This window comes from Gavia stellata, chromosome 15, assembly GCF_030936135.1.
Source record: "Gavia stellata isolate bGavSte3 chromosome 15, bGavSte3.hap2, whole genome shotgun sequence".
Lineage (NCBI taxonomy): Eukaryota > Metazoa > Chordata > Aves > Gaviiformes > Gaviidae > Gavia > Gavia stellata.
In genome coordinates, this window is record NC_082608.1 from 11823124 (window position 1) to 11967302 (window position 144179).

The 144179-nt window shown below is 42.2% G+C and overlaps 2 protein-coding genes across 6 annotated transcripts; one reads left to right on the forward strand and one right to left on the reverse strand.

Annotated features, from left to right (window-relative positions):
* Nucleotides 1-9570: 9570 nt before the first annotated feature.
* Nucleotides 9571-37378, forward strand: LRP3 (LDL receptor related protein 3). Of its 5 annotated transcripts, none has more exons than XR_009484310.1 (8): nt 9571-9637; nt 14786-14833; nt 20580-20718; nt 29254-29462; nt 29738-30824; nt 32023-32155; nt 33080-35374; nt 36972-37005. XR_009484310.1 is itself a non-coding variant. In XM_059825113.1 (7 exons), exons 1-7 carry the CDS (start codon nt 9571-9573, stop codon nt 33890-33892), a joined length of 2496 nt encoding a protein of 831 aa, XP_059681096.1. In that variant the 3' UTR covers nt 33893-35446. The 5 variants fall into 5 exon arrangements, 3 of the variants coding, with proteins under 3 accessions (XP_059681096.1, XP_059681097.1, XP_059681098.1); XR_009484311.1 differs by having other exon boundaries at nt 33080-34542; nt 36972-36993; XM_059825113.1 differs by lacking the exon at nt 36972-37005 and having other exon boundaries at nt 33080-35446.
* A 5540-nt stretch (nt 37379-42918) lies between these two features.
* SLC7A10 (solute carrier family 7 member 10) lies at nt 42919-87617 on the reverse strand. The gene is made up of 11 exons (XM_059825116.1): nt 87521-87617; nt 60063-60267; nt 53140-53291; nt 52247-52372; nt 51088-51241; nt 49372-49495; nt 49173-49276; nt 47978-48074; nt 44625-44774; nt 44096-44273; nt 42919-43046 (listed from the first exon to the last, which is right to left on the reverse strand). Exons 1-11 carry the CDS (start codon nt 87615-87617, stop codon nt 42919-42921), a joined length of 1515 nt encoding a protein of 504 aa, XP_059681099.1.
* Nucleotides 87618-144179: the final 56562 nt, after the last annotated feature.

A 144179-nucleotide genomic window follows, 5' to 3' on the forward strand; every position in this document is an offset into this window, starting at 1 on the left:
AAGTGCAAAAGCAGGAATTTTCTCATATTTTCCTCGACTTTGTCTTTCAACCTCTAACAAATATTTTATTGCCTCTGTTTGGCATTGTATTTACATATCATGTTGTATTATAACAATGTGTACAGTTATATAGTCCAGGTCTTAAATAGTGTGAAGGATTTCTTAAAAATCTCTTGAAAGCTTTGTGAAAACAAGAATCTATGCTCTCTGAAAACAGTTTTGATCCTCTAAATCACTAACTATCTTCATACTCTTCCTTTTTTTTCTTTTTTTTTTCTCCAGGCACACTTGTACACTACGTGTGTATGAATCCACAGGGCTGTCTTGTTCATTCAGCTACTGTCTTAAGATGTGGTTCTTACACAATTGTTGCAATGATTTTCCCTTCACATTCTTCAGCCCATTTACCACAGGCTCTTCTTTTATTTACATACTTTGGTCAGAACGTACAACTAGCATCCATAGCTCTGCTGCATGGACTTGAGTCATAGTTAAAGGGTATATTGGATTACAGGGTTTTCTTTATGCAAAAGAAAATCTGACTTTTCATGGCTTTAAGCTTCATTGACGGTTGAAGCAGCTTTGATTCTTCTGCAAATCGCTGACATGAGTTTTGTTCCATGGTTTATGCTTATCCTCTTTTTTTGTTTTCTTCATCTCTTTCAGTAATGTGGTCTGAATTAGGATGCTCATTTGTCAAAATGTTATTCAGTTTTATATTAATCAGAGTTCACTTGCATGCTTCAGACAGCTTTTACTTTTTAGAGGTTTATGTATACTGTTCAATACTAAAAAATAACCCAAGGAGCAAGGAACAGAGATGGAATCATTACACCTTCAGGGCAGGTATAATTTCCTATCTGTAGCCAGTAGCCCACCATCCCTGATGACATACTTCCAGTTTTTGTTTGGGACACTGTATACAGAATAAATACCCATTCTTGCTATTGCTGCTAACAGTTGGTAGAATCACTGAGGTGCCAGAGAGACGGTGTTTGTTTATTCAGTGTGACACAGCAAAGAGAGCAGAGCTTTTTGTATCATGGAAAAATACCTCATGACTTCCTAGTGATGGACTCGACATGTCCTGTATCCCTTTCATGGTAAGTATTGGCACACAGTCTGCGTAACGATCTGACATTCACATGTGAACACGTTGGTATTTAAACATGCTTTAAACTTGCTTTGGCTTTTAGTGAAATTAGCTGAACAGATTATTGTCCTGATGAGCCAATACACTGTTGTCCTTGTTAATACAGTACTATGAGTCTGGCTTTATCACCCCTGTGAAAAATAGGCAGAAATTTGTAGCTGAGCTCATGCGTTCCTTTACATCCTTTCTCATTCTTTCGGTGGAACAGCCTCACTGATGCACAGTTCCAAATTTTTGCTCTGTTTTCTGTCTATGCATGTTAAGAAGAGCTTTGCAATCATTTTGCAAATAAGCTGTAATTTGCTCTTCTATGATCCCAAAAACCACTGTGCTATGAATATGTATTGAGAACTTAGAGGAAAAAAAAATGTGGAAGAATTGTTAGTAATAATGATTTTAGCTGATTCCAAGGACACTCTCATACCATAAAATCATTAGGACTTTTAAAACTATGTGGGGTATTGCAGTGAATAAGTGGTGCAATGGTTTGTGCAGAATTGGTTTAACAGAAACTTATACGCAAAAACATGCTGCTGGAACTTTAAAAATATAACTATAGTAGACAAACAAGGGAAATGAAGCCATAAATCGGTGTTAGCAATAACCCCTGGGACAGGTAGAACACAATTTACATTCCCTAGGACTAAATAAAGACTCTAAGAAAGTATCTGGGCCAAATTTTAATGAAAAAGAGTAGCCATAGCAGCTACATTTTAGGTATTGGTAACACAATGAGTAGTAGGAAAAAAAAGAAAAATTATTTAATTGTCAATGAAACATGAGAAGCCTGGTTATCCTTACCCTCTGTTGTGCTTTTCCTGCTGAACTGGTTACTGGATGCAAGTAAAATGGCAGTCTGTAATAAGTATACTGGATAGTATAGACTATAACTATATTTGGGTTACAGTGGAACTGCTGCAGTGCTCAGAGTCCAGTTGAGAGTTGTACCGTGGGTATTGCAGTGACTTTTACCCCAGCGCTTGCAGGTGGCACTGGCAGAGGACCAGCTCAGAGTTACTTGCTGCACCATTCCTCAAATGTCAGCTTGCTGAATGTCATGCTCTGGCTAATTTATGTCAGTCTGAAGTCTTTGCACAAGTTTCCCAGCCATAAGAATGGATGGAAGACAGCTCTAAATACTATTAGTGTTCCCAACCAATGGGTAACATTACACCAGAGAGCGTTTTCGAGGCTGGCAGTGGGAACACCACAGGGTAGCGTGACAGGGGAGCTGCTCTGCAGCCTCTCCATCTGCGTTGCAGTTGTGTCCAGCCCTTATCCATACAGTACAAAAGCCAGTCACTGAACTCATTTGAAGGTGTCTGTTCAGTCCTAATTATATGTTTTGCTTTTCTATGCATGCTCAGTTTTAGATATGCCTGATTGCATGCAACACCTTACTTAATTTCTATTCTTTTCTTTTTTAAAAACAGAACTGGAGGTTGGAAGCACATTGCTGAGCAACCTTATGTGGCTATTTTCATCTGCTCTGATAACAATATGCATACTGAGCAAAGAGAATACTTGTCCTGTACCTAGGAGATCGTTTTAATGCACATTCACTGTGTTCGTCCTGTGACTTAGAGGAACTTGCACGTTTCTAATTCCAATCTGTTTGATCTCCTACTTAAATTCTAAAATAAGTCTGTAGTAATTCATGGAGCTAGTGTATGTTTGGCTAAGAATGTATTGATAGTTTGTTTTGTTTTCTTCTGTAGAAAAGAAGTAATAAAGACAACTTCAGGCCTTACAGAGCCCATTATTTCCCTGAATTTCTGTATGTGAAAGGGAATCTGAAAACACATTAGCACACCTGAAACGTGATTCAGCCTTATTTTGGCATTGCTCTTCTATAATTTACAAGCAGAAGAGACTCACTTCTGAATGACTTTAGCTCTCATTTACCAAAGATTTTGTATGTCAAGGAGAGTAGTAAATCCTTTAATGACTCCAGCTACCAGAGAGAGTAAGCCCCTAACATAACCAAAGCATAAAAGGATTTATCATAAACTAAATTAAATCGTCCAAACTCGGCTCATCAATAGATATGAGGCAATGGGCAGAAGAGAGAAATCAATTTAGCGTCTTAGTAGATCAGGGAACTCACTATTCTCTTGCAGTGCTTTTCCAGTACGCAGATAATAAAAACTAGCATCACTACAGTTTAAATCAATCCAAATACAGTTATTAAATGATAAAGTCACCGGGGAGGCGTGGTGTGGTGTTGAAATAGGCTTTTACTGTGGAGTCACAAGTGAAATGAATTTGTAGTAACTCATTGTACTTGTGTCAGCTGCAGAACCTCTGTGCAACGTAGCAGGACTGGGAAAGTGCTCGAAGGATCCCGGGAACCAGAGCTGGGGAGTGTGCTGCAGGCAACGAGGTGAGTATATTGGCAGGTGATAGACGAGAGCCTCACGAAACAATTGACGTAACTGCTGGCATAAAACAGTGCCGTGAGATTATACTTTTAAAACTGAATCACGCTGAAAATATTTAAAGGCAAAAATAAGAGAGAAATTAAGCGGTGCTGGTCTTGGCCTGGCTTTTTCTCTTTCAGGTGTCCAGAATGACTTGCTGTCCAGTGCAGCTTATTGATAAAGCACAGCTTAATGATTTTGATAAGGAACCCTGATAAACTTCCTCAAATTATTTCTGTGAGGATTAGAAACAAAGACAATTCTAATCCTCTTCTGTAATTATGCTGCATGCTTCAAAACTTTGATCTCAATAACACTGTTAAATAAAAAAGAGACATAATTTACTTAATGGAGCAGGTTAATATAGACCTTCAGTTTTGTTAAGACAGCTAAGTTGTAAGTACAAAAAAATTAAGATGCAATTAATGCTGCCTTGATAGTAGTTACAAAGACAACTGAACCCTTTCAAGAGAGAATGATTTTATTTTATTTTTCAAGCAATTACCCTAATGTAATTGCTACTCGTAATCTGGTCTGCTTGATACAAATTCAGGATTTCATTGAATGTTCAGAGTGTCACAGAGGAGTATCACAGCTTTGCACTCTCTTTGGAAAAATGCCTATAGATTGTTGATCTTATTATAATATTTCTCCATCAAACAATTTGGATTCGCTTTCCTGTAATACCAAGTTGCTTATACTTATTCCCATCATATTTCATAAAATGAATGTGAATTATAACGGGGATTTTTTAGCTCTTCATAGACTACATGAATAACGTATTCCTAAAGAAGAGTAAGGAAAAAGTTCACTGTGAAGTTTAGCAATGATCTATAATGGATCAAGACAGGAATAGTGTTAAAGTCGGTGCAGCAAAGTACCCTTGAGAATTTTCTTCCCTTTCAGGGAGAGTGTAGTTGTCACAAAATGTAAACCTTATTAAATCCAGGCAGATAGTGTTGTACGGTGGTGCAATATGAACCCTTGTAAAAATAAAACTGGCAGTAAACTATGTGAGATTGAGACAAATAATGCATGTCACCACACCTAATGTTTTCTAACCAACTTTTCTTTAATGCCAGGTTTCAAAAGAGAACAGTGGTCATATTAAAATATATGGGATTGCAGGCTTGCTTATCTACACAACTCTGTATGTGCTACCTTTTATTGAAACTGACTTCTGGTGAAAAAGAGATAAATGCGTAGAAAGAACTTGTGGTACTGGTAAAATTATAGTCTTAGTTTAAAGAAATCTCAACCAAATTAATCCAAAGAAAGATGCTTATAAAAGAAGCATAAGCTTTTATGAGTTACAGAAATTGGATACAGAGGGAACTGATGTGGAAATTGCAATAAAATTATATGTAGTCAGACCAAGAGACTACTCACATGGACAGGATAAGGTTCCAAGTTATTTTAACGTTCTTAGTACTAATATTGATGAAATCCATAATCTCTTTGTCAACACTGCTGTATCATTTTATGACGTCTTTATCTTTTTACTGCATATTTTAAAAAATAACTTGTAATATCCTTCGATTACACTCAGTAAAACTTTATCAGAACTTTATTTTGGTGGTGTTACGTGATTTTTTTTTTTTTTGATCCAGTTCTGTCAGAAGCATTAAAATGAATGAACGTGCCTATAGCTCCAGCATATATAATGTATAACTTCTACTTATGAAATTTCCTAGAGCCATCTGCATATCACATGTTCTGAAATGAGATATGAAGGCTTGACACTTGGCTTGCAATGATGGTTTAGCTTGGTGCAACTCTTGATGTAATTTTAAAATTATCTGCAAATCATCCTGAGGTAAAGCACCTAGAATGGGTTCTGCTGGTTATGTTTTCAAGGTGTTTGTCTGGATGTTGTAATAGGAATTCCCCTATGCCAGTAGATGCTGGAGCATATGTATATGTAATTTCATCTATATTTTTGGACATAGATTTCTGTGAACACAAAAGTGTGTGACTGAAAATCTGGACTCAGAATTTTAAGCTAGTCTTACATGAACACTGAAGCATAAGAATAATTCTTAAACCGAATGGGTTTTGTCTTAACAAGAAGTTAGTGGCATGGATAGAATCTGCTAAAAAAGAATGTGCATCTGTCGCTTTGCTTTCAGTCCTATATAGTCTACTGTTTCAGTAAGACGCAAGGATATTATTTAATGGAAATGAGAGATGCACTTTACTCATAATTATCATAAAAAGGGTTAATGTGGAATGTAGAGGTGACTAGATACATTATTTTATTACAATAATAGACTCACTGAGGAAAAACTCTTTCATGACACATTCCATTATTGTTGCTACAGACCCATAATTTGAAGATTACTGCTCAAAAAAACCCAGACAAAATGATTTTACAATCATGGGCCCATTAAAGGTTTAAGAATTGTCTGGTTAGATTAGGAAGAATTCAGTTGTGGAAAATGTTGTGTGACTTACGATGCTACTCAAAAAGCACACAGACACAGGTACTTGTAAAGCAGGCTGCATCTGCAGAACAGCCAGGTCCCCTCCACGCTGCGTGCGGGGCCTTCTCACCTATGGGTAAACTTTGTTTGTATTGATCTGCTTATTATTGCTACATCTTTAGCATAGTAGAAGTATTTATTTTAACATCCAGCTCTCTCATCCCAAGTAGACAAGATGTGATACTATTGATCCTCGGGCCAATCATCCATTAGGCATCCATTAAGATCCAGAGTGACAGACAAATGTGAATTACAATTACTATAATTCCATCAAAGGGCTGCTAAGATAAGGCCCAAGTCTGTAGCTCAGCGAGGATAAGGATCACCTGAACTTCCAAGATACTACTGTAGCCACGCTTCATGTTGTTGAAATAAAAAGGCCTAAAGCAGTATCTCAGTGTGCTGAGAGGTGTCCTTTGGTGAACTGCGGTGCTTACAGGCATTAAAGCCCTTAGCCCTCTGTTTCACCACTCTGCCAGAGTTTCTCACTGTCAAATAAGAATCAGCAAAAGGGAACCTGAGCCTGTGCTTCAACTTTAATGTGCTTTCTACGTCCAACACGATCTGCTTCCCGTAGATGCTCCAGAAAGCATCTGTCATCACCATTGCCCTAAAACAGTTTCAGCCTGGCCCGTCATTTTCTCATCCGTTTCTGCCTTTTCTTTCTTATCTGGTGTTTCCTTTCCCATGTTGTAATTTGGTTGTTTTCCCTATTTCCCTGGCCAAATCTGACTCTGAAACATTCTGCTGAGTGGATTAATTTTACAAGATACGGTGCCATGAGAGTAGCTCTGTGGAACAGTTTTATTGTAGACATGTTTGAAAGTATTTGTTTAACTGAGCTGTGTGTTTAAAATTACACTCATGAGCTTATGGGCAAATGAGAATCATAGTTCTAATTAATATTTTCAAACTACACAGCTCCCCAGGCAAATTAAGTATGCTTTTATCTCCTATTTTAACCATATCAACAGACGTTTAGAATTGTGCAGCTGTTTTCCTCGATGGGGCACGTGTAATTAACAAATATCTGAAATATCTGTTTGAATGTGTACCTGGGTGTGCATCAAATGGACCTTTGCTATGAGAGATGTGATGATGTACACAGCTGGGCGAGTTACCTGTTGTCGGCTTGGGAAACCAACCCAGCTCCCCCCACAGCTGCTTGCTTCCCTCCCCGCATCCACTTCTGTTATTACACAAGCTTATTAGCATTCTTGCACATGCTTATTTTTAACCTGTTTTGGGGCAGTACCTGATCTAAACCTGACTCTTAAGATGACAATCAAAAGTCTGAAACAGCACAAGCTTTCAGTATAGCATAGCAACTGTAATTTATGTTACTGCATCTCTTCAGCGAGAATCTTACTCATGGTGTGGGTGCTGCCCAAAGGTGATGTTCACTGTTAGCAAATGCCTCAGCTTTACCTCAGCATCCCAGTTCCTCTTACTGCTGTCTCTTGCTTTTCTTCCCCAGGAATGTCGCCCTTTTGATAACGATCGCTCTACCAGGTCTAGTCAGAGTGAAGAGCTGAACCTGGGCCCATTGATGACAGAATAACCGAGTTCCTGTTTTTATAACTGAATTGCACCTACCACAACTCGCCCTGGAGGGCAGGCCAGCCAGCGCTTGCAAGTTCCTCTGCATGTGCCGTTAGCATAATTAGACCGTAACGTTGAATGGAAAGCCCTCAAATACGAATTTTACTTGGGAATTGCATCCCTGTCCTGGGAAACTTGGTACAATAACGTATGCTACTGATTGTTTTGTGATGTTGATTTTGCCAATCAATAATTTAGCGATCGGAGTGTTTGTTGTAAATCGCCACAGACTGCGCGTCTGGTATCTCTCTTGTGATAGAGCCACTGAATGCAAAGATGCAATTTTTTTTAAAGCATGTAGGGAAATTTTTCTGTGTATGTAGTGAAATGCCGCAAGACCTCATCTTTGCCCCTGAGGATTAAACTGTGCTCTGTAGCACAGCCCTCATTTGTGTAGTTTAAGAACTGGTGCTGTCACAGAGTTTTGTACTGTTGGTATCTGTAGCTGAATTAAACTGCTGCTCAGCGGGCTGCAGCACTCGTGTCAGAGCAGCGCGGCAGTGCCGTCCCGGCTTTGCTCCTTGGCAGAAAGAAGCTGTGCCACCGACAGAGGAGCTGGTACTGGTTTTCTGGGGGGATGATGTGAGCACCTGCAAATGGGAAAACAGAAGTTCAGGAAATACGTGAGGTAGAGCTGCTTCATTTCAGCAGTTTGTCACCTGAACAAGGGTGTCGTTTATCTTCCGCTGTTTTGCTATTCTGCTCATGAAGTTCCCAGTTAACTTTGTCGTCTTGCTGCTTGTTGGGAACACGTGAGACTTTGCCATTTTTAGTGGAACAGGATGGTTTTACGTCGTTTGTATTGATCCAAATTTGTGTTGACTTGCCGCGGATACGTAACCCTGTTTGGTACGACAGATTACTTGTTTCACACGCGGCAGGGCCTGGAAGGATCTGGGTCCCATCCTTTCGGAGGAATGACCCGCAGCATGCTTTGAAGGGAGCGGAGAGCGCCGGGGACAGCCGCGTTTCTGGGGCGGCTCTTCTCCCTGCGCACATCACCGGTGACATCCCATTTAAAACCTTCAACGCGCTCACTTTCGCGAGCCGCGGAGGCGGCAGCTCCAGCAGCCGCTTCCCCAAGCCCCCGCTGCCGCCCACGGGCCCGCGGCACAGCTCCAGGGGGAACTCTGTCAGGAAGGGGCGCACCGGCTCGGCTGGGCCCAGGGGGCTCCCCCAGCCCGGCTGCGGCGGCCGGGGGCAGCTCCGCCCGCCCCCGCGCCACGGGGCCGCTTCCCCCGGCAGAGGGGGCCGGTGGGCCGCGGCGGCGCTGGGCGCGGCCTCCCGCCATGGGGCCGCGGGCTCCCGGCAGCCCGCCCGGCGGTGGGGCGGCCCCGGCGGGGCGCTGCGCTGCCGCCCCCTGCCCGGCGCGGGTGCCGGGGCGCGCTGTAGCCGCGGGCCCCGCGGCGGGAGCGGCCGGGGCGAGGCGGGAGCGGGGCGCCCCGTGCCTGACAGGAAGCCCGGCGGCCTGGCGCCCTGGCGCTGCGCGGGCGGGCTCGGCCCTCGCCCTCCCTTCCGCCCCGGGCCGCGCTCCGCCTGCGCCGCCCGCCGGCTCGCGGCTGCCCCTCAGGTGTGCGCGGCGGGGCGCGGAGCGGGGCGGCGCTCCCCTCGCCCTCCGGCCCGGCCGCCGCAGCTGCACGGCGGGCTTGTCACGTGGGGCGGCGGAGCGGCAGCGGCGGCGGCGGCGGCGCTGCGGTCTGTCCTCTTCCACCTGCCCCGGAGCGGGGAGCGCGGGCCGGCCATGGGGCTGCGGCGGCGGCGGCCGGCGCCCGCGCCACTCCCGGCCCCCCGGCCTGCGGGGACACCGCGGGCTGGCCGCGCCGCCGGCTCCGGCGGCTCGGCGTAGAGGCGAGGCGGGCGCGGAGCTGCCGTGGTTCCCCCCGCGCTGAAGGGCAGGCGGCGGCGACCCGCCATGGAGAAGGCAGCGGCCGCGGAGCTCCGGCAGGGCGCGCTGGTGCCGCTCACCGCCATCTGCCTGGGTGAGTGCCGGCCCGGCCGCTCCCAGCGCGGCGGGGCATGTCCGGGCACGGCGGGTGGGGGGCGCGGGCACCTGCGGCGGGGCCGCCGGGCCCCTTGTCCGCTATGGGAAGTCACCCGGCGGGGCGGGGGGAGCGGGACGGGACGACGACGCGCCAAACCGGGTCGGCGGATCCCCCTCCCGCCCCCCCGCTTTCTAACGGGGCGGGGGACGGTGCGGCCGCGGGGCGCCCGCCCGGGTTGCCGTGGCCGGCCGCTGCCCGGCGGCGGGGGGGGCGAGCGGAGTTCTGCCCGGTCCCTGCGGAAACCGGCGTTTTGCTCTTGGCTTTGAAACCGCTGCGGTAACCCCGCATAGCGCTGGAGGGAAAAAAATAAAAAGTTTAGACACCATCGGTGCCTTCTCCAGACTCGTGACTCCCGCGAGGCGCGGTGCGGGCAGCGGCTCCCGGGGCGGTTACGAAACTGCCCGCGGTGCCGCCTCGCCCGCCCGGCGCTCGGTCGCGTTTCTCGCCTGCCTGTCACTTCTCTGAGTGGTAGGGTGGAAAAATATATCCCCCCCTCGTTTCTCTGCCATATTCTGCTCTCCTCCCTGCCTTCTGCTTGAAGCAATTGCTCTCCGCTCTGCTTCGCAGCAGGTGTTAAGTTATGGCAACGTGATGAAGCGTATTGCTGGTTTCCAGTCTGTCGGCCCTTTCTGTCAGGGATGATGGGTTTTGTTGGGGAGAAGTATTGACGTCTGTGAGTAGAACGAGCGAGCGAAAGGCCTCGCGTATTTAACAGGGGCACGTAGGAATTGGGAGTTACTAAAGCTGACTGCTCTGTTCCTGCGTGCTGCCAAAAGATTCTGGTGGAGCAGCGTTGTCAGAAGCGCTGTGCGCAGCTGAGCCGTGCTGGGGCTGCTCTGAACTCTTCTGACAGTTATTCGGTAAACTGTTACAGCTCCTCGAACTAGAATGTGCTAAAACCACAGCTATTTGCTAATAAAGTGGATTAGAATTTGTTTTTTATAATCCCAAATGACAGCTAGTATTTGTTACATAAACGATCAGAAACGGGTATCTGTGGCCAGACTGCTCGATCTATTTTTGTAAAAGTGGTTTTTTTTTAACATCAGTGCTTGCCTAGAAAAATGTAGGAAGTTGAAGTTTAAAAGCTGCTCTGGTTACTTCAAATGTATCTATTTTAATTAACGGAAGTGCAGTGTAAAAAGCTATCTGAACTACAAAACAGTTTGAACATCCGTTCTAGCTAGTACAACTGTTTTCTGCAGAGTCTTAAAGGGATGTCAGAGACGTGCACAGCACAAGGATAATGTCTGCTGTGTCGTTTCTTTAAAGTTAGAGAAAGATACAAGTTTCCGCCGTATCTCTGAATTTCTTGGGTTTTTTTTGTTTTTTGTGGCCCGGTCAGACCTTTGTTAAAGCTTTTGTTATTTAACAGAAATAGCCCAGTTATTATTAAAATGACTAATAAGATAATAAAAGATTATGTCAACTCCAGAGTTTAAGCAAGAACACTTCTTGTATTTAGCTGTGGCTAATGCCAGGTTGAAAGTTTAGTAGATGTCTGCTTTTTATGACTTCTAGAATTTCGCTGTCTGGCTCTTCTTTTCATTTGGAATGTTTTATTCCTATTCTTTGCACAACTAACAGTAGTGGAAGTTGAGAAACATGAGAGGTGGGAAGCTTGTAAGAATATAATAAGAATATAATGCTGCTGCTTTAACAATTTTTGTATTTTACTTCCTGCTTGTCTGCCCTTGCCTTTTTTCCTTACTTTTGGTTCTCGCTTCTTGCCATTCTTTTCTTTTACTTTTTGTTTTTCTGTAGGCTTTATGTGGTGTTTGGTGTCTGTATCAATACACTGTTACTGACCAGTGCTGTACGTGACCTCATCTCTAAACCGCTGCTCTAAAGACTGGAATTGAGTTTGTTGCAACTGTTCTTTCGTGAGGCCATTTTGTTTCTTATTCTTGAGAAGTTCTGGAGGAGATGGAAGGTTATCAAATAGGAAGTAATCAAAACAGTGAAGCTGCTGTCTCTCCTTCTGGCTGTGGGAAAAGCCTGGTAGCTGTCATTTGGTGTGGAGGTGCCAAGATGTAAATTTCCCTTTTGATCCAAATAACCGCTTTCCCAGCTGAAAACCTCACCCTGAGAATTATTTAGCAATCCAAATGAATGGCACAGTAAGTTTCCTACATGGAGTTCAAGCCAACTGAACCGCTTCTGTTTTTTCTGGCTTTCCCATAACTCTGCCTAACAGTTAAGAGAAAGAGCATCTAGAAAACTTTCTAATATACCCCTAGTTTGTCACCTGTTTATATTTTGACAAAATTTTGTTTCGACGGGAGACAAGAAAACCAGCCAGGGAATGGCTGTTCTTTCTTTTGGGCCTCTGACACTTTTGAGAGCTGAGCGCTTCAGAAAATGCTGGTTTACGGTGCTCTTGGGGTTTGATTTGACAGTCTTGAGTGAGACCGAGAGTGAGGAAAACAGATACTGGAAACTGTAAGCTTATTCAGTCGCTGGGGAAAGTACCTGATGTGAAACTTAGACTTTATTTTAAAGAACTGTTCTTGACTGCTGAGTTCTTAGTGTGAAAGAGTTTGAAAATGAGAGCAAAGAACTTCTAGCAGCAGCCGATAGATGTTTTGCATTTGCAGAGGTAAAAGCATTTTTGGGGATTGTCTTTCTTTGGTGTCTGCCAGACCTGGCATGCAAAGCTGCCTGTAACTCTGTCCTTCTGGTAGCAAACTAGGGCTGTCTGTTTAACAGTGATTAGAAGAAAGTAACGTGGCTCTGAGTCAACTAATTCCGCTCTATCACGCCCCTTGTCTTCGCGCTACTTATTTCCATTTAAAGGGCATGGGGGCTCCTTATCAGGCATGCAAGGGAACCTCTGCTTGGGAGCTCGTGTTCTGTTATGGCCATCGGGAAGATTCGGGTAGGAAGTGTGAAGAAAGATTGTAGAGTGGCAGTACGGACCCAGGTGTTTCCATACAGTGCATCTTCAAATACTCCTTTCAGTTGTGGTGGTAATAGTTATGCAAAGTATATTAATGTACTTTCTTTGGAGCAAAACAAAATATTGTAATGTTCATGAAATTAAATTTGTGACTTAATCACTGGTTAATTTCTTTTCCGTCTTTATGACTGAATTACTATGGCTACAGGAATAGCAGTGCTTTAATACCGTGTGAGAAAATGTTGTGTCGCTGTTATTGCTGTTCTCCAAGGTGTGTCACAAACGGACGTGCTGCTCTGTCACAGAGCAAGAGTTAACGGAGCCGAGCAGTTTCCTGGTACGGAATGGTAGTGTTGCTCCTAGGTACGCTTACTGACCTATCAGAGCAAGCTAGCGCCGTGAAACAAAAGAAATAATTGCTTGACATGTTGTTATTATCATATAGCAAATGTTACTGTACATTAATTACGTAATAAAATCAGTGCTGTTAAGGTCTTTTGAACATTGTGTTAATGCTTGTTAACACAAATCTGCAGCTCAGGCCTGTTTCTTCTCAAGCCACGGCATATGTATGCTGCCCTCCTTCCCTTGTGCATTACTAAAAGCTCAATCCTGCAGCCGCTTAGAAGGAGCGAGCAGTTGCTGTCCTTGCTCTTGTGGCAGTACCCTGAAGTCCTCTGCGACGGGTGATGCCGGGAGCGGTTGTTCTCTCTGGTTTGCAGGGCCTGGCCTCAGCCTGAGGTCCGTAGCAGCCTGTGCGCCTGCCGAAATCGCTGTCTGCATTTAGCTCTTGGAGCTCTGGCTTCAGGAAGGAGAAAGTCCAGACTGTGGCCATCCGGACCGGGATGGACTGCTGTAGGCACCTGGGCTGCTGCACTTTGGTGATAGTCCAGATCCACCGCTGACTGAAAACTGTGACTGGGCTTGCACTGGCAAGCTAAGGGATCGTTTTTAGCTTTTCTATTTCCGCCCCTTTAGTGCTAGGTACTTTTTTCCTCTTGTGCTGGTTTAAGTTATACCAGAAGGTGGTCGGGGCAAGGGTCGCTGTTTTGTGAGGTGTTTGGACTGTGTCTAAGACAATGGGGGCCTGTGCTAGTACATGCTGCTTTGAGGCATAAATAGTGTTAATTGTCAGCAGCGTCCCAAGTGATTGTTGGGAACAGGGACGGTTTCTCTTCCTCTCTTCTCCTATTGTTCATTCTTTAATGATGTTTTTTACTAAATGCCTGCCAACAGATCGGCTATAAAAAGAATTGCGACTTAACACATGCAAAATAAAGCCAAAGTGAGTGCTTGGGCTGGGATGTTGTAAATTAAGTTTTGGTAACCTTTTAAACCTTTCTAATTCTTTTAAACATTCATCATCTTATTAATAGCTGTCTTTGTAGATTATAAAATAATGCTAAAATGAGAGCAGGTAGTGAAATATGCTGTAATTGTTAGAGAAGTGTATGGGGAAACTAATCTGGAACTACATGTAAGTGCTGACCTCTGGAGCAACAATGACACAGGAGAATTTTTTTTTTTGGCAATAACTACTCTTACCAGATCACTCTAACGGTATATACTGTGAGAAGAGACTTCTGAGAAAGTGAAGAGTATTTGGAAACTAATTTGTAAGTCAGATGTGTGTTGCAAGCACCACCTCATCCTGTTTTGATTTTACCAGTGGACCTTTTTGAAACCTTCATTGCCTTTGATTAGTCAAGGTAATCGTGTTAGCTTTAGCAGTTTATTTTCAAGGTGACATTTACCTGAGAGGAACAAACTTTGCTTTTTGCAGAGGAGACATATTTAAAGATAATAATCTCATTAATTGTTTTCCAGCATTTTAGCAGGTAAAGTGACTACCTGTGAGGACGAATGTTTTAGTGTAATTGTTCTTCTGTCTTCCCCAATTAAAAAAAATCCTGCAGAAGACAACCTAGAATAGATTGGCAGCTGTTTCTTTTGGTAGCATGTTTGACAGATACTAAACTAACATTGTGCGTTGACTTTTTTTATAGCTACAGTGAAGGATAATAGTTGATTACATGACTTGCCTGTGTAGATAAGCAAAGTTCTTGTTGGAAGACTGCAATGCGTTTATATCAACACCCCAGCAAACACCTAGAAATGCCTAACTACTGACTGCCACCCTGTGCCAGTGGAACCTGTATCAACATTATTTTTCTGTCTTTACACAGTGAATCTCTTCCTGACTGGGAAAATAGAAAGTGCTGTTACCTCATTAGGTAAGACATACTTTTCTTATTTGTATTTACTGTTCTTTTGAGTTGTTACTGTTTCTTTCCTGCGTGAAGAGATCTTTTAACAAAACAGTATGACCTTTGAGAGGGAGTAACAATGACGTTTGAGGAAGTTAGGGACTTCGAAGTCTTCCTGGGGTTATGGACTCCACCAGTGTCACTGTGATAGGAAAAAACTGTAAGCTTGAGGCTGAAGTCATAGCACGTGCTGGTATGTTCAGGGGAAAACTCTAAGTTTAGGAAACGTGCCTGGGAATATCAAGCCAGGGACAGTGGCCCATTCCCAGGGGAGCTAAAACAAGAATGTTAAAAATGTCTCATGACTATCAAAGTGGAAATTCAACCAGAATCGCAGCACTTAGTGTAATTTCCTTCTTTATAGCAGTGCTGTGACTTACTGACATTACGAGAACATTGCAATCAGGGTCCTCTTAGTGAGAAGGGTCCTCTTGTGCCTGTCAATCCACAGTCACGTTGGTAGGCATACTTGATGCCCAAAGAGGTTGCAACTTAAATTAAAACAGAAAAAACAAATAAGGGAAACAGGAGGAAAGGAAATGGGAAAACATGAAAATAATTCTAAGGCAGTAGGTTGATAAATGTAGGAGCTTGAGTGTTCAAGTCAACACAGGGGTTTGAGAGAAGGTTTAAATCAGGAAAAGGTAGTAATTCTATAATTGGGTAACTTCCTTAAATTTAGCTTCGGGGAAGTGTGGATGAACCATATACGACATGTGTTGTTTGCAACATTCTATTGTTGGACAAAATCCAGAATGTCATCTATGTCCTAGTCTGTTCTGCCTGGATGGTTCTTTGGCTTTTGATGGAGTTTGCCATCCGTTGGCTGTATGATATATGAGTTTACAAAGTGTAACTTGAGTAATTATACAGTGGCTGGCCTAGGCTGGTGATACTGCCTCAGCCTGAAATATATAATGCTTCATCCAGTTGGCTCTGCTGCTTTCTAATGCTGTTCTTTTGCTAGAAACAGAGAGTTGTAACGTTTGACTTTTATTCTTTCAAGTACACTGAAAACCTCAGAGTACTGTAGCCTTCATGATTTCTGGTCTTGATACAGTTTTGAGTTACTCTGTCTCCTGACAGTGTAACTGGAGCAGGGGAGAAAAAGGATCATAAAAGGTCATTGCAATAGTGTGATCCGTGTGTAGATTCTCTTACCTGTGCATTGGAGGATAACAGGTTAGGATAGTGCAGTCATAAGGCAGATGACCCTGCCAGGAATCATCTTGCAGAAGATGTTCCTTAGGAGCCCTGATAAAAGTTGGGAGGAGTGGTTACTGTCCTAAACATGTCCTGACAAAGCTGCTTATTACAAAGTTGATCTCTATGATAAGGTACAGTGCGGTTTCTTTTCAGAAAGCTGGTGATAGCAGAAATAATGAGTTCTGGAGAATGCAGGTCGAGCCATCGTTTCGGCTGCGTTTGTACAACGACTGTAAGCCAGAAAAGCTGCTGCTGCCAGGGAGCAGTCCTCCCCCCGAGCCCCCTTTCTGCAGGCTCGCAGTGAGCCAGTTCAGCCTGTTGATCCAGTGGAACGCGAGCTCAGCTTTTGTCAGATCGGCGAGTTGAACCCTTGGGCTGTGCTGTTGCTGGTTCTCATATCGGGGGCAGAAGCAGCCTGCTGCGAGATTGGATAAAGTGAAGGGGAGCCTTAAGTCCTTTTTTTTTGCTCCGCAGGTGTAAGGAATCTGCATTAAGCAATGTGTGCAAGCCCTCCTTGAGGGAGCGTTTGGAGAACTCGGGGAGAGTTTCCTGCTGATCCTGAGATAGCTGCTGAGGAATTGTATATTGCCAAGCGTTTGGTTTTGAGAGAAGGTTCCTTGTGGCAGGTGCAAACCATTCTTTATCCCAGAGCAGATGGTTGGGATGTGTCCCTTGGGACTGATGCAGACCCTGGCGTGTCGCAGGGGAACTGCAGTGTGGAACTGCAGGATTTATTTTCCGCTGGGATCATCTGAAAGTTTATTCCTGCACAGCTTAGTGCCCCCAGTGCTGTCCTCTGGAGGAGCTCAATGGCTGTTCTGTTATAGTCGCTTTTGCAAAAATAGGAGTAATATTAATTCATGTAAAGTTTTGGAAACTTTCTTGCAAGTAATTGTGGCACATTTAACTGGCAGTGGGAATCTTCTGCTGTTTACAGTAGAAGAAATCCATTTATTACAGAAAGAGCCTCATTAAGATTTATGCCTGCTTGACAGAAACTCTCTGAACTCGAACATCTTCTGACATTTGTTTAAAGTTTTTTTTAATCTGTAAAAAATTCATTATTGTCTATCTTCAGAATTTATCTTTTTTTAAAAGCACCATCGCAGTAAAATTTTTGGTGGGTTGGTTTGCCAATCCAGGGATTGGTATTCTCTTATGTTTCTTCAGTAATTCTAAATGTGGAAAATGTAAGCCATTTGGGGCTTTTAGTAAATTGGGTTTTCACTTTTCTTTGGGGTTTGTGCAGAAAAAGAGTTATAGAACAATTGTTGAGAAAATGTTGTCGCTGTTCTTCTTGTGAGTGTCGCTGATGATAAGGCCTTCAGAATCCCAGGACTGTACCTTTCTATTTAGAGACTTCCCTTTCCTTTAGATGTTTTGGCAATTTGAAAAGGCTTTTGTTTATTTTCCTTAAGGAATCACACTGTCATGCCGAAGCCCAACTTAATAACACAATATTTTGCATGTATGTGATTCTGCAAACTTCATGGCAGGAGCTGAGGAGGGAAGTTGGGGCCCCTTTATTGACACTGAAACCTCAACAGCATGGAATTGTGTCCTTGTGTGGTTTTTCTGTTTTGTTGCCAGCACTGAAGGCTTTGTTTAGCATAGGCTTTTCTTTCAAAAATTATGTAGGTAAAAGAACAGCTGCTGAAAGCAGTGTTCGGATACTTCACCTAGTCTGCCACGCAGCAGTCAGTGCACAAGGAGTAGAGAGGCAGATGACCGGTTAGGAAGGAGATCTATTCAAACGTTGCAAATGCTGTAGTAATGAGCATTGATGGCAACTGAAAGGCATCAGAAGCATAAGGCAATTAAGTGAGGCTTGGGTAAACACAATTTTAGTTTCGGGGGGTGGAATGGTGTGTGTCCCCAGTTTGCTCCAATAGGTTTAGGGGACTGTGGACATATCCTTAAAAAAGTGTAATTATGTTTTGGCAATATGAATTCAGATTAGTTGTCCATTCAAGTCAGGAGACTTTGTAAGAGCAAAGCAGTTGTCCGTTTAATTTTGAGTAGGGCAAGTCTGAAATGCTTGTTGTGTGTCAGAGGGGTAAAGCCATGGGCAAGTATTGAGCAACAATGACCATTGCCGGATGAACTGCCCAAAATGGCATGTAGTGTCAGTGCAGCCCTTAACTTGCTTATGTCCTATGTTTCACAGATAACAATTCTTCTGTTAAAAAATCCTTTTCTTTTGGCTGTACTGCTTTCCATGTCGGATGTTTGTAGCAGATGTGCAGTGTTAATAAGAAAAAGCATTTCTCACTGAGAACCTGAACTGTCGTGTTGCATCGGATCACTGCTTATAAATTAGGAAACTATACATTATTGCGAAAGAGAAAATGCTAGTGATGTTACTTCAAAAAAGCTGGGATACTTCAAGTAACTATTGCTCAGGATCTTTGTAAATCATTCCTAAAACTGAGAAACAAATATTTGGGAGAATAATAACTCTGCTTAACTGCACTGATGAATGTGCGAGTGGAAGTGCTCATGCAGAGCCTCCAGTTTATCAATGGGAATTCCTCAGAATGGGAACTAAAATAAGCTTTGTTTAATTATGATTCTGTTCTAATGTATATACTATGAATAAGGGATATTAATCCAGAACAGTATTTGGTACGAGGGGAACAGAAATATTTGCAGAGCTGTTGCTGGAAGTGTCTGGATAGTGCTGTCTGGTGTATTTGCTCTTTCTGCTTTGTGCATTCTGTTCCCTTCCCATTGAGAAGTTTTAGTAATCTGGCAGTTAGGAAATGCAGTCTTTCCAGCTCTTTTTATGTGGTTGCTAGCTCTAGGTCCTCTCATGCTGCTATGATACGTTGATACGGTGACAAGTGTGTGGAGGAGCACATTTAAAGGCCTAAATAAACTGAGAACTAGAGTTGAAAAGTCCTGTGGATCTTATGTTTGCTTATATAATTCTGTAATTGCATCTGCATCTCGGGATTTTGCCAGCATCTAGTGTGGAGCCGCTCTAGTTTTAGAAATGTGATAACAGAAATGTTCTTGGTTTTGGTAACTGCTTTACTGCAAAATATTTGTTTGGAAAATAGATGTTTTCATGTATTTATGTATTCTGTATGCTTTTGTGGCCTTTGAAACTGGTAGGAATTATATGCGTATGTTTCAGTAGAATGCCCTGCTTGGAGAGTAAAAATAATGGCTTTTTATATGTTTTGCCTCAGGTAAGTTACTCACCTCATGCTTTTTATATTCCTGTGGCTCACACTTCAAAAGTGCTTACGGTGAACAAACGGAATAGTGCTGGGCACAGATATACTGGTGGGGGGATACTGCAGCCGGGCCCCAGCCCCAGCCAGGAGCTGTGCAGGCAGCCTCCCCACCTGACTTGATTGCAGCCAGGCAGCCTTGCTGGCACTTCCTCACCCCGTCCCTCCAGTGCAGCTAACTCTGATCCCGACTGAATTGAAAATCATGCATTTATGTGGCTGAATTTCAAGCAATACTGCAAATCTGTGATTTGTAATGCAGTGTATTTGGACACATATGCATATGAGGAAACTTGAGGTACAGGCAACCTTTTTTTTCCTTGCCAACTTTTTAAGCTACGAGAAAGTAAGCTTCTGTCAAAAATTGGATTATTCAGCTGCAATCCACAAGTCATGCTCTAGATAGTCATTTGTTTTAAAAATAGTTTTAAAAATATTTTTGGAGAATGTTCAGAATAGCTATTGCATTACACAGAATTTCCCCTCTAGTAGTCTGCTGAGACTACATTTTCCCATCAGAACAGCTTTCCCGCTTGTCCTTGGAACATTTCACTTTCATTTTTGAATTGCTTAATTACAAATTATAAGTATTTGATGTAGCCTTAATTGGCCTGCTGTTTTCCATAGGAAGATTTGAAAGTGCTTTGAAAATATTAAGCTTTATTTAGCCCTGTTTGCTGCTTTCCCTGTCTGGAAAATTTTTCCTATCTATGGGAGTTCAGAAGGAATTTAGAGTACTTAGTAATGTTCAGTGAAAACATTTCACATCAGAGTCCAGTTTACTTTTCTTTCTTTTTTGTTGGGGATTTTTTTTAACCGTTACAAACCCTTCAGGTCTGTTGTATGGTTAGGAGAATAAACAACATGTCCAGGAACATGGTACAACAAAATGAGCTTTGAGAGACTTTACACTGACTATGGATCTTCTTCAGTTGCTGGGTGACATACCCAGGCTTTGGGAAGCTGGTAAGAAGGATTTCTGTATTACATCCTCTTGGCAGATCCGTGCAGTAATATTGATTGTAGCCTTGGGTAGATTCATACAAGGTTATTGATTGATCCTACATTGAAATGCAGGTTATGCTTACCTACACTTAGAGTGGGTGTCTTAATTAAAAACTGGGGCAGGGAAGAAAGCAGTAAGAGGATAAAACTATTGACTCTCATTTGTCTGCAATCCCCAGAAATTGATGAAGGCTCTTGTAGCTAATGTGAATTGTTGATTAGGCAAAGCATTAACAATAATATTTTCCCCCCCCTATTAACAGCTGCTTGCAGTGGAGAACTGGAACAGCACACAGAGAGACGGGGAGTCATCTATAGTCCTTCTTGGCCATTGAACTATCCTCCAGCTGTAAACTGCAGCTGGTACATTCAAGGAGATCGTGGAGACATGATAACAATTAGGTATGGTTTGATATTCTGTGGAGATAAAGGATTGCTTTGCTGAAATGAAACAAAATGCGAGTTCTTATCTGATATAGCAGTATGAGGCCGTTTGTCAGAGCTACTGAATGGTCGAAGGAAGCTGAAGTTGATTACACTGGAGCATGATTGCACGTTGGGCACCTCTCTCATTTTAGAAATGTTCCACTGTGTCTTGTTTCTGTAGGCTACTTCTGACATCCATTTTTATATATGCAAGTCACTTGTAGTCTTTTAATATATTTATCTTCACAATACCTGTGTGAGATTTCATCCACCTCTGATAGATGAGGAGGTGGGAAACTGATATATTTACTCATAAAGAGTTTCCCTTCTCTTCATTGCTTATAAATAGGAATAGGTGAAGGCTATCAAACCTGGAACAGCCTCAGTGGGATATGTAAAATTCTTAGAGCAAAAATGGCTTTTCTGTAACGTCTTGAAACGGTGCTATGTTTAATTGACAGTTGAAGATAATCATTGCTTATTGTTACTTGTTAACCAAAAGGCACATGCTTTTCTGCTTAATATTTATTTTCAACAGAATTAAATAATAGTTAGCATTTGTGGCACAATTTCCACTCTTTCTATAAAAATGCTATTCAGAAAAGACTAGAATATATTGCAAATGGTTTGTGAAGAATGTTTAGGCTATAATATCAGCACACTGTGAATGTGCTTAATTTCTCTGGGCTAATCGTAGTATCCTTCTCAAACCAAGAATTTCTTATTTAAAAAAAAGGGGGGGGGGGGGAAGCAAACCTAGGAAAGGGTTTTTTGTTTGGTTTTTAGTACCGTTGTATTTGACACCATCTGCTCATTCTTTGCTCAGCTGCTTAAAAGGACTGCAAACCCCTTCAACTGCAGATGCTCAGCAATTAAAAACAAATCTGCCACAGATGGAATAATAGGAGGGCTCCACCATCCGTAGTTCAAAATAGGAGCTACTCATCAAAAGTAAGGAAGTAGGTACCTGCCAGCATTTGAGATCCATAAATAGAAACACGCTTTTAAACCCCATTAAATTGTATTGGACTTGGGGAATTTGTTTCAAAGCAGAGATTGTTGGAAACTCTGAGGGAAGCATACAAATGAGACACAGGACTTGGCTCTGGAGAATAGTACTGCAGTTTATGCTATGAAAACATCTCAGAGCTCCCAGCTAGAATTAGGATTCTCTTCTGCAAGTACGAGTGTAACAGAGGCTAAAGAAATAAAGGAAAGTTAAATGAGGAAACTGGTAATAATGTGTGCATACAGTTTAGATGTGTGCATAGCTATATGATTTGAAAGATTTCTTCTTAATGTGTTTGTTTTCTACCACTGCCATATCCTGCCCTCCTATGCACATGCAAACAATGGGAGCTATGTGTTTACATCCTAGGCAGTAGTGTTGTGGTGTTACATTTCTGACTATAAATGTACTTGGAATGACTCACTCCAGTGTATGAAATGCAAAATGTTACAGCATTGGAGGATTTCTTTAGAAAGTTGTAGCCCTCGTAATGCCAAGGACGTCAAAGAAGCAGCTGACTTGCCTAGGCTAGCATGACAGGCAAACTGGGAAAGAGGGTTGAAATACAAACATTTTTTCCTCTTAACAGTTGGGTATGCTTCCTGTCCTAACAGTGTGCTGATAAGGGCATAAAAGAGTAGCTTTTTTAATTTTCCTAGGAAAATCAAACACAGTTCTTGTGATAAAATCTGGATTTTGAAAGGTTTAAAAAAACCCCACCTCCTTTGTGTTATGTTACACTGAATGCATTTCCTTTTGATCTTGAATTCTCATTGACAGTAAGACAGCAATGTTATATAAGCACCATATTTGAGATACAGCAGGGGTCATTAAGGGATAAAATTGCAATTGAAAGTAGTTTTGATTTCTAAAACATTTGCAGTAGGTGGTCATTTTTAATAAACCTATTATTCAGCAGCTTGCGATAGAACAGTGCCCAGATCTACATGTGAATGCAAGATGCTGGCTGCTGTGGGCATGTGCTTTAGAAGCTTTGTCTTAATACCTACCTTTCGTATGCGTATTGATTTTCTTCATATCCTCACATTTCCATGCTTATTGTTTTTCTTTATAGTTTACTTTTTAGAAATCCTTGGGGGAGACCTCACAAGAACAGGAAATATGTGTTCTTTGTGCTTACACCTCTCTGTTAATTAGGCACATTTCAATACTTTCTTCCAAGTCTGTGTGTCTGATGGAATGGTGCTTGTTGAGACCTGGGAACAAGTGTGTAGCTACTGTTTTCCAGGACTATGTTGTGTCACTTTAGATTCAGGTAATCAGTCTGTTAGTTATTGTTTTGGAAACTACTTGATTTTTTTTTCCTCCCATTTTCTCTATTTTTATGCCTGCTTTCACAGAGGATTACATAAAAATCCTGTAAGATCAGATAAGGGTGTCATATGCAGTAATGGCCTTTGTGCCATCCTTTACGAGCTTTATATGTGTATGTTTCCTCATATATGAGAATAAGATCAAAATTGTTTTTGTTTAGCAGTTGCTGTTACCTGATGGCTGTAATTAACCTGATGTGTGCAGAGTGTAAATGAATTGCATTTTATTATGGGAATTTATGGGACTGAGAGTAAAATGTTCTCCATGTTCACAATTGAAGATAAAGAGTATTGAAAAGTGATCTGCTTAGTGATCCACTCAAGCTGTCTCTTATTAATTGAGGTGTGGGGGGGATCACCTTCATTGGCTTTCACTTCAGTGATTCATGTCATTGGCTTTGAAAAAAGAAATTTTCACATGCCATCTGAGTTTCAATTTCTGAGTAAGACTGAGGCCATGTAAAGGCTTGCTGGTCTGTAATTGTATGAAGAATTAAAGGGACTGCTTCATATGCTATTTACCAGACTCACAGTGTTTCAGAACTTGACGTTAATTGGGAAAAAAACTCATAATAGCCATTTATTTCATTCAGCTGCATGTGTTCAGCTTTTGAAACACAGCCCCTGTGTCTCTTACCTAAGGTTACACCAAGCTGGTGCTTGGGAGCTGGGAGTAGAATAGAGCTTTCCTGACTTCCAGGTCCTTGTGCTTCAGTGGTTAAGCAGAGGTTTTTAATGAGCCAATTAAGTCATCAGTTGTTCACAGTCTGCACTTGCTGTGAGAGGTTGGCAAATAGAAGTAACTTTTCTTGCTTAATTGGCTGGTCTGTTTTATTTTGGGGCTGTGCTCTACTGATCTACCCATAATATTTATACTCCAATTTTTAAATGAGTTTAGAGGGTCAAATTGGACATTTATTTATTCATTTACTAATTACTTTCATTCAGATTTTACATCTGCTGGGCCTCCAGCAGTTCACCCTTTTTTTGTTTGTTTTCCTGATCATCCCATCTTTGTCCTTTTCCAGTCATTAAAAATGCTTTTTTTTTATTTAATCTGTAGTTGTTCGTGCTTAAATTACTAAGAGGGTTGTAGGGAATTCCCTACATTATTTATAGAAGTGCTTTTTTTTTCTAGCTGCCACTGCTCCTTTCAGCGCAGATGGCAAAAAGCTTAGCTCTGCTAAGCGTTAGTGTTGCAGGTAGCACCTCCTTTTTATATCTTTTCAGAGTGTAAACGAGTATTTGTGATAAGCTGGTTTAATGAAGTTCTTCCCAACAACATAAAAATACTTGGCAGTTAATAGGAAAATATCGTTGTAGGCTACTGTTGCTTCACTTGAGTAATTTTACAGGCAAGATCTGATACATGGCTGACCCTGTTATTTTCTGTAAGCTCCTGGAGTCCTGCTCAGTGTTGGAGGTAACTGTGTTTCAGTATCATACCACTGAAAGAAAAATCAGATGATTTTACCTATTTCTGCAGAATTCTGTAAAAACAGATTTAGTGCTGCATTTGTCAGTTCACATTGAGTTGTTCTGATCCTCAGAGTTGAAATGCTTCCAGTGTTTAATAGACTATTCTTGTACTTTTGCATAAAATTAGCAGATTTTTTAAAGGAATTAGCTGCAGAAGAGGCATTCCAAAAGCAAGATAACTGGAGTTAGTGCTTTTGAATAGCATCTTTCAGAAGAAACAAAACCTGCAAAATTTGGTCCAATAATTTTGATCTTTTACACCAGTCTTCTCCTCTATTCCTGTATTGTGTTGGAGATCACAGGTAACAGTGAGAACAGCCTAAGGGACACAGCATTTTAAAGGATGTTCTGTGTCTTAGTGATGGGTTCTGTACTTCGTTAATATTGCAGTGCTTGAAATACCAACGTTTGACTTGTGCAGTATTGTGCCCGAGTGCTCCTCCTCTCCCTGCCCTCTGAACTAGGGCTGTGCGCTCTGGTCCTGGAGCGGGAAGAAAGCCTGGAGGAAAGCCAGGTTCTCCCTCCCTTCGTCACCGAGCACTGAGATGCCAGAGCAGGGGAGTGTTGCCCTGTAAGTGAAGCCTGTGGGTGGAGGGGGATGTCCGCATCACGTGGAGCAGATGCTGTGCAGTGGGGAAGGCTGTAGCTGAGGGGTGCAAGGGCTGGACTTTAATGCCACTGTGCACTGCAGCTTGCGTGGTAGGGTGGACCTCTGGGTCCACATCCCACTCCTTCAGAAATGTGCTTTGCTGGAGGGGGTTAGTGACTGATCTGACCCTTCTTTTGCTTTTCCTTCCAAACCCTGTGCTTCCCTGCCCAAGATGTTTAAAAATACCACAGTACTGCCTGGTGCTGCGTGAGATATGGGTGATGTTATCCATTATTAGTACTGTCTGTTTCAGCGTGTCTTGATTCTGTTTCTTGTTTTAATCACAGAAAGTAATGTGGGTTTTGGATACAAAGGGCCTGAGACCTCCTTCAAGAACCATAACTACAGCCTTCATTCAGTACTTTTCCAAAGACTGTAAGATGTTTGCACAATCCTACAAGCAGTAGGAGCACAAGACTTTGTCCCTTATTTCCACTGCATACCCTCAATCATTCAACCATTGGGCTAATCCTTCTGACAGAAAAAATTGCATTCTAGTTTGATAAAGTTCAATGGAATAAGTAAATGTCCCCGCACTCTATTTTGTGGGTAGCAGGATTAAATTACTCTTCAGAAGACTGTAACAACAGCAGCACTAGATCTAATTACAGATGATGGAAGAAGTGAAGTAGCAGAGGTTGAACACAGTTTTCAGGACTCTTAGGTAAAATAAATCAGTGGGCTATTTAATGTCAGATGAGTATGTCAGAAACTTCTTACACAAAGCCTTGTTTTTCCAAATGCATTATAAAGTGAAAACTAATTTTATGTATTTATATGCGCGCACATATGTATGCATGTTGTTTCGTATTTCTTTATGAAGGAGTGGTTTTCTGTGGTAAGGTTGGTTGATGGCTTGTTGAAATATATCATGCTTTTGGGCTTGAGTAAAAATCACCATCAATTTAAATGGGCCAAAATTTGCTTCCATTGGAGACAATATAACTTAAAATGGTGCTGGAGTGGAGTGACGATGCCTTAACCAAAGCAAAATTTGTTCAAAATATGTCTGTTGATTAGTTTGCATGAGGTAGAACATAATTGCTTTGACTTTGCTTTTGCCCTTAGAAGAAGAAAGTTTATAACTGCTATGGTATCTATTTATATATAAAACTTTACATCAGAACTAGAACATCTGTATTCAGAGAAATTGTGTTTATTCAGTGGTGTTTGAAACTCCTAGACAGCTGTGATTAAGAAGCTTATTGTTTTTAAAAAAGAGTTCATTCTTGTCAATATTATGTATTGCCCTTTTTTGAATACCAAGGCATTTGTTTTGGTAGCTCGTGCATCCTTGAGAGGCATGGTGTTTTCAGGGAGGCTGTTAAAGATGATACTTCCTTGCAAGTCTGTTCTGCCTCATCACCCCTGTACTCAGTTGGTTTTGTGGCTAAAGCTTGAATTTCTTAGTGGGTAAGTGTGGGATTCTGCTCTGAATCTATTACAGATCCACAACTGATACTCAGGAAAATCAGTTATGTTCTCTATGCCTGTGCTTCTGCTTTTTGGAAAGTGGGACTAAAGTTTCTTCCTCTTCCACACCCTTTATAATAAACCAGAAAAAGCCCTTTATTGCAATGTACAATACTACATTCTCAAGGTGCAAGTAGAAGGTATGGTTAATTATACCCAGTGAAGGATCTCCAGAGGTATCGCTATCATCTGCAGAGGAGTTTGTAAACAAGGCATGTGCATGTCGCTGACTTTTCTGTACTTTTCCTTTGTGTGAATCTTAAAACTGTTAAACATTTTCTTTTTTTCTAGAAAGAAATGCATTTTAATGTAAGGTGCAAACAGCTTATTATATAGGCAAATTGTTCCCTGGGTGTGTGCAGTCTGTGTTGTGTAACAACACTATGGGTGAATTATTTACCTGCCAGACAAAAGTAGTTCTTTTCAGCAGAGTGGGGAAAATGAGTGGCTGTGGGACTTGGCTGGAGTGCTGGGAACTGGGTAGGGTAGGAGAACAAGTTGCTTAGCTCTTTAAGGTTGGTCCTGGTACATCTAAAATAACTACAGAAGTAAAAGATCAAAAGATGTAGTAAATGATCATGTTTGTATCATACAACCAGAAGTTTTCTAGTCATTCCCCCCTTTGCCCCCTTCCCAGTTCTGAATTCCCATTTCTTGATTTAGTGACTGTTCCCTTTGCTTAGAAATATTTGTTGTTGGGCAGATAGGTGTTTCTAATACTTATTCAAAAAGTCTTTATGACAAGAAACCCTGCAAACAATTCTCCAAGTAGATGATAGAAACCCTTGTTGATGTCTGGTGCCAAAACAAGTTACAGAGAGCAAAACCAATGTGGTAGCTCAGCAATGCTGTCTCACGTCTCTTGCAACAGAATTGACGTGGGTGCCTGTAATTTCCCTGATGCTTTGTATAATTCTTTTTCATGCTGTAGTACCTGTTCATACACTTTCTTGGTCATTAAAAATTCTTTTGCAGAACACCTGGGACAGATGCTCTTTAGTTTACCTTTGCATGGCTGCATGCTTAAACCTTTTCATTCTGACTGCACAGTCGTCTAAAACTTCCTTGCAAAATATGCTGGTTTCAGAAGCTTGATGAGATTGCCTATAGCAAAGAATTAGGTGCTGTGGCACGATTTCTTCCCAGCTGGGAAGACACATGGAACATGGTGGGAGAAAAAGAGTTACAAAAGGGGAAGGACGTATTTCTGGGCGGATTGTCCTTGCCTGCATGTATGTTGTTGGACATCTCTTAATTTCCATTTTAACTTAACACTTTCAGTGCTCTCTTCTCATTCTCTTGCTGGCAGAACCTACAGGTGTGTGTAGGCAGGATCTCCTGCTTAAATGAATTGGCTAGTTTATGTAGTTGCTGCTCTTTCCCTTTCACTTTCAAACAGCAAGATCTGGCAGGCAGCCAGATTGACAGCCTTTTGTAAATACACAGTGATATGAGAAAATTATCTTTCCATTTATCTTCTTCAAAGAATTTGTCTTTTATGTTTGTGAAAAGTCCTTTGTGGAAGGAGGTCTGTATTTCGTAGCAGCTTTTCAGCCTTTCTGAAATTTCTGTCTAAGTATTTGTACAGAGTATGCGCATACTTCTACCAAGTTAATTTTGTATAGCTGAGTTATATGAAAGAGGACCAAAATTCATTTCTAAGAGTTCTGAACAGTGTGCCCTTTCCCAATGACTATGCTTCTCTGTGCAAAGCTCTTGTCATTGCCGATTACTGAATGCAAATGTAATGTGTTCCATCAGATAACAAACCCCCTGTATGGTTCCTGAGCTACAGGTTAGGGAGTATTAATCTGGTTGTGTTCAGTGTTCTGCAAACAATTGGGGCACGTCTTTGCACTAGGTAAGCTACTATTGAATAATCACTGGGCTTGGGTCAGCAGAAGGGCTGGAGGTTTGACTGTAAAAGGTTATAGGCTTGTTTGCTCTGCGTTTGCATTCTCAGAAAGGGAATATTTTAGTCTTTGAATTAAAAATGATAGTGTTAGACTTCAGGTTCCATCTCTACCCCTTGCAGTCCTATTCTCTTTTTGCCCTCTCCCTGCCTATCCATAGCTTGAACAGTTGATTTTTGTCTCTCGTATTTATGCCTTTAGGGTTCTTTGTACTGCTCCCTATTGTTCTTTTTCCAAAACAGTAGTCTCTCCTCTCATCCCATAGTTTCATAGCTTTTTAAGGTTGGAAAAGGCTGCTGAAATTAATCTACCTTCTGTATAATGTATTCTGGAATTTTGCTTTTACTCATATCTGTATTTTAGGAAGCAGTTTTGTTTAAGGACTCTGGGTAAAAGAGGAATCATCCTTTCAGCTTTTGGAGCTACTTGGCATGCTGTTTACGCCTGTGAGATGGGTGCTTTTCCAGATTCGGGGAATTTGAGTGCTCTGTTTGTATGTACTCAAGATACTGTAGGTGTTCCATTATCTTTGATCTCTTTATGTCAGCACTACTGGTGCAGAAAGGCAGTGGTTACAGTCTGTTTTTTCTCTGTTTGGCTTTGTTCCAGATATATGTCCTCTTTGTAACTTCTGTTTTCTTTTGTTCCTGACAGTTTTAAGAACTTTGATTTGGAAGACTCTCAGAAGTGTGCAGTAGACTGGTTGATGATTGGCCCATCTTCCAAGAAGGAGGAGTACAAAGTGTGCGGATCTTCCATACCTCCATCTTTCATCTCTGCCAGGGACCATGTTTGGATATTTTTTCACTCAGATGCATCAAGCTCAGGACAGGCTCAGGGATTTCGCCTTTCTTACATTAGAGGTAAAACTTTACAGTTTTGTTGGCTTTGCTCTCTGGCAAAACTTGAAGACAATAGTATTTTTTGTTGACAGGAGTCTTGAGCCAGTCTTGATGACTGTAAGGTATTAGCATGGTAACACTGATACTATTTCTACTGGCTTTTTAACAGTATTCCTGAAGTGTGCTGGCCTGACCAATTGACTTGTGACATGCAGGGTAGTAGGTGTTTAAAAAGCGACATCAGATGGTTCCAAAAGTTTTGATACTGACTTTTTTCTTCTTGCCCTCTTTCACAGGAAAGATGGGTCAGGCTGTATGCCAGTCAGATGAATTCCGTTGTGCGAACGGCAAGTGTATTCCCAGTACTTGGAAGTGTAACTCCATGGATGAGTGTGGTGATAACTCAGATGAGAGAAACTGCACTGTCCCTCCAACAGAGCCTCCGTCCAGCATCTGTCCCTCAGGAATGTTCCAGTGCAGTGCAGCCCACTCCACCAAGTGCTTGATGAACGAGCTGAGATGTAATTCAGTTAAGGACTGCAGTGATGGTTCTGATGAAGATAATTGTCCTGATCTTTCCTGTGGCAAAAGGCTGGGTAATTTTTATGGATCTTTTGCTTCCCCAGACTTATTCCGTGCTGACCATAGCAGATCAGACCTTCGTTGCACATGGTACGTGGACACACAAGATAATCGACATGTTCTGTTGCAGCTTGATTTGCAGTTAGGCTACAACGACTACGTAAAGGTATATGATGGCATCGGAGAGAGAGGTGATAAATTAATGCAAACATTTTCATACCACAACAATAGGCATTCGGTGAGCGTGGAGTCATCAAAGGGCCAGCTCACTGTCTCATATCATGCCCGCTCCAAGAGCACTGGTCATGGGTTCAATGCAACCTATCAGGTGAAAGGCTATTGCCTTCCTTGGGAACACCCTTGTGGAAGCGATGAGGAGTGTTTCACAGATAAGCAGCATTGTGATGGCTGGTGGCACTGTCCAAATGGCAAGGATGAGGAGAACTGTCCCGCTTGCCAGAAGAACGAATACCCATGTGAAGGAAACAGTGGGCTTTGTTACTCAATACTTGACCGCTGTAATAACCAAAAGAACTGCCCAGATGGCTCAGATGAAAAAAACTGCTTTACTTGCCAGCCAGGAAACTTCCATTGTGGTACAAATCTGTGCATCTTTGAGACTTGGCGCTGTGACGGCCAAGAAGACTGCCAGGATGGAAGCGATGAACATAACTGCCTGGTGATCGTTCCCAGGAAGGTCATCACAGCTGCTCTGATTGGGAGTCTTGTGTGTGGCTTGCTGCTGGTGATAGCACTGGGTTGTGCATTTAAACTATATTCTCTGAGGACCAGGGAATACAGGTAAGTGTCTAGCTTTTATGATGCTTTAGTAGCTGTGTTTTTTTTTTCCTTTTTGTTTAAAGGAAAAAGGTCGATTGTTAACCAGAGAATTTGCAAAATACTGTGCAATCAATCCAAGGAATTGATGACAATTAAATAGCAGTCACAGCATTAGGCTTAGAGAAAAGTAGTTAAGATTTTTGGAAGCAGTGAGGGGAATGTCAGGTCTTCTGTGATCTATGAGAAATATACATTTATTGTGCAGCCTGGCAGAACCTGTATCTAACTTAAATCAAAACTGTTTTCAGCAGTTTCCTCTCCCACCTCCTCCTCCTCCTGCAACAAACCCCTTGCACTGCCAAAAACTGAATGCTGAACTGTTAGAGTGAAGTCTTTGCTGAATCTGAACTGAATAACTCTCCCCCTGCCCTCCCCAAATACTCTAGTTCTCAGTTCTACTAAAAGCGATGTCCTGCAGTGGTGGGGCCTGTTCGGAGCAGACGTTGTTTTTCTCCACTGTTCCCATCTGTGGGAGCTGTGCCCCTTTCTCCGGGTCCTATATGCCTTGCTGTACGGATAGTGTGTGTTTTTCTGTGTCTGTGGTTTTTGTGTTTGTGCAAGCCTGGTTCTGCCCTTTGGGAGAGAGTCGTAAGGGACTTTCTGAAGCCTGTCTCTTGGCTTATGCACCAGCTCTGTGCCGTGCTGCTGACACTGTTTGTGTTTTCAGCACAGTGTGCTTTACATTCTCCCCTGATCAAATCTGCGTGATTAAGGAGCTGGAAACCAGCCGCTGTGCTATGTTGGGAACCTTGGTGCTTTGGTTCTGGCAGGACAGCCAAAGCTCTCTGCAGCTGCAAGCTGCCCCTGTTGTGTGATTGTGTGATTTTTCCAAAAATAACCTTTGGGCACTTGCTGAACAAGTTACCACTGTTACTCGCGTAAGCTGGCTGATTGAAAAAACTTAAGTTGCCACAGAGTCTAACCTGGGACTGCACCAAAGGGTTTGCTGATTTGATTCACTGATGCTTATACCCTCTACCTGCATTCCTTTTGTTTATTTCAGCATCCTGATAAGATTTTCATGGAGCCTAGTTGAAGGTTTGCATTTTTGCTGCTAGCGTGAAGCCCTTCTGCGCTGCTTTTATGCATGAATGTGAGTGAGGCAGGACAAACTGACTGTTACTTCTCTTCCATGTTTTCTCTCTGGTTCTGTTTCCAGAGCATTTGAGACCCAGATGACGCGACTTGAGGCAGAGTTTGTGCGGCGGGAAGCTCCACCTTCCTACGGGCAGCTGATTGCACAAGGACTTATCCCCCCAGTTGAAGATTTCCCTGTGTACAATGCATCACAAGTATGGAGACACGAGTGCCTATGAACCTATCAGCAGCCAAACTACTATAAATTAGATAGAATCAATCTGGAACTGTATTCTTTCAGTAGCTGTGCTAATTATATGGCAGTCATATAAAAATGTGTATGTTTTACTTGGAGCTGAAGAACCACAGTTACGCATCTTGGTGCTGTGGGTAGTTCCGAACACATTAAATGTGTTTGCTAGGGAACAGCAGTGAGATAAGCACATGCTGTTTTGCTATACATCAAGATACAATGAACAGAGACAGAGAGAAAAGTCAGAAAGTAAATAGAAAAAAGTCTTTTCAAGCTGAAACTGTAAATGTGCCTGAAGTGATAAGAAAGTAAGGTCTCTAGCAGTATTTTTTGGAAATTCTGGGATTATTTTTCATTTACAAATACATTACACTGGGAAGTCATTAAGTCATTCTTCTAATTCATTGCTGAATTCTCAAAAATCTCCTGTGCCCTGTCAAAAGTATCCAACTGTGATACAGTTCCTAGTGTGATAAAGCTCTTGTAGTTTGTTACTCAAGTGGAGAAGTAGTTTGCCTTGACCTTTCTTCTCTGCTGTTGTCATCAGCTTTTGAGGATCCTTTGCTATTGCTGATGATAGAGAACTCGGTGGTCTGCAGTCTGGTTCTTTACTGGTAATTTGATCATGTGAGTGGAGCATCTTCCTGGGCAGACAAGTAGAGCTTAAACTCACAGAGGGAACACTTTAAGGGAGAGTCTTTTGGTACAGGCAGAGCTGTCTTTGGTATTCTTAAATAGTTCATTAGAAAATACACATTTAACAAAGCAGTGTAGGGATCAAGTCTGAGAATTCTGGTAAGGTGGAGAATATTAGTGGAAAGAACAGGGTTTAGGAGAAGTCTTTTGAGTATGTGTGAAATCTTCATTTGTTACATCTGTGTTACAGGCTTCTGTGCTGCAGAACATTCGAACAGCTATGAGGAGGCAGATGAGACGACACTCGTCAAGACGGAGCTCGTCTCGGCGGCGCTTGGGCAGGCTCTGGAACAGACTCTTCCACAGACCTCGGGTGAGAGGACAGATCCCGCTCCTGACACCCGCCCGCACTTCACAGACTACACTGGGTGATGGAATCATCAACCGTGCTGATGGGACTATTCAGAGTCCTCCACCTTCCCCCGAAGGACCTAGTTTAGAGGCAGATGCCCACGGCCAAGCCAGGGTCCTACAAGAAGCTGGATGTAACAGCTTGCAGCCAGAGACTGAAATCACAGACCCATCGCCTTCAAATGTCTTACTGAATACTTGCACAGCTGCACATACAGAGCCCGAGGCTGGACGCGCTGATAAATCTTCAGGTGCTGAGACCTCTGGCAGTGACCTTAAGCAGTCCAGTAAAGTGGATTCAGGAAAGGCTTTCAGAGATCCTTTGTCTGAAAGTGTTACAGAAACGATCCATGGAGGGTCAGCATCCAGGAGGACTGTCCCAGAAGGCAGTAGTTTAAGTAGAAGTCATCCGCTGAGTGAAGAGCCATGTAGGTTACCCTTAAAAAAGTGGGAGTCTGCGTATTCAGACAGCCCTATGAATGTTCATATTCAAGTGGATGGACAAAACCGATGTTGCCCTAACTCATACCGGGAGGAGCCTTTGGGTATTCATGCAGCTTGTTGCCATTCTGTGGAAGTGCCAATGTTAGAGCCCTCTACTCCCCTCTCTGAAATCAATACCAGTGATGATGAATCTTTACTTGTTTGCTAATAAAAATTTTTGGTTTGGCCCTGTAGATTTTGTAACTTCATTGTTTCTATGACAGTGCACTTTGATGATAGGTGGTATGTCTGCTCTCAACCTTGTCTCTTAAAACCAGTGTGCTTTAATCTCCCAGGGAGTACAGTACAAGACTAAATGGGACAAGTTTTTGTCTTCATTGCTATTCCTGAAACTCCAGTGGGGCAGAAGTAGGCCAGTATGCAATGTCAGGGGCTAGGAGAGCAAGAATGTGTCACTGCAGTTTGGAGGCATCTCCATCCTCTGGTATTTCTCCTGTGCATTTATTCATTCTGCATTCAGGGAATTAGTGTTTCTTTGCTTTTCAAGTGGTCTTACTGAAACTAGAGAGAACTCTGTTGGAACCTGGGGCAGGCACCAGTCATTGTAACTATGAGTACTAAACTAGAAATAACATTGTTGTCTTTTTAGACATCATAATTTAATTAATTACAAATATTTAGAAGAAAATAAAATCCTTTGTAGCTTCCTCTTTATAGAAATTGTTCACTTTCTTTGCTTCCTTCCGAAATGTTTTGATGGCCATATGTACCTTGAGGCATCCACTAAAACCAAAGTTGCTGTATAGAATACTCAGAACGATACCAGGTGTCTTACCTGCTACAGCTTTGTAATAAGAGGTAAGCAGCGTTAGGTATAAGCGGAGTGCATTGAACCCCAGTTGCAGCAATATTTCTTTTTTGTGTTGTCATGTTACATTCTCTTCATAGTGATGTTGTGAAGGTTGAAGAATTGTTTGCTTTCTCCCTGCCCTCTTTTTCCCCTCCTCCCTTCTATTTTCAGGGACTTTTATCATTATACCACTTTGGGTGTGCCCTGAAGGATACAGAGGGGTCACAGCTCCTGTTGGCTGCAGTAGGAAGCACTGAGCACTTGGTAACTGTCAGGATCAGACTTCTGTTTTATTTTGAAATAAAATCTGCTTCACCAGTTGTATAAATAATCTTTTTGAATTTTTTATTCTAGAGATCTTGCTTGCATTTTTCTTTTAAGAACTGAAATAGATCAGTGCCATTTTCAAAGCTGACACTGTGGATTGTACACAACACTTAAATGTAAACTGGTGCCTTTTTGGTTTTTAGAGTGTAATTAAAAGCAAGCAAGCTATTTACCTGGAAGAAGGGTAACACAGCTTAACCAGGAGTGACTCGGCGCAGAATGACAGAATATGACTGTGATAGCTTGGCCCTGTTGCGATGGATGGGGCATTGGCCAGGCTCCCCCATGCTCTGACAACAGCTCTGCTTTAATGCCCCTGTGACGCAGTGACAAACTGAAATGCTTTATATAGGAATTAACAAGGAAGTTGATGATGCTGCTCTATAAATACCCGAGTGCTCTGAAGCCTGTTTATTGCAGTAGGAATTCAAGCTGCCCGAAGTTAGTAACTGAACTTGTAAAATTGAGGTGGACCTGGGCTCTGCTGTCCACTGGACCCTCCAGGCTGTAAAGGTAAACAGGCTTTTGCAGTGAACAGTTAAGTTTACATCAAAGTTTCAGAGATATTTTTTTTTTTTTTTTGGTCCTTTAAATGGGCTGTATTTTGTCCTGGATCTTTTACTAGGACTTCCTTTGGGGGAGTGCCTTAAAAAGAACAATGAATAGGACTTTGGCTTTACTGAAATATAACATGGAAGAATTAAATTGAAGTATTTTTTTTCCCTTCAGTCGCAAATTGGTTTCATACTGTGCATTCCAGAGGCAGAAGATTCAAACTCCTTAAGGGCATTAATAGCAGGAAGGGCTTATGGCAAAATGTGTAACAAGTAAGAGTTGTAGTTACATTAAATAAGTACTGCTCACTCATTTTTTTCAAGTGCTTTTGTGATCAGAATTCATTTCATCAAAGGAAAGGTAGTTTTGAAAGAGATCTTGCTTTCATAGTATTTGTAAACATTTTGGGTACATTCCACCTTTGCAAGGCCATGTACTATTGTCATTGCACTGCCAGGGTGGGTGGTTGCATTTAAGGCTACAGGTTTTAGTGTTGTTTTTTTCTTTTGTCTAAAGGTAATTTTAAATACATAGAATTGTATGTGTAAAGTAGTTAATTACAATTGGGAGGAAGATTATATTTCAAGGTTAATACTGTGCAGGTATGAAGGACCTTAGAAATAAGTGTATATTTAATTCTGTTACAGAAATGTATTTCTATAATAAAGTTGATCGTACTATGCCTTAAACTATCACCACTGTAAGGCTCTTAAAGTTGAAATATATGTACTTCAGAATACTGCTATGTTTTGGGATCAACCCTGAACAGCTAACGCTGTATTTTATTTTAAGATGTGTAACTTCACATAATTTCTTACATATTCATATTTTTGTGTACTGATCCATTTGGTAACTCAGTGGAAATTTCATTGAGAAGGGTTTATTTTTAGAAACTTTAAAAAGTCCAGGTTAATGAAAATTTGATGCTTGAAGCGTACAGACATGTTCATAGCCCTCACTACTGGAATTTATAGCCTTGCATTGAGAGATAGAAGCCTGGTGCTCTTTGTAAGCTCCTAACTTTTGTATTCTGCAAGACAGTATTCTCTCCCAGCTCCCCGGCTCATTCCTTGGAGGGAAGAGTCACAAATTTACTCTTAATTTTGTGGAAGAAATCTCTGTGTCTGTGCTGGGATCACAAACAGGTGTGTTGCAGTGTGCTGGAATGTCAGTACCTGAAGAAACCACAAAATCTGCCTTAGTTTGTTTGCCCTTCCTCCAGCTCTTGTAAGCATTTAGCAGTGAGTCAACCATCCTCGAAGACACCTAAGATCTGTTTCATGTAAGCTGCCTCCTTGTATTCAGAACTTCTTAAAATAAAATAAAAGACGAAGAACTGCTACTATGCCAGATGTGAACAGGAAGAGCTCATTGTTACATTTCTTTGCTCAGTGGAAAATATCAAACTTTAATGACTATACAACCTAACAGTAATCAGCTAATAAACTTGTTAAAATTTTTGTTATTTTACTAATGCTTTTCTGCACTGTTTAAAGATTTTTTTGTAGGCAGAGGGGAAACAAAATATTTAAGATAGCTTTTTTTTTTTTTTTAGGTACAAAACTCCCCTGTCCAAGCAGCCAAAAAAACCTCCCTAAAAGAAATCTCTCAATAGAGAAGAATACCTACACTGGTTTAAGAAGAATGGAAGCTTGTAGGCAACATCACGGGAAAAGTGACCCCCTTATGTTTTCTCTTACTGCTATTAAAACATGGGGAATGTTTCTGTTTGAAATTCTTCCAGCTTGTGTATGACTCTGTAACATCCCTTAAATGTACTTGTTTTATTTTTCTGTTATCTGCTTTTATTTTTTAATTTACATGTTGTATATATTCATTTAGATACAACATTTTACCATAGAATATGTACAGGTATATGGTTCAGGTATGGCATCATGGTTGCTGGTGTCTTCTGGTTCCTGGACAATGATACTAAGCAAGTAAGATGCTGGGCATCATCATACTTTGCTCGTGCTTTGGATCTCTTAATTTTTAATAAAATTTCATGTGCCCGGAAACTCTGGGTTTCTGACTGTCACTCTAACACCAAAGATCGAGGGTGCCTAAATTGTACTCCCACAGCCTTTGTTTGACTCTGACTCTGCATACGCCAACCCGTGGCTCAATGTGTTGACGTGAGTATGAAGGGTGAGGTTTTTTGTTTTGCTTTGGGTGGTTTTGTTTCATTTTTTTATTGCCTGCTTTTTCTGGTAGCTGAAACAGTGGAGGTCCATCACTTTTATAGATTGTACATGTGGAATCTTAACACTAGCAATTCACTGTTGTACACAGCTGCCTTTAAAATGCATGTATGCATATACCCCAAATAACAAAAAGAAGCCCTGAAGTGTATGACTCTTTAGGTGGTTTAAAAAAAAAAGAAATTCTGAAGTACAGCTCTCATTCCTATCGCTAAGGGCAATGTTTGTTTTGCTGATGCTTCCCCTTCCCAGTCTGTGCGTTGGAGGGTACCGCTGGCTCTATCCTGCTGTTTTTCAGTAGAAAGTGGAGGCTGAGTTACTTTGTGTTGACAGAGATTTACTCTACAGACTTGGAAATCTTTATCTGTGTTGAAGAGAATTGGACAGACTTCATGGTCGTCCAGATTTATCTGTAGCCGTGAAGGATGGGAGGACACAGCTTGATGCAGAGGGATAATACCTCCTAACCTAATAGAAAGTGTTTGCTTCATCATGAAGTGCTGATTCAGCTGCAATGATAGTGGCACAAACAGTAATACTACAAACCATATCCTGATGTTAGCAAGGCCAAAATGAATAGAGCCCAAAAAATGGAAATGGAATAATAAAGTATCTGTGCACTTGTAGACAGCCTGTGCAGCGCAATAGATACCTCTTATGACAAACCAAGGAGCTAACCTGAAAAGCCTTGGGGGAATCACGGATTCTTTAATCAGACCTTTCTCTGAGGAGGAGGAGAACTGCTTTTACTTATTTAGGATTTTTGGTCTTTGCAGGAAACCTGAGAGTTTTAATCTCCCAGGCAGGCATTAGGATTTAAAATCCAGTACAAATGGCTGCCCGTGACCTGAACGCGCAGGTAGCAAAGCTCATCTCCGGCCTCATGTTGGTCTGATGCCCTGGCAAACTGTTCAGTAAGGCAGCCCTCCTTTCGGATTCCAGCTCTTGTGATCTTGGCTACGGAGATTCCGTGGTGGCCAAGGCTGCCCTGGGTGCTAGAGGTGTACGTTTCATTCCCTCTTCATTCTGTACATTTCCTGCCTGACGATGCCTTCTAGCTCCCCCTCCCTTCTGTTGCTGTCTCTTGCCTTAGGACTTGAAGACAAAATTCTTTTTGGCCTTTCAGTGTCTCTTGGTCACTTCCTAATCCTTTTCCTTGGATTTTCCTTTTTCATTAATCCAGGTGCAGAGCTTTCTCACTGAAGTGAGAGCGCTGGTGAGAAGTGTCAAAGACTGAGGAGGGGAGGTTTAAAAAACCGAAGGGGCTTTGCCTGTATTCGCACCTGGGGACGGAGGTGGTGACCCAGGGGGGTGCATCCGCCCGAGACAGGACACACCTCTCTGAATTCTAAAGCCGTAGGAAAAGACAAATTCCAGCAAGGTTTACCCTTGGGTTTGTTTTATACATTTTCATTTATGACATGTACTTCAATAGCTTTCATAGAACTCCTCAGCAGCTGAAGAATTGCTGACTTCTTGTCATTCAGTGCTTGGTACAAAGAGGCTGGTAAGGAAATGGGGTTTGTTTTCAAGGTTTCAAGAATTCACAAGAGAGTGAACCATGAGAAATACCTTGGCAAAGGCCTCTGAAAAGGACGCGTGGGACAGCATGTTTGCTGGGGGTTGTTTGTTTGTTTGTTTGTTCGTTTGTTTGCTTTCGCCTCAAAGATGAGTCATTTTATTTCGCTTCAGCCCTTCGGCACGGAGAGGCACGTTTGCTTTCACAGCGTTAGCTTGTTCACGGAAAAGCAATGGCAGCGGGCTCTGTCCGGCTCCCCAGCCCCCCGCAGCTCCTCGCCAGGGGATGGCAGTGCCTTTCTGGAGCCACCAGCTCTAGTCCCACGGTCGAAGGCTGAGTCAGGGTTGTGCTTTCAGAAGTGATTGAGCGTGGCTAATGAAATCTTGTCTGCGTATTTTTGATACATTTCCTGTAAAGATGCTTCCAACTTAAATGTATTATTAAATACACAGTGACACATCATCCTTTCTGAGTTGGATGAAAGCTCTGACCTGATACGAGTCTCTTACCTTGGCCCTGCTGAGATCAAACTCTTCTGGTTTATGTACTAATGTGAACTGAAAACAAACAATTCCTTTATCAAGCTCATGAAAATGCTTGAGGGCAGCCAGGCCAGCAGCAGCACCTCTGCCTCATTCTCCCTGTGCTTCCCATCAGTGCCCACCCAGCTCCTATTTCCTGTTGAACGTCATCTTATTTGGGAGAGGGACTCTTCCCCGTCTCCGTTTGGCACCGTGCGTAGCACAGTGATGTCATGATCTGTTGCTGCTATTCTTGATACTGTGGTAATGCAGATAAGAATAATCCAATACATCTTTTATTGACTTTGCATTAAGCTGACTTAGAGGTGATACTCTTGTTAATACTTGCATTATCTCATTTTCCCTCTGAAATTCTCTGAATGCTGTATTATTGCCAGCACGAACAGAATAAACAGCACAGAGTATTTCTCTGCATTACAGCCTCTAATATTTTATGCTACGTAAATATAATAGCATATAATATATAGTCTTACATCATATTGCCTTGCTTTTAAAGCTTTGTTTGAACTCCTTTCTTTTGGAAACAACTTGCTTTTCCGTATCAAGGATCACAGTATTCGTGGCATGTTTGTAGTGTCAGCTGTCTCAGAGATTTTCTTTTGTTCAGTAGGCTTTAAAATACTGGGAATTATGTCTCCTTTGGGCCTGGTGCTTCGTCTTTTGGAAAAATCACACTTACACAGGGTTGAGCATGTTGCTAAATTTCATTTAGCATATGAATTTATCTTTCTAGTTCTGTACATTGATTTATATGGTTAGAAACTGTATATGTGAGGAACTAACTTTTGCAAAGCCTTTAAAAACAATACATGTGATGTTGGGGGCACAGCTGAAGCTGTTCCTAAAAATGAAATAAGACATCGTGGAACACCTTTTGGGGATTGGTGTGTAACTTGAAGATGAGCTCTACTATCCTGTTCTAAATTCAGCCTTCTGATTTAAGGCTAAATGTTAATTGTTTCAAAGCATGGCAGTATAATCAGGGAAAATTTGAGCCAAACCCAGTTAACAACTGTGAGGCAATTGGTCCTTTAGTTTTGCTTTTGGTTTTCTTAAACAATAGCCAAGGAAAGCCTTGGTAGCAGTTACAGCATATTATTATTATTATTATTATTATTATTATTATTATTATTATTATTATTATTATTATTATTTACTACTACTGCTACTACTACTAGTAGTACTACTACTACTACTACTGTTATTGCTACCTTTCTCATTACCGTACAGACTTGTTGTATCAAGAGCTGCAAAGTTTCCGTGCTGGCTGATTTCCATACCTTAATTGTTTAAACAAACAAAAATAAAACCACACCAAAACTTAGCAGTTCTGAAAGCAATCATTATTGCTGGTACTATAATACATTTAATTTTCCCACTAGATAATTAGGTTATTGAAAAAATTAATCTGTTGGAAATTATGCCACAGAAAGTGGATTTTGAACTATGGAAAATAAGGCTCAGCCACGAGAGCCTCCGACAGGGGTTAAGTGTTGAGGTGCTGCTTAGCCAGTAGAAATAGGGAAGTGTGCTTTGAATGTGGAAAAAAAAAAAGCAAGCTGAATATGTATGATTTTTATTAGCAAACTTTATATATTCATAACATTATTTAAAATGTGGAATCTCTTTACATGTGTGCATATGTACACACAAAACCACATCTTTTTCTTCAGCTAAATAGATATTTTAATCTCTTATGATTAACAGCTTTATACAAAGAGAAGAGTGTATGTTGCGTTTCTTTTTAGTGTCTACCATCTGAAAGTTCGGAGAGAGATGGATAGATATTAAAAAAAAAAAACCTTCTGAATAATGTGTTGGAAAGATACGTTCCTGAACTCGCTCCTTATTTTGAGTCTATTCTTAAATCTTTGCAGAGTGTGTGGTACTTGACAACTGAGAGATAATGAATCCTTAATTTTTGTACCAGGGCCTGTAACACACAGAAAGATACTTTTAAAATTAAATTCACGTGGCTGTTACCAAGGCTACTGAACATGATAGTTTTTGTTTTCAAAAGTTGCAAAAGAATAGTAGCGATTCAAAATATTGCTCAGAGCTGTTCTTGCATTTTGCATTTTCAAAAGATTCTTTGGTGTGAAAGTGGCCATATTGCTACAGCAGCAAATCTCTATATATTAATTAAATACGTGAACTAGATTTTTTCTAGCATTTGCCACAAATAAAATATGCAAAACACTTTCTAAAGAGCATCTGATGTGAGAATGATTTAGGCTTGTAACTTGGCTGAGCGTAGTTGAAATGGGGACTTTGTCTCTGAAGCGATGTGACATCACCTGACACCTCAGTAAAAAGGAGAAACGTCGGCCTTTGTTCCCAGGTTTCCTCGAGTTCCCACTGCTGAGCCCGCTGGAAACCCTCCACAGCTCCATCCTCCCTTGTTGGCACCTGGATCGTGCTGAGCTTCATGCAAGAGTTCCCGGGCGGTGCCATGAGCTCCGTCCCCATGCGGGACAGAGGAGCCCAGCTCCGCTTCTGCAAAAACGCTTTAAAATTGAGGTACTTGAGCTTTTATGGCTACTTCTGTCCGTTTTTTTCTCTGTGTCACCAAACGATGCCTGAACAGTCAAGCAGACTGTTGCTTTTGTACCTTTTACTGTAAGGTCTGCCCCGGCCGGTTGGTGCTCGGTGCGTGACCCCGCCCGGGCGGGGCCGGCCGCGCTGCTGCGCCGGTGCTCCGACCCACCCACTGTGCTCTTGCGGGTGTGTGGAGGGATGGTCTTTTGGATTGTAACTTCGAAACCTCATGTGTTACGTGGGGATTCACCTGACCCAGGGGCAGCAACAGGAATTTTCCTTCTGGGATGGGTGTCCCAGGGTCTCCCTGCTTTCTCTGGATTTCTCCGCTGTGATTTTGCATCAGGAGCTGCCCTACTTTTGAAACGGCTGAATTTGTATGTCTCTGGTGGACCCTTGCAGCTGCTAAGATCAGTATTCCGGAGCTGTATCTGTGCTGCTGTCCCCTGCTGAGCAAGTACGCTGCCAGAAAAAAACAACCAGCGCTTTATTTTATATTTTATTTCTTTTCTTTTTTTTTTTCTCTTTTTTTCTTTTTTTTTAGGGAAAAACTAAAAGCTACAGATGCCATAAAGGTGTAGCTCATTTTATGGGCTTCACTATTGGAGCTCTAAAAACTTTTTTTTTTTTTTTTTACAGAAAAACTTTTTGCAAAAATCAGGATGTAAACAAGAAGCCACTTCAGCCCCGGAGGCTGCATCGTTATTTCCTCGAGGCCATCGCGCTCGCTGGTCGCCAAGAGCCGGCCGAGGGTGCCTCCTCTTCCTCAGCAACTCCCCCCTGAGGGTAGACCACAAAACACAGCTTCTGTCCCCAGCAGGTCATGGACTCTGCGAAGAACAAATGTGCAAGTGGTTAACGGGGATGCTCGAGCTCTTCCAAACACAAGCGCGATGCCGGGGCAATGCAACGTGTCAACGAACGTGCATCTTCCCAGCCGGGGCTGCCCGACCCTGCTGCAGAGCTGAGTGCCCCCTCCAACCCTTTTCATCTCCAGCTCAGCCACAAAACAGCGTTTGCAAAGCAGGGGCAGGTTCAGACTGGGCAGCTTTAGGGATGCCCACCCACAGCCCCTCCCCGGCCCCTCGCATCGCAGAGCCGCCCGGCGCTGCGCACGGCAGGCTGGCAGGGCCGCGGTGGGCTGGCTGCCGGCCCTCCTGGCACTGCATCGGCCCTGCGGCAGCGGGGGGGACCGCTGGTCTTGGGGAGCCGCTGGCAGCGGAGCCCCACCACGGCCCGTGGAAACCCTCTGGTCAGAGCGAAGGGCCTGGCTTGCTTCTTTGAAAGCCCTCACCTTGGAACAAAACAACTAAAAGCCAAACACAAGCAAAACATGAAGGACTTAGGTGCAGTTTTAATTTGACGTGACTGATAAAGTAAGGCTTTCTTATCTTTTGAGTATGAAATAATCCACCATGCCATGCAGGGCTTGTGCAGCAGGACGTGCTGGTGGCACAGCAGGAGGGAAGCAGGCCAGGAGGCAGGCAAAGCTCTCAGCCATTTATTAGTCCTTTTGCGATAGCTCATTTAGTCTTCATACGCTTGAAGTTATACCCCTGTGCATCTGCTCCGGGACAGGCTGCCGTGAGCGAGCCGAGCGGATGGGGAGATGCACAGGGGCACAAAAGGATGCAAACGCACCCAGGAGTGAGAAAAGCAGCTGCTCAAAGGCAAGTGCTGTCTGGCCACAAAAAAGCTGCTGAAGCCAGAGCCCCTTGGTGCCCAGGGGCTGCCGGTGATGGAGAGCGGTGGTCGGGCTCACGCGGGCGGTTCTCTGGCTGTTTTAGGGCCGATGCATCAGAGGTCAGGCAGAGCCCTGCAGACCCAAGCGCAACCAGCAGCCCCCGCAGTGCGGCGAGGCACCACGGCGCTGGCTTACCTATTAGCCTATTTACACACTTTGGTTTATTTCTCCAGTAGACTCCAAGAAAAAACACTGGTACTCCAGTTAAAATGATAATGAGTCCAACTCCACAGACGACTGGCTCGGAGTATAAGCTGAAGATGAGCAGAAATGCCCAAAACGCCAGGTACGTGATGGGGACAAGGAGGTTCACCTGGCAGGAGAGAGCAGAGCAAAGCACGACTGTGCAGAGCAACAGCAGTGGCGGACCAGTGGCAGGGGGCTGTGGGGGCCTGTGGGCAGCACTGAGGCTTCAGGACCCCCCATGGGTCATGCCCCCCTTCCCTCCACCGCTGTCATCCTCTCTGCCCATCCCAGCAAGCTCACAAGGGGTCTCCTGTTTTTACACTAATGGCACTTTGGGACGTGGTTTGGGACCTTAAAGCATAACCACTACACCAAAAAATGAACCGTTCTTCAAAACAGGAGGATGGAGGGCTTGGTGTGCCCCTCCTGCCCTTTGCATCGCTGTTGTGACCGTGAGATTTAGCTTTAACATTGTCACCTTGATAGGTCTGAAGATTTTGGGTTTCTTCCAGCGTAACACGATCAGGCCTATAATTGTCACTCCATAGCAGAGGTAGTTAATAAATGACACGTAGTTGATTAGTGTGTATGTGTCTCCAACGAGCATGATGATAAGAGTGGCCAAACACTGCAAAGAGAGAAGCATGGTCATTACTAGAAAAGGTAGTTTAAAAGCAATAAAACCAAGGAAAAAACCCGTAAAAGCAGTTAAACTCCTGTTCATGGCCCCCGCTGGGCGTCTGCTCCCTTCTGCCGTTCGATGCGTTATCCCCGAGCTGTGCCTCCAGGGCTGGGGCTGAATGGGGATTCCGGGTTATCTGGAGCGTGCAGAAGCCTGAGACCAGTGGGTCTGTTTATAAATACCCCGGGGCGCTGGCAGAGGTGGCTCCGCTGCCCGCGGCCAGGCAGGCAGGGCTGGCAGGACTGGCAGAGCTCCCGGTGGCCCCACTCACCCATTTCTGTCGCGTGTTTTAAAAGCTATTGAACCCTATGGTGAGGACTTCTGATAAAAGAAGGATTTCTTGCAGACTAACATGTTGTGGTCAGCGCACTACGTTGTTGCAGATGCCCTGTATGTTATAAAGAATAAGAGGTTTGCCCTTTCCCCCCACCGGCCCACAGCTCATGCTGCAGATGATCAGCATCATTAATCTTTTGAGCATAACTTGTCTTTGGAGACTGGCAGATGGATGGTGGAAAATTCCATGCCTACGCTTGCTTGTTTTTTCTGTATTTCTGCATAACTCTGTAAAGCCAGGAGAGCTGGCTCGGGGGCCAGGGTGCTGGTCCTTGGGTCCCGCACCCCTGCCCGTCGGTACCCCAGGAGCTGAGCTGAGCCCCTGCCTGCACCGCGTACCCGCCCTACAAGCGCTGTCTGCTGGCGGCCAGAGCCTGAGGGAAATACCCAAATCCCTTCAGAGACCGCTCAGGATTTGGCGCTGTGTTACTCCAGGCTCTCTTTTTGCTTATGTCCCTTTTTCTTAATTAGCTGTTTCAATAGCAGAGTCCTCTGGGAGGGCAGGATTCGGCACCACCGGCACCAGGAGTTACGCTCCACCGCAACCAAACGACCCTTTGGTCCCTCTGTTCCCCTGTTCAAAGCCTTGCAGGCTTGGCGGGGACGGGGGTTTTCAACATCTTGAGCAGTCTCACCACAAAATGGATTTAAAATAGGACGGTGTTTTGTATCGGTGTCATACGACATGTTCCCTGCTTTCCCCTGACAGGCGCACGGTGTCGTACGCACATACGACCCTCTCCTGCCACTAACGGGTTTTGCAGCGATGCCGCTCGGAGCAGTGAGATTTCGTGCGTAGGTGACACTGATGCGTCAGATCTGCTCACGGCGTGGGCGTGATCCCCGGGTGGTACGAGGCTGCAGAGGGGCGTGCTGCTCCCCCCGATCGCCCGGCCACGGCCTCGGCACGGCAGGCGGGAGAGCCAGCCGCTCCCCGCTCTCTTGCAAAAAAACCCCACTCTGTTTATCTTACATGTAGCTTGGCCCCTTGATTTTTGAAAGAATACAGGTCTCGCTGGTGAGGTTAAAAAGGCCTTTCTCCATGTACAAAGAAACCTTTCTCCATGCAAAGAGCTAGGTGTGATTCATTGGAAGGGGAAAAGGAAACTGATGTATTAATTAGGTTTGCCTGAAGTCCGACCCGGTTTGCTATTGTACCTGCCTACACAATATTATTTTCATATTTCTATTTGTTGAGAAATTAATATTTCCTAGCAGCATTTGATATACCCTGAGCTGCATTAAAATGCCTTCAGGTGATGAATTGATATGCAGCGCTGGGTCTGTGACTTGCACTGTAATTCAAGGGGATGGTTTGAGCAGAGCGGAGGGCTGGTGTACGCCTGATTCATCAGCCAGCTCGGCTCAGGCAGCTCGCTCGTGTCGGGGCTGTTTCACAGCGAAACAGCCTCTGAAACTCAGCGTGTTATTTCAGCCAGTGCATTTTTAAGGACAAAGGAGTTCTGCTTCATCGGCACCAGCGGAGCTGAGCTGCCCGGCAGGAGCCTGTGATGGGGCCAGCGCTCGCTGGCTGCCCAGGGCAGGGCAGACCGTGGGCAGTTTAGCCCCAAACCCTGCATGGGCAATGCACGAGGCGTTTGTGGTGGGGCACTAAGGCCTGGAAATGCCGTAAAGCCTCAGCTAGGCGGGTATTTTGTCATAAAAGTGGGATGTGCAGGAGGCTTACTTGGTGAAATTTGGTCTGGGTGTATTGTGCCAGAATTGCTGTTAGAGCTGAGAGACACATAAATGTGCACCTTCCTAGTGCATCTGGGGTCAAACCCTCACTGTTTTGATATCAGTGGCAAATCTGCAGTTGGCAGCAGTTGATGCAGCCGAGATTCCAAGCAAATGCCCTTTGGGGAATTCCCTTGCTTGGGCCACACAGCCGGGGATGACAACATAAGGAATCATTTCCCTCTTCAACATCTTCTATGCCACAGTAAACCCCATCACATACTCTAGCATCACTATTTGTAGAAGTGTATAAAGCTCTGTGTTTCAAATAATAACTTCTGTAAGTCATTAGTATCACGGACATTTATGCTGTGTAAAAAGTTAGAGAAGTCTTCTTCCCACGGGAGCACACTGGCAACCTGACCAGCCCCAAGCCCTCCCAACACTTGGCCCGCTGGTTTCTGATCTTTGCAGGTGACCTCCTGTCTGCCTGACGTACCATTCAGCAGATGCTTCATTCAGGGCCACTGTAATCATTGTCCCTACTTAATTTTTTGGCCCAGAGAAAAGAAATACCCCTGGTCCTCAGAGAACTGCCTGATCATCCCTCACAAGATGTCTTGCTTGTTGAGAGTAACTTTTGGTGCACTTTGTCCTCTCCCTAGGACCCACCGCGTCTCTGGCTTTGGTGGCGGGATCTAAACCAGCCCTGCTTGAGTGGGATTAGCAGTGACCAGGGGGATCCAAATGTTTGTGGAAAGCAGGCAAAATTGGTCAAAAGAGCTTGTCTTTTCTTAAATGAAGTATCTCTGTTTCAAAAGCCCGTCTCTATCTCTGCTGTGGGTAGGACAAGTGGTAATGGGCTAATATCGCAACTCAAGTTTGGCATGAGGGAAACCCTCCAAGCGTCACAGGTGGCTGGGAGTGGGAGAGATTATTTCGGAGGCTGAAGGCTGCTCCTCTCCGGGGCCGTTGGAGCTGCTGAGCCAGCACCCACCCGTAGCACTGCAGGCCTGCTCGCTTCTCCTCCTCTGGGGTAAAACAGCGTCTCAAGGATTTTTCCAGCTCTCCTCTCTGTGAGTCAATATTTCTAAGAGCACATTACCGGGCGACAGAGCAGGGACGGTAAAACTTACGCAGACGAGCAGGGCGGGGATGGGCGTGCAGTGCTTGACGTGGATCATGGCGAGCAAACTTGGCAAATGGCCTTCTCGGGCGCCGGAGAAACATAACCTGGAAATAAGAACAGTAATGCTGAATCCATTGGGCGTACAACAGCCTCTTCAATATTTAGCCATGTAACATCTCTAACCTCAACCGCCCGCATGGGTCTTGGCATGGAAGGGTACTGCAGCCAGTGGGTGCTGGGCTGCGGCTGGGGAGACCACTAGAGACTGCCTGCCTAACCTGGTGTAAGTTATTTAAACTAGACCCTTCAGTATACGAGGCCTTTAACGGCTAATGTCATCTGTGAAATGGACTGCTCTGAGATGCCAAATTACCTCTGAGGAGGAGGACTGAAATCTGTCCAGTCTCTGCCTGCTGGCCAGCATCGCCTCCTTACCCAGGGCGGGGTGAACGCCGTGAAGGTTGTGAGGTGATCAGCCATACATAGCCAAGGCATAAAAAAGTCTCATAGATAATATTTCCAGTGTCAAAAGTGTTTTGGATAAGGTTTAACACACCTTAAGATTTCATTTTGAAGTGCGTAACCTGTTAGGTATGCACTCAGGTTTGTTGCATCTCATGATACTCGTGAAAGTGCAGAGATGAATAACTTTCCTAAGGTAGTTAAGAATTGGGTTGTTTCCTCAAAAAAAAATTTATAACTTTTAAATTAAGTTCAGAGAGGTCAATTAATACAAATGGTCTTTACAGATTCTGGTCCCACTATCAGCAGTGTGCACGCAAAGTATCTTGCCTGAAAGGAGTTTTTTCCAGCATGGGAATGAAGATGTCCGTAACTGGGAACAGCCCTAAAACTCGTCTTTGAGTGAAGCACAGTTTAGCTTGTAGCTACGGGAGCTTTATTGATGTAAAATGACTTTGGTTCCATGCTAAAGCCTTGTTTGGCTCTTACTGTGAGTTATTCCACATCTGCAGATACTTTCAGTAGCTCATAAGGATTATTTTGCAAGAGATTCCGCGATTCGATATTAGATTTGCTGATTCAAAACAGAGCAATTCATAACTGAATGTATCCAACATGCCCAACAACGACCTCACGCTCTACAACATCCGAAATGTCTAGCTAGCATTTCTTTAGCAAATTAAATTAAAACAGCCCGTCCCCAAATTAGATAACGTTCATAAAATTGTACTCCATCTAACCTTGATGAGGTAAAAAGGTATCCATTTATTCCTCCAAATGTAGATAGGGCCACTGAGACTGGCATAACCCAGGAAAAATAGCCCAGTAACTTTTCACCAAATGTCTAAAGCAACAGAAGGCAGAGAAACTGAAATACACTGCAAAGCACAGAACCAAAATCAAAGTGTATTTTAGACATCCAGGGAATGGTTTACTTACTACCGCCACAGCGTTCGAGGACAAGAGCTCTTGGGGTGACATGGCAGTGAAATATGCAATGTTGGTGAACGTATATACAAATGTCACCAATGGGATGGATATGAATATGGCACGAGGTAGGTTCCTAATAAAAGAATTAGGAGGGTAGATAAGAAATTACAGTCATGCACAGCGAGACCACAACAACCGTGTACGGCCTGGGGGAGGTCACCCAGCTGGGTGGGTTCGTCGGCTCTTTCTCTGGAGGGGAGCCACGCTTCCATCAGCTCTTTGACCCGCTGCAGATTGGAGACAGCTAAAAGTGCTATGAAATGCCACGTCTGCAGAGGGGAGCTCCCTGGGACGAAACCACCACCTGCTCCCCTTGGGCTCTTGGTTGGGATTGAGGCAGCGTGTTGCTGAAAGATGAAACAGCCATTTCTCAATAGCCCTAGGTACAGGCACCAGCGGTGGAATAAAATGCCTTGTTCTGCTTTACCTTCACCTGCTCTGGAAAGGAACAGGATCCAGAGACCTCTTTAGAGGTGGACACCTGAACCGTTTTGTATCTAATGCAATAACACATTTTCCTCTGTGTGTCAGATTTGGAAAAATGTTTTTAAAGAAAGTATTTAACCTTTGTGATTTTGAACAGATTTTGTAAAAATGGGAAGTTTTTTTGGCTATCCAATTACTTCTTTATATTTTAGTTTTCCCTCAGAGCCTGCAAAAAAAATAAATAAAAGTCCATCATTTTATTTCTCAACTGAGGCCATGTTTGCCTTATTTAATCATAACTTTTCATTATTCAGCTTTCAAATTGTGGTGGTCCATTAAAATGTTGGTGTTTTATTGAGGGAACACATTACCACACTTTCTTTATTCCTGCCAAGACGTCTGGACATTCACTTTACCGCTCACTAGTGTGAAGGCGTGTGCAGAGCCGCTCCTAAGGCTGCAGCTTAAATTCATTTCCATCCAGGCTGTGTAAAAGCTTAAACTTCTCCTTGTTTAATTGCTGTGTGCACTGAGTGCCCAGAAATAACCAGCGCTTCAAGAGCATTCGTCATTCCACTTCATCAGCTCAGAAATGTTGAAAAGTTTGAGCTTTGCTTTACTAAACTAAAATTCACTTGCCCCCCCAGCTTTGCCAGCCTGCTCGTGATAAATCATTTCCAACCCCCTTCCCGCACCCGGGACCAGCAGTGACCCGACGTCGGTGGCCCCGATGGGCAGGTGCCTGCAGCCGCGCTGGGGCAGGGAGCGCTGCCCTCACCGTGCAATGGCTCTCTAACCTTCTCTTTCAGGTGTCTGTGGAAGATCCCCTTTAGGTGAAAAAGCCAAGTGACTTCCCATGTAATCCGACATTTTTCTAATAGCAGTGATTCTCCCTACAGATACTTGTGTGGCATCTCATCAATGGTTATTTTCTGCTATAGAAGCACTGTATGATTGGATAGTGCCATAAAGATAATGCTTTGTCGATAGGCTGGTTTGAGTCGGTTAATGCCTTGTGTAATATATTAATTACAATTATATTAATTACAATTCTTAATTTCAGTGTTTCTTTGCCTTGCCTGCTATCCGTTCTAAACAAATAATATCTCTCTCCTTTAGAAAGACCGGTCCCATAGACATGGAATAACATTGCTGCAGCTTATTAAATGAATATTACCAGATGGCTCCAATGTCTCAGCACTTCAAGAAAATGTGGATGGCATGGAAATGGATACTTGCCTGCGGGGATCAACCAGTTCTTCTGTTACATAGTTCAAGAAGTTCCAGCCACTGAACGCAAACGACCCTTGAAGAAAAGCTAACGCTAAATGCCCCACTGATGGAGTCATCCAAAAATTGAATGCGTTGCTTGGTGTCAGCTCTTCGTAGTTTCCTGCACAGAGAGCGCAAGCAAAAGGTTAAGCCACCCCTAGAGAAGTGCTACCTACCAGAGACACTGGAAAATAGGTAAACTTTGGGCTTTTAGTCTTTATTTTTATTCTTTATTAGATTTGGGACTTCACGCTCTTCATGTTCTAGAGGTCACCACGGGCTGGCATTGCACGTGCAGTGCTCTCTGCAGGACGGCGTCCTGGGGAGGCAGCTCTGGCTGTAGGCACGGGCATCCCTCGCTGCCCTCTGTGCCGCAGTGCCGGTGTCACCGCCACAACTCACGGGACCACCCTGCACTGTCTGAGGATGGCTCCTTGACAGGGTAAATTCCTACCTGTTCTTAATGCGGTTTTCTTTTACAGGAGTTTGGTGGGTTTTAGTAGAAATACTGAAAAATAAAACGTCTATGGGGCTGGAAGATTTGTCAAGATTGTGGGACTATTACCACTGAGAAAACAGGTTTTCTGCCCTCTCTAAATGTCATATTTCATCTTCCTTTATATGACTCATCATATACACGACAAAAACATTGTGAGCCTTTTGTGTTTTCCGCTTTCCATTAAGTTGGTGAATCAGCAAGGCTTTTTTTGCCTATTTTTAATCTTGTAAGTGACTTTTTGTAGGAAATTGGACTAGTGCCCAAAATGAAGCAGGTGTCTTCCTGCTCTGGGCAAGGCATCGCTGCTTCATTTTACACCCAGAGCACTTCAGATTTAAGGAACATACAACAGATAAAGAATTTCAGTAACCATTCTGAAACATCCTCAGCTGCCCCCCCTTTATTCTATCAAAACTGACAAGGCGGGCCAGAAAGGGACTTGTTTAAGGGGATACAGCTGATTTCTCTGTTGTGCCGTCCTTTCCATGGCTGAGTATACAGCTCCGCAGCTTGGCTAAACCCAGTACTCCTTTGGGTCGGTTTGTAAGGAGGAAACAGTGCAGTCAGTGGGAAAAATCAAGTCTATCAACAGTACTATACCGGTGTTAGAGCTGTCTCACAGAGTACCTTTAAAGATCTGTATGAAGCCCACAATAATGATAAGGGCCAGGGCTAAGAGTTTTCCTGCTGTAAATATATCCTGAATGCGCGTTGCCCATCGAACGCTGGAGCTGTTCACCCAGGTCAGGAGGACTGGAGAGCAAAAGACTGAATTCAGTGAAATGAAATTATGTTTATTTAAGAACACACAGTCAAAGCATTGAAAAACACAGACTGATGCGCCTGTTCCTGCGGGGAGCTCTAGCGTGGCCGGGAGCAAGGTTGAGGAGGAGCGTTGCCTTTCCCGAGGAGACTCCCAGCTGCAGGGGCATCCCTGGCAGCCAGCAGCCGTCCCCCCTTGGGCGCTGCCGGTCGGGGCTCCCCCCAGCTCTAGCAACCGTGCCTGAGTAGCGCTAAACATGCAGGGATCGTGGCCTCCTCACAGAAACGGTGAACGTCTTCAGTCCCCTTAGCTCTGGTTTGCTTTTGCTGGCTCCATAATTAACGCAGAGCCGGTGACGTGCTGCGCTTCCTACACGCTCACATGTGTGAATGTAAAAGAAGATTAGGAAGGGCTCAAATGGTGGTGGGTAATCCGTGCCGGTGGGTCACCCGTGGCAGGCACCCATGGCTCCGCAGGGAGTACAGCACTGCCCCATCCCACAAGCTCACCTGCTGCCACTTTCCCCAGGACCCGCAGGGATTCGGGCGCCGTTGTGCCCCGCTCCAGCCCGCTGTGCTTGCTGGGGGCAAGTGGGAAGGGATTGAATATCCCGCACCGGTCATGGTGCCTGTCCTGGGACCTCCCCGCTTGCCTTTTGGGTTGTGGCCGTGACCCCAGCCTGACTGGAGCAGCCCCTCGAGTGGTCCCATGTAAAACCGAGGCAAGCTTTGTGTGTGTGTGAGAAGCAAATACTCACGTAAACACACCATGGAGAGGATCCTGGAGGCATTATAGGGGGGGATACAGTTAGGGAAGACGGGCTGCAGGACATAGTTTGAGAAGGTCAGTGCAATGACGGCCAGACTGGTTGGATACATGATAAGCACCGCACTCCACAGCAGCAGAAACCTGAAAGGACAAGAAAAAGCACAAGAAAGCAGTGCTGGGGGTGTGCTGGAGGAGCTCTGCTGTGTGGTGCTTCAGGACAGCTCCCGAGGCATCAGGACGGAGCCACTTCGTCCCTGTCACACCTCATAGTCACCTACTTGTGCCTCTCCTCATCCCTTTTCCCATGTTCCCAGCACAATCTGGATTTTAAATTAAAACATTTTTAAGCAAAGCACAGTTTAGGGACATATGGAAGAATGAGAATTATGCCCAGTGGGCACACTTTGATTTAGCTCTGTATGTCGAAGTGGAAGCATCTCTGTTGCTCCTGGGCTGACGTGTTACCGCGGCGGACGGCAGTCCCTACGTTGAAGGCATCTCTGAAGGGTTGTGCCAGGGCCCCCAGCTGCAGGCCAGCTGTACTCTTGGGGCTGCTACCGGTTCCCCGCTGGTCATTGTGGGATATCTTATCACCATTCGGGCTGGCTCTGCAACCTGGGCCAGGTCGCAGCTTAGTGCTACAGTATCCTGCGATCGCTCGGCTGGGGTCTGCCTGGGCTGGTTGTCTGCCTCCAGCTGTGGCTGAAGGTGATTGCACCCAATGAGGTACCCTTGCAAATGTAAAGTGTGAGATATTTTGGTTTCTCACTCTGGGAAAAGAAAAAAAAGTACTTATCTTATAAAAGCAGCAGTGGATCTGGTTAGTGTTTTAAAATATTTGAAGTATTATTATTTCTGTAGTGAGAATTAGTCATTGCAAGAAAGTGAAATCCTTCTTGCAGTGTACATACATACACAAATACATACACATTAATTCATTCATATACATGCACAAATGTAATGTGCAGGGTAGCCTAGCACAAATGAGGATCAGAAATGATATTTCCAAATAAGCCAGTATAATTTCTAGATTACATGGGTTGCCCTTTTAAAGGCTGCTCCCTCCCAGCATGCTGCCTGCTGCCAGCCCCTTAAATCTGGTACAGCTGGGGGGGAGTGCTGCTCAACGGGTGCTCCTTGGGCTGAGGGGGTGAGTGTCTCTCAGTTCCCATCCTTTACTTTGCCTTGTTGTTTCTGAGAAGTATGGGGTAATCTGGTGCTTCCTTTTTCTTATTAACTACCAGAGAGTTAATTTGGTGAACTGGCATGATGCAAGAGCTGGTTACCTTCCCAAATGGCACTCTTGTTTTTAAAACTGAGGGTTGGTTTTTTTTCCTTTCTCTTTATTTTGCTGTGTGGCTCCTTTTTTTTCCTAATTTGTCATGTTTTCATTGTGGTTCAGAGCAGTTTTCTTCAGTAAGTGCTCTGTGCTATTTGGTGCTGAGGGTGGTGCACCCGGTTTGGGGTAGCCCCGCAGACCCGGCTCGCTGGGCGAGTTAAGCATCCAACAGAGAGGCCTGCTGGGTTCAATCACTGAAGACTAAATATGACTTAAAGCCTGAAATAATAATTTGCTGATAGGGTCAGGATGCTGGTGGTGCTGAGTGAGGTCAAGTTCAGCCCTCGTGGCTCCTGCAGGAGCCCCAGCTGCGTGTGCCCGGCAGCGCCGCAGCTGCGGGGCCGTGGGGTTTGAAGGGCAGAGGCTGCCAGCTCTTCCCCATTGCGTTTAGCTTAACCGGTCCGCTTTGTGTAGACCGAGAACTGTGCTCAGATAAAAATGTTCAGTGGGGAGAATGACTCTGAAAACAGTGTTTCAGGCAAAATTGGCCCTTGCTTCTATGCTGTGGTATAGAGCGCGTTACAGTTGGTATTGGGTAGAATACAGTTTAATGGGAATGTGAATAATTCAATAGATTTCTGACAGTCAATTTGTTTCATGCTGAATTGAAATACATGCAGGACTGATAACACCAATTAAAGTAAATGTGGCATTTTAGCAGAGGGTGACGAAGTTGCACTGTCAAATGGGAAGCTCAAACGAGAGATGACTTTAAAATAAGAAGGAAGCTTGCCTAAGATGTAGGCCCACTTTTATCTTGGTTTTTTTTCCAGGTAAGTTTTAACTAAAGCCTGGTTCTGAGAAAAACGTATCCGTGTTGGTCGCCCAGATCACATTCACGTCCCTGAACCTCTGGCCGTTGGGGCTGGGGCTGCACTGCTGAGCACTTGCCCTGCTCTCGTCGTGCTGTCGGCAGCTGCCGGGGCAGGACGGGCAGCGGAGGCCCAGCCGGCTGGGGGTATTAAACTGCTCGTGGGGAGGTGGCGTTTGCTGCGGCTGGTGGGCAGGAATTAATCCCGATATGATTACCCAACACTGAGTCTTCGAGGAAGTCTTTGCTTTTAAAGCACCACCTTTTATCATCTGTTGTGTAGGAAGAGTTAAGAGTACAATTTTCTTAGCAAAGAACAACTGTTCCAGATCAGCTATAATTAATTAAAGTGACACAGGGCTGAAATTTCCCGCAGACATAACTGAGTTTTAGATGTCCTTGCTATCACGGTGCACACAACTTGACAAATCGAGGCGCAAGCCGAAGGGCTGGGGGTGCGCTTTCTGCCCTGGGCAGCCGTGCAGGGGGAGTGTAACCAGCGCTGGGAGCCCGAAGTCCAGCTTGAAGCAGGGAAATATCATTGTGGCACACCTGGAGTTACTTTGCTTGGATCTTCAAATGGCAAGTGGGGGAATTACTGCTCTGAGGGCTGAGTTGTGGCACTGAGGGGGTGAGGAGCTGAACCTTACCTGATAGGTTTTCACAGTTACTCAGTAATTTACAGCACTACAAGAACCTGGGAAGTTAAATCTTCTCTCCTTTCTGACTAAGTAGCTATCACACCTTTAGAAGCAGGCTCGAGACAGCTGAATGTAGAGAAAAAGGAAGATGTAGCTCTTCTTGTGAGTTTTTTCTCTTTTTTTTTTTTTTTGAGCATTGGAGTTTGCATGGGAAACCTGAGCTCCTACATGTGCTGATGGCAAAAGGGCTGCTAAAATAACCTCCCTACCTGTATTCTGAGCAACCCGTGGTCATGCGTAACGAGTGTCAATAGCTGCTAGCTGGATCGCCTCTGCTGTGTTCTTTGCTGTTGAGTCTGATCCAAAGTCCATTGCAGTTAATGGCTGTCCTCCTATCAATGTGCATTAGATAGTATTTCTAATTAGATTATTTTTCCCCATTTTAGAAGCACACTGGAATAAGTGGCAATCTGTGGTGGGACATGCTGCTTTGGGGAAGGTGTGGCATTCATGTGGAAGTGCCAGTCATCCCTGGACCAAAACTGGATTTGTTGCAGACACCTCTGCATGCTCGTTTCCTCAACTGCAGAAAGAAATGAACAGCGTAATTTGATCTGGAGTCCTAATAGCATCTAGAGGACTCAGTGAAATCTGTTCTCAAACATGTATTTGGGATGTGCCTGTACTCCCTAAAGGATCTCATGTTAGATATAAAGTATCATGGAGTCAAAGCAGTCTGTGAAAATAGAAAATTAGAGTGTACCCTGCTTGTGCATCATTAATGAAAGAAAACAGTTTTAAATAGGTGCTGTAGTACAGATTATCTGATTGTGGGAAAAGCGGAACTGGTTTAAGGAAGTTTGAACATTATTAATATTATCCTACCTTGCTGAAAGAATTACTGCCTTTGGAAACTTTACATTTCTCAATGACAACAAAGGAAAGATAGAAGTATATTTGAAGCGTGTTTTACTTGCAGTTTGGAGTGACACTTATCAAAGCTTTGGGTTAGAGCTCTCTGCTGATTTCAATACTATTTATTTTCAGTAAGGACGTATGTCCGGTCGTCAGTCACTCCTGGTAAAACAGCTAGGTTAGTTGCAATGTTACGGCTGAGCATTCAGAAGAAGTTGTATTTATCAGAAATGCACTAGTGCGCTTTTCATGAAGCTGAATTTATTAATTTTCTTCTGCAAAGATACATATTAAGCCTATTATTTACTATTTTGGGTAATGTTCTTTTCATGACCTGTATAGACATGCACGCCCGTATGCATGTAATACGAGCTGTGCTCAGGCGGCTCCAGCAGCATGGGATGTGACGCGTTCCCGGCATTTAGTGTGCTCATACACAAATGCCATTTAAAACCAAGATGATTTCTAAATGAAGATGAAAGTGGGAAGTCAGCTCTCCGGTACAAGACCAGTGCCCAGTGCGACAGAAGCCCTCCCTCGCCTCTTCCTTCTCCCCTGGCTGGAGCTGCCGGGGCGCGTCCCTGCTGCAGGGCAGTCTCCAGCTGAGTTTTGCCATCGCTGCGGCTTTCAGCAGCTTTTCATGCACTGAAATGTACCTTAGCTGTGCTTGGACTCAGAGCAGAGCTGCTGCTCTGCAGCCAGAGCTTCTGCTAGCTCAGGAGATGCCCTGTCCTGCCTCTCTCTTTTATTCCGTTCACCTTCTGACCTCACACCTAGCAGTGTTACAATTTTTAAGAATTTTTATTTACATAACTAAATATCGATACTGCCAGGCACAGAAACTGGGGTGTGTAGTAGTCTAACGGCTGTTACGATCAAACGGTACTTCTTTGTTCCTTAGACCTCATGCAGGAACACATAATAGAAGGGGAGGATTTGGCGGGGCAGGGACAAGACAACTGAAGTGAAGAGGAAATGTCAGGGCCTGGTGGATATGGCACGTGCTCCTATAATAAACATCTTTGTGGGAATAGACCAAACCATCCAGATTGGCCATTGGGAGAAAATCCTTTGGCAGATGCAGTAGAGCTTTGCGTGCTGAATTCAGTACTCTGCTGCAGAAGGATTAAATCAGAAGAGGAAGTTGAACTTTTGGAGAAGGCAGTGCTGCTTTTCCTCGGGCGAGGCACAGTGCAGGCTCCCGAAGGGCCCCTTTCGGCTCAGAGCCACACGCGTGAGCACTGGCAGGGGAACGGTCTTCCAAAGTAGGCAGCTGAAGGTGCTTGTGAGAGTTCCCTGAAGCTGCAGGCTTGAGGTGGTGGCTCAGCAAAGTGCAGCGCGGTGCCACCCCAGCCTGGCTTTACTGGAAAATATGACTGAGGTCCCCCCCTCCTTTTTACACCAAAACCTACCTGGAGGCTTCTTGCCTAAGGCAACCCTTTGTCGTACTTTTGACATGGTTTATTTTCTTGGGAGAAATGTGAAGTCTCTTTGCAAAGCGAGACGGGAGCACTGCGTCCTTTCAGGTGATGAGGTCGTGGCTTTTTTCATGTTGCTTGTGTGTCGCAAGCCTGGAAACTAAGCAAGCTGCTGCTGCAGCAGAAAGCACCCTGCTCTGGGAGGTGGGAGCATTGCTCTGTCCCCAGGTAAATGCTGGCTGGTGATCAAGGTAGCGATCGATCAACGGGCCTGCAGTTGGTTAGAGCAATTGCACAGCCTGGTGCTTCCTGACACCGTGCAAATTCTCCGAACACTGCACAGGGAGTGAGCCAAGGAACAATTAAAGCCGGGTTTAGTTGTACTTGGTTTCTTATTACTTTCTTTTTCTTCCCTAGAAAGCAAAATTCTTTTGGTTTTGTGAAACTCTGGTAGTTCTGACCTCCCTCACAGCAATATTGCTGGGACGGCACTTCTGACTGCTTGTGCAGTTCTATGCTTTTTCCTTTGTCATGGTCCTTGCTTGCAGACCCTGTTCTTGGGAGAAGGCGATGGGCAAAGCTGCTGACCGGCTGCCGCAGCATCCCGTGGGAGAGGGGGCTTTGCTGTGCAGCTCCTGCCCCCAGTGGGAGAACAAACCTCAGTGAAGATGGGTTGAGATTTTGGTTAACCAAGCAGATGCTGTTGTTACCTCAATCCATGCTGCGATGCCAGTGTAATTTTCTATGCAAGGTAGGACAACGTTCAGAGGAGCAATTCCTCTGACTGAAGAAACACAGACTTTCATGGGAACAAGTATAAGGCAGTGGCTTAAATCTGACAAGCATCAGAAAATGACCGTGTCGCCTAGCACGTTCTCGGAGGCTGGCTGTGCCCGGTGCCTGGGCGGCACTGAGCCGAGGCAGGCACAAGCAAGGGTACAGCCCGTGGGACGGGGTGACAGCCTGCTCGCGTTAACGTCTGTGCCGACTTACTCTAGCTCAGCAGCTAGTTCAACTGTTATGAGCTGGTTTTCCACCTCAAATGAGAAGGAACATTCCTTTCTTTTTTTCCTCCTTCTTCTCTAGTTTGCAGTTATGGTGCTTATTTTTCACAAATAAACCACCAAGACATGTCATGGCCTCTTCATTTATGAATAAGCAAGCTGGCCAGAAAGTTTCAGTGCTTCTTTAGTGAGCTGTGAGTACAGGCTGATGGTTTCTTTATTCTTGTTGAATACACAAAAAAATATACAGTCAAATATAACTGATGACCTCTTCTCACTTGTCCCTTTCTCCCTTAGCCACACTACTACGTTAGTGGCATTTTCAAAGAGAGATCGTTCCCTGAGTTAGCATTTACACCGCTTGTTATTTTGTAGACTTGCAGTAAGCGAAGCAGCGCTGCAAGCAGCTTTGGTTTATGGTGAGTAGCTCCGGCCTGGCTTCCCTGATGTGTGAAGCTCCTCAATACGAAGTACTGATCATTCATGGCTGGCACACAGGAATGTCGCTTGGACACGGCATCGTTTACAGGATCGTTCTTTCCTGTCACGGACTTTATTGAGTCAGAGAGGGAAGTGAACGTGTCTGTCGCCTTCCCTTGGAAGGCACCAGCTGGGGCTCTGCATAGGGGCGATTCGGTATTTCTAATGAGAACAGAAAGAATGATTTTGCAAAAGCATTTTATTGACAAATGTTCCCTGTCTCTTCCAAGTCAGATGTCTTTTCCAAGCAAAATACTTAATATAAATGTGTTTGCAAATTACTTTATAGAGATAGGGTACTTACCCAGCTAACCCACCAAAAATCTCTGTGACGTAGGAATAATCCCCTCCCGATTTGGGGATAGTGACTCCCAGTTCAGCGTAACATAGCGAGCCAAGGGCAGCCACCCCGCCGCCAAGCACCCAAATAATGAGAGCGAGTCCCACCGAGCCGGTGTGCTCCAAAACTCCTTTTGGCGAAATAAAGATCCCAGAACCAATGATGTTACCTGGAAAGGACAAAAGGTTTGCAGTGAGGTAAAAGAAAACAAGAAATGCACTTTTCTTTTTATTTAAAAAAGAAAAGGCAAACGAACCCACAGCGCCCACCCAACCAAACAAGAACCCCCACCAAACCCTCTCTTCCAGATTTTGCTTGATTGTATTTTATCTGATTACACCCTGGGAAAGCGGTGCCGTTTATCAGCAATCAAGGAAGGTAAGCACATGCTCAGCTCCGCTGAAGCCCGGTAGGACTCGGGAGAGCATCCGTGTTTGCAACTAGCGGCTGTGCGGCACAAATTCAGACAGCTCGCATGGCTGTCTGCTGCCACCCGCCATGCCCAAGTATTTCATTGAAAGGAGTTAGAAGCATCTTTGTAGTGAAGGTTTTAATCTCCTCCTGAGAGGAATCTAAACAAGATAAGGCCCATCTTCGGGGGGGTTGGGAAATCAAAAAACCCCATGTAGCATTATCTATAGTGCAGGGGCCAGGAGGGGCTCTTGCTGCCAGGCCAGATCTAAATTGTGCTTGAAAAAGTAACCTTGGAGTCTGAAATACTAGAAATCCATTAATGTTTTATATTTGCAATACCTGTGCTGCTTAGTCATCACCCATAGATTTTTAAAGGTATATTGTGGGGTGGCTGAAATATCAGAAAATGTGGACTTTGTCCTACTAATTTTGTTTGATTAGCGTGTGAGCTGAGGTAGTGCGGGTGTGTAGAAGGCGGGGGCTGGATATCACAGATGCTCTTTGTTTGCATGGGGCCGGGGCATGGTTGTCCTCCCAGGCCTATAGGAACTGCTCTGCAAGAGGTGCTTTGTAGCTGCTCAGGGTCTGGAAGGAGAGATTTGGGGTTTTTTGTCAGGCTTGGCATTTTTTTGAGCAATATTTTTTCCCTGAAGAATGTGAAGACTTTGCTGTCATAGGACTCTGCTGAGTGCTTCCTTCCTTTATGAGTTGGCATTAAAAGTCTCACTGATAGTTAAGTTTCAGCCTATGCTGTTGAACAGCGTTTCTTATCAGTGTAGTAACAAAAAAAAAATGTTGGATACCAGTCGTTAATGAGGTATTGTCATCTAAACCACCTTCTCAGCAGCCTTTTTAAACCTAGGCTTTCTTCCTCCCCTCTGCTTCATAAATGCTTTTCAGCTTGCAATGTACAGCAAGCTTCCTAAACATGTCCAGTTATGCCAAGTTTTCCTGCGTTTGGCTTCAATTCTGTTCTCGCATTTTTAAATCAGCTTCTGGAAGTGTGGCTCATCCAGCCGGTCTGCCCTGGTTGTGCTCATATGCAGCCGTGTGTTCACAGCACATGTGTTGAGGCAGATACTCTATCTGTGGTTTGAAATGAAATTAAGGTAGAAAATAGACAACTCTGGTAACTGGTAAGCAGGTGGTCGCTTCCCGGCAAGAGCGGGAGGGTGGGAGGCTGTGGGGACAGCCGTGCCGCTGCTGAATCCCTGCCGGGTTGCCCAGAGGGTCTTAGGCTTCTTGGAACAATGGGCTGCCTGTGGCTTGAGGGTCTTGCTATTTAATACTTGGGTGAAGCTATTCCCCAAGTATTAAAGTGTTTGTATAGCACTGCAATGGCCATCCAGAGAATCTAAATACAATAATTTATAATGACACCTTCTTGGGATGGGGTGGTAGGACATGTGCTGGGCCTCTTGTGTTTGCTGGCGTGGCAGCTTGTGAAAGGGCACTGCTGCGTACGAGGGCTGTGTCAGGTGTAAAAGCTGGCTTTTCAGTGTTACAGCTGAACCCCGTTAGGAAGTGCCCCCAGGCAGCTCAATCTGCAGTGCAGCAGCTTCAAGTAAGGCTGGCCAAGCACAGCAGTAAGAAATTCTGGTACAGATTAAAGAAACTGATGCAGACCTCCCACAAGTTGCAAAATCAGTTTAAAAAGGCATGACATTGAAAAAACCCCCTTTTTTTTTTTTCAGCTTTTCATTTTAATTTGTAAGCTTTCTGGCTGGCCATGTTCCCCTATGTAAGTCCTTCCATGGGCACAGGCAGGCCAGACTCATTTTTTTAGATGGAAGTTGAGAGTCACAGCTGCCATTTCAGGAATATCAGTGAATATCGCCAAAATTTTGATAATGCCTTTAAAGCAATGTTGTTAAATCTTATATTGTCCCTGAAAGCCATGTGAAAAGAAAAGAAGATTTGCTAGTGTATTGTTAAAGTGCTCAGCAAGCGACTTCTGTAGCTGGCTGGTCTGGCTCTGCGACCGTGCTCAACCTGCTCTTCAGTGCTCTCCCACAGAGGACACATTTTGGAGCATGAGCCACTGGTACCTCTGTACCAGTGACACGGGGGACCCTCCTGCTACATCTGACACCATCCTCTGCAGGTGGGCACAGTGCTGTGCAAAGGCAGAGGCCACCTCGCTGGGTCTCCCTTAAAAAGTGGTGAAATGCCAGGCAGGCGTGGGTTTGTATTTGGAAGGAGCTGCATGTGCAAGGAAACTGATTACAGGTCAACTCAAAGGCTATTTAAAATTCTCCTTTTGGCCTGGGGGACAGCCATGCGAATCCCCTCCCTCCACCCCAAACTGGGGCCCAGGGTGCAGGGATGCCCCTTCGGTGCTGCAGCTCACGTACAGAGAAACGGGAAGGTGTAAGACAGGTGGGAGCACGGGAGAGGGAACAGCCAGCCCTGCCTGCCCGCGCTCTTCCCCCCCTTCCCCTCCGGAGCCGGTGGCCGGGTCAGGCTCAGTGGCTCCCAGTCCAGAGACTGTAGAAATACGATGTGAGGGAGGGGGTTTACTCTGGAGAGGACCCGAACAAGAGAAGAGAAGTCTGCAAATATACAATGTTTGTAAGGAATACATTTTTGTGTGCATGGGCTGTTTTTTTAAGTGTCCATGATGCACAGATAAGATTAAGCCAGAAATAACTGGCTTAAATGTTGATGGGAAGAAATTGAGGGTAGAGCTCAGGAAAATCTTGGCAGTGTTGAGATCTTTAGCCATGGAGGGAGTCCCCAGGGAAGACTGAGGCATCTCCCACATGAGACCTCCTCCTGCAGGTGGGATAGACATCCTCCAGGACCAGAAGCGCTTTCTATGCATTTAAAAAAAAAAAATCAGGTCAGGGATGTAGATGTTATCAAAACTAGATCATACTAGAATAACAGTAAAATTAAATATAAATATCCCTTAGCTGAACTAGCGCAGGGAGCCCTAAGTGCTCCTACAGCACTAATCATGGCAGCTTGTCCTGAAGGAATGGGTTTTGATGCGGATGAGTTGCACAATGTTATTCATAGCGCTAATAGATTTGTTCTGGCCTTCCCTACTGGGAAGCTACACAACTGGAGTGGAGAAATCTTTCAAGAAGATAGATGAGGAGTTAATGTATTGCTAAAGAATACATAATACTTGATAAAATTTATGAGGCTTTTTGGTCATAGCTTCTGCTGGCTGAAGTGCAATGTATTTAAAACAAATAAGACTGGTTGTGCCCTGTTCAGGAACTGTAACAAATCCTGACTTTAAGCTGAAAAAAAAATACCTGCCTTGGGAGTTTAAAAACGGTCTTGACAAAGTCTCTGGCACTGCTGCATGCTGCAGTTGTAACAGTTATACTCGTGCGTACGGAGGAAGGCATTAAGTTATAAAGGATCCTTAAAAATGGTCCGCTACCTGCTAGCATAGATACCTGTGTGTATCTATCTTTCACAGATTGATGTGCCTGAAAATACTGCAATTTTGGGAGGAGCCAGTGGTATTTTGGGGAGCATACTAAATTTAGGACATACTGCTTTTCACCACAATAGATCTGTAGGTTTTAATTGCCTCTTTGGGATGGGACAGTACTCGTTCCTGTTCTGGCAACCCCAGTACTGAACAAACAGGAATTGACCGAAGACAGAATAGCCCATAAATGAGTCCCCTGGCTCCTCTCGCACCGTCTCCTCCTGCTCAGTGCTCTCTTTTAACTTAGCTCAGGTTTGCTGCTATTCTTGGCAGCAAACAGCAGATGCAAATACCCATCCTTCAGCAAGCTCTCGGTGAGAGCTTCCACCCCCCCACTCTGTCACCTTTTCATTGTGTTAGTATGTGGAGAAAGGATAAAACCCAAAGGCAGCGTGGCATCCCCCAAACTGATAACGGACAAGAAATCTAGCAGATCTCCAAGCTGACGTGCAGTGTTACAGTGTGGTGTCTCTGCAGACCGGTGCTGCGTGGGGCTGACGGGGTGACCCCCGGGCGCTGCTGTGGCTTTCACGCTGGCGAGGGGCTGAGAGCTGACCGCGTGCCTGGCTGTCTCTGCCTGCTCAGCGGCTTCGGTGTGATGGGCAGACCTGCTGGCGGGCTGGGAAGGGTGGGGAAGTAGGGAGATAAACGGTGGCAGCGCCGTGGGAAGCAGTGTGATCAGGCCATGCTGTGATGGACCCAGGGAAGAGAGAAACCAGTCCTGGTGAGGTGTAACCGCAGAGATAAGGTGGCGACAGTCGTCCGACACGGCAGTGATAAAGTGCAGTCTCAAAGCATAGACAAAGTCTATAGTGAGTTTTTTAAATGCTTCTGTTTGGTTTTGTCAAAGCTCTGAATCTCTCTGTGCTTTGGGTTTCTGCTGCTAGGAAAGGGCATTGCTCGTCCCCAGCTGCCTGGGCGCTGGGAACCGAGAGGCGCCGGCAGCGGGGCTGTTACTCAAACCCAAACTGCTGTGGGGAGGAGGCACAGTGTGGCTTAGAGCAACGCCCTCCTGTTAGGGCAAGACTGCCAAAGCAGTCGTCCTCGCGTGCGAGTCTGTATTGAGCTGGAAATAGCTAGTACTTTTTTTATTTAAGGATAATGCTTTCTGGGTGCAGCTACCTGAAGGAGCAGGACAAGAAGGAACAGGCAACCTTCTGGATGGTCTTTTCATACAAACATTCACAGGATTTTTTGGTTAAATTAAGTAGTTAATATTTTAAACATCTCATGTACTTCATTCATGAAGTACCTCACAAGGCAAAATTCTCTTCCAACCTTGTTATGGGTTTCCTATTATTTTGCTCTTGCAACACGTGCAAAAGCCGTATCAGCAGGAGTAGAAGTGCTACGCCCCTTCCAACAACAAAATGTTCTTATGGAAACCTGCCATGACTGTGGTAAATGTGCCTGGGAAGTACCTTCGCTTCACTCAGCGTAGGACACGTTTAAAAATAGATATGGTGGAAATGCTGAAATGCTCCAAGAAAATGAGATGTCAGAAAGTGCCTGATGAGAAGCAGAGTTTTCAGGTCTCATGTTCCTTAGCAGAAGTTCTCAGGCCAGAAGACTTGGCAGTAAGGCAGATGCTTTACCTACAAATAGGTATTTCAAAGCAACCCTCAGTCAGCAGGAACTGGAGGGAATTTGGTGAGCAACTCTGCAGCAAGAAAGAAATTGGCTGTGCGGTTCAGGGAGACTCTTGTGACCATGCTCACCATGTCAGGGATAATTTGTTTCAGCTTTTTTTTTTCATGCTGGTACTCCTGATACTCACTGCATTTATTTTTTCTTCTAAGATGTGAATAGATGGAAAAAATTAATTCCTTGTTGTAAAACAGCCACTTTCTCTGCTCCTTCATGGCCTCTACTGGAGTTTCTTGCTACAAAACTACCTCTTTGAACTGAAAGGAAACTAATGCTTGAATTGCATATGTCCATGGCATGAACATATATCTTATACATATAATACAGAACAGGCTGTCTAGAACTATATATCTACAAATTCTTGTTGGTAACACTACAGCCTTAACCCTGCCTGGGAGGTATGAGCCAGTTACTGGAAGTTGTGCGACCAATCCCAACAAATCAGTACTAAGTAATCACAGTAAACAGCACCTCATCTAAAAATGCTAAATTATGAGCTTTCTATGTGAGCGATGGTCTTGCCACCGCCAGCTCAAGCCTAAGGAGGGACTGACGCATTCATGCGGCACAACTGCTTTGGCAAAGTAGATCCATACTTGTGGTGCCGCGTGCCCCAAGCCCACTGCAGATGCTCAATGCGTTATGCCAGCCACAAAAGCGGAGGATAGAGAGAGATGCAGCCATGTGAAACGGGGCAGGTGAAGTATGCTGGGAGGAAGAGCAGGATGGTGAGCCTGAGTTTGTCTCTGTGTGCTGGCCAAAGTCTGTTCCCCTGGCATGTGAAAATGTTTCTGCTAATAATAAAGAAAAAAACCCACCACTCTTTGCTCAGCCCTCTCAAGTTCCTAACCTTAAACAAGCATTGATTTTTCTGCAGGACAGAAGCTGTCCTTGACCCAGCACTGTATTGTGTAGCACCAATGAGCCTTGAAAAGACATCCTGCAAAAATACTGACCTCTGGAATTAAATCCTCTTTCTGCTCCAGTCAGTTGAGAGTTAGTAAAAGAGATGTTTGAGAGCCTTGAACTTGCCAAATTCTGTGAATTTAACTTTTTTTTTGCTTGTTCACAATAACAATGGTCTGTGACAGGGGTGAGGAGAAAGGTAGACCTCACAGCTACACCTGCTTGATGTTAAAAGAAAAGCCTTTTTTGTTCTTAACTTAGAGAAACTGGCCCATAAAATTGCTCAGGAGCTGCTTGTTGGTGTGAAAAGATGAGCCCATCAGGACTGCCAGAGCCAGTGAGACCTTAGGGGATCTGCTCCCGCACTGCTAGTCACTCAGTCCCCCACCCCTGGGGTGCTCCTGCTCAGCTGCACAGCGCGGCTGGAATGTGTTACTTGACTGGAGAGGTGAAAAGACATGGCGACTTCTTTTTTTTTCCTTTTCCTTTTTTTCTCTTTTCCCATTTTTCTAGGATATGGAAATGATTCTCAATATTGTCTGGAAAAAAAAAAAATCATAACACTGAACAAGATCTTAAAAGTGGTATATTTCAGGCTATTTTACTTGCCTTCTGTGTTTTGTAATTTTTTTTTTTAAGGCTTCATGGTTTAAAAAATTTGAAAATTTTCTAAAAAAACTTGAGGATTAAGAAGATGCTTTTTAAACAAAAAGCTGAGGGTCTTGAGCAGCACTTTGTACGCGGTGCTGTAACCTGCTGCTGGGGAGTTGTGTCCGAGAATGGAGCTCAGCCTGTCCCCCGCGAGCTGCACTCACAGCCCGAACGGCTGGGGCGGCTGCGACCCAGCGCGCTTGCTGCTGCTACCAAGCCGGCTGGAGGTCAGAGGAACCCAAGCCAGCTATTGTGACATGGCAGTGAACTGGGTGTGTTGCAGCTTGAGGTTTTGGGGGCTTATTGGGGTGGGATAACACTATGGTGCATGAAACAGCTGAAATTAATTGCTCCTTGGTGGATATCACTAGTGGACTAGGAAAGCATGTTAATGCTTTCAGTGGTGTCCTGTGATTTTTTTTTTTTCTTTTTTTTTTTTTAGATAGTATCAGTCCTAGCACATGGAGGGAGTCTTTCCCATATTTGACAGTAACTGATTTCTGGGCACCGTGTTACATGCTACTGCTGCAATGCCACACAGAAGGACATGAAAGACTGACTGCCTATAGTTTGGAAGCTAGTTCAGTCTCTGCTATCAGCCACACTCCATCTCCACTACCTTAGTGTAAGTGGGTCCCACATCAGGTTTTTTGCCAAACAGAATCCCACCCCCCCCCCCCCCCCATCCTTCCCAGTTTCCACTCCTTTATCTGGTTACGTTTGGGATCTTTTGTTTGCAATTTTGACATGAAGACCTGGCCCTGAGATGGGTTTCCCAGACCAGTCTCTCACATATACAGCGTGCAAAGCTAAACCATTCAAGAACCATGGTACTGCCTTGAAAATTAGGGCATGGGGCTTTACTGAAAAAGCCAGTGTTTTCAGTTCACCCCTGGCTTTTGAACTGTAAGAGTGCATTTGGGGTCAGGTTTTGATGTTTTTCAATGTAGCTATGGGAATTGAAGCTCATTTCTTAAACAAAAGCTGAATTCTCATTAAAACACTTCAAGGACTGCATTTTGAAGGAACACACTAAATATTACTGTGCTTGTGAGAAAATAAAGGGACCTAGTAATACTTTGCGTATTCACTTAGCATGCAAAGTCCTTAAGGCATCTTTTATTTACCTGCAGCACACAATCCATGCGGACTGTAAAAATAATGGATCTTGCAGCCTGTTGAAAGTATTCAGCAGTTCTTTAGGAATGGCCTTACTGATTGTATTTAGAGACCATATTTCTAATAAAATGAAGCAATTTCCTGTGTGGTTAGCGATGAAAAATATCACTCATGCCTTTTTTTACTGCTTATGCATTTCATTAAAGATCTATGTTATACATCTGAAATTCTGAATGGCTCTGTAATATGGACTAGAAATTTGTCTAGGCAGCTCTTTCCCCTAGAAAGTGAAATGTTAACAACAAAGAAATTCTGGATTTTTTTTTGGTGCCATAGTCAGGTAAATAACTTTGTGACTAGTTGTTCGGTGAAGGATTACAGTGGGCAATATTCCTGAAAAACTGTGTACGGTTCATGAGCATAAATCCTGCCAGACTCCTGCTTTCCTCGAGTGCTGTTTATTGTCCTCCAAAGCTCAAGGCAGGTCACCCAGCACTCGGTGGCACGTTGCCGGTAACGACATGGGGAGGATGCGATGTTCAAAGGCAGCCTCTGGCAGGTAGCGTTGTCAGAGGGAAAGCCTGCACTACCCGGGTGTCTCGCTTCTTCAGCGTCATTGTGGACGTGCGTCCCATGTTTATCAAATCACAGTAGGAATTAGGAAGACAGTGGCCAAACAGTAGTCAGCATCACCCAGGATTATATCCCCAACTGTATATTGGGTGTTTCATTGCTACAGTTGTAACAGATGGTCTGGATACGTGTCTGCATATCTCAGCTATGAAGGGCAAGTCCAGCATCCTTTCTCAGTACCAAAGTGGGGAATGTAAGCCATTATTTGTCACTTTTTTTATGAAGCTGTAGAAAAATGAGATTTTTTTTTTAATTAAATGTTTGAGACCAGCCTGGTTTCAGTTACAGCTTTCTTTTGATATATTGGTTTATTGCATCCTCAAAAGTAGATAGAGACAGTTTTCACCAATAGCTGTGTATAGAAGAATAATCAAAAGTCTACCCATCCTCTCAGGACTCCCACATCTACGTAGATCTTGTTCAGGCCAACAGGATGACAGTCTGTGTCATTGCTTAAAAGAGCTCTGTTATAAACAAGTGCTGAAGCTTTGCATCCTGCCTGGGGGTTAATAAATAAGTATTTGAGTATGAAATATTGTAAAGATTTGAGATTACCGTTTAACAACAACAAGAAAAGCTTAGTCAAAAGGAATCATGCTTTACAAATTGTTTAAATCCAAGTTAAATATGAAGTGGATTATGCCAATAATGACGATGATGTAACTCATCATAGATATTTATTTACATTTTTATTTAGCAGAAAATTGCTAAACTAAGGAGCCTCCCAGTCCAGCTAATTGTCAGTTACTAATTGGCTCTCAGGAGTTAAGCACTCTTAACTGAGGACATTGGTGACGGGTTTGGATTGTCACTGCCTGTTTGTGAACTCAGGGCATGACACACCTACAAAACCAGCCAAGAAGTAACATGCGTAGCTCCTAGTTTTGGTGCTAATGGGAAACCTTGTGGCAGCACAGGCAATCCCACCGGCTCTATCTATTTCCAGTAAATAAACTTGCCACGCTCTGCCCTGGCCGACCTCGAGCTTTGCCCTGACCCACACCCCGGCAGTGCTGGGAGCGTGACGGCTGCCGTGCACTGAAGCAGTGCCGTGGCACTTAACGGGATGGATGGGCACAAGATGCGGCTCGGCCTTTGCCCTGCTCCTCTCCAGCTTATTAACAGAAGTGTAGCATTTAATACAAGAGATTATAAATGCCCTCCCATTAAAATACAAAGGGTAAATGAAGTTCTGAATCAACAGTCAGGCCTAAAAAATTACTAGGCTATAGGGACTCTGCTGAATTAAAACCAGCAAACACTCCAACTGCATTTTCTTAACTTCTAGTCAAGCATGAATTTAGACTATGTGGCAGTGTGTTAGGTATTTCATGTAATGGCCTTGAATTTCTTTGCTTTTAAATAGCATTCAGAAAACTCTTAATGAAGAATGGATGAAGAATGAAAGAATCTATAGAGCTTGGCAGTAAAATAATAGCCATTTAACTTTGTATGCGAGTAAAAAATGTAACTACTGTACCAGTGGAAAATGAATTATGGCTCCTCTGCTAATATGCTTGCAAAAGAAAAACTGAAAAAGGGCTATAAAAATAATAGTGATAATGTAATGTCTACAGGGATTGGTATTTAACAAAATTAAATGATCTTAAAATCTGACTTCGGTTCAAACATTTATGTTAAAATTCCTAGCAAGTAAGAACATGACCAGTCATTACAAACTGTAATTCCAGCATTCCAAGTGGATTTTACTGGGTTAAGAATTTATAATCTGATTATGCTACACCCAATTTTAAAGATTTTAAAAATTAGTCTACATAACATACTGACAAAGGTGTTTTCTTCAACTTGTCATAGATTTATAAAGAAGATATTTATCTTTTGAGCTCTAAAATACAGGTGTAGTCCGTGAGGACCTGAAGAAGCAGGTTTTTCTAACAATGGAGGTGTGGTTAGAACAGAAAACTGAGTAAAGGAAAGTAAATATTTCAGGTATAACTTCACTAATAACAGAGGGTGCGATAGTCTGTTTCAGTCCTAGGGTTAGATTTTACTATTGCTGAAGATACTATGGAGATTTGCCAATCATTTTAATACTTGAAATGTAGTATCTCTATATTAAAATGAGCTGCAGCACCCTCACAAGGATGCTTGCAACTCATAGCGTTGCCTTTCGCCGACGGGAATATTTAATAGGCCAGGCTCAGTTTCCTGCAAAACTGTTTCACGTAAGGAAAAAAGTCCTTTAATGAATGTAAAACCTGAAGGAAAGGTGGTCAGCTTTCCCACCCCTCCGCTTTTCTCCGGAAAGCGGGGTGCAGCGGTGCGGGCGCACCCGCCCTGCCCCTGCCCTCTGCAGCCCTGGCCGGCCCCGCCGCGGGACCGAGCTCACAAAGGGCAGGAGAAAGGCGACATCGAGCAGTGCCATCAGTAGGGAAAGACGAGGGACTGGAAAGCGTCTTTTACCTGGATAGCTTGGGGAGCTGCAGTGAGGATGGAATACCATTCTTAACCTGAATTTTCGGGAACATTATTGTGCCCGTCACACTTCTGGTTTGCTGTTTTCCCCAGTGTTCCTCTAATCAACCTGTTTGCAAGACGATTGCGTGTATCTTTCCCCTCGGAGAGAGGAACCTCTGTTTTCCTGTCTTTGATGCTTTAAAAAACAGAAGACTGATTAAATTGCAAAGAGAACTGATGAGCAGGAATAGCAAGTGGATACTGCTTGTACATGAAGGCTGCACTGTGGTGATTTTGGGGGTGTGTTAGGCAGCACTGTTGCAATTAGGTGAAAAATTCACAGTCTAGAGGAGAGAAATCACACCTGTGAGAACTGCTAACCTCCCAGGACCTTTAATATATCTGGGGCCATTTGAAAAGTTCTTTAAAAGTAGTGAGCTGCACATTTGGCTCTGACTTAAGGTGTGTAAACTGTTTAATAACGACTAATAGTTTGGAATGACTTACCACCAGCAGTGGAAAGCAGCTTTGGAGAAAAGCAGCAGTTGCAAAACCTGCAAGGTGCATTCATGGGACTGCAGTACTTTGCTGTTCAGCTGAAGCCTGCTGCTTGCCATACGAGGCTGACCAAGCTGAGACCACTAGTAGCCCAACCCCTGCCAAGATTCCCAGTAGCTTAAAACCAGAGAGATGTGGCGATTTAAAACTTCCACCTTTCTGAAAGGGGATGCTCTTTTATCTCCTCTTTGTAAAACTAGTGATAATCTGTCAATTGCTGTTCTTCTACAGAAGAAGGCTAACCAAGAGAAACTTCATCAAGCAAGCTTTTAAGCCTCTGTTTTGATAACATGATTGTCACAAAATAATCTGCTGCTTGAATAACTTTCAAAGATCACATTGGCAGGTGCTGACTGTACTTCTAGGAAGGCACATCTTTACTGTAAATGACCTCACTGCAAAAGATATGATGTGGGATATTATCACTATAGTACTTAAGAGTCAAACGCAAGTGCTCCCTTAACTGAAAACAGCACTGGAAACTGATGCCATTCTCTGGCGTGCAAGCATTATGCTCTCCTGAGTACACATGTGAGCATACACTGTGTATGATAGATTAATTTACAAATCTGTGTGTTCAAAATTGCAGGGCCCAGTTTAGCACCTGGAAGGAGACATGGTTGTCCCCATCAGTCAATGCTTGTCCCCACCTGCATAATGCCTCCCTGTGCTGGAAACCAAACATTTAGATGATGTGTGCAGAGGACAGACCTGTGCTAAGGTAGATAAATGGTGAGGAGATGCCGGGGATCAGGTCTCTTAGGAGCATGTAAAATAATAAAGTAGAAGACAGATGTCTGCTAGTGCACGGTTTTATTTGAGTAACGCTGCTGCAATGTGTTTATATCAAAGGAGAAGTTAAAGCCTGTATGATAGGATTTTTGTTGTTCTAAATTGAGAACTTCTTTTATTCTGCTAATCCTTTCAGCGGCTGCAGGCTCTGTCTGCTCTTTTCAGGCGCACAGTCCACTGCTTTATTTCCTGCTCCTCTGTTCCGACTCTTGTACTTGGTCTGATTTCTCCACTTCCTTAACTTCTGACTTGTTCTCCTCTTCTCTTGCCAGTGTTGGGATATGTGGGCTGCATTTCATTACCACGGAGAGCAAACCTCAGCCTCCTGTGTCCTTCTCTACATGCTGCAACGATAAGGCAGAAATACTGGGAAAAGCCCTCTCCTTGGGACTAGGTGGCACTTTCCTTGGGGTATTCTCAAAGGGGTAACACTGAGCGACCTCCAGCACGCTGCTGTGCTGAAAGAAGCCTGTGCAGTAGTAGGGCTGTGTGTCCAGGTGGGGATTACTACCAGCAACCTTTGCTGAGCTTCATATTGCACCTTCCTTTACTGCCTTCTTCCCTGGCACTGGGGACCTTGAGTAGAGTTTATGGCAGGGCAGTGCTGCCAGGTGAAGATGAGGGGCCCCGACAGAGAGCTGCAGAGCTGTCCTTCTTGGTGGGTCCCACTGCATGGCCACTGGCAGCAGTGCAGGGGGCTGTGGGGAACAGGGGCTGAAACTATCCCCTTGACTGTGGGACTTCAGCATATAAAGGAGCTACTGCGACCCTTGAAGCCAAGCACTCCTGTAGCATTAGAGAAGGCTTTGACCCTTCCACTAGTTGCCAAAGAGAAACTGAATGCTAAATCTACACTGAGGCTCTAAGAGGGATGCAGATGAAACCCCTCTAATGTTCCTAAAATCTGTGGGTTGCCCTGGTAGGAATGTGCAGCACTGCACACTGCTCTCTCTATAAATAGTGCAGCTTTATGCTGTATTAGCCCTTGTTATCTGTCTGACATCTGTTTTCTGTACTCTCTGGACCTCAATATGCTCCTGACTTGTTTTACCTGCAAATGGCAGAAATGTCATTAAATCCCCTGATGTAGAAATGGGCAGTTCCTAATGCCCTGCCCTGCATGCAGGCTGGAGGAGGTGGGGGGTCTTCTCTAGGGCACCGTGTGACTGACTACTACCAGATAAATCCTGATTTTAAGGAAAGCAACTGATAGTGGAGCAAGGTCCCCACGTAGCGGCTTAAGAAGCAGATGCCAGCCCATGCAGCTGACTTAATGTTTGCCCCTTGGCTGAGAAATCCTGCAAGTGACAGCTGCGCCTCTGGGACGGCTCTCATGGTGCTCTCTCCACCTGCAACGATTTTCAGTATTTATCAAGAAGAAAAGCAATTACAAAGTGCTGCTCTAAAACTCCCCGACTGAGCTTTAATAACAGCCAAGGAGTTCAGCTGTGTTGGGGTGTGCTGTGAGTCAGACAAGGACAGTATGACAGATACAGCTTTTTGCTAGCCCAGACTCTTCAGCCCTCCTCATGCCAATGGCAGCGACCCTCTCACCATTTTTAAGCATAATTTGTTTCAGGGAAAATGCTGTGTAGGTTGGTTTTTTTTTTCTCTCCCCCTAGCTCTAGTCGTCTTGCTCATTGTGACTGAGCATGGTAAACAGATTACTCGAACAGTCTGGAAAATTTAGCAGCAACTGCTGCCCAGCAGGAAAGCCTTTTCCTGTTCACTCCTGAAAGCTGTCAGTCCCCATGGAAGTATCATCATTTGCCTAATTAGAAAGATGCAATAAAATGGTTGTATAAAATTTCAAAAGTCACACAGTACACTAATACAAGTTCACAGAAGGATCTTTATTGTTAGATGAGTCTAGGCTCTAGCGTTGAAACCAGCCTGGAAGCTGGCACCATCTCCCTGACCCCCACCCTGCTCCCCAGCCACTGTGGCACCTCCCTGCTTACCTCGCTCAGCATCACTCTGCAGCTTTTTGCTGGGAAAAATGTTCCTCCTTTAATACAAGTACATTCAGCAAAGTGAACGCTGCAAATTAAAACTTCATCTCTGTAGGCACTGAGGCCCTTTCAACCCTCAGCCTTGGCTACCGAGAACCCACACGTGAGCTGTGTTTGCCCCAGGGCTCCACAGCAGCGAAGGGACACAGGGGGACTCACGGGACAGCATTACAGGAATGAGCAGGTATGGAGAAAAGACACAGCTTGAAGGGATTTGCTCAACTGTGAATAAGGCAAAACTTAATTACTACTCTCGCCCCTGGTCTTCTCTCAAATTATTGGGTTTTATGCATCCTGCTCTGACCCCGCAAAGATGAGCCCTGCAAAAGCGGGCTCAGACTCAGGCCAGTCAGTCAATTTTTTGACCGCGCTTATGTAGCTTCTGCAAACCTGTGACAACATTATAACCTGGGATCCATTAAAAAGAGCATCTCTAAACAAGACATCCCTTGACCCTTAATCTTTGAAGGGGTATCACAGGAATTTAAGCATGTTAAACTTTAAGGTAAAACTTAGTCTTCAATATTGTCCTGAACAGTAAAGGAATTAAATGCTGACAAGTGCCTTCCTGAATTGAAATTCCAGGCAATACATATTTAAAAAAAAGCAATATGAAAATAGCAGTAACAAGCCATCCAAATACACCAACGGTTGTGTTATAGCTCAGGTTACATTATTGGGAAGAAAACTTGATTAAGAATCCCCTATAAGCTCTATTGCCAGTGCCTGGGATCTTACACAAAGCTTCTTTTGGATGCAGATATAAACAAGACATGAGCTCTTTAGCAAAGCTTGCTGCTCTTGCAGGTTTCACAGCTCCTTGATCGGAAATCATTCAGGCTCTCAAGTTTACGTTCTTCTGGTTGTAAATCTGTGTTAGCAAATTCTGCTGTAGTTAGTTTTACCTCTATCAGCATGGTATCATTACATGTCTACATGGCTTTGTCTCCATTTTAGCAAAGAATACAAAGATATGCTCATGTTTCACAATGGTCAATGAACTGAGGTGGAATTTAAAACCAAAAAAGGGTATTTATGTTTCCTGGGTTATGCATCACTATTGCACAATGATACTTGATTTAAAGCTCGCACCTAATTTTAAGTGCACTTTAATAACTATCTCAACCTGAGTTTAAATGAGATTTACAAATACTTATCAGCTTAGTATACGCTTATACAGGCATCACTTACAATGCCGTGTTGCTGTCCTCATGTATTTAGAAATTGGTGCTTACTTGAATCTTGACTTTACTTATTTTTAAATAATACATTTAGATAATTTTACCAACAAGAACTAGAAACTTCTTGATTTGCAAAAGAAATGTCAGCTTTTCTTGAAGCTGTTAAATATCTGTGATCTGGGAATTTAAGGAGAATGCCAGACCTGTTGTAGTATGATCTCACGAGTTAGCAATATTACTACGTAATTTTCTTTTATGCATATGAATCCTGTATTAGCAAATACCGCATTAAGTATCCTCAGAATTAGTAGATTTCATGTTGCTTACTGATGTTGATTTGAGTTTGTCTAAGCAGTTGACCAGCTGTATAAAAATTTCATCCAAAAAATATCACTCCTTCCCCCCAGATGGAAAAACTTGTTTACAGAATGTTTTGAGTAGACAGAAACATGGAATTAAATTAGTTTACATTAATTAAATTACAGATTAACACAGACCTGAACACCCCTGCCATTGGAATGTGTAGGACCGTGGTTAAGATACACTTTCTGTTCTAGCTCTGCCACAGATCGGAGATGTTTGACTTGGTTTAGGTAACTAGGAAAGAAGAAAAACAAGACAATAGGCCTGTGCCTGAAGTAGGTTCTTTATACATAAAACTTTACAGAAGTTTTGTCATTGGTTTGGTTTTTTTTCAGTTCTGGTGCTTCTGAGCAGCTAAATCTCAGCTGAGAAGTCCTCGGACTATCTCAGAAGGCCAATGTAGGGATTTCAATAGATGGTGTTTTCAGAGCCCTGTCTTTAGGCAAGTCCTATGAGTTGGTGGCTGGAAGTGAATTTGCTCCTCTTGGCCTTTGAGTGCCTCTTTCCCTGTCTCTGAAATCAAGACGACGATCCCTACCCGCTGCAAAGGACAGCTGGGCTGCCTGAGCAGCTCCTGTGCCCTGACCATGTTTTGTCAACGACAAGCGTTTTTATTATCACATTTGTGGTAAAAGGAGTGTGCGAGACTGGTCCCCTATAACGAGAACAGATTGCACTTGTCCCCATCGCTCTCCACTGTGCTGTGCAACCTGAACACAGTACAGTCCATTCACACCCAACTTCCCTGTGGTACGACTGCCAGCCTCACTCTGTTAGGTGGGTAATAACGGACTAATGTGCTTCAGACCTTGCTGCTTTAACTTAATTTAGGGACTATGAGGCAGTGAAGTTCTCGGTTCTTGTTCACCTCAGTAGGATTTTAGGGACTCAGGACCTGTTAAGAAAAGGGTCTTTAATATTCCGTCAGGAGCCCGAGCGCACAAAGGGGAGCTATTCCTTCTGTATGCACTCGTAATATGTACAGGATTTGTGTAACTTTTGTAATAGGCCGCTTAAATCTCAACGCGTTGCTAGGGAATTGGCTGTGTCCACAACCAACAAACATGTAGATGTTGTGTCCTACTGGTCTCTGGCACAGTTTACCATAAGAAATGGCTTTATTGCAGCAGTACAAAAAAGTAATTCGTCAGCTTTTATTTAATTACAAATATTTTAATTCTGTCATACAAATAGAAATCCCTTCCAAGCTGAAGGCTAGGCATGTGAGGACACCACCCAGAATCAAATACTTCTTTCCCTTATTCTTTAAAACATTGATTCAGCTATTTTTTAATTTACTTGAGTCTAAGTACAGTGTTGGGAAGCTTAACAAGCTTGGATACTTTCTGCTCTCTTGTACTAACTAATGCTATTATTATTTTCAAGACACTTGTAAAAAGAGCTGCTTATTTATGTTTCCAAAGTCTATGGCTTTTCAGGTTTTCAGACTGCATTTAAGAGTATCAGAAATGATGAAACTTTTGTGTTTATGGAGTCCTAGAATGCTGTTTCTGAAACGGTTTTATCTCCCTTTCATGGACATCAGAACTGTTTGCATTGTTTTAAATTAGTATAAACCAAGGCTTGAAACACCAACTACCAAAGAAATAAGTCTGCTATCAAAACAGGACAAAATCTGGGCAGAGAAAAAAAAAAGTCATGGGGAAATAGAAATGAAATATAGTCTGAGATGACCTCCCTAAAAATAAGCCAGCAAACCCTGTTCAAGTAAGCTCTCAGGAGAGCTGCTAAAGAACCTTGAAATAATCCAGAGAAGGAACTCAACCCCTCATTTTCATTCTTCCCAGTTCATTCCTTGCAACTCCCTAAGAAAAACTGATCCCTTGGGTGTTTTGTACAAAAGGATGAATTTTTGTGATAGAAAAGCACACAGCTTAAAGCTGTAAGTCCTCATATTCCTTGGCAGTTGCTATCTTCAGGTTTACGGAGAAACAGATACTGATCCTTTCCAAGGCATGGGTTGGCAGGGAGGCAAGGAACACTCTTCTGGATTCATCAACCTTCCTCGTGCAGCCTGAGCAGGAGCAGCCTCACAGCACAAGACGGGACTATTAAAAATCCAACATATATGACACGTGCTAATAGTTTTTTCTCCTTGTCTCATGGTGGTCGCCCAACGTAACAGCAAAAAGATGGAAGACACTTAGGAACTGTAAGAGACTAGCCAAATAACGATGCTTTTTCTTGTCAGACCTGTAACTTATTACGTCATGCACATGTATTCAAGTGCAATGACCTTTTTGCAAAACTGCTTAAGTTAGAGAGGGCGTTTCAGTATTCAGAGCTCAACTTCTGTCCTCCACTGTCTGAATGCATCTCTATACTTAAAGAGAGCAACTTCTTCTAGCCTGACTGCCCATCCCTGTGTGATTATCTGACTCAGAGTTAATTTAGCGTAATTAACACGTCTGTGAGTTATCCAGTGTCACAGGTGAACTAGAGGTTTTGTGATGGGCAGCCTTGCGACATTCATTGCCATAGATCATAGAATATTGAGGATTTTAGTTCTCTGACCCAGTATTCAATAGAATGAGATTCTTCCTTAACTTGATTTTTCCTGGTGTTTGTGACTCTAAATAACGCCCTTATATTGTTCAAACATAATTTTTGTGGTACATTATATTAAGATGTTTGGCCTGATCTAGATTATGCACTCCATGTAACTGATGAAGGAGCTGTTGCTTTTCACAGCAGAAAAACTGCCACTCATCCAGATCACTGACCTATTTCTTGGAGTCAGAAGTAACCTTTCTGAAGTCTTAGTGATTTTTAATGCTATGTTTTAAACTATTGATCTTGAAGCCCCATGTCTGAAGTGTGATTACAACAGTATTTAAGGATCAGATAAAAATTTTTAACTTTATTTTCAGATGCAGAAAGATTTTATTTTTCTGTATGCTTTGGTACTATTCTAAAGAAAGTGTTAAATGAATCGGAGCAATTCAGCCATGGGGGTTACTCTGTTACTCAATGATATGGAAATTCCTCAGGCTTAAACATCACCAGTATATTCCTCTCCACCTTTCTTTCTCTGAGATCCAGTGGAATTTGTCTCTATTGTCTGAAAGAGATGATGAACCATGTCCAGGAACAAGAATTTAATCGGCTCACCCTAACACTAGACTGGGGCATTCATTAGCCTGAAATCAGAAAAACAGAATCTACAAGTTTCTGAAGATGGGAACAATTTGTAGACAACCACTCCTCTAACCTTGCTTTTCAGCCCTGACTTACAGAGGCCAGTGCCAGAAGAACTCATCAGGAGAATAAACTAATACTGCATAAAGAGATTTTGTGGAGGCTGGCATGTGAAGAAATGTATTTACCATTACATATGGCTTTCCTGTGCAGGAGAACAGGGCTTGCATATTCTCTATGCTTTCTCAGTTCACAGAGAGGGATACAGGCATTTAAAAAGGAATTAGGATGCCGAGATGCTCAGTCCATGCTGGATTGCTGGCTCCCTGCTCTTTGCTGTGGAACAGCTGCTAAAGAACTCTTTGGGAGACTTCTGGGTTTTTCAGGACCAGCAGAAAAAAACAACACTGTTCAGATGTCTTATATTTGGGGCACTTTGGTACTGACAAATGCCTTCTCATTTTATCATGCTGCAATCACGATGACAAAAAAGTGTGGCAGCTAGTAGAAACTCCCCCCACGGCCCAACAAAAAACGGGGTCTTGAAAGGAAAAGTTTGGCACACAAAAAGCTCCAAACACAAAAAAGCTAAACCTCTACCAAACCATTTCTGCTTGTTGTGAGCCTGCCAAAGCAGAACAGACTTTCTCAACAGAAAAGGCTACATTATGCTAGAAGGAAATGAGCTGCAAGGCACAGGAAAAGGGAACACGAGTGGAGATTTATGGCACCGCTGAAAGCAGGCACTGTACTGCCAGATCAGGAGTAAGACACTACACCAAAGGATGCTACCTTTGTTTTCTCATCTATCAAGGAAGAAGGAGACTTTCTGTTGCAGGGTATCTAAACTACTGACATCCATTCCAGAAAGCCCATTGCTTCAGCCTTCTGAGTCATTGCATCCCAATCAGAATTTTCTAGTTTTTTTAGAAGGTAAGAAGGAAAAAAAACACAACTAACAAAACCCACACAAACTAAAACCACCCAAACCACACCTACCAGTCAATGAATACCTGACAGTTAATAACCTGGAAACAGAATTGCGTTACAAATGTTGCAAGTTTTGCTCAAGTATCACTGACTTCATAAAGTACAAATTGAGGTTTTTTTGCAAAAGATCTTCATTATGCCCTACTGCTGTTCCTGAAGATCATGTGGGAAGGATTTGTTCATGCTGACATTTTTCACTTTATTTTTTTGCTGCTGGTTTGGCTCTTGCACTTCGTATTGTACACGAGGGACTTCACATGCTGAATTCTCCTGGATACAGACTGCAGCAGAAAGGCACATCTGTGGACAAACAAAACCATTTTCTATGCCCAGAAAGACTCAATTAAGAAAAATATAAAGTTAAGGCTTTTTTCTTTTTTTTTTTTTTTTTTCCTGCCAGGAATATCTAATTATAGCTTCTTTTTGCCTCCCTCTGTAAACTCAGTCTCAGAGGTAAGCCGCTAGCCCAGAGAACTGCAGGATCTCCCTGGATTCTTACCAAGCTAATTTGAACTTTGCCATGGTTTTCACTTGCAAGCAAAACTGCAGCTTGTTTTCAGCTCCCTGAACTCAGGTGAAAAGCTACCCCAAACGATCCTGATGGATAACTGTATGTTGGCACAGCCTCAAAGAACACCACAACACGGTATCATCCCTAAAACATGCCATAAATGTAACTTGCACAACGTGTTTTAGATGGGCATCCCTAGGTTTCTTTCTTTCAAAATGTAGGGTCTGATGTTTCTCAGTAGTATGTGCCTATCTTTCATACTGGGTATCATACCAAATTACATACACCTATCAGCTTTTATATGCATATGGAACCTGGACATGTAATTTTCAATAGTTATGAATCTAAACCTAAGCCTCTGGACTATGTGGAAAAAATCTTCCTAAGTGCCTCTAAAGTGTCTTTGTGGTTTCTCGCTACTAATGAAGACGTGCTATTTATCTTGAACAAAAATTTACTCCTGCCTTTATTTCACCGTAATTTGCATTTATAAGAGGACAAGATGTTGAATTACATTTCTCTACGGTCCAGAGCTAGATCCTGAATTATTGTTCCTGAAAAAAAATCACTCATGTATGTGTAAATACTGTGTGTGCTACGTCAGAAAGTGCTATGTGGAACTGAATGTTCAAAATACTAGTTAGCAAGGTGTGTAACAGAGATAAGGAAGACTCTTTTTAGAAACACTTTTTTTGAGAGGGAGAACCACTGAAGTAATCTGTATTACTCTCACAAGTCAGCAAACAAAACTGTGTCCTGAAACTTCAGCTAGCTAGAAAAGTGAAATGCTCTCACACAGATTCAGAGAGGGAGAAGGCTCTTGCTGCAACACCACCATTTTCTGTGACCCTGGGTAGGCTCACAGAAGTTGGAAGAAATCACCTAGAGATGTGGGTGTTTTTCTTCTGTCTTTCTCATATATCTCTGTTTCTGCTGTAGTCCTGTAACTTGGGTACTAATCCAGTGAAGTCCATTTGGGCTGTCTAGGAATGATCTCCTAATGATTTGATATGTTACTCAATAAAGAGATGGATCTGATGGGTGCCGGTTGATTGAATGACCAATAACCAGTCTCCTTAACCAGTGGTGGCATATGAAACATGATGGGAGAGGATTCACCAGACAGCTGGCATTAATACCTATCCACTTCCACTTAAGTTATTGTTTTTTTAATGAAAAACATGAGTATGAAGGCTACTCCCAGTTCCAAGTCTTCTCCTTCGGAAGTGTTAAGCTGGCAGCTTGCTGAATCCTGTAGTAGATTTCTGTCTATAAAGACTGCAGGATTTAGGTCACGTTAGAATGGCAAGAGACATAGCAGCAAGGAAGGCTGGTAAATAGTTTTCTGTTAATTGCAAGGAAGAAAAGTCACATCCAGTGCAATTATACCTCTGAACTTGGTGTTATCTCGGAGCGCTGCCCTTGGAAGTGCAATTGTTAGTAAATAAGTACATACATAAGTATACGTGTCATTCCCTTGATGGATTATCATGGTGTGGACAGTAATTTGCACTACATATTAGGACAATCCTGACATAAGGAAGCATCTCCAACATAAAGGGGGTTTTCAGCTTGCATGCATTCTGCTGAGACCATCCATAACGTGGCTGATTGACATCAGCTATGGAAGAAAAGTGAACGTGTGTTGTTTTCTGGGTGATGTGAACAGGCGAATTTGAGAAATAACTGAACGTATTGCTCACTGGCCATCTGGTAACAGTTTTGATACTACCATTGGACTTGAATCGGGAACCTGTTTACAGGGGATCTTACACCAAGCTTGTGTGTGAGTAGAACAAGCACTGCAAGCATTTTTTAAGCAACCCAAAGTCAGCTGACAGAGATAACTTGACCACTTGTGCTCAGCAAAATGAGATGTATTTAGTTTTAGCTGACATTTTTATTGTGGGTCAATTTGTAGGCCTTCTAATGGGTCTTACATAGCCTGACATAAAATTGTTCACGTGTATACAACAGACTTCATAATGTGAGTGCGACCCTATGGCTACTTTCACGCAGTTTTACAAGCTGCACAAACAAACGTTTTAAGAGATGCTTAACTGTTTGTTTTATATAAAACTACTTGATCTGTGTAAAAAAAAAAACCCAGTCAAACATCTCTTGTTAAATGTCTTATACATGCAATTTGTGTACACAGTTGCATGTGCATTTCTGATGTAAGAATGGTGAATTTTATTATTCAGACCAAAAGTATCAGGCTGGTATTGGACTTTAATCAGGCTGCTGTTTCTAATTCTTGTACTTTTCTAAAGAACAGTGGAATGTGGCAGAAACTACACAGAGCCAAGTCATGGAACTTCTTAGTTTTTCATCTACATAGGCAAAACTCTCATTGGAGGCACTGAATTAGAATTTGTCTGTGTAGCTAATGTGCATGTGCTTATAGAAAAGATACACGTGCAATAATCTTTATTACACATATAGCTCTAAAAATAAGATATAAAGCCAGCTATGTAGGAAGTGCATAAAATAACTGTTGAATTAAATATTGGGTAGATTTCCATGTCTGCTAAATAAATACTAATCGGGTTTTCAAGCAATTAGATAGTATCTGTAACTTCTTATTTAGTAGATAATAAAGCACATATGTTACTACTTTTTAAGCTCTATCACTTCATCTGAGTACTGGAAAGCTTGATTTGCAGTGTAATTGAGTACATTAGAAGATTATTAATAGCTGGAGCCCGTGAGAGATTTGTTTTCACTGTATGTAACCATGTTTAATACAGAGTGGTTTGGGCGCTCCTACAGCGAGTGTCAGGCACTTTCCAAAATTCTGCGGCAGAGATGAATTGCCAGAAAGATTTGTTACTACTACTAAACACTGTGTTCAGCTTTACCGTCATTAAGTATCAGTCTCTTTTTAGCATTAAAACAAAAAGGTTTTGTATTTAGTACCTGCATTTACATTAGCATACCCCAAAGAGATGTCTTCTGCCTCAACATGAAACAACCTTTGGAAACAGCTTTCATCTCCAAGTAGGCTTGTTTGTATGCAAAAAATAATGAAATAAATAAAGTAATGAAGGATAGTCTTATGTGTTGTGAGAAACCTAGGCTGCTGGGAAAAGTTAGGAGTCCGTCTTATGGGGTGGATATAAGACAGGTATATTATATTCCTAATTTTATATACTTTGCTATTTTTTCTGAATATTTTCTGTTAGGTGAACTGGTATTTCTTAGGGCAAAGCCTTTCAAACCTCTATAAAGAGAGGATAAAAATTTGAAAGGATGTTTTGTGAGTATATTAAGATGGCGTAGCAAATATCTCAGTTGTAAAAGTAGTAAGAAAATTGTCCTATAATTCAAAACATGGAAAGAAGATGCAAAAGGAACGCCTGCTTTGCAGGGAATTGGCACAGGTCATGGGAGCTGCAGGGCAGCTGGCAAGATGGGGGCTGCCTCTGCCCTCCCGTAACAGTCACTGCTCCCTGAAACAGTACGTGCCCCATGTTCACAGGGCAGACTGAGCATCTCCTTAGCTCTAACAGCCAGAAGTCTGTAATGTTTAAGCTGGATGAAGTGATGTACCTGCATCGAGAGGTAGTTTTTATTTCCTTAGATGCAACTGTGAAATTTCATGGGGTCCTTATGGACTATGAAATATTGAGAGACCCTGACGTTATTGGAATATTATAAAATATACCAGATAATGGTGTTCATACCTCCAGGCCTTCTCTTTCACCTCATTTCATTATGCTAGGGAGCACAAAGACAACAATCTGATTTTTTTCTTCCAACTACAAATGATATAATGCTTTATTTTAAACAAGCAAAATTAGTGTATAGAAGGCAACCACAAGCTTATTAATCACATATTTATAGGCTCATATTTACAGTATTTTCCAAATACTCCCTCGTGTTTCTTCTTCCTGTTACTAATTACTAGAAGATTATCATTCTCTATATCCATCCTGCAGCTGATTAGAAATGTAGAGCAGTCAGCTAAAACAGAGCATTTGCTGTAATGCTGGCAGATCACAGCATCAAACTTTTATTTGATAACGCAAAAATATCCCCTTACATTTTCTGTATCTGCAGCACTTTTATACACTATTTGCATGAAGATAACCTACAAGAACATTTAAAGAAAAATAGAGAGCATTATCTTCTGTTAGCTCCATGCAGAGCAAGAAGAGTTTTTTTTTTCAGAGGTGATTTCTTTTTTCTTGGTGTTCTCAAGAAATATGACTTTGCCATGGGACACATCAGAGTCTTACGTCTAAACCCTTGAAGGGAAAAGGGTTTCCCTCCCCCACCCAGAAGTGGGAAATCCATGATGACGGGGCCAACATAGAGAGTCCTGGCCTGTCACCAGTTAAAAGGCTATGACACAGACTACACCCATTTTTTCCCCACATTCAATCCTTTGGAAAGAAGTCTTCCCCTTATGTTAAATTTTATGATACAGAAAATTTGTAAGCTAGCAGGCTGCTTAATACCAATTCCGATCAAATAGTTTAGTTTTTTGCTAAAAGAGTCTTAAATAACATTTCTCTTGTTTAACTCAAAAATCGCTTGTAAGCCAATTTGGTACAATTTAGTGTCCTCTAATTACAGGCTGTCATGTTTTATGTAGTGACATCTACAAAGCTGTAGTATACTCTTATTATATATCACATTGTTACTGAAGATTTTGTGATACATGATGTAATTTCACCCACCTGCACACAAACAAATCAAACTCAAAAATAGGATCCTAGGGTTGTTTTTCCAACTTCTTTCATCAAAATATGGGGGAATTTGCAGCAGAATTTTTAGGCTTTATTTGGCAATGCAGATAACCTTCTCTAATAATTAAACCGCTTGACAGTACCAGACTTTATCATAAATGTCAATATTTTTCCCTACTCAAATGTCTTTCATTAGATGTGAGGCTGTTTCACAAGATTTATTTTGTACAAGAGTTATATATATGTATTCTGCTTGCAACATGTTGCAAATGAGTCGAGTTGATGAAAGGTTGACTGGGAAGGCATCTGAGAAAGCAGGGTAGCAGTCTTGAGATACAGTTATCTAGTACCAGGACTAACAAATGACATAGATGCCATAAATTTTCCCTATGGCCAGCAGCAACTCAGGCAATATCTAACCCTGGAAGCGCCTTACTTGCGGGTTACCTGGTGTACAGCACTGTACCTCGTTGAATACCCACAAGTACCCCACTCTTAAGCAGGGTCATCTGTGCTCCACTGAGATCCAGAAACTAGATTTTCCCCCTTAAATATGCCAAGCAATTCAATGTAAAGGTATATCTGTATACCTGGAACACATCTTCCCACAAACTGCAGTTATAGCTGCCCATTAGATTTTAGTATTTCACTATGGGAATGGAATGAAATATTCTCCTTTTACATAATAGCCTCGCCCACGATGCAAGAGATCCTGTTCAATGGCATTAAAATGTCTCTTTTTTCTTGCAAGACCCTATCCACCTAAATGGGTCATCATACAGGGCTAACAGCATAAAACTGCGGTAGGATAGTATGATAACCTATAGGAAGTATGCAGTAAAGTCCTCTTCCTCAGGCTTGGGGGTATCATTCATGCAGACACAATGGGGTGTCCCCACCAATTCTGCTACTGCACAGCATATTCCCGCGGATGTGGCAGCTCCTGTCGTGCCTACTGCCATCTCCCCGTGCTGCCACGGACCTTGCCCCAACTGTCATTGCAAGTCTTTCCAACAGCTCGTGGTGGAGAAGGCAATGGCTGGGTTTTCCTCCAGGGATCGGAGACACACTGGGTTTATGCAGGCTGCTGGTATTCTGCTGGGAAACTGCTCCTGCCCCAGGCTTGCCCCGCTCCTCTAGCCCAAACGCCACAGTGATAGAGCACGCCCAGGGAAGGTGCTGAGCGCAGCCTGCCCCGACTCCTCAGTTTAGACTCTGCTACGGGAGAAGCGTGAGAAGCAGGCTCAGCCCCGCTGGCTGGCAGCTCTGAAATGCAAACCAGAAGGTCTGTCGGAAAAGGCACCGACTGGCAGCAGCTCTGCCAGCCATCAGCGGGCACGGGAAGCGGGAGAGCGCGTCGCTGCCGACGGCCGCGCTGCCAATTCCCGCGCAGCTATTGCGGGTCCCGTGATGTTTGGCGGCTTTCTGAAAGCCCAAGCTGCCACCTTCATTTTGAAGAACCCCAATCTCAGATAAAAGAATCAACTTTAGTTTTAGCCTTAGGAATAAGAGCTTCATAAGCCTTAACAGCTCAAAAGGCCATCGGGAAAACGCTTTAGAAAATCTCCCCATTTTGTGTCCAGCTGAACGGCTGGGGTAGAAGGGGCTTTTCCTCATCTTTTGTTGGTACCTCAAGAAGGACTGTGCGTTATAGGCGATAACGAAATGCCGTCCCCTCCGCCGCTCGCTCACCGCTGGCCGAGACGCCCGGTCCCATCCAACATCGCCCGTAACCCTCCCGGCACCGGTAACGGGAGGGAGCTGCCGCCCGGCACACCTGCCCGCGGGCGCTGTGCCTCGCCGCACCGCCGCTACTCGCCGCGCCCGTCGGCCGCGAGCCCCCGCCCCAGCGCCGGGCTCAGCCAGGCGGGACGGGCTGGAGCGCTGCCCGCGGGGGCACCGGGCGGCGGCGCGGGCCCTTACCGATGATGATGGCACAGGCGCTGACCAGCCCGATCTCCTTCTTCAGCGCCACCCGCTCGGGGCCGCCGGGCGCGCCGCGCTGCTCCCCGCCGGCCATCGCTGCCCCCGCCGCTCTGCCCCGCTGCCGCCGCGCGCGCATGCGCCGCCCCCGGCCGAGGGGGTGGGAGGGGGCGTCCGAGCTGGGGGGCGCGCGGCGGCGGCGGGAAGGTGGTGGGGCTGTCGCCGCCTCCCTGAGGCGAGGCACCTGCGGGGGGCGGGCGGAGGGTCCCTCGCAGGGCGGCAGTGCCCGAGGTGCGTGTGCCGGGCGTGACAGCCACCTGTGAGAAACCCGCAAAGGTGTCCTCCGCGGAGCGCGGGGAAACAACGGCAGTAACACCAAAGTTAGGGCGGTTCGGTAAGTGCCGAGCGTCAAATGACCTGTCTGGTGGTTTGGTTTGTCAGGCAGCAGCGCCTGCCCCGACGCCCGGGCAGCCTGCGTGCCCGCCGCTCGTTTGGGGTGACTTCTGCAACCACCCAACCTGGCCCCGTGTGTGGCTCACTTTCACAGCGCTGTCTCCACATGAATCTTCTCAGTGGTGGTCCGCATACTGCTGTGCTTTGGTAGTTGTGGTAGTGCAATGATTTAAAGGAAAAAAAAATAGCGCACGTAAGCAGTACTGACAACGTGTGACCAAGCAAGCATAGTTCAAATCAACAGGGCAATGCCCAAAGGCTGACCGCTTTGTTTCTGCCTTTACTTTTCTGGTTAGTTTCTTCTCTCCTCCTTCGCACCTCCTTCCAAACCTCTCTGAAAGGAGTTACAAGCCCCGGGCCCCTGTGTGCACCAGCTCCCTCCGCACCCGCTGGTGCTGAGGAAGCTGCAGCTGAGGGCCTCCCCACAGCAGCCCCCCAGGTGCCTTGCTGGGCAGGCAGTGGGCTGTTGATGAGCTGCAGCTGGAGTCGTCTGTTGGCAGGCTTGAGGAAATAATAAGTATTTCCTTTCCTCACACAGGGCACGGGACGTAAATGTTGGGATACTTCATTGCAGCAAGAACATAGGAATACCAAGGTAAATGTAAAGAAATAATATCATGTAGTAATTCATAAATCTTTTGCTCTGTGAACAAACTGCCTTTGTAAGAGTGTCAATGGATGATGTCTCCTCTGCTCTCAGTTGAAATCAGAAAGTTAAATTGTAGCTTGGGAACCTGGGCTCTTCCCTCAAGCTGTAACAGCCAGGGGTTTATTGATGGAAATCACTGGTTCATTCCTTGCTTATAAGTCAAGATGAGCACCTTCCTGAGAGCAGTTATTGCATTCAGAGAGGATCCCCATGTGGGTGACCTATTCTGAAAGTGCATAGGTTAGAAAATTTTCATAAGAAGATTATCTGGTATCTGTGGGAAGGAGATAGTGTGCATCAATCAGTGGGGCAACCAATGCTGTGATGGAAGTTGGACAAGGTATTAACGGGAGAAGAAAGGTCTGGTCCTTCACCTCAGTGAAGGAAGGTGGCAAGTTTCTGTGGTGATGTCAGTCTGATTTTGTTTGACCTTAAAATGAAAAGTATCACCTGAGAGCTGGTGAGTCATTTGAGGAAGTCAGTGAAGTATTCTTACAAAGCTGATAATCATAGGTGATTTTACTTTATAAAGCTGCTTTATACTGCTGCTGTTATAGACAGGCTTATTGATTTTCAGAGGCTGAGACGTGTTTCCTAAATTGATCTATTGCTCTGTGGACTTGTTTCTAAATTAACTGCTTCACTAACTACTTCTAAAATGCCGTTTTATTGAATTACTATGTAGTTTTTATAAGGAAGCATTTTACAAGAAGAATTACTTTCTGAACTATGCAAACAGTACTACCGTTCTCCTTTTAAAGACAGGGAAATGTGAAGACTAGAAATGAAGTTTTGCATGTTCAAAAGCAACCTGATGTTTTAAGTGTTTCTTCGAGGTGGTTTAAATGATTGTTTCAGAACTGTTTTCCCCTGGTAGCAACTCAAGTAATTTCTAGTACCTCTGAAAGTCTCTACGTGCTAGTCTTCTATGGACATTATGATTAACTCTGTGAAAGTTGTCTATGACAGTCTATTTCTTTTGTAAAAGCTAAAAAAATAGATTGAACTTCATCAAAAAAGTACAAAAATCAAGAAATATGGGAATGAATTGTGTTGCTAACTGTGTTACTAACTGTATTGCTGAGTTCGAAGAGCCTAATGAAGTTTAAGATCAATTAACCTTTACAGGACAACCATAGAATCTGTTAAATAAATGTCCACTTAGAAGGATAACACTGCACTTGGTTTCTTTTGCTGTGGTAGAAATGTTGGTTTGCTCTGAAGTATGTGTGTAATCTTCGTGGTATTGTGTGGAAGATAAAAATCCCAGTCAGCCCTCTTACACTGATTAGCAAGGAACAGCGCATGCTGGCTGTGGGATGATGAAAACTAATACTAGAATTCAGTTAACTCTAACAGTCATCTTCAGCTCGACTGTGCAGTAGCTGCAGGATTTCTTATTTTTTTTTTAAACATTCTGGCCAGTTTAGGGGGCTTTGCCAGGGAAATTGCTAAATATTCATGCATGTGTGCACTCTGCCTGCTGATAGAAATATTTTGTTCTGTAATTGTTTCTCCATGCTGAAAGCCATGAGGCACAACTGTGTGACTTTACTTACGTGTTTTCAAGTATTTTACTGGTAATAAGAAAGGAAAAACCTGATAGAAAAGCACCAGACAGTTCTCCTTAGGAGACGTAGCCAACGAACCATTAAAACTGAGAAAAGCAGGGGAACCCTTAAAAGCATTCTGTCTTCCTATCCAGTTTCACGTCGGGTGCATTTTCAACAAGGCTAAAAGAACAGAGCTGGTGCAGGAGAACCATGGGGTGAAATCTCAGCTTTGTCCCAAGAAAACCGTTTGCAGCAGGAACATTAACGAACTGGCACATCTGATTGTGGCTCAGCAAGGCCAGGATATTGTCTGTTACACCTTACAGTTTTAGCAACAGATCCTGTTCTGTAAGTTTCATCCTTGAAGGCAGCATCTGTGCCCTTGCCTTTGTGTGGGGCTGTTCCCAGAAGGAATAGGCAGTCTTTGTGGCTGGGCAGCTGTGCTTCCCTGGGCCACGACAGAGGCCTCCGATAGGGGAGATCCAACCCCTTGGCTGCCCACCCAAGTAGGGATTTTGCGAAGGTCCATTTGAAGGGACCTGTATCCTTACCCTGGGAGATGAAGATAAAGGTATACCATTGCATTTTTCTCAAGACGCATAGTAGTATTTTGGCAGGTGCTTATTTGTGGTACCTCTGCCAGAATGTACTTCCTAGCACAGGCGATAAACTTGTAAGCAGTTTAGCCTAGTTACCAGGTAGTGTGGATAATAAACAGGGTGGGCAAATGGGGTTGGGTGCTGCTGTGTTGGTGATGGAGGAGGATGGAGGCTGTGCAGCAGCAGTGCAGTCTTTCTCTGCCACATGAGACTGAGTGCATGGTGTATAGGGTAACGGTTATGGGCAAGGGAATACAGCCAAGAAATCTGTGCTGGTAACTTAATTTAGGATTGTAGTCCTGGACCCCTGTAGAGTACTTCATTTTTCTTATTTGTCCTCGGAAAGAGAATAAATTCTTTACCTAAATCCATATAAAGAACATTGATTTACTAATTCTTTTCCCAGTGTGTGCATAATAAATGACTTCCCTTTTCAAAGTTTTAAGTGTTTTACTATTGCTGAAGGAGTAAGCAGGTGGCTCTTTACAACATGAGCTTTCGATATGCCCACATACATAGCAAAACACAGGAGTGTAAAACAGCAGTGGGCCAGAAACCTGTTGGAAAAGACAGCAGTGACAAAGGTTGCCCACATTAACTGCCAAAAAATGCTCTCTCTTTTTTTTTATTTTTGGCTGGTTGCCTGCCTGCTTCACTGTGGTTTTTTGCATGAGGGTGAAGAGAGGACTCTTCTCTTTTTGTGGTAGTGTTGGCTGCTTATTTAGGTTGTATATTCTGTCCTATTGTTAATATAGTTCCAAAATCAGCAAGTCAGAAGGCATGTATGTTCTAATTAGCAGTTATCTGAGACCTCTCAGAGCAAAGACTCCTTTTAAATTGTTTTGGATCTGAACATACTGTATCTCCTTGAATGACAAAATGTTAGTAAGCAAAAAAGCCAAAGTTCTTTGTAGGAAGGCAATTGCTGCATAGCAACTGCACAGAGAAGATGCAGTGAAGCTTGCATGTGTTCTCTTTTGTTGCTATTTTTGTCCTCATTTTCTCCATGTTCTGAAATGTACAGTGATTATTAAAATTGTTGGAACCAGTTATTTCATTCGTTGCTACTTATGCTCTAAAAAAAAAGAGAAGCGATGCAGTTTGGTTTTTGTATTTTGGGAAAATAATAAAGGGAATTTAATATGCCATTTACGAAGGGATGCTGCGACTGAGTTTTTCAAATGAATATGGTCTTTAGTATATGTGAAGTGTATGGGAAGAAAGCAAGGTTAAAGAAATATAAAGACTCTCCATGATAGTAGATGTTCTTTCCAGTCTCACTCTATTTTTGTATCCATCTAAACAAATTTCTATTGTCTCGAAAGATAATCAACCCTACAAAACCGAAACATACCATAGTTGTTAAAACATAATTCAACTTTTTAATTAATGGGGTCACCATAGACAACAGCTGGGAAATAGAAGGATAAACTATCTTGTAGCGTATCTTTAAATAAAGCAGTGGGCTGACTAGTTTAGCTAAAGGGAATTTGGGGAGTAATGGGATTGTAAAGTCATTCTTAATTGCTAATAGACTTGAGAGTAAGGTTTGCCATGTTGAATAGTGTTTGTGGAAAGCCTGTTTCGTCCATACAAAATATGGGAGACTCTGGTCTGCATTAGTATGTGACTCCTGTGTGACACCCCAGTACCTAAACAAGAAAATGGGGGATGTACATTTGAAAAGGGAAGGTAGAATCTTTTCCTCTAGTCCAATAAATGAGGAAATTGTCCAGAGTGGCTTTTTTTGGGTAGCTACTCTTCTCTGCAATCATGGCAACAGGAAAGAGGTTCCTCCAAGTGTAGAACAGGTCTGGAATAGGTCAAAGAGGCTAATTAGCTTGTGCATACTAGCTAAGCATCTGAACCAGGTAAAAGTAATTCCTGTGATTAACTATAATCCTAATAATTTGTTGCTTATGTTTCTATAATCCTCCTTGATTATTACAAATTTAATTCACAACAAACATTATTTATAAGCAATGTCCTTTTATGTTTGTACCTTGCCAAATGATAACATGAGAGCTGAGTAACTAGAATGTGTGCACCATTCTCTAGCAACACGTATGAAGATCCTTCACACCCTCCACTACCTTGCCCTAGCAAAGCACTGCTTGCCGGGACAATTTAAACACAGTGTGCCAAGGGGTAAGTGGAGTTCTCCTTCAGTGACCCATAAGGGTTAGTGTGGGTGCTGGGAATGCAGGGCAATACACAGAAATCCAGCAACCATCTTGAACCAACAATGTCCTGTGGCGTGCAGTAAGGCAGTGGGAAGTTTGTATTTTATTGTAAAACATTTGATTGTCTCTTCCTCTTGTTTCAAGTTTTTGGGAAGACTCCCTTTCATGTCGGTAAGGGGCAGGAATGTAATCAAGAGCTGGAGTTAGCAAATACATGATCTTCAGGCTTACAACAGTGGCTTCTGAGTGGGCTGAGCTTTAAGAGTATGTTCCAGGCTTGCTGAATGGGGACTTGGATGAGATAATTGGAAAAGCAGGCTGAGAATCAGGTCTTCTGCAAAGCTCTGATCTGACTTATTTCTGACAATGAAGTATGTCCTCTGAATTCTGTAATGTATTGCATTTGTTGGGCATTGGGAAGAGCCTTAGAAGGTAAGGCTGACTGTTCGGGCTGACTGATGCTACTCTTTCATGGTCCTCTGCAAGATCTGGGAACTTTAATCCCCTGATTTAGGAAGCTCAGGAGATTCTTCAGGTGGTATCGCTGTGTTTTGAGCTCCTCTAGGAGGAATGTGGGTCTTCTACACAGCAGAGGCTCGCCCAGTGTTAATAACTCCCTCCACAGCCTCTATAAAGGGGAGTATTTTGGCAATGTGCAGAAAAGTCAGGGCCAGATGCTTCACTGCACTTACAGCTCCCTTTGAGCAGCAGGCTTTTATCCATAGATTCTGGTGACCAGAATGTTTGCTGTCTTTTACGTAAATTATTCATCAGGTATGAACTGTTGGACACTTAGATATTTGTGTAAAAACCCTATTTCTAAATTTCCAGCTGTATAAAGTAAGCCATTGTATGTTCAAATTGCATCACCCCTTCAAAGATATTTCATGACAGCTCATAAGTAGATGGAGTTTAAGTAGATTATGTAAAGAGCTATTTGTAGGTTGTTGAAGAATGAGGTTTCTATAGCCAGGGTTATTGGAAGAACCTAGTTTCAGTTAAGCAGTGGTACAATTGGTGTGTTATCAGGGTACACTAAAATGCGGTGGTGAAAGGGACCTGAAAGGATGATCAATTTCAGAAAAAGCATTTGTTTTATGCATTTTTTTAAAGGTCTCTGACAACACTATAGTATTTCAACATTTCACCACTATAACAACTAAAAAGGTTTTCTTAAATCACCAATCTAAATTTTCTTTGTTGTGATTAACACAATTCTATCTTTTCTTCCTCAGTGGTCACTGGGAAACTGTCTCTTGTTTTTTCTGTACTGTGCTTTGGTTTATCAGTTTGCTAAACACTTCTTTTAGTCTCCTCTCTTATAGATTGAAAACACCCCTGATTTCTTAATTTTCTTCCTCAAAGGTCATGCTTTCTAAATCCTGTTCTTATCACTGTCATCAGGACTGGCTTCAGTTACTGAAGATGGTGTCTGAAGTTGGACATAGTATTGAAGCTAATGCATCACAACTGCTAACTGGGTTGGAATAGTCACCTGCATTTTTTACAAGTGACATTTCTCCCAGCTTGGGACTTTTTTTGTGTGACATGGTTGTGCTGTTGACTTCGGTGTTCAGCTTGAGGTTCACCATAACCTGTTTCACATCCTTTTCAGAAGGAAAAGTACCACCATGTCCTTTTCCCTCTGTATTGCTATATACCCTGTCCTTCCCTATTCTGCATCTTTGTGCTAGATCCCTTCTTTCTTCTTGCACCACTTGTTCAGCTGGGTATCAGCATCCTGACTTTACACCATTTCAGCAGTCAGCTGAGATCATCCTGAATTTTATTTTTCACTTCTCTATTTGCAATTGCTTTCAGCTTGCTGCACCCATGAATTCTTAGTCTCCGTCTGGTCACTCAAAATTAATAATATTGGTCCCTGGATAGATTCCAGGGGACCAACCTTAAAATTTCTTTCTGGTTTGTCAGTGCATTGTGAATAATTACGTCGAGAGGGATAGGGATTTATTTTTTATTTTTTAACCAGTACACAGGTACCATGACAACTGTCACTTAACTCTTGCTTCGTATTATCTTGCTTATGAACGTGATACGTTGGGCAGAGTTAAAAGCTCTAGTTTAAAGGAAATTAGTTCGTATCTACCACGTTCCCTTTATCTACTGAAACAAGTTCCCTATCGTACACAAAAACCACTACTGGGATCATCCTTCCTTTCTGTGAACTCTTGTCATCCTCTGACAAGCCCAGCAGATGGCACTCTGGATCTGTAACTCAGTTTTTTAAAGTAAAAGTCATCACAATTGCTTCCTGTGCTGATTATTTTAAGTACTTGTTTCTCAAAGTTTGGCATCTAAGATTAAAATTACTGTAGTAGTAAAAGTTTTGTTGAAGTGAGTTTGGTCACGTTGCCATTTAAAAAAAAAAAACCTAGTAATCCTTCAGTGTATATTTGCAAAGCACCATTTTATATAGTATGCCATTGAGGGAATGAGCCATCTCTGTGAGGGCAACTGAAACATATTCCAGTGTTGGCCGTATGATACACTTGTGTATCTGTGCTTGATGCATGAAGAAGCAAAATAGGAAGAACAGAGGACCAGGGATCGTTCTGCCTTGTGTTCTCCCAGTCTGAGTATGGCCCAACTATAATTTAGATGAAGGGATGGAGGTTGTTCTGGGATCAGTCCAGTCATTATCACCATGATCCATAGGTCATATAAAAGGTGTAGTCTGTTTTAAAGACTTCAAGTAACATTAGTTCTGTTAATGGCTTTAGCTCTGGAATTCTGTTTCTGATTGTGTTTAAGTTGCCTGAAACCATATCTACTGTTTCATTTGGATAGCATCATGTTGCCGCAGTTGGGATCTGCTGGCTATGCTCTTGCTGAGTCCTCTATAGGCTCCTGCAGTGGTTTGGGGAGTGGAGCCTGGACCCTGCTTTCTCTGGGGCACAAGGCATGGCTGTGTGGCTGGGTCAGTGTGCTGTGGGCCTGCACTCAAGATGCTGAGGCAGAGCAGCTCTCTGCTTGTAGGGGGTAAGTCAGCTGCTAGTCCAGGCTGCTAGTCCAAAGATCTACCACTGAGACAAGATGGAGCAGACTGCTGCCTCCTGCCTTTTTGAATACTGTCTTTCTGATAATTGATTGTGTCAAGGCAAAGTCAGTGGTGTTTAACGTAACCTGTCTTGGTTTTGCCTTCAAAGCCACTAATGCTTAGGATGTCAGTTGTTAACTCCATTCATCCAGGATTTTGGAGCTCCCTCTCAACTCTTCCTGACCTGTGAGCACTCCTGAATCTTCCAGGACAAAATAAAACAAGTTAGCTGAGCCACCTGGCAGTGGTTTGAACCGACTTGTTTGACTTTGCCCTAGAACTGACTAGAAGTGCTTACACAGCCAATTACTGGGTCTCAGCTGGAAGGTGTTAACTAACAGCTGAGAAACAGAAAGGAACAGCTTTCTAAATGGCCTGTGAACTGTATGCCCTGGGTGAGAGGCTTTACATTAGCCTGTTGGCTTTCCCTGGAAGAGACAAGGTGTGCTCCTATGGCCTGTTTCAGTGGAGGGGTGCTATAAGAAGCTGTCATGTCTCAGCTGCTAGCTAGACTAGCAGTATTTTCCTGCAAAGGTGTGTTTCCTGCCTGTGCAGCACAGATCGGGTTGCTGTGTCCGAAGGTGTCCAACGGAGCCACACAACGTACTTAACAGAGATGCTGCAAGTGGAGACTCCATTGTAGAACCTTATTTTGTTGTGCACTTCAGAGAATGGGGAAGCCAGTTTGGCACACCAGGTTGTCTAACAGTCTTTGAAATACAAAAAAGCTTTTTTTCCTTTTCCTGTTAGTAAGCTGGCATATCTATTGTATCATGGCATAGTAAGGAAATGATAACACTTCTTATCTGTAGAATATTATTGTTTTTGAGAAGAATAACAAAGTTAGAACATGCATCATGGTCTTCACTTAATGTATTGGTGAATATTTGCACAGAGAACCACAAATAAAATAGATTATTCTGTTATCCAGGAGCTCAAGATGATGAACCTTCTTACAAACAGAAATGTGTATTTGGTTTAAGTGCATTGTGCTTAGAGTTCATACACATCCCCTCCAGTACTTACCTATTAAGAGTTCACAGAACCTATACTGTAAACCCACTGGAATAATTTTTATTAAATAATTTTCTCTGGTAAACAGGGAAAACGGAGCTGCAAGGAGGTTTAACTCTGGGCTTGGCTTCCCCACTAATGCCAAACTCAGGCCCTAAAATTTGCTGAGACAGAGATGACAGGCTCTCGCAAGTACATCGGGTCATCCACCCACTCCTCCTTTCTGGTTGCTGCAGGGTATGGGTGCACTCAGACAGAAAGGACTGGGTTGTTTTTGAGCTTTGCTTACACACAAGGCAGAGCAAAAGGGAGGTGTGGATAATGCTATATACCTGTCCCACTCAAATGCACTAGACCAGCATCACCAAACCTTTCTTTCCTTGCACTGCTTGAAGAATATGGACTGTAAGAGTACTGCAGCACTATTGGTGGTTTTCTTTCAGTACTGGATAGCCATTTATAACCTGCCAGCCTTGGATGGTTCCCAGTCAAAACAATTTGTGTTTTTAAAAACAAACAAACAAACTACATGGGAGCAGAGTTGCTATGGGTAGGTAGGATTGCCAGTGAGCCCATTCACTCACGTCTGCTACGTGCTCCAGCCCAGGAAACAGTGAATGATGCTCAGACACTGGTACTTAATGGGATCTTGGACAAATGTCTTACCTTTCTGGACTTGGTTGCCTATCTCTAAAATGGATGTTTCCTTCCTATTGCAATCTGCCTGGAGACTTGTAGTCCTATGTATTATCGCTGTCCTTCATATTATCACTGGTGGGCTTTTTCAAGTGGAGGAGGGACAGGATGCCTTTCCTTTATGTTAGGCTTTGACAGTATCATCACAGGGGCAGGGGATTTGCTGCGCAGTGCATCATCCCAAACATTTTTGATGATAGCATCAAATTTTTCTCCTGCTTGCCCTTTTCCCTAGAAAAGGGTTAGGCTCTCTGGGTGTTGCCTGACAAAATTCAGGAGGTGGGTGCTGTGAGATCTTCTGGCTGCACCTCCCCGTAGGGTTACTGAGAGTGCAGAGGGTCCTCAATCCAAGCAGGGAACAGCCTGCACAAATGCAAGTAGAAGCAGAAGATTCTCCAAGGCAGCATGTTTCTTCTTGCTGGAGCAAATTGCCAATAGAGAAGGAGATTATGTTGGAAAGCAGCTGGGTTGTTCTCTGTGAGTGTGCATTTGGCCAATCATCCTTCATGTGAACACATCAACCTCTTGGAAGGATGCAGTTTAAGCCAGGTGTTGGTATTCACTTGCTGTCTGCACATGACAATAAAGAAATGCAAGGGGAATTTGTAAGCTAGTGAAAGGCTATGTCTCTAACAGAGAGGAGGACCAGACTCTAGAGCTCCTTCTTTGCTTGTAATCTCACTGATCTCTCTTCCAGTTGTATTCTGTATGTTCACACAACAAATGTTGCTGCAGGATGACTTCATGTCCTGCAGCTCACCCAAACTTCAGTGGCTTCTTTCTGCTTCCCTTCAGTACTCTGCCCAGTGTCCTTTCTTGACCCTCTGCATACATGCTTACATGCCTCCTGACCATCTTCGTCCTCCTTTCAAACTTGGAAGATGTGGACGGACAGACATCCTATAGCATGACTATAAACGGTCATTTTCTTTGGAAATTTTGCTCAAAAGAGCCAAGTGTCCAACTGCAGCCAGCTCTAAAGCACTGAGGTGCAGAAGTCCAGCACTACATGGCATGTAGTGTTGAAAATAGTGATAATCTAGAGCTTGTATTACCTGTGGAACTATAGGACAGCAGACTGTTCAGCAAGTGCTCTTAATGAAATGTGCTTAAGTGCTTTGTTGAACTGGAACCACAATCAGCCTGTGGCACGTGGAATATTTTCAGCTGGAAAGTCTCAGAATTGTTGAGTCAAGTCCTGTAGTGTTTCAGGAATAGCTCAGGGAACTGCTGACAGCTCAGACAAATGGGTGTTTTTCTACCTGAGTTGTTGGCCATTCAAGCTGAGCTCAAAGCAAATCTTTGGGGCTTTGGGGAAGCCAGTGACAAATCAAAGAATCTTGTTTATCTTGGCTATGGCTGAACACTGCACTTCCTTGTGTAGCTTGGTATACTCCTCTGATTCACAAACAACATCTGCTTCTCTTCACTGACAATTCCTAAGATGACCCCTTGAAGGAAAGGGAGCAAGCATAATTTTCTGAAATGCTGGTGATTCTCAATGGAGCAATTGCAGGTGTGTGCAGAAGGCCAAAGCCAAGTGTGCTGGATGAACACCTACATGCTGTCATGGCTGAATACATCTGCTTTACCTATTTCTCTTTGCTTACCCAGCACTGACTGCAGATGTCACCATGTGGTGCATAGATTTCGGAGTGCTCAGCCTCCTCAAGTCTAAACAGCATGTTTAAATACTCTGCAAGGACTAAGAACCAACATGTATCTAGGTGTTCTTTCTGGTACCTGATGTTAAGTACTACCAATACTTAACAGTATCTAAAGGCTAGTGCTTTAAATTCTGCTGGTCTCTTGTTACAGTATTTTCTATAGACATGTTCCTCCAAGTGTACCCAACATGCCTCACGCACATTTTACCTTATGTGAACAAAGCATAAGTGGACATGGGTAGTAGTTTTGTTTGACTAGGGGCTTCCTGTAAATGGCAACCAGAGGGCCTAGCCCACCCCCGTGGCACAAGCTTTTAAAGTGCCATTATTGCTCTGAATCACACCTTCGTCTCCACACCCTGAGTCATATATTAAAATAAAACTGTGGGAAATAATAAAACCCAGTTATATGAATGTGTTTTTTATTGTAAGAGTTCTTAAATTTTTTTTTTATTACTGCTTTGAGGCCAACTCATCATCTTTTGTTACGTTCATTACAAAAGGCTTTGCTCCAATCCCTGTTAACTTGAAGGGAAAGGAACACAATGCACAGGGAGAAGAGCAGTTCCTTGCTGGCATCCATTCCCTTGTCCTCAGCATGCCTCACAGTCTTTACCACAGCTGCTCTACAAGAGCCCTCTGGGGTAGGTGGTGTTACAGGGTAGGTTGACCAGGCAAGTTTGTAGAAGACGACTCACAGAACAGGGGGTCAGATCGAGTTCTTCCTAAGTTTCATACCTAGCACTCTAGCTCATGGCCTCTATTGTCCCAAGTACTCCTGATATGAGCTGCTGTCCTTTGTCAAGCAAATATGAAATAGTTTTCAGCTTCGCAGATGTCATGTCTGCTTTATCCCCAGCAGAGTGAGAAGTCTTTCTCAGTCACAAAGAGGTAGAAGTGAGATTGGAGGGAGGAAAAAAAAAGTGAGTAGGAGGTGGAAGGCTTGTTTATATTTGTTAAATAGAAAAGTATATTGTTCTCATTTAAAAAGGAATAATCGTCAAGACCACATTTTTGTTAAGTATTGAGGCTCTGTAGATTGAGGAATGGGTGGAGACCTTTTCTTTCTGGGGCTTTGTAATTTAAAGTGTTTGTATCTTGACTGAAGCTTGGGAAATTCCTTTTCATCTTCAGTTTTAGATCATACTTCTTGACCACACCAGCACCAGGACTCCTTGCTCAAAAACCAGCACATCATTTTCACTCACTCTAAAAAGTAGCTGAATGTACAGAAACTAACTGGGTCCTGGACCAATGCTCCACTGGAGCCTGGTGTCACACCAAAATAAAATAATTCCTCTGTGCAACTCTGGCTACAGTTTCTAAACTCTTTTTTTTCTTTTTTCTTTTTTTTTTTTCTTTTCATGTGTCTCTGCTTTCTCAGATAGTAGCACAAGCCTTAGCCTGCGCTTTAGGAATAGTCTGATATTCAAGGCCTTCCTCTATTAAAGGGCATGCTACTTTCTGCCATCCCTGTCACACATTTATCTAGGTCATCTGAATTTATTTTGGCTTTTAGAAAAGCAGGTGCTTCTGAGACGACAGCCTGAAGCTCTGATGGAGCAGGTGAGTCAGAAATTGGCTTCCTAGTTATTCTATGGGGAGATGGTGCTACACTCTTCATTACAGATTTGTTGTAGCTTTTTTTCTGAAGCTTCTCATAGAGACACTACTCAAAAAGATGTTTTTTTTTTTTTAATGATGTGTGCTTCTGATCATCTAAAATTCTGCTGCCACCAAACTTACAGTTCATAGGCCACCCAACAACTGTCTGGTGTTGAGGACTTGTGGTGGTGAATGACTTCCCAGTAGTCTTTTTATATATCTACTTCTTTCTGGACATGTATTAAATAATTCTCCGTCATCAGAAATGTGTTAAATGTTCCCTGACTGACCATCCACAAATCATTTAAATAGCATTCTTCTGGTTTATTGAATGTCTTTTGTGATGTGTATTATTCTCTGCTTAATAAACCATACAGGATCTAAAATTGTGGCAAGTCCACTTGATCTCTGAGGATGGCATGTATTTTAAAATTATTTTTACCTGTAGACTCATTAAATCATGAGACGTTTTCTGCTTTACTGCTAGGAAATAAATAGAAGTTCCTGTCAGGTAATCAAAAACCCAACAGACCAAGAAACTGGCTCTTGAAAGACACAATAGATCAACAGGATAGTCCTGTGTGGACCAAATGCCTGGAAACTGGGCATCATCTGAAAATAATGTATACAATGGTTGAAACCTCTGGGCACAGCTGTGAAATCCCTGCAGGTATTTTATTCCCTGTTCCCCAGTAATTCAGGTGACTTTTGTAAGGCTAATGCCTGGAGAGCTCCCATGGAAACAAGAGCTAATGATAGGTAGAAACAGAGCTGGGGAGAAGCATGTTACAAAGGCTTCACAAAAGCTCCTAATCCATGAGATCTAGCATATACTATTGAGGATATTGAATAATGGATTTGCTCACTGTACAAATATAAAGCTTGTTAAAGGCACCTTTTGCTAACTGTGGCGTTCTGAAAGTGTTCATCCAGGCTCTAATGTCCATCATTTTTCGTACTGAGTTATTGTACAAGGATATATTATCAAACTGAAATACTGGCTGCTTCACTTTCTGTTTCTGTGGTTTGTCAGAGCTTCTGCATTTCTGAAAAGAAGTGTCTTTTTAAGGGAAGAAAACGATAGCTTTGAACCTCAGTGTTTCCCCATGGGGTAGCTGTTCATGGTTCTTTTGGTTTTGTGAGCAATCGGTCTGGTCCTGGGCACTCAGTATCTAACATTTTGCATACAGTGAGGGGGTGAATGACTTATATCCATGGCAGTGGTTCCTGCGGGTAGGTAGAACAACTGGGAGATTCAGTTCTTATAAATCTGTAAAAGAGGTGTAATGTCCTGTAAAGCTGCCACATTAACACACGCACTGGGCTGTCTTTTCATTGTTTTGATATGCAGCAACAATTTTATGGCTGTCTCAGAAGGTGTTATAAAGCTTTGTTTCAACATGGATAATGTTCCAAATCCAAATTTTGCTTCATTTTTATGTGGTGTCAGAAAACTAAAATTAACTGCAGTGCATTTGAGTTTACCCTGCTTGTCACAATTACAAGGCAGGTGCAGAAATAATAAGAGTTGGTTTCATTTAATAGCAAAGATTCAGCAATGTCTGTCCTATCCAATTGTCTCTTTTTCTTTTTTTTTCTTTTTTTTTTTTTTCCTCGTGACTTAACTTGAGAACCAGAGCTCGAGATGCACAATCACTAGCTTCAGTTGCTTGGCCTTTCTTTGCATCTCTTTCCCCATGTGGGAGAGACACTCTGTGGGGTGTCTCAGGAGAGCTAGTATAAGTCAACTAACACTGAGAAGCACACATGCAAAAATGTGTCAATCCTCAAAGCAAATGGGAGCATGGTGGCCAGGTGTGTGTTGTTAAGGTGACAAATACCAGTGCTGCTTTACTCCTGAGACAGCACCCCAAGAGGTGTTTGTCAGTCAGTCATGTCTGTGCTCTGACTCTCCCCATTTAGTTCGCCTTTGTTCCCCTGCAAACAAGCTCTTGGACTGCTCCTTCTACCCCCAGGCTGTCTTTTCCTTCCTCCTCCTCTATCCCTTTCAGTGGAAGGGACTCTCTTGTTGACATCGTGACTTACATTCATTATACTCTTCTTCATGCTTTCAATCCTCTTCCTGATGAGAAGAGGAGAAGGAGGTGGAAGAACCCTGAGCAGACTGAAGCCATGTTGAACTCCGGTTCAGTGTCAAGAGATGCACAGCTTTTCCCCTCCTAACAGCCACAGTAGGACAGCTATCGGGGCCTTTCTTGTGTTACTCCTCTTGTAGAGCAACAAGCACTTTTTTGCAATAGTTCCCAGGGAAGAGGTAGCTCGGAACCCAGCAGAGAAGCCCTGTGGTGTGACAGACTCTTACTTGGATCTGTGGCCCATCTGCATGATGCCTAGACTAGAGGGAAAATCAGCCCCAAAAGGGGGACAAAAGCAGAACAGCACCCACCCTAATAATTACTTATTCTACTGTTTGCTGTACGAAAGGTGAAACAGCTTTGAGTGATAAACTTGCCCCATGGTGTTCCCCTGAGAAAGCATCCTGACCTCTCCTCCTGTGTGTTTTTTGGTGGCATGTGTGCTCTGCTGTGGTCAGAAGAATGAAGTTCTGTTCTGTGACCCAGAAAGCCTGACTAGACCAGCATCCAGTGCCTACCTGGCAGCTTTCTTTGGTTTGTGCTCATTTCATGTGAAATTGATCAGCTTAGGCTGACTTCTTGCCTATCTCTGTGCTAGCATGTCTGCCATCCACAGCATATCGCAAGTGGTATCACTTGAAGGAGTGGGATTTCCAGGGTGAGGCCTCAATCCTTCCCTGAATTTTCAGTAGCTTGGTTCACATCAGCAAAGAAGGGGTTTGATTTATTTTAGTCTGTATAACTAAGAACTGATGACCAGATACAGCTTATGCTCTTTATGAAGGAGTGGAAGTCCAGGGAGGACAGCTGTAAGGAATGTTTCCAGATAGATTTCTCGCTATCCATTCTGGAAATACCATATACATATCTTTCCTTGGTGGTTTACGCTTGTGTCTGTTCAGCTGATACTGGCTGATCCTGTCCTGGCACTCAGACCTACAAGGCAATGAGCATTCAGGTTATCGTGGAGAACTCAGACTCCTTAACAGAGAGGTTAAGAAAATATAGGTTCTAACAGGCAGGTGGGTTAACATTATGCATATATTTCTTGTCTTCAGGTACTCTGTTATTGTCAAACACATTTCTGGTGCTTAAAATAACATTAAGTTTACCTTTCAGGTAGGAAATGCCTTCTGATGTACAGTTTTCATATGACTGAGTTTGTATGAGAATGAAATAAATTCAATGTCCAAAACAAACCACGCTCAGTGTTTTAGTTCCAAAGATGGCAAACATTTAGCCTGTACTTTACCTTGTTAGAGAAATAAAACCGAGGCAGTTTAGATCTACATGTAGCTGGCTGCTAAAGGGAATTGCTCTAATGGTAGTAATGGAGTCCAGGAACTTTGCCCAATTTCTATTCGTTCTCACTGGAAATCTGCTTAGCTCTCTTCCTCGGCATTAAAACAGGGATTATGCCATTCTTGTGAAGAATATGCCATCTGTGCCAGCACGATTCTGGAAAGTTAGCTGAAAATGAGCAAACCACCTTGGAAATTACCACCTGCAGGTGATGCAGGCTGATGTAAGGAGTAATGGCTATTTTGTGCATCTGCACTGTGACAGCTTGTTACATTAGAAAATATCAAACAAAATACTTCTGAGATTGACAGAGAAGGCAATATAATCTCATACCTTTTAACTATCTCTGCTTTATGTTGGTACAGTGTATATATAGATGGTAATTTTGCTTTTACACTGTACCAGGAGACTGCAACTCTGTCTGAGAAATATCATCAAAACAGTGCTGATGTGGAGAAGAGGGATGAGATCTTAACAGAGATTTTAAGTGATGGACATTAGAAATTAGTCTTAAGTTCTTTTACAGTATAGGTAGTCCTAATTAATAACTACATTTCAATTTTAGTGGTAATAACAAATAGATCACCCTGATTATCTTGAGTGATAATGCACAAATAGGCATATTTTGCCAGAACTCTGGACCTGTGATGGCAGGAACCATAAAAGTCTCTTTGTAGATGGAGTGAATTTGAATCTATATGCTGGGTTCTGTTCCTTATGATGCTTCTATGCATCTCCTCCTGGGACAGCAAGTGAAGGGCTGGCCGATTCCTCTCTTCTGGCTGCCTGTACCACAAACTGGGGAGAAAATTAGTAGGAGAGGCAAAAGAGACATTGCACACATTCTTTTCCCTCTACTCAGAAGTAAGCTAAGGTCAGTGCTTTGCTCTGTGAGACAGCTTGCATTCTTTTCCTGCACTCTTCCAAGGATGTCTTTTAAAACAAACAAACAAACAAAACCCCAAACAAAAAACCAACACCCCCCAACCTCCTCACATTTGCCTAAAGCAGGCCTATTTCTGTTTTCTTTGTGTGTGAAACAGTGGTTTCATTTTTGATAATTCAGCTGAATAAAGTCTACCTGCTTTCCATTAGGGTAATAAAGTATTTATTCCTTCCTGGTAACCCAGAATTCTAGTGGGACTTCATCTGCTTTTGCACCACTCTTCACCAGAGTCAACCTGTCTCCTGTTACTTCTCTTGGAGAGAGCATAATATGGGGAAAGCACATTCAAGGTTAGTATTTTCTATTTTTTTTTTTTTCTTCAAACATTGTGTTTAATCTGATTCTCATACAACAGCACACAGTAGTCAGAAGATCTGCTTTGCTTAAAAGGCAAATGCAGATAAAGTTTGCTCATTGGAGAGCCATTTTAACTCTTCTAGTACTGGCCCTATTGCAAGATTTGTGGAGGAGAATATAGACCTTCAGTGTCTTAATTTTTCAAAGCTTTAGTGTTGTGAAAGTTGCAAAAATTTTCAGTTCACTCAGTTTACTTGAATTTACTTTCACTTTCAGGATTTCTCAATTATTGTGGATCACATGTACTAATGAAGGTTTTTGGTTTTGTTTTTTCCTTGTCAGCAGCACCTCTGAAGGAAAGTTTAGCATGCAAAAAGTTTTAAATCCTAGAAGAAATTCCAATAAAGAATTGGTAGGTGAACATAAACATGAATGGAACAGTTATTGCCAAGAATTTTGAAGTGTTAAAAAAACCTAGATGTGAGTAACTTGAAACTGTTTTGAGACCAATGAATGCCAGGGAAGGATCTGATTTGGTAAATGGTGCTTAATGCCATGAGATGCTGGCAAACTAAGCATTAAACTAAATAAGATATATTTGGAGGATTGGGCGCCAAATGCGATTCTCCGATTTCATCTTGAGCTGTGGATGAGTAGGTGTATACTGTATGACAGCAAGGTTGCTGTAGTAATTATTCATTAGCTTTAAATAACAGCGTAATTATGAAGGTAAATTTCATATACCCCAACACACCCTTTTTTTGCTAGCTTTTCAATTTCTGAAGAATGCCTACAGCCCTCTACTTTGTGTTGTAAAACAGGGCACTGCCCCTAGTTGTACGTGGTTGTTTCTTTGCTTTTTGCATGCTCCTTGCAAGGACGTGAACTGGGGTGAAAAGGTAACATGAATCAGGGAGGCAGGCACTTGAAGAGAATAAAAACTCAGTTTCTCCTATGCCTCCAAGCATAATGAAGGTCACTCTGGTGCCCATAAACACATGTATACTGCACACAGGACTGGTTTCTCCCTGAAAATTCTTGAATTATCTGTTTTTTCAATTTCTGTTCACTTCTATTCTGGGGCAAAAAGTAGCTAGCAGAACAGAGACAAAGAGGACAAGTGGCAATACTTTGGGAGGACAGGAGCTAGACTGGTAATCTATATCCTAGATATTTAACCATCAGGCACTTTTGGGTGGCATGGCATGACCAGTGAACTTGTGTTACATAGGCAGAATAGGCAGAGTTTGAATGGTTCTGGATAAAAGTTCAGATCGAGGAATCAGTTTATCTCACATGGATTGAACCTAATTCACTATATTCAGAATCTTGGAATGCAGTCCACAAAAATTACTCTGTCCTTTTACCTGTAATTGGGGACTGTTGCACATGATACGCTGTGGTTATGGTCCACAAGTTCTGCGTAACAGCTCTGATTTACTGCATTCATGAAGGGCTGCTATAGTGCAGGGAGCCCCGCATGTGATGTGTGCTGTACAGCACTGTGACCTGTATGCGCAGCAGGTGAAAGGTCCTCTGCACCCTTGTGGTCCTGTGTATAACCACAGATTAACACACCCTCATTCTACACTTCCTGTGCTGCAAACCCCGTAACCCTGCATTAGACACCAGGGCAATCGCCTAGTGAAAGGGGTGGACGATTCGGCAAGGGCAACGTGCTCAGCGGTGCTCTCCCAGCTAGTTTGTCAGGGACAGGCTGCCACTGCCAGTTTCTTTTACTGAGGTTGTTCAGTTTTGCTGTCCTTCACCCAGTTGAGTGTTGCAACCATTGGCTAAGGGTTCCTTCTCTGTTTCTTGCACGATGAGCATCATATTGTGAATGCTCAGTGGAACACAATAGAGTTTATGTCTAGAAAGGCATATATAGTTCAGGCCCTCACACAGGATATGATACATATGCCAGATGTCTTACATCGCAGATAAATTCTCAGTGCACTGGACTGTTGGTATAGAAGGGTCACCAACAGTATCATACTTGTCTGTCTTCAGATGTGACTTCTTCAAGGTCCGATCTGGTAGGTGTGCTCTAGGATCTGAGAGTGAGCTTTCTGAATGAGATCAACAAGAGGATGCTGAGTTTGTGATCCCAGGTATGTCTTAGATGTGAGACTAAGCCTAATGCTTAGTGCTCTAGCAAATGAGATGTTTTTTCACCACCTGACAATATTCATGACTCAGTAGCAGTGGTGAGGGGCAAAGTACTAAAAATGACTAAGTGCAAATAAATTTTGGGCCAATGACCTGATGTGTTAGGCAAGCACCTAAGATCTTATGTGGAAATCGCCTATCACATTTTTCTGTTCTAGTGGAGAGGATGTGAGAAAAGACGGTAGTCTAAAAAGACTGATGTGGACCATGATTCTGGTGTGTTCTAGTGTAGTAACAGGCTGCTGCAATTTCCATAGCAGCTGAAATGCTGAGGAGACTGGAGAGATGGACATACTTGTGGTAAGGGAAGAAAGAAATTGTCAGAAACTTGAACTTTTGGGAGAAAACTGTCGGTATCTTGGGGAGTATGGAGTGCAGATCTGTGGTACCAACCACTTGAAAACAAAATGGTTTTTAGAGAGCTAATTCTTGAAGTCTAATGGAGGCTTTTCAACAGTGAGCTACTTTGTTACTGTAGACTCTGGGTGCTCTAGGGGCCCCTTTAATTATCCTGAGATATCCTATTATGTTGTAAAATCTGGTTTTAAGAAAAAGATGAAGAAGAAAGAGTACTGTGTAAGCTGTTGGATATCTTTATGGGCAACAAATGGCTTTCATGTTAAAAAAAAAAAAAACCAACAAAATATTGCTTTGCATTGTCACTGAATTTAACAGTAAGAGTCTAGGCCTGTAGGAAAAGGGAGAGCTCCTATCCAAGCAGCCTGGACAGGGTGACTCTTTTTTTCAAATCCTGAGCACTTCGTTAGTGGAGCCCTATCTTTGCCTGCTTCTGTACCTCCTCTTGCTCTTTGTCCTCAAAGCTGCGCTGTTATTTTTAAACACTCTGGCAGCTTGGAAAAAAATCTTATTAGGCCACTCTGCCCACCTGTTCCACTGTGTGCTTTAGCAGAAATGGAGCACACTTGACCATGCAGCATGATGTGTGGAATGCTGGACAACGACTCGGTGTTTGATATTACAAGAGTATTTGAGAACTTACTGAAATAAGGTTGGGATCTCTGTAAGAAATACACTAAATAAACAGTGCTTTACACCTCACACTATATTATTTCATAAACAGAATCTGTAAGTGCCTATTGTATTGGGCCTTTTGTTATTTTTATTTCATAACACTAATGTGTTGGGTTTTTTTCAATAGTATTCATCTGAGAACATCTGAGAGCAGCTTTTTAAAGGAATTGTGCTTACCTGTATTAGTGCATTACTTAGCCAATGGCCTCAGGTCCCATCACAAATTTTGCATCCTAGCATCACAGAAACACTAAGCCATTTTGAGAGGCACATAAACACTTCAAACACAACTTTTGAGTCCTAGAGGCTGAGGCCTTTACATTTGCAAAGTAAATCTTTAAAATTTGGATGCTTAGCTTTGGATGACCATGGTAGACAATCAAAAATGCAGCCTTCTTCACAGGAACTATTGGTTCTCAGCATCTTTGAAAGATTGGGAGAGGTTAGGTGTCTCAGGCAGGATACTGTGAATTTAACACTTCTGTGGATCTTAGCCTCACATTGATAAAATTTAGCCCTGATTCTTACAGACTGTTGATGTATCAGGCAGGAACAGGACCTTTTCTTGTTGCCTTTCAGTGCTCTGTGTTAACCACAGAGTCATTTTTCTTCTTGTGTCACTCTAATGAAATGGTTGACATGTCAATCCATTACTTCAGAGGTTAATGGCTACATGGAAAGTAATATAGCAGGCCCTTGTGGCAAAGCACACGCAATTCACGCTATTTCCTTTCTGATCCCCTCAGTTTTGACAACTGTCACGGACTACTGTTGTGGGGAAGAAAAAAAAAGCTTTTTGTATCTTGATTTGTCTCAGTGACATTGGTCAGTGAACCTAGGATTTTTACAGTGGAGTGAATCCAATTTATTTGTTCCTTTTCCTTTTTCCTTGTCTCTTCATTTTTAAAAAAGAATCAGTGTGTGAAAGTCTGAATTATTTTGTAGATGGAAGTGAATAAAACTTGGATTACAGATTCTGATAAAACCAGGATTGTAAAAGCAGGACTCTCATAAAATGAGTGTCTGCTTATTAAACAGGATTAGCTCTGTGATACAAGTGTTTGGGTGTAGCAAGTACAAGCAGAAAACAAGCAATTTTCTCACCTTTAGAGAATGGTACCCTGTCCTATTCCTCATGGTGTCCTGTACAAGCATAACATTACCCTTTCAGTTAAAAGCTCTACACTTAAAAATGAAAAAAATAAACACCTCATCCCCTGCCCCTGCTTCATGTAGAGACTGAACAAAATTGCAAAATATTTTAAACAGGAAAAGCTGCTGGTAGAGTATAAAAAAGAGGAAGGTTTTATTGCTAAATTAGGAAGTGGAAGTTCATATGAAAGACGTTTTCCTCAGGAAAAGATTGGTAAATGTGAGGCAAGGTGATCTGCTATTGCAATATAGCAGCTCTCAGCTCTCTCTCTTTCTCTAACACACATTTCTTCCAATATCACGTTTTATCTGTGTACATCATGTACCTGGTACCCAAACAGTAATAGCAAAGAATGATGTTCTACATGATGGTCTGGGTAGTAAGTGAGGATTCTGTAGCACCAATGTATTTGGCATTAGTGACAGCTAAGGATTATCAGCTCTTTTTAGCTCTATGTTTTGGGGTTTTTTTGTTTGGGTGGTTTTTTTGTCTCCCCTTTCTCTTCTCAGGGGACCAGGAACAATATACAGGAATCTGTATCACATTTTGCAGTCAAGATGTGTCTATGCAGATAATAATTAATTATGAATATATCAGTGTTCATTCAAAAAGTTTTTCTGGAACGTTTTAGAGGTAAACAGCAATGGTGTAAAATAATATAATTTCCCATTCTGCTTCTTTATCATTTCACAGGAGTGACTTAGAGTTATTAAAGCATGTTTCCCCAAATCAGGACTTACATATTTATCATAAAGCTTAACAGCTTATTGTTAAAGTAGTTTGTCATCTTTTTTTTTTTTTTTTGTGCATTAGTTTACTTGTTCATTCCAGAATGCATGCTGTTGGTGATTCCAGCTACTCAGTTTAATTAATTACAGTTTGCTCTCAAAACCCGCATGAAATAGCTGGTCCCCAACCCAACAAAACTTAGGAAGAAAGAAAAGGCCAAACATCCTTATGCTTGTGGGTTATATGGGGGAGATCCAGGAGTTCAGATAGCAAATGCTAAAAGACATTTCTTTGTGGAAAAGGAGGCTCAGCAAGGAATTGTTTAATACTTTTCCATTCTTTCTTCTCAGAGGCACACAACAAAAGGACAAGGTCAATGGTTGCATGTTGTAACAAGAGACATTTCAACTAGATATGAGGAAAATGTTTCTTTTACCGGGGGGTGTGGTCCAACACTGGAACAGGTTGCCCAAAGAGATTGCAGTCTCCACTCTTGGGGATGTTCAAAAACTGAGCCTTGACTAATCTGCTGTAGCTGGCCCTGTGTTGAGCATGGGAGTTGGGCTAGGGGCCTCCAAAGGGTCCCTTCCAACCTCAGCTATTTGGTGATCTAGATGTGGTTCTGTATATCTTAGTTCCATAAAGGATGACTTATAGGCCAGATTTTTCAATGCTGTGACACAAAAGTAGGAGCTGTGTTTTCTACTCACTAGGATAAGTAACTTCTCTATGAAAAAAATGCATATACTGAATTCATTCAGTATATGCATTTTTAAATAGACTCAATCCTGTGTGTGTTATGTATTTCAATTATTTTAAGCATAATGATTTGTCCTGTTTATTGTCATTCCCTTGATCTTGTCCTTTTATGGATGGTTACAATCAGATTTATAATTTTCTGTTCTGTTTTCCTTCATATAGGAAGCACCAACAGTGTTAGAGTGTATTTAAACACCGTCAGTTTCAGTCATTTGGCCAGTGGGAATTATGTACGCTATAGGACTATCAAATTTGATTTTTTGTAAATTATTAATTGTTATTAATTATTAATAATTTCCCAAATGTCTACATCTATGTACCAAATTCTTTATGAAAATCAATTACATTTTGAATGACATTGTTGAACCTGGGGTATCGGCATTCAGAATGGTTGGTTCTTGCAGATGGTGTCTTTTCCTTGATGACCTGGAAATAATTTCTGTGATTATTATGTTTGCTAATAATTTTCAAATAACAGATCTGAGGTACTTATAACAAGTTTCACTGGTTGAAAAAGGCTTTTTCCTACGTTATAATTATTTAGCAAGCTAAGAAAAAAGAATGAAAAAAAATCTACATCTCTTGCAGATGTTACATCTCTTGTAATGTGAAATGTTATTCTAATGCTTTAGAAAGTGTTTATCTTTGGTCTAAGCAATTATCTGATCAGCACCTTCTTTCTTTTTCATCCCCCACTATCTTTTCTCTTGTCTGGCTTCTTCAGTTTCCCTCCTTCTTTCCTGAGAACGGAATAGTAATTAAAAAGAAAGTCTCATTAAAATACAGTTAGTTAAATATGTATGTTTTAACAATTATTTCTAATGGAAAACTCTACTTGTGATGGCTGCTGCTATTATATGTATTTTGAAATAATTCTAGATTTGGAAAATGCATCTTGTGTGGACAGACAAAACCTTTTCCTTCCAGAGGTAATTTCTATCCTGACGGTGCTTGATCCAACATGCTTAGACTACGTATGAGATGGAAAACTGGAGAATGGAGAAGCATATGTAGAGCCTGAAGAAAATAGTCAGTTATTAAAACAATTTAGCTTTCCATTAAATCTCAAAATTTTTGAATATAAATAGGTTTTTCTTCCCTTTGCCTCATCTGTCATTTTATCATAGCAGAAAACCTGGTGCTGAACAAAACAGGCAGGGTAGCCTAGCTGTTCAAACAGAACTAGAAGCCAGGATCTTGATTTTTGGTCTGACTCCACCAATGACAAGCTGTATCATCCTGTGCAACTTACCAAACCTCTGAGTCTTGCCTAGTGCTCTATAAATGTCATATAACTACATAGGATGCTAAAAGGTTTAATTAGAATTAATTTTAGTCTTTCAAGTACTTTGTGTTTCTCAGATGAAACGTGCTGTGCAAGTGTGAAGGATAATTATGTTGCGTCTGTGTTTTTCTGATACATTATTACTATTCTTTTATTAACCGTGTTTTGAAAAAAAACCCCATGGTACTTACTGGTTTTCAGGTTTGTTTGTATGGTTTAAAGTTAGTCCCTATGAGCACAGTAAGTAATTAAACTAATATTGGCATTGAGATGTGGTTTTTTTCATTTGAGAATGTTAATGGCTATTTGTAGATTGTCACAAAATGTCTGGCTGTTTTGATACTTTGAGCACCTTGAATCATGCACTTAAGTGTAAGATGGGTCATATTGTTTTTAAATGTAGTGAAGTAACCAAACAATAACAGCCTGCAAAGTCTCTGTTGATAGCTTCCTTGTAGCTGGTCAGACTTGACCCAGACAGCATTACAGAACAATTGTTCAGAAAATTGTCCTAGCAATCAGTGCCTGGTGCCTCCTTAACTGTTTGCCAGTCTTGTCAGGAGCTGAACGTACCTTATGCAACAGGCCACGGCCTGTTTCTCCATTTTTTTAACTGAAACACTGAAGTCTGGGGAAAGCTGAGATACCAGGGGATGACACGTAGCACATGGAAGCACGCTGTCTTGTTGGATAGGAGATAACTGTGTTGTCTCCAGATGGAATTGCTGCTACATGAGAAATAAAAATAACTGATTGTAGCAGAAACTCCGTGTCCCAAGGACATAATAATTCTGAAAGTGTTGAGTTACAAACTGTGCTTGTACTTTAACATGGATTTGAGCATGTGATTGGGCTTTTCTTTTAGCTGAGCATTTATGAGCCTTAAATATAAAGGCAGTATTAACAAATAAGATCAGATCATTTTGGGATAATGAACTTCTTTCAAAAAGGTTATTGTTTTATAGGCGGGTCACACTCTTTTTGTCCTCACTTGCCATGTACTATAAAGTGTGACCGTACAGTTATTCTAACACACAGGACTCCTCTGTTAATTGCAATAAGATAAATGAGTCCAGAGAGTCTCTTCCAGTCAAGGCCACAGATGTGATGAAGTTGACTTACCTTGCTGTTAGACATACTGTCTGGAAAACTGTTTGAGCTGCTTTGGTGCCCTCCTATTCTAAATTAGGTTAGAGCATAAAAATAAAGGAGATGAATGGGTTTATGCCATTCTTACACTTTATAGGTACAGCATGCAGGTGATTGTAGATGTACCACAATGCTACCTAAGTAAAACACAGACCCAGCTCATCCACCGAAGCTGCATTTTTGTCTTGCTCCAGTAAAACCACTCTTGAGCAAAGTCCTTAACAGTGGAAGTCTTACAGGTACAGTTGTCTCTGTTCTCTCTGTCCTAAGTACCATTTGATGATCCTGACAGATGTAGGACAGGGTTGGCCAATGTGAGCTTTGTCAACTTAATGCAATAGACTTCTTCACTAGCATAGACCAGATGTTAACTTCAAGATTCCAACCTTACACAAAAAGTGTTTCTTAATTGCTAATCCTGCCCTGATTAAGGTCTGTTAACATGGGAACTCCAGGCTGATAGAAAAGTGCTACGTGCTAGTTGGCTGTTATTTTGCAAGTAGGCATCTTGTCTTTGGCTTGCCTGGCAACTTGTCTATTTGTAGGATAGGATGCCAAGTAAAAGGATGCACACATTTTATAAGGCATGTTAGCTAAAAAATGTTATTTGTCGTACTTTGCTATTATCAGAAGGAGTGGTGTGGTACTGGAATGTTCTCAGAGCAGGGAATAGGCACAGCTACATTTGATGACCCCAGCGGTTCCTTGTTTCTCCCTTGCCTGTGATGCCTACGTTAACACCTAGGATTTGAGATCTGAAGTCATGTCAGAAACTAAATGTTTGTGCTGTAATGTCTGATGACCACTTGGATGCCTAGGGTCTGATGGTTCTGGCACCATACTGGGCAGACAGCAGTTTTCTGTCTGGGACATCTCTGTTGCTCTTTGAGAAATAACTGATCACGGATATGAATCTAGCTGAGCCATTACAAAGAGACTACCAGGTCTATGAAGAGACTGACAGACTGAAAGGGAATGCAGATGGGTACTATGCATTTGCAAGTGTTTATTATTTAAAGTCTGTGACTGGGAAATATATAGAATGAAAGGGTCAGAGAAAGACAGTGTGTCTTGCTGGCTTTGCCTTCCAGATTTTAGGATCAAAAAGAAAGAAGGAGGAATATGTCACATTGCAGGTAATTAAGGATTCATCAGGAAATAAGGAACACTTGGTCCCTCTCATAGCTTTGAGGACAAAAGGTGAAGGGTATCTGGTATAATATCTTCCATATGTGGCATGCTAATTGGAGGGATAGAAATGAGGTATTTGGAAAGCTGCTTCTAAGCTCTTGTAAATGGAAGTTGCTTTTGCTTCATGAGTTTGCTGGTAGGCTCTGTGCTTTACACTTGGAAAATAAGAAAAGATTTTTTTATTATATGTTTGTAAATTAGGGCTAGCCTACTTTTTGAGTTAGTCCTAAATATTTAATAACCTATAAGTGAAGAATTATGTTTTTTCTTTCCCTATAAATATTTGGGATTTGCCATCTCATTACCGGTGCCTAAGAGTTGCTGTAAATGCAGTTTAGGCTGTTGGCATTTTAGTCCAAGTCTTCCCTGAGTTTTGAAAACCTCACATTGGGAATGGCATATCGAAATCATTTGTTTCTCGGACCTTAGAAAAGTGTGGGTCTTATTCTGATTAGGTATAGCTTTGTTTCTGAGGACCAAAAGGCATCATTACCACTTGATTTTTGATAGACATCCCCTGGCCCAGACAAAATGGGTCACTGTGTCCAGCTGAGTCTAGCCAGAACAAACACCTTCTGGGGGCAGTTATGTCCTGCAAATTTACAAGTTTGTCTGGGATGGAGAGGAGAGGACAGGATTTCTCTATGAAGGGCTGCAAGGTGAGAAACATCGAGAGACGGAGTTGCATGTTATTCCCACTAGATGGCAATTAAAACACATCTGATAAATCCAGCTGGTAAAGCTCGCCAAATCTTTCGACTCTTGTAGCTTACTTCAAAGTGTTAAAAGCTGGGTTTTTGAGTAAGACTTTGGGATATCTGTATTTTCGTTGGAGTAGAGCATGCAATAATTTCCATATGACAAAGGAAATAGTGTTAAAGCTGAGCCGAATTTTGGATTGCACATTTGGATTCATGCATGTCTTGGCAGTTTTGGAAAGGATGTATTTGGTTTCTGTGCTGTAGAACCCCCACCTCCTTGGGGAGGGGGAGTAGTAGAGTCAGCAGCAAGTAGGAGAGGTCTTGGCAGGGTGGCCTCTTGGAAATTCGCTGCCAGGAAGCCAGAAGAGCCCTAATCAGGCAGGCAAGTAGAGCCCGATCCAAAGCCTGCTGGAGTTAATGGGAGTATCTTGTGTTTGTGTATTTTTTCCTATTTCCAGGTAAATCTACCAAATGAGTCTGTCCTCTTCAGCATTCTGCTTTATATGTATTACATAATCTACTGCAATTGCTAGCATACTGGGTATAAATGCATGTCTGTATTATTTGTAATGAAGATACAGCATTCATGTGCTCTGTATGAATAACTTACAGGAATACATGTGAGGTAATTGAATTGTTTTTCTATTTTTTTTCCTAATTAGAGTTTGAAACAATATAATTTTCTCACATGTGTGTTGGAGAGTATAATTTCTTTTGAATGAAGGGGAGGGGCACCTTTTATCCTGACTTTTGTCTCAATATATTTCAGTTAAAGTTCTAATTAAATGCAGAATGTCACATGTTGGGCTGCCCTAGCATACACCCAGGGGCCTTAATAACAGCTGGTCCTGGACTTAGAAAATGTCATAGCTAGCAGAATTCAGGCGAAAGCTACTATGGAGTTAGTCCTGCTTCTCTGTTTAAAGTTGGTCCAGTACTGGCAATACTCATCTCGGAGATAACTAATGTAAAATACTGGAAATGACTCTGTGCTCTATAATCAGGAAAAAATTCCCCATAGATTCAGTGGGAATTCTGCCTGGGTAAACCCACAGGTATTGTGTGCATTGTGAGATTACATGCAAAGGAAGATCGTCCCTATAAACTAACTTTATGGCCTGATATAAAAAAAAAATCATCTAAATAAAGATTAATGGAAATAGCTTCTCTGATTACACCACTACTTTATGCTTATTTGAGCAACTTTAAATAGATAAGGAAATATGAGTTTCAATCTGTGCCTGGTGCCCCAGAGTAATTGAAACTCCCCTTTGTTGCAGAAATGCTGGCTATAACCACTGTAAAGCAGTAAAACGTCTGTCGGATATTGTTGCAGAATTCTGTTTTTGTCTGTCAAAGTTTATTCTGCCTATTCACACAATGTTAATGTAATTTCTATGCTTATTTTTAAAAGATACACTTAATCCTTTCATTACAGAAGCACAGCATATGAAAAATGGAAGATTAGCACTTTCAGGATTTTCATATTGGTAAGTCACAGTTGGATTCAGATAGCTTTACACTAGGTTTTGTACAGAGCTGAGACATTTGTGATTGCAAAAGGACACTAGTTTCCTAATGGCTGACAATGACTGCTACACACTGTACACAGAGAAAGGTTTTCATGTTTTTCAGTTTAGTTGAGTTGATGTTGCATCCCTGAAAGACTCAGCTTACTTCTGTAAGATGTTGTGCTACAACTCTGAGGAAGTAAAGAAGTTCGCTGTTTATACGGATGGGTAACGTAGCTGTCTTTTACCATGAAGACAAACGAGTTTGTCCCCATCTCCTCTCAGCCAACTCTTGATATGCCCCAGGTAAACACTTTCATATTCTAGGCTTGGGCTGTCCCCTTACCCTTTCAATTCTCTCATCCTCTGATTGAACTTCTGCCAAGCCACCTTTTGCAGCATAGTGGACAGGATCAAGGAATTGATCAATTTGCAAGGGATCATAGTCAGATTGATTTGGGAGGGAAATGCAAGACTTGGTGTTCATGTGAGATGGGAGAAACTGTTGAGTTGAGTCCTTTGACAAGAGCTTTCAGACTTGGAGGGTAGGTTCAGGTAGGAATGTAGTTCTTAGGGCATTAAGCCATCACTGCCTATGTGGAGCAGTGCAGGGCTGTACAGTGGTACCAAGGCAACTGCTGAACAAGCTATAGTGGGAAACAGTATAATTGTGTTAGTGCATTGTTCCTGCGGGGTAGCCTGCCATTCTTCTGATGAGGATAAACCAGCCTAGGCAGAGCATGAAGTTAACACATTTGTATCACGTCTGGTACCTGAGCTCAGTTACTGAGAGCTTGTTTCTGTTTCTCCAAGTGGCTTTACACCCTTTCCTGTAGGGGTATCCTCCAGTATGTGGCCCATGGAGAGAGCAGAGCCCTATATCGGCTCCATGTGGAGGGCACTGGGTCTCCAGGTGGTTCAGTGGGCCCATGTAGAGCAGGAGGTGTGGATTCATAGCTCAAACCACCTTCCTGAGGATAGGTGCTGGCTCCTGTTCTTTCAAAGAATTAAGTAGAAATAATTTGTTTTAAAAGGTGATTTTTACCCACTTTTGTATATAATAGTCCAGCAGTTTAATGAGGAAGCCAACATTCAGAGCCTCCTCCAGGTAGGAGAGTCTCCAGCCCGCATCTTCCTCCTCCCAGGAGAGCTGTATCAGCTGCCTGTGAGAAGGAATACAAGACTGTATGAGAGAGACTGAATGCAAGTGAGGGAATGAATCTGTCAGTTAGTGACTAAAGAATTCGCCAGAAATCAGGGTCCAGTCCCAATTCCAAACAGTTCCCAGGTGAGCTCTCTGAGCACCTGGCTAGGGAGGCAGGTTCGTGTTGGCTTCTCTCTCTTTCTTTTCTGGTCCAGTGAATTCTGAATTACTTTCTGCACATGAGCACTTCAACAGAGTGTGTGTTGCTTTCTCACTGTGTTTTAAAAGAGTGGGGTCTTCTGATTGCTGTCAGGCATGACTGAGACTATCTGGCAAGTCAAGAGGCTTTGATGGGTAGGCACTGAATTCTTGCACCCTGATCCAGGTTAGTGGTTGTATAGTGCTGAGCAGAACTCAAGGAACAAGATGATACAGTAAAAATTGGGGGTTCCTCTGGAATTAGGGCATATCCAGATGAGGTATCAGATTTTTGTATCACAGTTTTGTACTAAGGTACCTACCTTCCTCCTAACTGATACTGTAAAATGCCTGCATCTTTCATGAGAGTTAATCCTTGGATCCCTACACATTTTTGTAAATTAATGTGGCCTGTTATTCAGAATGCTTGTATCTACTGCTTTGATTTACTTCAGTTGCATTAGAAAATGCACAGGACACAAAATACCTTATGCTTTCAACTTAGTTATTGCAAAGCCTTGAGTGACAGACTATTGGTAGAGTTGTCCCATGTCAAAAAGGAAGTGTGAAAAAATACAAGATGATGACAGTGCAGTCCCTGAACACCGGCTGTCAGAATTTTGAAAGAAGCATATGTTCGATTACTGTACATGACAGCATGTCAACATTGTTCCACTGGAGCTTAATGATAAGTTTTATAGGCTTTCTTGTAGTGTCTGAACTGATTTGAGACTCTACAGAACTGAAATATGCAGAATAAGTTAGTGTGAGACCTCTTTACCCTGAATGAGGTGCTATGACAGATCCTACAAATAAAACACGGAAGGTTTCATTTTGCTGGCAATGGGAGATCTGAGCAGAGCAAAGGCCTTACAGAATAGTGTGATAACCGCTGGAGAATCCTTGGTCAGAGAGGACCAATGTGCTGATTCATGCTCTCGCACTTGGAGAGATTGTGCTGTTTGTTGGGAATCACTTCATTGTATCAGTGGAACTGAGGTGGAAAAAGTCTAGGAATTCATTCTGGCTCTTCATTAGACTTCATGACTCCTGGCTGTATTTTACATTGCAGTATCCTTCTGTTGCCAGAGAAGGTTTGAAAGAACCATGTGGCAATGTTCCCTGCCAGGAGTGAGCCTGATATTAGATTGCTGGTGGGCTTCTATCCCATCTCCTCAAAAACACAGATGACCTTCAGTTCCCCTTTCTTTAGTAATTCCAGGCAAGTTAATGGTTGCTACTGGAGGTTAATTAAAAGGTGGAAAGATGCCCAGAGAATGGAGGGAATGTAGTCCCGGTGAATAAGTCATGGAACAGGAAATGTGAGAAGACCTGGGTTCCAGTACCAGCTCTTCTGCAGAGTTGGTATCTGCTGTCTGTCTTTTTGCTTGTCTGTGAAATCAAGCTAAAAGTTTTGCCTCTGCTTCTGAGTATTTGACGTTTGTGGATGAAAAGGTCTACATAACTGCTAAGCAAATCTTATGAATTGCTTTTTATGTTGTGGAACCATCTCACTTCAGATATAAGTTCTGAAAGTCCATCAAAAAAATCTTCACTGTTCAGGTGAAATTGTTTGGGAATGAGAAGCAGGATTTTGGATTCAGTGAAGCTATAACAATATTACAGCACTGTAGTGTTTCAGTTCCTCAATAATTGTATGAAGAGAGGACTTAATTTTGAAAATTGCCAGGGGTTGCTAGACAACAGAAACAAATGAAAACATTATTACAATTAATGGAGGTAACATTATTAAAAGTAATGGGCAATATGATTGTACAACTAGTACTTATGTATTTATCCTAAGTTGTGTCTTTTTTGATGAGGGGTGGTAAGGGAAGGTGTAATGGTTCAGAAGCTAGTTAGGTGCTTTTCTGAGAGTTTTGTCTGATAGTGGAAGCAAAAGCCACATATAACACCCAAAGTGCGAGAGGATGAGTTCCAAGCTGGTCTGGTATATTGCTGTGTTCAAGCAGCAGTTTTAATGGATATCTGCTATAGTTCTGCTAGGAAAGGGTTCCAACTCTGCTCAAATTTTATATATGTATATGTCATGAAGATATATTTTAGTAAGCTCATCTTCTGTTTATTTAACCACAAAGATATGTGTTATTTTTGCTTGACAGTCAGCTGGTAGCTATCTTTGCTGATATGGGTTATCCTATTTGAGATGTTTGGTTTTTTCATTGTTTAGTTTGTTTAGCTTTAAAATCTTTAATGCTCAAGTTACCTTAAGGAAAGCCTTAAGACAACAAGTAAATAAATCCCAAATGCTATGAATTCTGTGATGCGTCCTTCAAATCCCAGGCGGGAATGTGTCAGGAGGAGAGAGATTGGCCACGAGTGTGTGTATATGAACATTCAAGCATATAAAGTCATGTCTCTTTCCTGTCAACTTTGTTGTCTTCGAGTTAAAGGTTTTCTAGTTGGTATCCTGGAGCAGTTAAAGGGCTAAGTATGATAAGGAGAACAGGCAATTCCTTCTCAGCAGCTTGGAGCTGCTGTGTCACATCAGTCTTGTGACTGCTGGTGTCAAGGAGGAGGTTCTTGAGCTCTGGTGCTAGCATGTCCCATCTGAGCACTGTTTTATCTGTCCCTCTCTGTGAAGATTTTTCCATTGCTTCTGACAAGACATGAACCTGTTGAAGTTCCAGCGGAGGGCCAATGTGAGACAAACACCTTCTGAGAACCATGCTACTGGATCCCTGTTAATCTCAACCTGTACTGCTGACTTTCCCTTGCCCCAGTGAAAAGAATCCACACCAAGTCAGTCTGGCTTGTCTTGAACTAGGTTTCCTAGGGCAGCTGCAATTTAATATTACTTCTTGGCATACTTCACCTCCAACTTGAAAAGAGTATGTCTCAGTGTTTAGATTTTTTTTTTTTTAAGCTTTTGAGCCTTGCCTAGATTGAAAAGTGATAATAACTGAGTGTTGCTAAGGCAGTTTCCATTGTTTTAAATACTCGTTTTTCCTCTTCCATGGCAAATCCCTGGAAGTTCAGTTTGACATTAGGGTGAAGAAACACATTAAAAATTCAGTAGTTTAATAGCACATGCAATAAATAAAGTAAAGCAGATATACCTCTGAATTTCTTATGCAAACATTGTGTGACAGTATACGAATTGGGTACTGTATATATCTTTGTGTACCTGTCTATGCAAGTACCTTTGTGGTACCTGTCCCTGCGAGTAATCTTATCCATACGCAGTATTTGCGTATGCCAATTTGTTCTTTGCACAGAAAGCATTCTTCACTGTCTGGAAACTTTGCCCAAATTATACTCTCACTTTTAATGCTTTCATTGAAGATTGTAGAAGAGTGAAAGGTAAAGAATTGCTCCAGGAATTCACATTCAGAAATTGCATTAAGATACAGGCAACAGTTGAATTTTTGTGGATGTGTTAAGAGAAAAGAAAATCTCAACTGTGAAAGTCTGAAGGCAAGAAGCATGCGTATTCAGGAGGATAATGCTGGTCTGCTGTGGAAGATACACATCTAGCCAGCTGGAGAATGAAACTGTAGCTGGTGCCAGTAGTGTGAGGACAGGGGACAGATCTCAGCTAGCAGAGCTGTACTGTTCCAACATGTTCAGCGTGTCTGCACCTCCTCCAGTAACACAGCACTTGCCTTTGCTGCCTTCTTTCTCAGTTTGTATGATACCCTCCAGGCCAGTCCCTGACAAACGTCCAGCCAGACTGAACTGGACTGTCAGCTGCAGAAAGCGTCAACAAAAAGGATCTGATTCTGCAGAGCAGACAACAGCAGTTGTGATGCTGCAGAAGGTGACCCAAATGTGTTTCATGACTTCTGTGTTCATGAGATTTATCTGCCCTTATTTAAAAATCACTAATGATAAAATCCCAAAAGGGAGGATGACAAAAATCAGATGAGTGGTGTTCTTGCAGGGGTGATGTACAGCCTGATCTACTTGTATATATCAAGTATTGCTTACGCCAGCACGATGACTGATTTCAGTGGTACAGGCAAGAAGGGTTAATGTCACCCTTTGATTCTTAAATCCCACATAAGGTTCATTTAGAGAGTTTCAGTGAGACTTCAGCAGTACATAAAACCTGCCAAGAGTTTTTGCGCTGGAGGAGTATGGGTTGGCAGGATAAGCCCTAACACGTTAAGTGCTGTTTATGATATTATTATTGCTTTGTGAATTCATTTCCCGCAGAGACAGACTGGAGATGCAATGTTCAGATTCAAACTTCCTTTATGCTCTGGGGTGTCAGCTCCATGGTTTAGATTTGGGCCCATGTCAAACTTCTAGTTATTAACAGCGATACTCAGTATTGTGTTTATAGACTTTACTATAAACTGTATGAAGAATGCAAACAGTTGATTTTCATGAAAAGGCTAGGAAGATGTTATTTTCAAGAATAAAGGGAACATAATCACCCTTCATAGGTAAGATATGTTATTTACACTATGGGGATTCATGTCAGTACATTTTAAGTAAGTTGCTTGGCTGAACTTGTTATCTAGCTGCCAAGAACGGAAGTGAGAGAGAAGAGCCAGTGAGAATTATTGGACTCTACACTCCAAACTTACATCATGTAAACATTTATAACATGACTTTTATTTTCAGCATTGACCATTCCGGTGGGGGCCTCTTTGTTGCTTTATTGCTGGCAGACGGTTTTTGATGGCACTTTTTGGCTTATTTGTGAGGATGCAGCAAGCCAACAGACCTGGAACTACACAATATTTGCAACATGTACAATGAAAGCTTCTAGTCATCCCTTTCTCTCTCCAGGATCCCAGCGACAGCCAGCTGCTTGGGTTTAAGCACTTCCTTACGCCCCTGCTGTTAACGCTGACTTGCAGTGACCGATGGTCCCACCCTGCTTTCTCAGCATATAGTGGTGAACTCAATAATCATGCATGAGAGAGAGTGAAAGAGGCTGACTTTTCCATTTCTCCTTAGTCTCACAGTTACAAAACAGGATATACATTCTAAGTATGTTATTTTCCATTGAAGAATAGCAACAGATAACAATTTGCAGTATACCTGGCGACATTTACCTTGGGACAGGAAACAGTCTTCCATTACAGTCCAACTTTCCTGTTAGTATCAGTAGTGGTTTTCTCTTTTATGGTATCAAGATATGTTCTTCCCAAATCACTTAAGATCATGTTGAGAATGAAGTGCCTAATTCAGAGAAGTTACTTGTTTCTTTCAGATGCATGTTGTCTGTTAAACAGCACAGAGCAATGCAGAGCAGTGGGGAAGGGGAGAATAATTCAGGTTTCTTCCTTCATGCAGTTTGCAGTTTTCTGATGATGCTACAAGTATCTGATCCAGTGCAATTATATGGGTGAACTCCGTAAGGTTTTGTTAGCATTTGTTGCAGTTCATCAGTTTGTACCATTTAGGCTGTAGCCACAGCTCAGTTTATATGCGAGTTTTGTTTGTTGTTGTTGTTTTCCAAGCCCCTTAATGCTCCTCACTGACCCTGTTATAAGCTATAACTTTTGCTCACAGTCCATAAGTCAGGGAGTCTTTAGTAAAAGAGCCTATCAAGAAAAAAAATCTGGGATGCTTTCCAGGCAAAGGCATGTACAATAGAGAATTCTGGCAGTTTTTCATCTGGCACTAATTTATTATTTCAAGCTGGCTTGCTCTTTAGACTATAACAAAACAGTATTTTACATCTAACAAATCACTTTTAATATCTCTGACTTTGACAATGGGTATCTAGTATGGGTTTAAAAGAAAAAACTCTCTAACCAGAAATACAGTGGGTCACAAACTGATGTAATCATGGTTCTTCTTTAAGTTTCAGTATTTGTAGTGAAATGAAAGATATGTGGAAGAATAGGTTGTTTTAATAGAGACATCTGCTATCTCCAGCTATGCCATATATGCTAAGTTTTGGAGAGTACAGTCTTTATGTTTAGTCTAAAAGGATTTAAATGATGTAATCATGGAAGAAGATACTGGATTCAATGAAGCGAAGGCAGTGTTTTGCTGAAGTCAGGAGGCTGCTGTTTGTGTACCCTTAAGAATTCAAAGAACATTCACATAATTCAACATACTTAAACTGTGTTTAGGTGGAAGTTGCATTCGTTCCTAAGTTCCTTATTATCTCAAAGAGAAATGCATTGTTATTCCTTTTATTAAAAAGTACACATAAACCCCCAGAAGAGAACAGTGTCAAAAGGTTCTCTGAGCCACTGGGACATGCTGGCTTTCTCTTTTAAGACAAGTGGTAGCTAGGGAGTCGCATGCCAGGTCCCTGGATGGGAGAAAGGATGAGAAGTTGAAACACATCTTGATTGAAGAGCAGCAGAAGGCTGCTTGCTTCATGATCCAAGCAACAGTTTGACTCTTCGACTCTTTTCTGTTCCTTACTACTAAGTTTACCCCTTGAGTACTTCAGATTTATTGAAACATGATACTGGTCACTAGGCAGAAATTTTAAATATTTTTCCAGTTTACATCATCTGCATTTTTAAGTTCTAAACTAATTAGGATAAATGTAACACAGGTAGATGCTTTGCATAATTTACAAGCAGTTGCTACACATGCGCACACACACAGACACAGAGCCACATGCAAAGTGTGTCAGTTTACGTTGTGATTTGGATTGTCTTAATCACTTTATTGATAAAAGAAAGCTGTAAGCCCTAGCTAGTTATGACCATTCAAGTTGTAAAGAAATTACTTCTTTTTTGTGTAATACTATTAGTAAACCTGCTCCCAGGAATGCTAACCCACTGTTTCTCTTAAAAGCCCCACCTGACTTCAAAGCTCACTGAAATTAAGCTTATTAGTTCTACTCAGGTTGTTATTATGCAGACACCTGTTCAATGATAGTTCTTGTACTCTCCTCTCTCCCCCCCCTTTTTTTTTTTCCCTTCTTCTTTCTTTCTCCAACCCTTAAGGTGAAACTTGGCTCTGCTGTGAACTCTTTTTTAATTTCAAAAGTTAGGAATTGCTAGTTTTGTTTCTGTCCTGCACTGCTGGTATTTTTCTAGGGCATGAAGATGGGAACTGGTTCGCAAAATAAATGGTAAATGTTTATTGCAGAATGTTAGGCAGCCCTTTCTACGATGTTAATGCTTTAGTGATTGGATTAGCTTGGTATTGCTTCTCCTTAGCATTTCCTTCCAACAGCTTAAGTGTGTGTGTGTGTGTGTATGTATTTAAAATACATGTTTGCAAAGATGTTTTTTGATACAAAACCTGAATGATATAAGAAGGTATCCTTCATTTATTATTCTGGAGGCTAAATTGAGCTTTCTAACAGTGTAAACTTAAGGTTGTCTGGATGTGCTATTAGGACATTTTAAGAAGACAAGAAAAGAGAAGTTGTGACAGTTGGTTAATAGCTTTCCAACTATTAACCATTTTCTACTCAACCAGTGTAACAGAGGGGAACTAGCTGACCTTTTCAAGCTCTGATCATAGGGGCCCCAAAAGTTTTGCTTCAGCAACTCTCTAGTCAGGGATGTGTGCACAACATGAACACACTCAAAGAATTTAAAGAGCAATCTATTATGATTTTTTTTTTAATGGGGATGTTTGATAAATCCTGTGTCTCTCATTGATGCACACACTCCTTTGAAGCCCAGAGATTGATTGTATGAGCAGAAATCGGTTGAATGTATACAAAATGTCATGTAAATTTACAGTGCTAAGTAGAGGAATTAGAATAATTGTAAAATATGCAGACATCCAGTCATGTTGGGTAGCCCCAGTCTGGTCATTGCAGCACAGAAATTAGCTTTCTGTCTTGGCTGTTGAACTAAAGTTAGTCAAACACTTGTAGTATGTGAATGCACAGCAAAAAAAAAGCTTTTTCAAGAAACAGTTTAGCTAAAAATGTGCCAGATGTTCAGACTAAAATACCAGTTATCCAATTTTCTTGTGAAAAGTTAATCTCCTCTTACATTGAAACCATGCTGTGTTATGTGAGGTTATACTGGAGCACAACGTGAAGGGATGGAACATGCCATATTGTCAGGATTACAATGGAATAGCTTATATTTGAATGGAGAAACACATTTTCAGATTTGTTGCCAGGAAGATTTGCACATTTTATGTTTCATTGGGTAAGTCGACCAGATTTCACAAGCCGTGCTGTTGAAGAACAAATTAACATTGACTGGGGCCAATGCCATAATATCTTTCCTCAAAGTACAGCCTACATATTAATTAACATTTGTAAAGGACTTTGAGGTGCTGGATGAAAGGCAGCATAGAGTACAAAGTTGTTGCTATGATTAATTAGTTATCACGTTGGACATGTGAAGTGCTATATTAGAGTGTTGCAGCCTATTATTTATTAATTGTTGCTTTTGCCTGTGGCCTTCTTTGTTCCATCCTTTACCTACTGTGTTATGCCCTTATTAATCACATTCTTTGGGCTGGGAGGGAATGCTTTGACCTGTATGGCAAAGGCCATAGACTTTCATCAAGCGATACCTGCAGGAAACGAGTATCTTCTAGTTAGGTACCAAGACATCTGACCTTGATGTAAAGACTTCAGTACCACCTCCCTAACAACGTGGTTAATCACCTGCACTATTAAAAATGCATGGCATGTATTTTGCTTGTCTAAAACTTCTGCTTCCTTTGTGTCTTGTTATGTGTTTTGTCTGTAGTTCTACTGTAATATCCAGTTAAAATGTAAGAAGCAAATTTTCCAATTTTTCAAGTGGGTCCCCATGTGAATGCAACTGGTCATCAAGGGGGTAATAATCTACTTTGTGCCTATGAGATTGGATCTTGTTGCTAAGAATAGGGAGCATATTCATTGAAATACAGCCCATTCCCATGACCCTTGATCTCCACAGTAGAAAACCTCTCAGTAGCTCAGTTCAGCATGTTTTTTTGGCTTTTCAGGAAACTAGATTATGCATAGAAAAGCCCAGTCTATGGTCCCATTAGGCCTATAGCTTTTCTGAAATGAGCTTTGGCAGAAACCAAATCCAGAGTGTGGCTTGGTGTTTTCAGGGCTATGAAGCAAATACTGCTACTTGTTTTGTCCAGTGTCACTGGAAGCTGAGAGTGGGCACTTGCTTCCCTTTCTCTTTTACTTATTTCTGTGGTTTGAACAACAAAAATAGAAAACCTGTACGCACTAAGATCATTAATCAAAACAAAAAAAGGCAGAGACTTCAGTAAATCGTCTCAAAGGAGCTCCAGTGCCCCCAGGTCACCCTGTTCCCCTGTTAGAGAGCACTATCTAACAGTGAGCTGCAACATTGCTTGTTACTTGTCCAAGCAGAAACCTTTTACATACCTGAAAACTCATTACCTAGTACTTGATTTTTCTCTTGTTTGGAGACAGCTTTAGTTCTTTTGTTTTGCCCATACAAATCATGATTTCTAGGTCCCTGAGCGTTACGGTTGCTGAATTCCCCCCTTGCTCCACATCTCAGCAGAGAGCTCTAGCTAAGGCTACCAGTAGCCCAGGGGGAGGAAGTAACTTTGTCTTCCATGCATAATGCTCCTTCTCACTTCTCAACCTGATGATTGCTTACTTTGCAACAGGAGAGCACTATTCAGACTCCCCTTCAGCCTGCTCTTCACCATGCTGTTCACCAGGCTTTCTTTTCTGTGTCTAACAGTCATTGTCACATGTTACCCATCTTGTCATGGACATGTTGCATTATATATACACACTAAAATTAATAGTGGCTGAATTATTTGTTCAGTATGGGTTGATTTTTATAGTTTACACTATGAATTTATCTTAAAAATAACTCTTATGCTAAATAATTGTAATACTACCTAGTGTAGTTTGAGCTGAAAAGAGGAAAGCTTAATGAAGTATTATTAATTTGTATAATTTGAAATAAACATGGTTTTAATTCAATTAAAATGAAAACATAGCAAAAGCAAAAATCCATTATTGTCAATGGTATTAAAAACCCCTTAGATTCTGATAAAGATTTTTATAGCGTCACAAAAACTTGCTTTTTGAAAGAAGAGATGCAATAAAGTTGCTTCCTATTTTTTAAGCTCGATTAAGGGTAAAGTTCCATTGGAAGAAAACAACACTGATTCGGTACTGAAGAAATGCCACTTTCAAATTGTCTAAATGGATTCCAGCTGACAGTCAAAGGAGTCTGGGTGCCTACTATGGTCACTATATCAGTGCCAGATATGGAGTATGGGGGCTGTAGCAGACTTGCCTTGGCTGGGTTCTCTTAAATCTCTACCGCACTGAGGGCGGGCTCTATTGCCCAGTCGTTCTTTACCCATTCCTCTCCACCCTTTGGCCCACCAAAGAGACTTTAAGAGAGCTTAATTTAATTGAGAAATTATTTATGATTGGTGTCTGATAGGCCTCTGTCAATACTTACTTCCTTTGATAAATGTGTCCTTCATTATGTGTCTCGTGTGTGTACTCAAGACTGACGAACCTTTAGGACCACTGAGACCCTTCTACACAGACCCCTCAGTGTATGCTCCTTTTCATAGAGGTACTGAAGAAGGTCATCAAATCAGTTACCTTTTTTGCCTGCTCTGATTTGAAGGCTTTTCCAAAGTCTGATTGCTCTGATAATTAGAAATGATCTTTCAAATATCAGCTGACATTGTTCCAGGCCAGTTTATGTTCATTTGTCAATGAGCAAACACTGTTCATGTGTTTAAATGGGTTTTCCTTCTTTAGTGCTTACTCCTGTGGCTGTACTCATAAACAATGATTTTTGTCCTTTCTTGGCTTTTGCCAACCAAGCCAGCTATTTTGGTTTTCTTTCTATGAGGCTTTCTCTTTGCCCCTTTCGTCCTTGTAACCTTCTCTGGACATACATCCCAGTTTCAAATGACATATTGAACAAGAGGGACTGGAAACTTCTAGAGTTTTTTTCATGGCGCAGATGTTTTCCTAACTGCTGGAAGAGCCTTTTCTGATCCATTCTGGAAGTACAGTTGCCGTTTTAATTTTGGCATTCTGTCATTGATTCATAATCATTCCATGGGCCAGGTCCTAATCTTTGTTGTCGCAAACTGAGGAATTCCTAATTTATTGCAGTTCTTTGGTTATTAACCCAGTACTGCGTGGCTGGGCATTTTATGACTTCCAGACACAAGATTTTTAAAGTAGCTATTCTGTGACTTGAGGAAGTAAAATGGAAAACTAGAATATATGAACTCTCAAAGAAGACTTATCTGAGGCATGAATATCATGTCACTTATTATACTCCGTGTTCCTAGAAATGACCAAAATACATTATGATGATGTTGTCTCACATGTGCCAGGCAATTAATACACTACACTACACTGAATATTTTAAAATATTTTCTTTACAAGTGGTTTTTTTGTTGTTGTTGTTCGCAAATTACTGTGGCCTTTTTTGAATACGTTGCTCTTCATAGGTGAAAGCTACTTACCCAACCTACAAGTTTTGGACAAGCTATGCCTGTACCTTGTGTGTGTTTAAATCAATAGAAGAGATCCATATAGAATACATGGTGTCATTAGAGAGAATATGAGATGGGGGGGAGTAATACAAAGATTTTTACTGGCATCTACTTGAGACCATTGGTATTACTCACTCTTCACCGTTTATGAGACTGTGGCTCTCCCAAGCTCATGCTGATAAAACAGTCACCATCCCATAGTATCTAGTAATTACTGTGTCTATACCAGGTATTATAAATACAGACAGAAGAGAAAAAACAATGCAGTGCTAAAAGATTAAACAATGGCATAATTAATTAGTTGCAACTGATGAATTTGATCAGGCTTACAAACACCTTTAATTCCTTAAAAGCTGTTACATAGACAGATGTAAAAGCTCAACCTGTGGAAATGGAGAAAATTCTTGGATTGCCTCACCCTTGCATATATTTTCAAAAGCTATTTCTAATCTTGCACAGGCTGTTAATATGGAGATAGTAGCAGTTATGAAACCTGGGCTAGATTCCAGATATGTTGTATCAAAGTGTAGAATGAAAAGGAAATCAATAGTCACTCTTCAAGGCAAGTTATGCCAGAATTGTCCAGTATGGACTAGATTAATCAAAGCCATAACAGCTTTTTTTCATTAGTGGAACATTAACAAGTAAACAACATTCCTGTTTTGTTATTTAGTTATACTAACCTTTTTCAACAGTTAGGCCCAGTGATAAGTTTGGATTTTCTCTGTTTATAGAAAACTGGTATATCAGCAGATAATAGTACAACTCAATATTTATGGAGTGCTGGCTTTCTGGAAACGGAGGAAACTGGAAGTTATTACTAGAAGAGTTCATTAAAATGTAAACAGTAGTGAGAAGACAGCACTGACAATATTTATTTATATATTTATTTATTTTTGTTATTGTCTGGTTATACAACAATGTCATGGCTATGGTGTGAAAATGGGAGTTGTTTTGGGTAGAAGATTTTCTGCTGACCCCTGAAAGGAGGTGAATGCCAGTGTGTAACATCTCTGATTCAGTGATACATCGGTGTATAGATGTGATGTAACACATCACAGCGTCTGCTTGAGCAGGACCTGTTTTCTGATTATGATGTATGTCTCTATTAAAATTAGAACTGTTCTATTCTTGTGGTATCTGTTGTGGTATTTTTAAGAAGTTATGATAATGGAGAGGCTGAACGATGTGTTTTGTAAATGACTGGGAGAGTTCCTATCAAGTTGAACACTTTAAGGTTACTTTGATTTAATTGACTAATAGCTGGTGTTTTCTGAATACCAAATAGATAAGTATATTTTAGCTGTTATGTAAGCATAACAATACATATATTAGAAGATGACAAACTACTTGGCCCATAGCAGTGCAAAAAAACCCCACAAAAGCCAATACTTGTTCTACAGAATTTATTACCTGGATATGTGAGAGAGATCTTATTCATAATTAGATAGTGAGCCATATGTATTTCAGCTATTGTTTTTAAAATTAACTTCCTCTTTGAGTTGTGCTGCTTAAGCCTTTGTGAGGAAGGCTTTGAATGAGCAGAAGATGGCAGAACAGCACAGATAAGCGAGAAGAGGGAATACGAACCTGTTAGCATAAGGGGGCAGCATGGAAGTGACAAGGCAAAGACTGGGAAAGGTGCGCAACTCATTTAGTTGATTCAGAAGTTTGTGTGCTCTTAAACACAATTGAAACATGAAATGTGGTGTCTGGAATTCTATATTAAAATACTTGCGAGATATCTCAAGATTTGCATTTGTCTTACCTAGAAGAATGTAAAGTTTCAGCTTGCTCAATGTTAAAGTAGAGCTCCTCTCTGCTTTTATAAGAATTTCAAAAGTCCTGTGGTACTTTCCCTCTGTGGCAGGGCTTGCCTTGGTGTGAGTGGCCGAGAGCTTTTATCCCCACCTGCTGAGTGCTTCCTGGGACAGGGAGTTCTTGTCCCAGGATTCTAGAGCTTGCAGCATTTCTTTGGTATTCTTTGTATACAGCTTTCAAAGTGCTTTTGGATGAAAAGTGCTATGCAAATACAAAAGATTAATAATTAAGATTGTGTTAATGTGTAGTAATTGTGCCTAATGCTGTGCACCACAGGAATACCTCTTTTGGGCTGTCTGACTGGTCTATCTTTTTTTTAAAGGTACAGGTTAATTATGAGATTCATAACTATAATTGTGCAATTATCACAGGATAGGCCATCCTATTGACATGCATAAAAATGATTTAATGAATCACAATTACTTTTGGCTTATTCAACCTATCATGAAAACTCAACACAAATCTCATGTTTCATAGGTTTGTACTTCCCATGGGTCACCACAGAAGTAACATGAGTATAGCGTACTGCAAAGGGCTCAAACCATTCCTCAGCTGTGTGGGTTTTACTGATCATGCTAATAACATGCTGTTAGACCGCTCTGTGATATGTTTCAAGAGAGGACATTCACAGAATCACTATGGTTGGAAAAGACCTATAAGATCACCAAGTCCAACCATTAACTCAACACCACCATGCCCACTAAACCATGTCCCACAATGCCACGTCCACATGTTCCTTGAATACCTCCAGTGATGGTGACTCCACCACCTCCCTGGGCAGTCTGTTCCAATGCTTCACCACTCTCTCAGTAAAGAAATTTTTCCTCATATCCAGTCTAAACGTCCCCTGGCGCAACTTGAGGCCATTTCCTCTCGTTCTATCGCTAGTTACATGTGCTATATTCTGTAACACAGCTGACTTGAAGTCCTGAAGACATTATTATGTTTACTTTGCACACAGAAGCTCCACTGTGTTAATGACTTAAAGATCCACACTCTCACACAACTGATTCTCTTGAACTACCTGGGCTGCTCATGTGCATAAGGCTGAATGGGACTGGGTCTTCAGCATGTTCCTCTGTCCCTTAGTTGAAGTGTTCTTAATTATTAGATAGAGAACTGTACTTTCATACTGAGAGTCATGACTGGCTGAACATAACCTTTGAGTACTTTTCAGGTAAACTAAAGTGTATTTAAAAAAACCCAAACCAAACCAAAAGAACTCCTGTAAGTCGGTGTGGCTCAGGATTGAACTGTGTTAGGAATATTAGGTGTGTTTTTTTTATCCACATTAGGAACTGAAAAAGTGGGCTAAAAAATGTAAAGAAGATCCTGAAGTTAACCAACTAAAGTATTTTCTGAGTGGTATTTCACTACACCATCTCTGAATGGTTTTACTATTACAATTACTCAGACTGAATGATTTTGAACTTAAGTATGGATAAAGAATGAGATGAATGAATGAAATCATACTTGCATCTGTCAAGCTAGTTTTGTTTTATTTTGTAAAAGAGAACTACATATTTTTATACGCAGTTGTGAGGGAATAACTAAGTAGTGCTGAAGAACCTGCTTAACCTAAGGGTGTGCTCACAGCTTGAACAGGGCTTATGCAGATATCTACAGATCTGGTTTGGGATCAAAGCAAACCCTGGTAACCCCACATTCAGACTGAAATGAGGGAGGGACAAGAGAATGTTGCCAAGAGAGAAAATCTGAATTCTGGCAATTCTGAATCTTAAATGTAGGTGGAAGATGGTAGATAAGAAGAAGGCGTGGTAGAAATCAAGTAAGTCCTCCTACTCCCGTAATACAGTGGAAGAAATCATGTGTCATGTACTCTGGATGCCTGTGGTGCCAGAAAGAATAGGGTGGGGTTACCTCTTCCTCTTTGTATCTTATTTTTCCTTTTCAGCTTTCTTGCCTTTGATTTTTGGCTGCTCTTTGCAGCTTCCCCACTGCTGATGCCCGAATTCTCCTGAAACTTTCTGTGTCTCATAGCCAAAAGACCACTGTTTCTGTTCCCCTCTTTTTTTTTCTTTTTTTTTTTTTGGATCTGTGCAAGAAATAAATTTTTGGCTTGATCACCAAGCTAAACAATGATAATGATGGTAATAAAGAAAAAAAAATATCCTGCAAACCATTACATTACAGTTTTTCTTTACCAAATTGAAAACCACAGGAATTGTTGCTGTTTGTCAGGTGAAATTCTCCTTTTGTTCCAAACATTTCAAACAGTTTTTTTGTAAGCTTTTTTAATCCAGTTGCCCAGCAGCTAAAGCAGTTGCTCTGGATTACAGATGTTTCATTCCCATTCTTCCTGAGATAATTGGAAGCAACATCTTCTAAGAGAGCACGCAGCTGCCCTCACTGGGATATAATCTGGGCTCCCTCGACTGTTCTCAATTTATCCTTTGGTCGCTGTTCCACTTTGCAGAAATTCTTAAATACTTACTACTCAGCAACTTCAACCTTTTCATTCATCTTGTCAACAATCAGGTAATGGAGTAATTTTCTCCTTGCTCCCTCATCCTTCACACATGCTGAATAAAAGTATTTCATACAGAGTGAAATAGCATTAACATGAGAGACTGCTCCATCCCTCCCTCCCTGCTCAGTACATCCCTCTGAATGCCCTAGGGCAAGGCACTTCCAGAAATGTTGGTTCAGATGCCATCAGCCAGAAAAGCTAACTGATCCCACACAACCTGTGTGAGCGTGCTGACAGCCAAGCTTTTGGCGATAGGGGGTTGACACTACCACTTCCTCAGGCAGTTTTGTGAATCTGCTCCCCCTCTGCCCCTGCTAATTCTCTCCAGATGAAACCAGTTGACCACTTAACAGTTTCGGGATGACTAAAGCAACATTTCCCAGTAAATTCACCCTCCTCCACTCTACTGCTGACCTTGCTCCTTTGTGGCATTCTTGTTTCTTAAGCATGTATCTCCATTCTTTCTTCCTCCTCTTAATATTCCCTCTTCCTGGCTACATTCTTCCCCATTTGTGTGCTCTTTTGAGTTGCCTGTCCACCCCTTCTTTCCAATGTGACTCTGCTCTTTTCTTTGAAGTTTCCACTTCCATGGCCCAAGTCACCAAGACACGCAGCTCTTCAAGGTTGGGCCATTAATACCTGAGAGATCACCGAATGAACGCCTTTAGTGATAGGAAACATTCTGTGTAGGCCACTTAGCAGTTGAATTCACCTGGGAAGAGCATTTTCCTGTCATGACTGCACTGTTTTGCATTTAGCTAATATCACACCTGCCTGGCTCTGTGATGATAGTGTAGTAATAGTTCCCTCAGTGACTCTATGGTGGTGTACTTAGACATAGATTCTGTGGAGATGATACAGCTTGATATCTAATTCCTTCCATTGTCTTCTCCAAAGTTGTTCATGGGGAATACTGTCAAACAATTTCAGTATATTAATAAGAACAAATAATAGTACCACAAGGTCGTCTTCCTTTTCAACACTGACTGTTCAGGTTGCCCAGACCTATCTCTGCTTCAGGTGTGTTATAGTGAAAAGTGATCCTTGTGTTGTCAAAGCAACAGATATGAATACACTCCCCCGAAGTAACTAATTCTTAGGTTCAGCTTGAACAAAGAAACAGCTAACACCGTAGTCTGAGCTTACTCTAGTGCTGAGCTGTTGCAGCCCGTGTGTTATCTAAGGTCATGCTGGTGTACACAGAGCATCTTGTGACACTGCAGTAAACGAAGGATGAACATATTGGGCCTAAAGTAGTTTTAAAAGATATGTTCCCTCTTCCCCCTGCTCACTCCCTACACACGCTGAGAAATGTGCAACTTGGCAGTAACTCTGCATTTCAGTGTGTTCAGGTGCTGTACTCATGGACGATGAGATGCTTGACACCAGTTGGCAATACAAAGTTGGCATAAAAATGATCTGAGACTTTCCAATTCTTTTCTGAATTGTCTTTAGAATGTTGTTTTAAAATTGTTTCTAGATTTGGGCTTTGGAGACCAAGGGTAAAAAACATGTATTTTAAGCTCACAGTTACTAAGTGGTTTTGGAAAACGGAACAAAAGCAAAGGATCTGTTTGAAAACGTTCTCCTTTAATCTGTGCCAGCAGTAAGGGATCAATACCATGTTGTACCAAGCAAGAAGAACAAATATCTTGCTATTTATGTGTAAGCGGATTTTGCAGTGATACCCTTCCATCTACAGCACATGTTGTAGATGTTAAAGGTGAACAAGCAGAGCTCAGGTCTGCTAGAATTATTCTATACTTTTCATTAATTAACTCCTGTAGGCTGGGATTATTTTTCTTTTGTATTTGAACAGAGTCCAAAACAATAGGGTCTATTTCATAATATGTGTTATCAGAATACAAACATGAATGAATAGAATTAAGAATTTGTTTGACTTTCTTAGCTTTCTAGGTGCCCTAACCACCAATCTATTTTAAAGGAGATTACCAAGATTGAGGTGAGAATTTTCCTGAATAATACAGACTTCCTTTTTCCCCTTGGTGTTAAGTGTCCAGGCTTTCTGAGTCTTACAGATTTGAAAGTTTAAGTTTTACTGGCTAGCAGAATACCATTAGTTTTAACACATTTTACATAGCCTCACTTCTGTATGGCATTGAGAGGACTGGAATCTTAAAAACTGATATATAAATGAGCACAATTTCTGGGGAAAGAAGATTTGGGATGCACTTTTGTGCTGGCAAAAGTATGCCTGCCCTATATTCACATATACCATGCATAAATCATAGATTTGTCTTAAACAGGTTAAAAAAGGACAAATTTTAAATACAAGAAAAAAACACCAGAAGGAGCTTTAGACTTCATTTGCCATTTCCCTTATTTGTTGCACAACTAAAATAATGACATGACATTATTTAGCAGTCTGTGATTACTACAAACAATGGAAGGAGATTGTTTATCTGCTTGTTTCTACAATGAAATGTGAATGCTATGCAGCTGACTACTCTGATGTTAATAGCCATGAAATCACTTCTCCCTTAGTCTGTTCAAGCCATTTACTGACTAAGGGAAGTATTTCTAGTTTAAAATTTCAGCTTTTTTCCCAGTTTAAAAATAATAAATCTCTCTGATCAAATTTATGACCAGTTAATAGTTTTTAATTCAACAAGAACAAAAAATACAGAAGTAACTTGTATGATTTTTAGTGACAACTGCTGTCCCTGAAGATTCTGCCTCAGCCCCTTTCCTCAGCTCCCTCTTCCCTGTGCTCTGTCTCTGTCAACGGCCAGAAGCAGATGCTGAGGAAAGAGAGAAAATGCAGGCAAACACAGGTGTTACCTCACAGATCCACTTCCACGTGGTTGCAGCTCAGCAGCTTCCACCATTCTCCCCTTGGGAACTCTCATGCAGAATTAATGCTGCACACTGCAATCTCTATCCCTCTCCTTCAAAACTCAGTTGCCTATGAATTCTGATATATGTAGATTGAAAGCCGTAATTGGGCAATTTTCATATATTAGTGACCACAAATGAGACACTTGTAATTGTAGTGAGCTTGATCTGGTTAGAATTACTCCTGGGATGTTTCTAGTATCCTAGTATAATCTGATGACCATTAAGAGGAGAGTTTGATGCATGGACAGACTTACCAGGCATGGTAAAGACACAGATACTAGTTAGCTGCTCATCTCTCTTTTGTTTAAACTTTTTCCACCATCTCAATTCTACCACTGAAGGAAAGTGAAAATGTAACAATTATGTAACCAAATGAAGGTGAATGCATTTGATTGTGATAAAGGCAAAAAAATTTCAAGCAGGGTGTTTCTGTAAGCCAGTGCTGGCAGCAGACCATATGAGAGTCTTCTTCCTCTATCTTTTTTTTCCTCCTTCTCTATGTTAGTTCCACTTGTCAGTGAAAGGAAATGGGGGTGGTGGTGGGCATTTCAATAATCATAGGCCTTGCTGCAGTAGGAAGACAGTCAACCAATGTACTTGATACTTGATACAGATCTGAGGCACACTGAGGCCCAGAATCTGCACAGAGACTTGTAACTTGCAGATAAGATCTTCTGTTCACTGCCATGGGATTTGCAAGGGAAGTAGCAGAGGGTGGCTTAGTCCCATCTTGTACTAAGTACGTGCTGCCAAGGGAAGAATGGAGGACAAGCATCTCTCTTTTTAAGCCATGAGATTATGTCCTGGATATCTGCATTTAATCAAAGTTCATCATTGCTTGAAATGGAAAAAAACCCTTCATGCCAGGGAGGTGCTGTTGTTATCTCCTGGTATGTATCTAATCCAACTGCTAGGTCCCTTGGTTTTTGTTTCAAACTATTAATGAAATCAAAGCATATCCTAGGCCTATCCAGGGAGTGGCTTAGTTTGTGTAGCTGAAGAACAATCACAAGACAATTTTCTAAAAACAATAGGAGATGAAAGAGGAAGTTTAAACCACTTCCCAGTTGAGAAAACACAATTCTGCTGATTCACATCTGTGCAGAATGATAGGTTTTTTTCTTTTGCCCAGTCGTTCTCAGATTGCCAAGATTATATTAATATGAGAGTGCGATAGGACACTCCCAGATGTAAAGCCCAGTAATCAAACACAAATTCTTTAACTATAATTATCTCTTCAAATTTCATCTTAGGTTTCAGTTTTTAGCTTCCCTTCCTGCCATATTCTTTATACAAATACCCTGGTGTTATTCAAGGATGCTTGGGCAGAAAAACCATATTTACTGGTGCACCACAGATTCTGAAAGTGTGTATCAACAATAGCATGGATACCATTCATAGTTCAGAAATTCACCCTGTGCAGGATGTGAATGTTTAACTGAAATAACCTATTAGCTAGGTAAATTGAACACTGCCACTGTGAACAAACAGAGGGACGTTATTGCCTTTATAAGTTAGCTCTTGAGTCCTTCATAAAAGCAACTGCTGGCCAATCCTTGCCCTTTTAACCTAAGGAGACAGGTCACAAAAATAGAGTTTAAGATGTAACGAAAGCAGCACTTTCTGTACAAGATCTACCCTCCATAAAAGAGGAACTTCAGACATTTTCACTGTCCAGTTTCATAATACTGAAGAAGATTAGAAAAAAATTTCAAATACATCTGACCTACATAAAGGAACTGAGATGCTATATAAGCTTTTAAGTAACATTAATTGACCACTTAGGATTCAACGTGTATAGATTGGAAGGAAATGCAATCATATACATTGTGATTTGCATTCGTTGAAATCAAAAGTAAAAATCCTGTTCACTCTACAGGGCACTGTTATTTAGTTTGAATGAAGCACTTGCTCAGCTCCTGCTATGACTGGTGCAGTACTGAGAAACAACACAGAACAGAAACACATACTGTATGTCCTGTTTGCCAGGAATGGTGAGAGTCTGACACGGAGTCCTGAGGAGCAGCCGAGTTACTTCAGCAATGGTGGTTGTCTCCAAGCAGGACAAAGTACCTCTTGGATTTCCTCCGAGTAAGTAAGAGACTCTCTTCTTGTATAGACACTCTCTTGATCATCTCCCATGTTTTGCACACTCATTTAAGTAGGAGTTAAGCCACTCTTCCATAGCTGACAGAGCATAAGCTTGTAATAATGGCTGTTATTTTGCACAGGTCTCATAAATAGAGTCTAGGATTAATGGCATAGTGCAGTTTCCTGAGTCACTGGATAGTCCTTTGACTTTTCCACAATTGTTTTGTGATGTGAGAATGGCCACAGACCTTGATCCTGTCCCTAGATGTGTTCTGTCTCTTATGAGCTTCCGCAGTAGGACAGATGCATTTGGCTTTTTCTCAGCACAGTGGGAATGTGGGAAGAAGAGTGGCAGGACGGACTCTCACTGCAGTGCTCAGGATGACATTAGGGGAATCTGCTTCCAATCGAAAAGACAAGAAAAACTAGGCTTACATCCAAACAGGCCAAATGCATAAAGCTTCAAAGTGATTACTGGCTGTCATTAATATTCTAGCTTTAGCATAATGATTCACTATTTTTCACTGAAAGCCAGGGCTATTTTCACAAATGGATCATGGCAGTAATAATTTGTTTAAAAACAAGTTACTTAGACTTCTCATTGCTTACTGGGAACTCAGGTTCTTAAAAGACACAATTTTTGAGAATTTTTCCAGCTTTATTCAAATTATCAAGTAAATTAGAAAAAGTCTTGAGTATTTGTTCACCTACCTCTTCATTATTCTGAAAAAACAGGTTTTCTACCTTACTACTCTATTTCAATACTGTTAGCTTTTAAATAGCCCCACATGCAATGTTCTTGACTTGCACCTCATCGCACATGCTAGCTATCTGCATGGATGCTAATCAGAAGAAATACAGACTGTGACCTATCCATTAAGATCTTTGTTTGCATGTGTGTATATGCCTCTGCTGTTTTTCTAAAAAGATAGTTGTGAATTAGTTGAAATGGGTTAAAAATTAACACTTCTTAATGTGAAAACAGGTCTTCTAAAATATGAACTTTTTCATCTTTTACTTTCTGTTTTCTTTTCCCATTATACCATGACTGTAGAGATGTGGAATCAAAAGGAAGTAGGAGGGCTCAGAAATTAAGCAATGGAAAAGTTGAGAATACCAAAGTGATTGGTTGACTTTAAACATTTAAATTGTAAATAATTCTATTGTAACTTTAAGTAAAATACTATATTTAAATTATTTAAATTGACTGATAATTTTTTGTCTTTATTTTGACAAGTTCTTACTAGTGTGCATATAGTATTTTAAAAGGATTATTTTAACATGGCGCTATTATCAAATTTGATACCTATTTGGATAGCATCATTGAATGTCAGAACATCTCAGCAATTACTGAAAATCTACAGAGACTGAAAGATGGAACTGGAATAGTCCTTTCTAAGAAACAGATTTGAAAACCATTGTGTTGGTTTCCATGGGGACTAGCAACAAAAATATTGGCTATGAACCTATCGGGGGAGTTTATGGGAAACACTTGATATAATGAACATGACTTCCTTTTTTTTTTTTTTTAAATAATTGCAAAAGCCAAGCATAAAAATACACATTTCATGAGTGAAAAATAAAAGAAACAGTTTGCATTTATTTTAAGTTACGTTATTTGACTAAAAAGAGTTCAACAGTCACTGCAGGAACTTGAGAGTTTGTAAAGTTGCTACTTTTTGTAGGCGTTTCTTAATATAGCTGTCACAGCTAATATTAATGTTGAGGGTAAACATGAATCAGATTATGCAGCAGAGAATAAAAGTCTTCGCTAACTTGCAACATTTCATTCAGAAAGAATTTTTTTTCTTCATATCAATAGGAATTACAGTAAATCTCCAAGATGTGTAATATTACAACCCTGGAACATAATACAAGCTTGTAAATTCTTATACCCAATACTCAGAATAAAAGACCAGTTGTATTGTTTGTTACTACTGTGCACTCGGCACAAACTATCTGTGTTTAAATGCTGCCAGATTGTGCAGTACTCTGACAGAAATAGCGCCTAATTTAAGGTACAAAACTAAGATTTGGGAATATTTAATTCTCCAGGAGTTCTGTAGAAGTTGAAGGAGCCAGAATAATTTCTGGCAACTTAGATTCACTCTGACATAGAAATGATGTCATTGGCTTGAGTCCTGGGAGAGGTTCTGTGCTCCATGCTCTACTATTCCTGAGATTCCTTTACAGATACCAGTTGTGTAGAGAGCCAGGAGAACACAGTTTAGAACAATCTGAGTCCTCCTTTTGCCTCAAACTATGTGTGTGTCTGGGGATATACATGCATGTCACAGCTGTTAATCAACATTCTTAATGCAAAAGGCTATTTGCAGGACCCTTTGAAGGTTTTCAGTATGTGTGTATCTTTTCTGTATCTCTGTGCTTCATTATCTTGACTGAATTCCTACATAATCATCAAGGCTGCTACTAGCCCTTACTGTCCCTTTTCCTCCCCAGTGTTTATCAAAGCTAATGAGTCCTGTGCAATTTGAGTTGAAAGGTGGGAAGCGTTCTAGTGACTCAGTTGGTCTCCTCCTACAGTCAAGCTTCATCCAGATCCCAAGAGTGAAAATCAATAGTTGTTGATCTTCTCAGGAGGCAGAAAGCTCTGCACCTTTTCCTGGGTGAGATGGCTGTTCTGTGTGTGATGTTTTTTCCTGGGTGAGATGGCTGTTCTGTGTGTGATGTTTTGCTGTTTCAAAGACAGCAGGTTTTTATAACCTGTCTCATCTAATGCTAGTATTAACCAACTAGCCCTAACCTAACTACTAATTTGTGTGGCATTAGGGTAGAATATTTTATTTTATGAGAGTCTTTCAATATGGTATCCTGAAAATAATAGCTGAAATGTATTGTACATTTTATTGTTAGTGAAATTTTATGTTGGTGTGTACTTGTAGTAGAAGCAGCTTGCTGCTTTTTTTTTTTTTTTTTTAAGCTAAATGGGAAGATATAATTTCACCAGTGACATTCTTTGGGTAGATACCCTGGTTTAAAATAGGATTTTATTTACTTTTATTAAAACGGCCTGGATATGTCTTGACTTTTATGAAGGCCTTCCAGATTGACAGATCTGTCTGGAGAGCAGGGCAATGCAGGCATTGTCCACAACACTACCCATCCCATTTGCACCTCACCCATGTTGGGAAAGGCTGCCAGTGAGTAAGGGACTCTCGCACCCATTGAAACCTCAGAGTAATGGTGTTTATTCAAACTGGCCCCAAAGTCTGCAACTGAATAGTGGCTTTGTGAAAGAGAGGCTCAGGAGGATCCAAGCTCAGCAACAGAGAGGGTCACAATTTTTTAAAGAAGCTGTTCCTATCTGAGCAATTGAACTACAGTAACCTTAGCTCGTTCAGTGTTTATACAGCACCAACACCCCTGGAGACAACTCTGTGTGTATCTAAGAACATCTACTTATAATAGTAATATAAAGTCCAAAGCTTTTGAGTTTGGATAATGAAGGTGTTTTTCTTACCCAGCTAGTGAGATACAGTAGTGGATAATCTCTCCTCTTATGGCATGGATTCCCATGCTTGATGTAAAACTTTTTGGCAATACTGCTTTTAAAAGGCTCTGACTACCTAACTGGAGTATCTGAGCTGGAAGGCAGTTGACTCCTCAGTAGAAAGAGCAAGCGTCTTGCAGGAGGTGATTCCAACTTAGAGGAGATTGAATTGTCTGTAGATATGTCTCTTTCTTGTCATTGGTTTTTTAAATGTCTCCATTTTAGCATGGCTCTTTTTGTAGTGAAAGCAGAGATAGAGGAGTTGAAAAGTTTGGACTTTAATCCTAATGGTTTCCTGTTTGGACAAATCACTTGTCCTGTGTGCATTTCATTTTGCTTTTTGGTTTTCTGCCTTGTTTTCTCATTTATACATAGTGCATGTTTATCTCCAAAGGGTACTGTTCAAAGTGTGAAGACATTTCAGTTTCTCAGATGAAAGATCCTATATAATCTTATTGTATTTAGCAGTTAATAAAGTCTACAGTTAGACAGGAGAACAACTTTAAATAAACTTTTGTATGTGCAGTTTCATATAGCTATTGTAAGCCCTACATTTAAAGCAATGGGAACTTCTTAGTTACTTTGCCATTGATTTTATCTGAATCTGATCAAATCCCAAATGGTGAGTGAGCTACGAGCACCTAATGTTTTCATTCTTCTCCTGGTTGCATCTCAGCTTTCCAAGCTTCTGTGATCTGTAAACTGAAGCTGTAATTCTCTAAATAGAAGTGCTTTGTATTCCCATGTGGTCCGGAAACTGTGTGAAAACTGTGCAATATTTCAACCTTTTTGCAAAGACACTTAGTAAAAACACTCGAAACCTTAGTAAGATTTCTTCTTATGATCTGCTCTCTGTCTCCACCTCAGCCTTAGTTCTCGAATTCTCAGCTCAGGCAGTAAGTCCTGCTGTCCTTACATGCACTCTGTCCAGGCCAAATTCTTACTCACAGCAATGGTCCTTTTGCTTGCAGAAGGGCTGATGGACACAGTGTCAAAGACATGAGAGAGGTCTGGCTTGCAATGACACTTTTACGGATGCTGGCACTTTATGACAGCAGATCACACTGCTTGGGCTCTGCAGATGCGTATTCTGCATCCTACAGTTGTACAGCAATTTAACAAAGGTCACAGTAAGTTTAGCAGTGAGATTGTTGTCATTGCTTAGGTGATATGCTGTATCTCTCTGCACACCCCTGTTCTTCAGGAAGCATAGATCTCCCTTAACTGAAGTTCTAGGACTAGGGAGAAAAAGAATAAAAATGCCGAAGAATGCCTGAGCCCTGGTTTAGATCAGAGCCATGTACATTAACTTTCTGGTCTAATCCAGGAGAGGGAGCTAACTTTCTAGCCATCACAACTGGC

Excerpts from the sequence above, each read along its gene's own strand:
- LRP3 (XM_059825113.1), top strand. The coding sequence starts at position 9,571 with ATGGAGAAGGCAGCGGCCGCGGAGCTCCGGCAGGGCGCGCTGGTGCCG. Across the intron at positions 14,834-20,579 it reads AAGTGCTGTTACCTCATTAG|CTGCTTGCAGTGGAGAACTG; the intron begins GTAAGACATACT and ends CCCTATTAACAG. Across the intron at positions 20,719-29,253 it reads GGAGACATGATAACAATTAG|TTTTAAGAACTTTGATTTGG; the intron begins GTATGGTTTGAT and ends TGTTCCTGACAG.
- SLC7A10 (XM_059825116.1), bottom strand. The coding sequence starts at position 87,617 with ATGGCCGGCGGGGAGCAGCGCGGCGCGCCCGGCGGCCCCGAGCGGGTG. Across the intron at positions 49,496-51,087 it reads GAACTGGTTGATCCCCGCAG|GAACCTACCTCGTGCCATAT; the intron begins GCAAGTATCCAT and ends TTCTTTTATTAG. Across the intron at positions 48,075-49,172 it reads TACCTTTTTACCTCATCAAG|GTTATGTTTCTCCGGCGCCC; the intron begins GTTAGATGGAGT and ends TCTTATTTCCAG.